The 141,981-nt window shown below is 53.1% G+C and overlaps 1 protein-coding gene across 1 annotated transcript; it reads right to left on the bottom strand.

Annotated features, from left to right (window-relative positions):
• Positions 1 to 4,222: 4,222 nt before the first annotated feature.
• On the bottom strand, positions 4,223 to 65,205 carry LOC147414652 (coiled-coil domain-containing protein 40-like). The gene is made up of 29 exons (XM_086472018.1): positions 65,187 to 65,205; positions 63,545 to 63,775; positions 63,170 to 63,360; positions 62,564 to 62,647; positions 62,256 to 62,475; positions 61,267 to 61,421; positions 60,320 to 60,442; positions 59,798 to 59,919; positions 58,832 to 59,075; positions 58,542 to 58,724; positions 57,056 to 57,301; positions 56,102 to 56,315; positions 55,384 to 55,553; positions 55,168 to 55,259; positions 54,445 to 54,565; positions 53,593 to 53,781; positions 53,223 to 53,381; positions 52,254 to 52,462; positions 51,424 to 51,577; positions 51,195 to 51,340; positions 50,754 to 50,919; positions 50,252 to 50,348; positions 49,973 to 50,168; positions 43,243 to 43,284; positions 41,893 to 42,052; positions 9,743 to 9,832; positions 9,351 to 9,488; positions 9,087 to 9,140; positions 4,223 to 4,255 (listed from the first exon to the last, which is right to left on the bottom strand). Exons 1-29 carry the CDS (start codon positions 65,203 to 65,205, stop codon positions 4,223 to 4,225), a joined length of 4,248 nt encoding a protein of 1,415 aa, XP_086328144.1.
• Positions 65,206 to 141,981: the final 76,776 nt, after the last annotated feature.

Raw genomic sequence — 141,981 nt, forward strand, 5'->3', positions numbered from 1 at the left:
GCCAAATTCACCGAATTCCCTGTTGGGAAAAGACCTATTGGAACAGCTGGAGGCCACGATAAAATTCAAAAAGGGTGAGATTACTCTGGAGGTAAATGATGATCAATATGTACAAATAATGAGCTTGTCTTTGGTGAATATTCCCATAGAAGGACAAATCGACGAGGAGATCATTAATCAGGTCTGCCCCGGGGTTTGGGTGACTGATGCCCCAGGACGTGCCAAGAATGCCCAACCAATAATAAGAAATTTGAAGGATGGACAGAGAGCGGTAAGAATCAAACAATACCCACTAAAGAAAGAAGACAGGCAAGGGATTCACCTGAAAATAGAGCGATTCCTAGAACTGGGCTTATTGAGGGAATGTGAATTGGAGTTCAATACCCCCATTCTCCCGGTCCGAAAACCAGATGGGTCCTATCGAATAGTCCAAGATCTGAGGGCCATTAACAAAATAACAGAGGTTCTATACCCCGGGGTTGCCAATCCATATACCTTGCTAATCACCTTAACTCCTGATTTAATTTGGTTTACAGTTTTAGAAGTAAAGCCTTCTTTTGCCTCCCTCTCCATGAAGCCAGTCAGAAAAGTTTTGCATTCAAGTGGGAAAACCCTAAGAGCGGTCGGAAGACCCAGCTCACAAGGACGGTGTTGCCACAAGGTTTCAAGAACAGCCCTACCATCTTTGGGAACCAACTAGCAAAAGATTTGGGATTATGGGAACCACCATCGGAAGAAGGAAAAATACTACAATATGTGGATGACATCCTCATTGCAACTAAAACCAGAGAAGCCTGTGTCACCTGGACTGTAAGTTTATTAACTTTTCTTGGGCTTCAGGGGTACTGAGTGTCCCGAAACAAGGCACAAGTGACTTTGCAGCAGGTTACATACTTAGGGTATAAGATCAGTGCAGGGCAACAGTCCTTGGGGCAAGCCCAGAAAGAAGCCCTATGCCAGACCCCTCGGCCACAGACTGTAAAAGAACTGCGGACCTTCCTGGGAATGACGGCGTGGTGCCGGCTCTGGATACATGACTATGGCCTGCTGGCCAAACCACTGTATTCCCTGATAAAATCCAGTCAAAGTCACCTCCAATGGGATGCTGAGTCAGATCAGGCATTCCATCAGCTGAAGAAGGCCCTGATGTCAGCACCTGCACTGGGACTCCCTGATGTGAGTAGACCATTTCTCCTGTTTTCCCATGAAAATCAGGGAATAGCGTTAGGAGTACTGGCACAAGACCTGGGACCATACAGACGAGCTGTGGCGTACTTCTCCAAACAACTGGACGCTGCTGCCAAAGGGTGGCCTGGCTGCCTAAGGGCGGTAGCAGCAGTCATCCTGAATGTCCAGGAACCTCAGAAGTCTACCCTGGGTCAGAAAATGACTGGTTTCCTATCTCACACAGTGTCTACAGTCCTTGAAGTGAAAGGGGGACATTGGCTCTCCCCACAGAGATTCCTGAAATATCAAGCTATCATGGTCGAGCAGGATGATGTTGAGATTGTGACCACTAACATTGTCAACCCAGCTTCATTTCTTAGCGGGAAGACTGGAGAACCAGTGGACCACGACTGCCTCGAGACGATTGAGGCCACGTACTCTAGCCGCATGGACCTAAAGGATACCCCCATGGATGGGGTAGAGCACTGGTTCACAGATGGGAGCAGCTATATCCTGGGCGGAAAATGACATTCTGTGTACGCCATCACCACTGCTGAAAAGGTAATAGAATCTGGACCACTACCGGCTGACACCTCAGCACAAAAGGCTGAGATCATAGCCCTCACTTGAGCCCTGGAGAGGGCCGAAGGAAAGGCTGTGAATATTTGGACTGATTCTAAATACGCCTTTGGAGTGGTACATGCCCACGGAGCAATTTGGAAGGAGTGAGGACTGTTGAACTCCCAAGGAAAGACTATCAAGCATGCAAAGGAAATTTTAAGACTTTTGAATGCAATCCAACTTCCTGAAAAAGTGGCAATTATGCACATCAGGGCACACCAGAAAGCGAGCACTGAATTGGAAAGAGGAAACGAACTGGCGGACAGAGCGGCAGAACAGGCAGCTAAAGAAACAGTAAAGGTAGAGGGAGCACTAGTCCCAGACGGACAGATAACCCTAGAAGGTAAGCCAGAATACACTAAGGAGGATCAAAAGTTAATCACAGATTTGGAAGGAACAGACAATGAGGATGGGTGGGCTGTAACATCACATGGGAAACTCATAGTCCCCTCTTATATGGTTTGGCCATTCGTCTGGGAGGAACACAAGAAGGGACACTGGGGGGCGGAGGCATTACACAAATACCTTATCAGACACGGGACAGCTCGATATTTATACATCACTCTCAGACAAGTGACTCAGCAAGGTGACCTTTGCCTCCAGACTAATCCAAAAATTGTCCCAAAACCAGAAATGGGCCAAATTGGGAAAGGGAATTGTCCGGGACAACATTGGCAAATTGATTTCTCAGAACTTCCTAGAAAAGGGGGGTATAAATACTTGCTTGTACCAACTGATACCTTTTCAGGCTGGCCAGAAGCCTTCCCATGCAGAACAGCTAAAGCTCGAGAGGTGACCAAGGTGTTGCTACAAGAAATCATACCCAGGTTTGGAGTCCCAGCAGTGATGTCCTCAGTTAGAGGGCTGCACTTCATCTCCAAAGCTGTGCCAAAAATAAGCTACCATCTAGGGACAGATTGGCAACTACACACTCCATACCGGCCACAATCCAGTGGCCAGGTGGAGAAAATGAATCACTTGATTAAACAACAGATTGTTAAATTAGGACAAGAAACCAATTTGGCCTGGCCACAATCTCTACCCCTAGCAATGCTATGGATACGAACTAGACCCCGAGCTAAGGAAGGGCTAAGCCCATTTGAAATCCTATATGGGCGACCCTATGGGGTACAAAAGGGAACCTCTTCACAAATTGGTGAAGAATTGATGACTTCCTATATGGTGGCATTAGGGAAACAGCTTCGTAAATTTGAAAACCAGGTGTTTGGAACCCGATGCAGGGGTTTGGATGGGTCAGTGCATAACATACAACCTGGAGACTAGGTGTATGTTAAGTCTCTTACAGAGAAAACTGTGGAGCCACAGTGGGAAGGACCATACCAAGTGCTTCTTACCTCTTTCACGGCAATCAAGATCAGGGAACAAAGCGCCTGGATTCACCACTCCTGAGTGAAGAAAGCTCCTAAAACTCCTTGGAAAGTAACACAGGGTGAGGATGAACTGAAACTAAAGCTTTGCTGAGCGAAATGAGTATATTGCACCCAGAAGTGTTTAGTAACTCGTCCTGCCAAGATTTAGTCAGGAAAATTGTTGTATTTGTAGTTATCGTAACCCAAGGGTCGAACAGTAACACCCCAGAATGGCCATGGACCCAAGCTCATATTGAATATACTGGGGATATGGGAACGCTCTCTGATAGAAAAAGCTTAAGCCTTGCCACCGTGGTTATGCATAAAAATGAAGTGTAGCCCAAAAATTATTGGAGCACAGACCTTCAGAGAATGATGCCTCAACTGCAGGGAATGCGGGGTCAAAACATAAGCGTAGGATGCCAAGGAATGAACGGAACTTCCTACAAAAGGGCAAACCAGATAGCTGTATCCAATATAATAACAAACACAACAAATAGAAAGCCTTGCAGTATCTTGGATTGTTGGCATAATTTTACTCTAACACAACCTGTCTTTGTAACCTGGGTCTGGGCACGTGGTGAAATAGGATTACCATTGAAATTGAAGATGGATGCTGTACCGTCTACGACAGCGGGGCCCTGCACAACCTATACAGCTGATACTAGCACTCAAACAGTCCGAACCCAAACTAAACTTGAATCTAAGATTTATGAGATTGGTCCGTATGTCATCAGAGATACAGGTCAGCTACAAGTATTATTTAACCCAGAGTGGTCTCTAAAAAGGGTGGAACTGATGATGCAAATTAAGGTTTCAGAAATACAACCATTGTGTTCCCCTTTCTTACGGACTTCCTATGAAGGGTGGACCACTTGGCTACGCAGGAGAACGGGTATTTTTCAAAGGCGAATACCGAGGGATGTAGCTGGGGTGTTAGGGACAGGACTTGGGGTTCTAAATACCACAGATTCAGAAGTGATAATGAACAAATTAGCTGCCTCTACTGCTGATCTCTCCAAATTACAACAGCCATCACAATCCTCCCTATTAGCTCTAGGAGCTCACCAATGGTTGGTGTCGGAAGTTCTACCCGGCTGGGAACGGACAAACATAAGGGATCATAATATCATTATAGCTGCAATTGGAGGGCTCCAAAGGAATATCTCATTGGCCCTGAGCTGTATCCAGGCCCAGCTGTGGATGCAATCAATAACTGCACCTATTGTAAGGGAAGGAGAGGAAGGGGTCTTCCCCACGGAGATACGGAAGATAGTTTGGGATAGTGCCACTGATAGGGAAAGAGAGCTCCAGTCCTGGTGGGAAATGGTAAACTTTACCTATAACCCCACCACACACACAGTCACTGCCCTCGTGTTAACTATCCACAATGCATCAGTGACTGTAATACATCCCATAATAGCCATGGGAATAAATCACGGTCAAACTTTGCTTTATCCTTTTGAACACAGGACATGGGCCCGAAAGAGAGAGAACAAACGGCAAACAGTTGACTTAGAATCCTGCGTTGTACAAGAGCAACAGGGATTTCTCTGCGAAAGCAATACCATGAGGGCACAAGACATTTGCTGGATACCGACCAAAAGGTCTGTCACCTTGAAATTCGCCCGAATGCCAGTCCAAAACCGGTTGTCGTCTATGCAGGAAAAGGTTGTGCTTGTTTAAGAACAACATGTCGCTTTGTGTCTGTAGGAGGAGTAGAAACAGACACCAGGAATCACTCGAATTTCTGTATTTGTAATTTTACCACCATCACAGGATGTGACTTTAGCTACCTTGCTCCTGTGGTTTCTCATCAAATCCTGAGATCAAACTATACACTGATTTCTGAACTAGAACCCACAACTATAGGGATAGACCTAGCAGTGATAAAAAGATTGTTGAAACACCCAGACTTAATATGGATATTAGAGGAAGCCAAGAATAATAGACCGGAAACTGTAATAACTGTTCATCATGAGGCAAATGAGGTAAGTAGGGTCTTGAAAAGGGTCAAAAAGGACGAGGAACACAAATGGTGGGATACACTTTTGGGGTGGTCACCTTCAGACACCGGACTTTTTCAACCTCCTAATGCATCCAATAGTAGTGTTGTTGATAGCTACCGCTATTTTATTATTTCTAGTAGGGACCCTGTATATGTGGGTTTGGCGTATAGTTAGAAGAATAACTTCAATGTACGAAGCATTATACCAACCAGAATAGCCAAGTAAAAGAATTCACTTAACTCAATAGAAAAGGGGGGAATTGGTAGGGGGACATATAGAAAATATATTTTATAACCCAAGATATATCGAAAATATTAATAGGGAGCTACATAGGAAAAAGCTAAATCTATTAAAACTTGCTTCCCAGACCTAACATGCATGCAAGTAGGCAATTAGTCACTAACCCCTGCAAACGGCTCAAGAAAGAAGCTGATAAGGGAAACAGAAAAGACAGAAACAAGGACCTAATTCATGGCTCAAAGGCGTCAAAGGCAGGAGGAGCTAAGAGCTAAGGAGGGCTCGCTAACATCCATCTCTAACCAAGAACAAAAAGGAGACAGCCAGATGTGCACACAGGGAGAGACCAGGCTGAAACCAGTCTGGGACTGCAAGCTCAGCCAAATTAGAGCTTCCAGGGGAGAGGGGAGGAGTACAGAGCGAGGAAGACCTATGGCCTTCATCCCTGAAGACCCCTGCCCAGGACCACCAGGAGGAACTGCGCAAGCGCCCCGAGGAGGAGCCCGAGGCAGAGATTATGGAAATGGAGTGACAGGAAGGAATGGCCTTTTTGGGGACAGGTCATGAATATGTCTAGGCATTTCGAAATAGGTGATGTTTTAAGTGGATAAATACTGGAGAAGCGGCCACAGTGGGGATGCACGTTTGTGGTGGAGCGATCCCCCATGCATCTGCGCGCAATAAACACACCTACTGTGTAACCTTTCGGGTTGTAAAGTCTTTTCCGCACGTCAGGGTGTCACAGGCCTGGGGGACACAGGATCACCCCGGGGGTGGGGGGTGGTGGTGGTGTGTGTGACAGGGCCTGGGGACACAGGATCACCCTGGGGGGGGGCAGCAGGTGGCAGGGCGAGCATGAGGGGCACAACAATGGAGCTGGGGGTGCCCCCCCACCACACACCACTGTCCCAGTTGTGGGACCCCACGGTCACCCCACCATCCCCACCCCTCCTCCTGCCCCACACACAGCCCTGAGGGGGTTGGTCTAGCTGTGACCCCAGCCCCACAGGGCAGCCATCACCCCTTTAAACAGCTCTCCCGTTCCCCCAAGCGCCCCAACCCCACCCTCAAAGCAGGGGGCGACCCCTGACCCCCCTCAGATTCGCAGCGCAGTCACAGACCAGAGCCAAGGCTTTCCCTCCTCACAGAGTTATTAAACAGAAATGTTTAAAAAACCAATAAAAACAGACAAGACATGGGGGCACAGGGGCCATTCCCCCCTCCCCAGCATGTGGTGCTCTGGCAGCAGCCACTCTGGGGTGGGGGTGAAGCCCCTCCTGCCCCCCCAAAGTTAACCAACGGGGTGGCAAAACAGAAGAAGGAACTCCCCAAATAGTCAGTGAGCAGTACAAGGGGCACCCCCCAGCCCCACCCCCTGCAGCACCCCCTGGCTGCAAAGGAGGTTTAAGTGCTTTTCTGTAACAGTTCTGCCAACTGAACTTTGCTGAGGGGGGGATCGCAGCCCTCAGGGACGGGGGTCCCCACCTTCCACGGGGACACCCAGCCTCCCAGAGAGGGTCTGCCCAGCTCCATGGCACCCCCCAGGGCTCGGGGGGGTGGGGGTGGGGGAATGTGCTGCAGCCCCGTGGCTTGCCCAAAGCTGGCAAAGCCACCCCCCACCCAGCCCAGGGTGCAAGGGGAAGGGGGGCACTGGCTTGGGGGGCTGCCCCACAGCCCCCGAGCCCCATCCCTGATGCTGGGGAGGGGAGGTAGCCTGACCCCCACTCCCAGAGGAAGTTTGAACCTGGCAGGGATTGAGCCCCCCTAGGCATTCCCCACCCACATGCTACAGCCCCCAGCCACCATTTGGGGTAAAACCTAAACCCTGTTTAGGTTAAAAAAGGGGTAAAAACCCACAACCATACCCCCCGGTTCTCACGCTGCTGAGGGGGGCGATGCTGGGCAGGGCACCCAGCACAGAGCTGGGAAGGCTGGGGGGGGTGGGGGGAGGGGGGCAACCAGGTTTTGGGCTGGGCAACCGTGAGCGCCGGCAGCCCCGGGTAGGGGGTGGGCAGGGGGCTGCGGGGGTCCCTCAGAAGTTCTTGAGGCGGCTGTAGAGCTCCCGCTTGCTGCGCTCGCCCACCCAGCTGCGGCTCTTCTGGCGGAACTTGCGCAGGTCCTCCTTGAAGTCCTCGTGGTCCATCGGCCGGTAGTCCTGGGGCTCGCAGTGCATCTGGGCACCCACAGCTCTGTCAGCACCTGCAGGCCCCCCTCCCCACCCCCTGGGGCAAACCCAGCACCCCCCAGGACCCCCAGCACAACCCCCTTCCCCTGGAGGTACCACCCTCATGGAGGATGCTCAGAGCCAGACCCTTTCCCCTCACAGGGCAGGGTTTTGGGGAGCGGAGAGGGGGATTTCCCCCCACCCAGCACTCTCACCCTCCTGCCAGGGACCGCCCCCCCTCCCACACAGGGGGTGAAAGGTAGGGGGGCTTACCTGGTACTGGGGGAAGAACTCCCGGTACCCCCCCTTCAGGACATAGAGCTCGGGGTAGTGGAGGTGGGGGTACTCGTTACAGGCTCGGTCCTTCTCCCTGATGAACCGGCACCTGCGGGACAGGGGACAGGATTGGCACCCAGATAGGATTCTGCCATGTCCAGGGGGTCCGGCAGAACCCAGCGTCCACCCCACCTCCCCCAACCCCCCCAAACTCACATCCTGGGCCCCCTCTCGGAGGAGAACTCGCAGTGGAAGATGACGATCACCCTCTTGCTGGCGTCGAAGGGCACGATGGGCTGCTTCAGCAGGAACTCCTCCACGTCCTGCTCCAGCGGCAGGTTGACGGCGCCCTGGCGAGGGAGAGGGGCCCCTTTCAGCCCCCCCCTCCTCCCATTTCATCTCGGGGTGGGGGGGGGGGCCTTCATACCCTGACCCCCTTCTGCCCCATCTGCTGGGAATGCCTTCACCCCCCTCCTCCTTCCAGCTGGGGCTCAGCACCTCCAGGGGTGCTCAGAACCTTTGGGGAGGCTCTCAACCCCTCCAGGGAGCTCAGCACCTTTGGGAGGGGGCATCAGCCCCTCTGAGGTTTGACAGGTTTGTGTCTCCCCCACCCATGACCACCCTGTCCCCAACCCCGAGGGGCGCAGCAGCAGTTCTGACCTTGATGTGGCCTCCCTCGTACTCGTAGGGGTACCTGCAGTCCACGATCACGCAGCTCTCGATGAGGCTGCTGAACTGCCCCGTCAGCACTGCCACCATCTGTGGGGGGAGCCCGTCACCGGGGGGGGGGGGGGGGGGGGGCAGGTAGGCAGCCCTGTGGGGGTGTTTTTTGGGGGAAGAGGTCACTGCTCCCTTACCATTTCGGGGGAAATGTACTTCAGGTCCGGGTGCTTCCCCTCTACCGTCTGCAGAAGGTAAGGCTGGAGGAGAGGCGGGTGCTGGGTCAGGATCTGTCCCTGGGGAGACGTCCTGGCTGCCACCCGCTCCCCCCAGCCCAGAAGACCCCCCGCCTGCGAGGTTTGCTCCCTCCCAAGAGGGACGGCGCTGCGGCACTGGAAGAGCAGCGGGTCAGGCTCTTCAGGCTGGAAAGTCTCAGCCCCAAGTCCCCTTGGTCCCAAACAAGGGCCACCAGCTGTATTGGGGCTCTGGCACCAGCACAGGGCTCCACTGATGGTCCCCCTTTGTTTCAGGAGAGGGGGGCAGGCGGCACCCCCAAGCCTGCAGCACCCCCAGCAGCCCTACCTTGGAGAAGTCCCCGATGAGCTCCTGATGGTCGTTAGCCAGCAGGTTCTCCATCTCCTCGTGGCAGAAAGACCTGGAGCACAGCAGCCGTGCTTTCTGCGGGGACATGAACCAGAGACACCCCCCTCGGCGTTAGCGAGGGCGCTAGCAGAGCCGTGGCACCGGGCAGTCCCACCCGGGATGGGCAAGGACGCCTCACCCCGAGGATTCCCCATCACCCACCGGCTCCGCCGCTGCCGCCTCCTCGCCAGGGCTACCGGCCACGCTCCTCCGTCGCTTGGTCTTGACGGGGGTGTCCCGGTCCTGGGGTCGGTCTATCCGCTTCTGGATGGGCCTGATGACGCTGCTGGGCATCGAGGGCGAGCGGAAGAGCTGCCGGCACTTGCCGCGCTTCACCGGACACTGTGTGGGGAGAGAGCCCGTGTTGGTGCCCAAGGGTCCGGCATTCCCCCCACATACCCCCCCCCCCCCAGCACCACGAGAACAAAGGCAAAAGGGTCCCTCTCTAGTGGCTGCACACCACCCAGGACAAGCCCAAAGCCCTGGGGGGTGTGTGCTGCTCGCCAACCAGTGACCCTCACCCCCAGACCCCACCTTGGAGACCCAAGGAAGGGGGAGCCTGGGGCCCCATCCACCCCCCGAGACACCCAACGTACCGGCTCAGCCTCCTCCTTCCTCACCAGGGGCGCAGTCAGTAGGTTCTCCATCCCCTGTGGCCCGTCGGTATCGCTCTTCTGGGGGGGCACCTGGTGGGGCCACAGGGGAGAGACAGAGGAGAGCATGAAGGGAACGAGTCCCACTGCTGCTTCGCACCCCCCTGGGCAGGGACGGAGCCCCTGCCCAGGGTCCATCCAACTGCACAGATGGAGGAGCCCTCCCTACTTTCATCTCCTCCTCATCCAGGATCTCCACGAAGCCATCATCTTCCTCTTCAGACATGGAGGAGGTCAAGGAGCACCGGCGCAGGATGATGGGGCTCTCGCCCTGGGCGGCGTTTTCCTTCTTGGGGGTGTCGAACTGGGGAGGGGACACGACACAGCCCATGGCTCAGGAGTGGGGCCAGCCCCACACCAGCCCTGTTTGCAGACACAGTGACCCCAATCCCCCCAGCTCCCACACCCACAGGTCTCCAGTGCAAACAGGGAGGCTGGAGCAGCAGGTCCCGGCTCAGCAGCCCCTGCAGCAGGACCACCCACCCCCGGTGCCCCCCTCTCAGCGCCCCCAGCCCCTCTCACCAGCAGGCCGGGTGCAGAGCCGAGTCTCTGGCTGAGGGGGTCCCTCCCCGCAGCCCCATCACTGGCGGGCAGCCGGCTGTGCTGACTTGGCCTCTGCAGCTTCTTGAAGACAAACCCCTCCTGCAGCAGTGGGGGAGGGGGGGGTGGGCACGGCATCCCCCTACCCCTTCCCCGGTCCTGCCTCCCTCTCCCCAGCCTTGCTGTCCCCCCTCACCTTGTCCTCAGGCTTCCTTGGGCCCCTCTGCTCCCTGGCCCCGTGGCTGTTGAACTCCCGGCAGTGGGAGATGTTCTTCAGGACTGGGCTGGCCCCCAGGAGCTGTGGCTGCAGGGTGGGTTGGGAGGGGTGAGAGGTGCTGCACAGCCCCTGCGCTCCCCAGCTCCATCCTCCTCCTTCTCCTCCTCCTCCTCCCAGCTCAGCCAGGGGCACAGCAGGATCCAGCCGCCCTCAGCTCAGCCCTGCAGAGCCCCTGGGACTTACCGGCAGTGAGTGGATCCTCCGGATAAGGAGCTTATTGCTGCAAAAAGAAAAGGATTGAATGAGGAGAGAAGATGCCCTGGACCAGCAGCATCCCACCCCCCCCACCGCCCCGAAGCTGGCATGGACCCCCTTGTCCCCTGGGTCCCCACAGTGGGGTGAGACCTCCCCGGACAGGACCCCAGGGCAGCAATTCCTCCAGCCACTGAGCAACACCAACAGCTTGATCCAAACCCCAGGGAAGGGCAGACAGACAGCCTGGCTTTCGGGTCTGGGCACAGGGACAGAGCCCCTTCACTTACTCTTTGAGAGCTCTCCTGGATTCTAGGATGGCTGTCTCAAAGCTGCGGGAAGAGAGGAGCCAGGGTTAGGGGGGATGGCACCCCGTGCCCCAGCCTGAGCAGCCCAGGAGCCCCGGGGATGGGCAGCCGCAGCCCTTACAGGGACCCCAGCCCACACAGCGGTCATCAGCCCCCCCAAGGGGAGAGCAGCTGAGCGGCTTTCAGCCCCACAAAGGGTTAAAACCCCATCTGGAAATCACTGGTTTCAGACGGGGGGACCCCAATCTGGGCTGGGGGGTTAAGCAGCACACTGGGGTGGTCCAGGGCACCCCGCTGACCCCGCTCGGGGCCCAGATGTAGCTGGTGGCAGTGGCGCCCGCTCTCCACCTGTATGTAAATCCGGCAGCGGGGATGCTGGGGATGCTGGCCGTCGGCCATATGGCCATGCAGCTGCACACTGCGACAGGACGAAGGGGGCACTGGCGTGTCCCCTGCAGCCCAGCCCACCCAGCCCCAAGGCTGCCCCAGCATCACCATCTGCCCCCAGTCACTCAGTCACCTGACATCTGCCAGAGAGGGGCTCTGCCAACGGCCCCGGGAGTGGGTGAAGCCACCGGCGTGGCACCCAGAGCCCTTCAGCCCTGCAGAGCTCAGCTCTCAGCTGATCCCTACACCCCAAATCTGCCAGGCCTGGGCAGCAGCACCCCAAGGAGGCTGAGGCGGGGGTGCTGGGAGCCCAGGGAGGTGCTCAGCACCCTCACCCCGCTGCGTGGTGAGGCAGCGAGCCGTCTGCCGGCCGTCCCTGCCAGAGGAGGACTTGGCACGGCAGCACCGCAGAGGCTTCTTGCCTGCACCCGCTGCCAGACCCCTGCCTGCAGCAGGGCTGGGCCGAGCACCAGCACTGACACCCCCACTAGAGGTGGTTTCTCACACCAACCCCCCACCAAAAATCAATTTTGGGGTGGAGGGCACAGCTGGAAGCACAGCCCCCCAGCAAGGCTGGGACAGGCCGAGCGTGGGCACTGCAGGCAGCCTGGGGAGGGTGAGCAGGGGGGACACAGTGGGCAAGGGTGGAGACCTCCCGGAGTGGGGGGACGCGGGGCGAGGGACACTCACACTTCCTCCAGTGCCGCGGGGTCCTCCTGCGTGGGGGAGTCCAGCCCCACTCCTGCGGGAACAAGGGGCAGGGGTAGCATCGGGTGGGGCGGGTGGGAGGCACGCCGTGCCCCCGGGACCCTGCTCCAGCACAGGTCCCCCCCCGCTCCTGTGGGGCGCTGGCAGGGTGCAGGGGAGCCCCCCCACCCCAGCTGTGTTCCCTTCTAGTGCTGGGGAGGGGGCCACAGGGTGGGATCTGCTGTGTGCTCAGGCGGGACCCTCACCCAAAGCTTCTCCCGTCCCCCAGCATGGCAAAGGGACGACCCTGAGACCACCCATCCTGGCCAACATGTCCCACATCACCCTGCCCAGGGACCCCCACTGGGGTGGTCCACAGCCGAGCCCCCCCCCGGGGTGCAGGCCTGGGCGGGTGGGGGGGCTCCCACCCATCATCCAGCACAGGGAAGGAAGCGCTGGGGAGGAAATCCCCGTTTAAAATCCCAGTTTGACTCAGAGCATGGCCAGGAGCTGAGACAGAGCGGGGGACCCGGCTCCCACGTGCACCCCCAGAAAGACCCTTCCCCACCCTCAAACCCCTCCCCTGTCTTCCCAGCCCCCTCCCTGCATGCAGTGACCCCCTGCCCAACGCCCACCCCCCCGGCACAGCTCCCCCTGCACACCCCCAGCCCCGGGGAGGAGGGGGGTCGGGGCAGGGGCGGGTGTGGCAACAGCACCCATCGCTCACCCGCGTCCGAGGACTCGGAGGAGACGGAGCTGCGGGGGGAGCCCAAGGCTGCCGACCCCCGGCACGGGCTGGCCCGGCGCCTCTGCAAGGACAGCCCCGCCACCCGCCGCTTCGGGGTGTCCCAGTGGCTGCGGGCAGGGCGGGGGCGGCGATCAGCCCGTGGGGACCCACCGGTACCCCTCGGGGTGCCCCCCTCGGGTGGGGCGGTGTGGTGTGTCCCCCCCCTCCGCGCTCAGCACTGCCCTGAGCCGGCAGCATTCACGCGTGGGGGGGAGGGGGGTGCGGTGCGGGGCAGCCCCCCCGTCTCCACTCACCTTCCCAGTCCCACCAGCTTGTCCGTATCCAGCGTCAGCGGGGTGACCGGCGACATGCCCGCTCGCCTCCTGGCCACTCCGGCTAGCCCACGGCCACCGGGGCCGCCCTGCGCCGCCATGGCGAGTGCAGGAAAGGAAGGGAGGCGTTAATGACACCCGTTGGAGCGACCGTTCCCGGCCCCGGCGGAGCGGAGCGGGGCCGCGCCGATGCTCCGCCGTCCGGTGCGCGAGGGGGGGGGGGCGCGCGCCCGCGGCCGCCCCTATTTATATTCGAAAACTAACAGGGGAGCGGCGCGGCGGGAGCCAATGGGGAGGGGCGGGGGGCGGGGCCACGGCCGGGTCAGGGGCGCGCGGGCAGGGGAGCGGAGCCCGGGGGTGCGGGCAAAGCACGGGGGGAGGGGCCAGCAGGGGTGCAGGGGCATGGCTGGAGGGGCTCAGGGGGCATCGCCCAAAATGGGGGGGGGGGCATGGCTGGAGGGGCTCAGGAGGCATCGCCCAAAATGGGGGGGGGGGGCATGGCTGGAGGGGCTCAGAAGGCATAGCCCAAAATGGGGGGGGGGCATGGCTGGAGGGGCTCAGGAGGCATCGCCCAAAATGGGGGGGGGGCATGGCTGGGTGGAGGGACATGGCTGGGGAGCACAGGAGAGCTCGGCCCAAAGTGGGTGAGGGGCATGGGGGGGGCACGGCTGAGGGGGTAAATGGGAATGGAGGGGTGCGTAGTTGGGGTCTTGGGGGGCATACGGCTGGAGGGGCACGGAATGGTGCGTGGGTGGGGAGACATCGCTGGGGGGCTGCACGTCGGGCGTGCGGCTGGGCAGGATGAGGGGTGGGTGTCCGTCAGTGAATGTGCAGCCCAGGGGGGAGCCCAGTGTTCGGACACTGCCCCCACCCCCAGCCACAAGCCCAAGCCCCCAGCCATGTGGAAGTCTTTGCAGTAAAGATCTCCTGGCGATCCGAAAGCCCATCCACTGTTCGCACCAGGGGGGAAAGCGCTGAACCCCTGCCAAATCTGCTGGGGCTGCTGACACCCACCTCTTGTCCTGTGGTGATGTCGAGTGCTGTATAGACAGTTCCAGACGCCCTAGAAACAAAAGAGCAGCAAAGACATGAGAAGTGGTTTAGACCCTGGAAGTGAAAGCCCTGACAGGAGCTCTCTGCTGCCTGTAGTGTTTCTAAAACACCTTGGTTCCTCCACTCCTTCAGCCATGCAGGCTATCCAAGTGAAAACTTAGGTCCAAGAGGAAGAAAAAGGGCTGGTGCAAATCTCCAGAGTTCATACTAAATTCTTTCAGTCCAAAACTGAAGGGCAGGGTGCCTACAGAGACTGGAGAATAATAGATTTCATTCTTTTCCCCTTTTCTCCAGTTTTGCTCTGTTGAGGTTTAGTTTTTTCCGTTTTCTTTTTTTTTTTTTTTTTTCCTTGCGGGGGGTGTGTGTGGATATTTTTCCAGAGAATGTAACACACGCACAGTCTAGCTGTGCCTTCTCAGATCTCTTCTTTGGATCTATCTGCAAAACTCCGGCAACACCATGCAGTCATTCTGAGAGCCCTGAACACACGTGCCAGCCATCTGAGGAAATGACAGTGCGTTGACACTGCATGTATTACTGAATGGTTGGTTTTCACTACCTCTGCCAGAAAAGAGAGGTGAATATCTAATCTCTGGTTGCAATTTCTAAACTATACCGTTATAATCCTGATCACTAAATACTTTTTTAAAGCAAAAGATTGGAAAGAAATGTTCTTGAGAAGTGTTATTTATCTGACAGCTATCAGGTTCTAAGTTGCTCTTTCAGGTAATAAAGATTTTTCTCCTTTCTTTAGTGTGGCCGTATTATTTTGAGACATTACAAAAATAATTTCCCCTAAGAAAACAAGCAAACGGGTGCTACAAACTTGAGGGACAGTAGATCTTCCAGGTCCTGCCCCTCGCTGCAGACAAGATGTTGCCAGCATCAAGTGCTCTTTGACGACGCCTTCTGACCACAGGCACCAATTCTGATCAGTACTGAGAGACAGGAGAATCTAAGCCCAGGGTCTGAACACGTTTGGAGCTTGCCCGACTTCACGCTTGATATCACACCAGCAAAATACCTGGCCCGTGATTTTGTAGCAGTAACTGTGACTGGACTTACCCTTGCCCGACTTGTTCAAATCGAGTGTATTTCTGCTTAGGATCTGCCACGCTCACAGTGCTCCCTGAAAGAAACAACATTAAAAATGGAGACACCCCCTTCCAGCAGATCAGAAATGCCGCCCCACTGTCTGGGGTTGGGAGCCGTTTGTAGGCAGCTGGGTGACAACAACGATACAGGCAGCTCCGCAGCACAGAGAGTCTCCACGAAGACTGATTTTTACAGTCCTCTGGAGAGTCACCCGGACAGGAAACCAAGAACTTGGAGAAACATTCACAGGAGCCGCAGATCAGAAAAGAACAAGTACCAGTGCAAGTGCTTGTTGTCTTGAAACACTAAGGACAGCTGGAACAACAGAGCCTTCATCTTCTTAACAAGAAATAGTCTGTGCGATTCCCCAGAAGGTTTAAGACTTCTGGAGGTTAACTGCCCCTTGGGTTCTGGAATCCATTCTGATGAACAGGTGCCACTTGCAGACAGGAAGAATATTGCAGAGTGTTCCCAGGAGGGGATCTTCTCAATGTTTCAGCGGCTTGCCAAAAGAATGCCGTCATGTTTTTACAGAACAGCGTCTCCTGTTACAAACAAGAGAGAAAAAGCATCTCAGGCAAGAAGCAGAGAGATTGGGAACAACAAGGAGGAATGCAGATTGGGACAAAGAGGCAGTGAACGAAAAACCAGCCATGCGCTGCAGGACAGAGACAGAGGAAGGAAAAAAGAGGGGCAGGGAGCAGGACAGAGGGAGAGCAAGGAAAACCAAAGGGGCAGGTAGAATAGCAGAACAAGAGAGGGGCTTGGAAAGCAGAGAGGGACGAACAGGGAGCAGGGGACAAGAACAGACAGAAGAAGAAAGGTACAGGGAAGCAAAAGAGTGACGCCAGTGATGGAAGGTGGGAGGGCACAGGCACAGGGAGGCACCCGGAGCACAAGAGGGGTGACACGGCCCCAAGTGTAGACGGAGGGTCGCAATCACGACAAATTTATCTACACACTTGCAGATAAGCCGGCACGTCTTTATTGCAGCGCTGGGAAGCACAGGGACAGCTCCACCCGACAGGCTTCAAAGTTACATCAAAAATTCAACATCTTATACCCTTTTTCTGCAAAGTCAGGATCTTTAACAGATTTTAACATAAGCATGCACGTTATGCCCGCTATTAATTTTGACAGTTACAATGATTGGTCCGCCCTATTCTATAACTTTCTTAATAGTCCTATCCTAACCTAATCATTGGTTATTTTACTGATCAAAATCTCTGATATACAAATTAGGATGGGGAGGATGGGAGAGTCTTCACAGCAACATTCCTTTGTTTCGATGGTTTCATCACATAAGAGAACTAGCTGAGAACGTACAATTTCACCCCTTGTACCTGCCTCCCTCCCTCCTCGTTCTGTGTTCTGTACAGTTTCCCAATCCACAGCAGCTTCAGCTTTGGCCATCTTCCTAAGGCCTGCATCTGCTGTCTCTTAGCATAAGTGAGGTTTTGTCTACTCCTTACCATAATGTAAATTATTTGAATCAGGAAATAATTAACTATAAGAAATTAGTTGTTTATTCAAAACAATTAATTATCAATGAAATTCAAAATTCAGATCTGATTATAACACAAGGGCCCAGGACTCACTGCCGCTCCCGCTCTTGGTGCTGCTGGGAGGATTTTACTGTTGAGACACTTCTGTCTCTGCCTCTCTCAGCTCTTACAATATGAGGCTTCCTACATACACAGCCTCACTGCGCACACACACACACACCCCGCCCCCACGGCTATACCGTGCATTGGTTACGCACACAGACCCCGCAGTGCATGTTGGTGACCAGCTCTGCTGAGGACTACTCACAGGGACCCTTCCTCACGCGGAGAGGCCGGCTGTCTCTTGTCTGCAGCTGGGGGCAGCTTGCAGCCGGATCCCCTTCGTGTCCTTCTCCGGCTGCTTTTCCTTTTGCCCATCTCCTCAGCTTCAGCCTGAGCTGGATGCAGCTGACGACATCCCCAGGGCAGGAACAGACCACCGAGCCCCTGGCACGGCCTCTGGCAGAGGGAAAGAACCCTGACTGTCACAGCCGGCCCCAGGCCGGAGCCCCTCCTGCTGCAGCCGCTCCTGCAGACCCCGCTCCTTCCCCGCACTGCTGCTGGAGGCCCCTGGGTTAACAGAGCCCTGGGCCTGCCCGAGGCCCCGCTCGCCGCTGCCAGGACAGGCCGTGGGGCAGCCTGGGGCTGCGGGACAGGCCTCAGGGGAGGGGCTGGGGACGGGGCAGCTGCAGGGGGGGAGCGGGGCTGGGGGGGCTCAGGGGGGCTCTGAGAGTTGGCGTGTCCAGTGCCTGTGCTGGGGGGTCTGTCTCCCTTCTCCTTCCCCTCCCCAGCTCTCAGGTCACCCCCGGGGATGCCCCAACTGACCCGGCTCCGGCTTGGAGCTCCCACCCACCACCACCGGGCAGCCAGCAGGCAGGAGACACCCCCTCCCCCGTGCAAGGGCCTGGCTCACCTCAGGGGCAGCCCAGCCCTCACCTCAGACGGGCCATGGCTGGAGCAGAGCCTGCACCTCCCGGCACCAGCCCCTGTCCCAGGACTACAGCTCCCAGCATGCCCCGGGGCCTCTTCCTGCTGCCTGCCCCTGCAGGGACACTTCCCCCGGCCCTGCCCCGCCCCCGCGGGCCCCATGGCCCCTCCCCCAAGCCAAGAGCAGGGCGGGAAACATCCCCCAGAGCCTGAGGGCCAGCGGGAGGGGGAGTGTGGGGCAGGGCGGCAGAGAGGGACCGAGCAACGGTGGCCGCCGGGGTGGGGGAGCAGGGGGAGCACGAGGGGCCGGGGCAGGCAGGGAGGAGGCTAAAAAAGATGGGGACAAGGAGCCAGAGTGAGGAAGGGGAAGAGAAGCAGCACAACAGGCTTTAAGGCAGAAAGAGAACAGCTGGAAACCAGGGAGCCAGAGCCTGGGAGAAAGGGAGAAAGATCAAAAATACCGGCTGTGGGCACTGCTGCCATTGCTTGAGCACTGCCCAGGAACTGCACGGCCAGGAGCCTCAAAATAGGGGTGGCCTGTGAAAGCCCTGCCCCGGGCCCGCTCCTGCACCCTGCTGGTGGTGGTGAATGTCGCCTGGCAGGGTGGCCAGGGCCTGGGGGAGACAACCCGTTGCAGGGTGGAATTGCCCAGCTTTTGTTTTGTTTGCTGGTTGCTTTTGCTTTTTTTAAAAAATAGCATTACAGCTCTGAATACAACCTGCAAGGAGAAAGGAACCAGGCGTACCAGGCTGGGCACATTGAAAGCCCAAACCCGTTCAACAGCCGCACAAACCACCGCTGGCTCCCGCTGTGCAGACTCCACTGCCCGCCTGCAGGTACAGGCAGCCGCCGTTTCTTGAGCCTTCCCCAGGATCGGCACCACCGGGCAGGTCAACAAAGCGGGTGGGCTGCAACCACAGGCCATCTGCACGACTGCAAGGGTCTCTCTCCTTTGCTCGTGAGCTAGTCCAGCTTCTGGTTTCCCTAGTGAATTGCACAAACACACAGCGCTCCGAACAGTAGCTGGCCCGAGACACTCGCTCTTGCCCACCGCTGGGTCGCCGTGGCCTGTGTTCCCTTCTGCCCTTGCTGGCCGCCAGCCCTCTGGACCCACCCGCGCCCTGGGTGCAGAGTGGGGCCGCACACGAAGGAGTGGGAATCGCTCTCCAAGAGGAGGTAGGACGCACTGCGGTGATCACCTGCAGGGCTCAGTCAAACAAGCACACCAACCAGCAGTTTGCCTCTGTGGGGTTGGCTCCTTGATCCCCCCCTCCCCTCCTTTTTCCATGCCTATACATGCCCCTCAAATGCCTTGACTCCCCTCTTTCTCCGCCCCTGTCTCCTCCCAAGCAAGGGACCTCCCCGCGGGTATTTTTTCCCCCTTGCTCCCAGGTTTGCCACAGCCGTCCACAGGTTTGGTGTTTCAGGCGCTGTTAGCTGGGTCACCTCGGACTTCCACAGCATTACCGATGCAGTTTTTTCCTGGGTACTGCTGTCCCTGCCAGACTGCTCTCCCCAAAACCACCCCAGCTCTTCCTTCAGTTATCTGTCAAGTGTGGCCACCTCCCACACCAATCCCCCTTAACTACCTGTGAAATCCAGCTCTTCCTCATGGCACTCTGACTCCCGTCAGCTTCGCACTCGCTTTGCTACAGGCAGCAATAGCTCTTGGCATGCTCAGGCATTTCCCACGGTGTCTTCAGTAAGCGAAGGCTCCCGGCAGGCCCTAATCTTCAGCTTGCGTGCCTTAAGGCATACCCCCAACGCTGGCTGCGTGTCACATCATTTCCTCCTCTCCTCTTGCTAGCCTCCCTCTAGCCAGTCTTCTCCACTCCACGGTGGCTCTGAGCACCCTCGTCTCAGACCGGGCACGGTTTCAGCTTTTGGAGTGACTCTTTGCCCGTGTGACCGACTTGTCTGCCTGCAGCCTCGTTCTGCAGGTGCTGGGCGTGAAAGTCCTTGCCTTGCACAGGAGACTGGACTGAAGCCTGGTTAGCTGTGAAAATGGTCAACTTTATTTCAAGAACTAAGTCAAGAGCAGCAGTTGTGTGTGCCCTGAGAGGAGCGTGGGCAGGACCGAGCAGGCCAGTGGCACTGAGGCTGCCTTTGGATCTCAGCGGGCATTGCCCCAGGAAGAAACGCTGGTGCTACTCTGCAGCCTGCACTGGATCCTCTTCCTCTTGCTGCTCAAGCCTTTTTCCCCCTTAGCACCTGCAGGAGCTCCTGCAGCCGAGTAAAGAACTCCACCAGCTTCTGGAGTGGGAATGGGCAGGAGCTAAACGTGCCCGACTGTGTTGGGATCGGCCTTGGCCTCTGCACGGGGGTGGAGGCGGTGAGAAAATGACTCCATGCCCGCGCCGTTGGAGCAGCCCGGACTGCTGGGTGCAGTCCCATCTGTACCAGGATCCAGTCGTAAAAGTGCTGCGTGGAGGTGTAGACTCCGGGCCGCCTGGCTCTCGCGCAGCCTATCCCCCAGCTGGTCACCCCCACGAGCCAGAAGTAGTCGGCGTGCTTGTCTTGGCAGACGAGAGGACCACCGCTGTCACCCTGCAGCGGAGCGGAGGAGAGTCAGAGGGTTCTGGTGGTGTTGGGTGGCCCCTGTCAGCACTGTGGCTGGCTCCTTCTCTCTCCTGGCACCTGCCAGAGCTGTACCCAGTGCCCAGAAAGGCTCTGCTCAGGTGCTGGAGCCTGCAGGACCTTGTCTGGGAGGGGGTGGTGGGCCTGCAAGGTAGGGCGCTCTCTCCTCTCTGCCCGCTGATCCTGGAGGTGTGGAAGGGGGATGTTCCAGGACTGGGATGCAGACCTCTGCGCTGGGGCAAGAGCACTGGGTGGCCTTTCTGGGCAGAGTGCCGGGGCTCTGGGACAAGAGGGGTGCTGGGCAAGGGCCTGCAGACGGGGAAGGGAAGGCAAGCCCCGACAGCGGTGGGGACCCAGCGGCAGGAGGGCGACTTGGCAGGCGCAACACGCGCCGGGGGACGTTTGGGCGCTGGCGACAGGGCTGCCTGTGCTGCTGGAGGCTGGCGCGGAGCACGCTCCTACCTGGCAGGTGTCGATACCGCCCTGTGGATAGCCGGCACACACGTTGTGGGGGTGGACGGCCCCTCTGTACCAGCGGCTGCTGTTGCAGACCTTGACATCGATGAGGTGGACCTGGGCCTCCTGCAGGACAGCGGTCGATCCTCCAGCTGTGAGCACAGGAAGGAGTTAGCAGCCAGCAGCCCTTCTGTTCCCACTTCTCCTCCCCTGTGTGGGCGAAGCCCTTCCCTAGGGCCCGCCTTTGCCCCTGCAGAGGCCTTGTGCCGGGCTTGCCCTTCCCTCTCGCTTTGGCTAATGGCTCGGGCCCATCTCTCTGTGGCCGTACGTCCCCGCAGCCCGACTCTGGTTTTCGCCGCCGCCGCTGCCCAGAAGCCCAGCCCGCCTCCCCAGCGTGCCAAGCTTACCCTCGGCACACGAATACTCTTTGGGAACTCACATCTTGCCATGGTGGCACCCCAACCGCTGACGTAGCAGCTCGTCAGCTCTGACACTCTCAGCGAGGCGTCGGGCACGCAGGCCAGCTGTACGTAGTAGCCGCACTGGACAGGCTGGTCCAGTTCCAGCAAGGCGATGTCGTTCCTCTCCGTGACGTTATTGTAGTGTTCATGAAGTATCAGCTGATAAATACCGCGCACTTGGGTCTCAGGGCCCAGCTGACCCAAGTGGGTGGCCCCGATCACCACACGCCACATGGTGAGGTACCTGGAAGGCAGATGCAGAGAGGCCTCAGAGGGAGCGGAGCCACGTGCTGCAGCAGCCCCGTGGTTCCCTGCCTTCTGCTTCCCAAGGCAGGGAGGAAAGCAGCGCTGCGGAGGGTGCCACTGCCCTAGCATGCCTTGGGCACCAGGAACATGGAGCTGGAGGCTGCTAGAAAGCGGTGGCACGAGCCCAGCCTTCTGCGGAGCAGTCTCTCAGCTGGGCTCGCCAGTGCCCTGGCACCAGGCATACTGCAAGGCAGCGGGATGGCAGGAGCTCGTGGGGCTGCGGACGGGGCGCCTGCTGGTGCTGTGGGGATAGCCCCCTTCCCTGCTCCTCCTTACCTGGCCGCGTTGAAGCAGTGGGCTGCTGTGAGGACCCACTGCGGGCTGATGAGGGACCCTCCGCACACGTGGCCCCAGGGGCTCTGGATGCTGACGATCCAGGGCCAGGCCCCTGGCTGGGCACCCGAGCCACCCACGACGCGTGACATGCCGTAGCTAGCCGCCATGGGCCGGAGCCCGCAGGTCCTGGTGTAAGAAGAAACTCATGAGTGTGCTGCTGGACGGCTGTGCTGCTGTTGAGGCTGAAGGTCAGCCGTCTTCCCTCCCCCCGAGGGGCTGCACGGACGGCAGGGCCAGGGAACCCCGTGGCTGTGCCTCCAGCCCTCTGTCCGCTGTAGCCCCGTAGACGGGTTGTGCCAGCAGCCTGGGTGCTGGCAAGGAGCTGAGGCTCCCACAGGGAGTTTGAGAAGCTGTGGAGTGGCCACAGGGGCCGCGCAGGCCCCCTCCAGTGAAGCCCGCCAAGGGCTGCCCGAGCTCCCTCCCAGAACCTCGGCCCACTTACCCACAGCTGTCCCACATGCCGTGCGCAGGCCGGCACACGGCCAGCAGGACGAGGAGGGCGAGCACTTTCATTGCTGCCAGCGGCACACGTCAGCTGCAAGAAGGAGGTCTGGTTGCCTCCAGCGCAGCCGCCGACGTACTGCCCGCAGCAGTCTCGCTGCCTCTGATGGCCTTGGCCCTGGGGCTGATGTCACAGAGCCGCCGTTTCTGGGCGTGGGGCACGGTGGCCTCTCAAGGGGGGGTGGAGGTGGGGGTGTCAGCAATACGGGGGGTTTCCAAGCAGGAGGGGAGGCGGAAGCTGGGATCGGACAGCCCTGACAAACCCCTGCTGAACACTCTGCCTGTGGGATGAGGGCGTGCAGGCCCCGTGGCTGGCAGCGGCAGAGGCTGGGCTTTCTTTAAAAATGGATGCTGCCCAAAGGAAAAAAAAAAAAGAAATGAACCATTACTTTCCAAACTCAGTTACTGACGGGCTCAAGCAGTGTTCTGCTGGTTACCAGGAATATGCAGAAATGGGACTTAGGGGACCACCTGCACCTGCGTCTGCAATTCCAGTCCCTTGCTATCCCAGGCCAACATGGCCCGTCATTCGATTAATCCATTTATCAAGGTGTCTTCAGCTTGCTGGCAATTTTGCCCTGCCAGTGCTCTGGGAATGCTGCTTGCTGTCCCAGGGCCTTGTTCCTCTCAGGAACCTCAAAATACTCACTTAGGTTCCTGTTTGCTACAGACACGGGCTCTTTTAGTGCTCAGAAAAGATGAGGGGCACAAGCCACACCTCAAGGAACTCCTGTACCTCTAGGAAATGTTTATCCCAGCAATATTTAGGCCCACGTGTTCTTCTGAAGGCCACTGAGGTCGAGAGAAGAGCAGGGAGACAAGTGACAGAGCGCTGATGCACTCAGATCTGGGTTGCAGGGACAGCAGTGTCTACCACCCCATGTCCTGCCCCTCCTGCGCTGGCTGGCACCTTCACAGCAGGGACAGCCAAGGGGCACACGGTGCCACCCCCTATCTGCCACAAAACCTAGCACCAAACCTGCAGCAGTTTTCATCTACTCGACTATGCCAGGCAACAGAAGGAGCTGTGACAAGTCCTGCTCAGCCATCCCCGTTTCGCTGGCAGAAACCTCTACAAGTGGGGCAGGAGGGACAAGCCGGGGCCCCTCTGATGCTCACAGGGAGCACCCGCAGCCCCTTCCTTCCCACCGCCAAACCTCTGTCCGCTTGGCTGGGACTGACTTCACCGCGTTCCTCCCTGCTCATCTCTCGGCATACACCAGTCCCCAACCCCATTTCAGGCCTCTGCGCCTGCTATCGTTCCACTGCAGTTATTTTGCCACCCTGTAAACCTGAACTTCCTACCAAAACACAAAAGAGGGCCACGAAAATGACCAGAGGGATGGAACACCTCCCCTGTGAGCACAAGCTGAGCGAGTTGGGGTTGTTCAGCCTGGAGAAGAGAAGGCTCCGGGAAGACCTTCTAGCACCCTTCCAGTGCTTAAAGGGGGCCTAGAAGAAAGATGGGGACAGACTTTTTAGCAGGGCCTGTTGCAATAGGACAAGGGGTAACGGTTTTAAACTAAAGAGGCCAGATTCGGACTAGATATAAGGAAGAAATTTTTTACGCTGAGGGTGGTGAAACACAGGCACAGGCTGCCCAGAGAGGTGGCAGAAGCCCCATCCCTGGAGACATCCAAGGTCAGGCTGGATGCGGCTCTGAGCAACCTGATGCAGCTAAAGATGTCCCTGCTCACTGCAGGGGGGCTGGACTGGATGGCCTCTAATGGTCCCTTCCAGCCCAAACCACTGTAGGATTCCACTGATTTTTCAGCTGAAAAGCACCCAGAGTGGAGACTAACACGAGGGGGCTCCATCTGATGCCTTCGAGTTCAGCTGATGACAAAACCAGGACACAGCGCAGCTCTTTCACCTGCAGCCGCTTCGCGTTTTACCTGCAGAAGGTCCTGGGCAGACCCTCGCCTGCCCACGTCCACCTCCAGGCAGCAGCTCCAAAAGGCCCAAAACTCAGCGGACAGTTGCTCGGGGTTCTGCAGCTCTGGTGTCCCGTTGGTCGCTATCAGATCCATCGCCTAGAGTGACAAGAAACACAAGACTCCACCTGTTTCATTCTTACCCAGAACTGCTCACAGAGAGCCCATTTTTTAAGGTCCAGCCTCCAGTGCCAGTTTCCTCCCTGGCAGAGGGTTAGAGATGATTTTTCTCTACCTACAAAAAACCTCTGATGCAGCCACAGCTACTCCAACATCAACGTGATCTTGCCTCGACAGCTGATTGCAGTGGCTGACCTAGTTAGGAGGAACTCCATCAGCAAAAGCACATTTGGCTTCTCTGTGCATCGACACCAGCTTTCCTGGATATTTTAAAGAGTGAACTTGGTCCAGCTGTATTATTTCAAAGGATTCGGACATAAAATGCATCCCTGCAGTGCTCACTGCTCCCTAAAGTACAGCTTCCTTAAAACAAAGGTAGTCCAGATTTTCCCTCTGTTCTAGATAAAAATGGTAACTAGAGGATAAAAAAGTAGATCCATCAGCTTATTCCTTGGCTAAACAGAAACATTTGGAACCTCATTTTCAACACAGACACGTTAGCTTTTTGCACAAATATATTATGAAGAAAACACATAACTGGGCAGACAGGAGCCACCCGCAACTCTGTCTTTCAGCAGTCTCCAAATTCCAGATCAGCAAGTCTTCCTGACAGACCTCAGGCCAAGGAATTAGAATGTAATTTTGCAAAACATGGGGCGAGCATTATCCGGGGCAGTTCACTTGGAACCAAGGTCTAACACGCTGCGAAGCTGGACAGATGAGTTCATTCTGCTTTTGTAAGACATTCTTCAGAACGGCAAGACAAATGTTTTGAACTGTTTGAACCTAAACTTGCAGAATATGTCCCAAATATACAGCAATAATAATAGAAATAGGCCTAGGAGTCTTCCATGCAAATGTCCGCCATGACAAGAACAGCTCTGTGCTACTGGCATTTAAAGAGACGGTGGCCAAAGGGACTTTGCTCTTATCCTCTTAAAGGTAGAGGAAAATTTCCAGGCCTAAAAAGGCAAATGAACTATCCTAGAGGAAAAACAATAAAAGGAAGTTTCTCTACTTTTCCCACAACAGAAGTGTCACAAAATCAGCCTTGTCCCACCCATCTGCAGCTGCCCTCAGGCACCGGGCGCAGCGGTGAGCCGGAGGGCCTGTCCTCACTGCGTTTAAATTGTGCTGCCCCAGGGACGTCCCTTCTCCTGCGATAAAGGAACACAGCACCCATGCCAGCCTTGGGAATTTTATTCCGGCTACATTCGCCTGGCTGTGAAACAGGAATGCCTAGGATTTGGTTTGTTGGGTATTTTTAAAACTGAAACTGGGGAGGTCCAACCAGCGTTTCAAAGGACGTTTATCGCACCAATATTTGTCCCTCAGGCCCCAGGCATATGCCTGGTGGAAGGAAATCCCAGTGAGAGAAAACAAACACTGTCACAGAAATATCCAGGCCACTCTTGGCTGGAAAATGGTTCATTCCTGTGAGTTCTGCATCGGCTGGAAAGAACGTGAGCAACAGGGGATGCATTTGCTCTACACGTGGAAAACAACAATCATATCTACATTCAGACTGGTGTTAACTCTTTGATCAATGATCCTTTAATGCCCTTAGAGTACATGTAGGTATTTCAACTCCTGTCAGGAACGGAAGCTGCTGCGTGCCTTGCACTGTTAAAACAAGCATTCACGAAAATGTGAAAGAACATCCTTTGGTTTCCAGGCTTCGCAGAACTCCCTGGATGGGGTCTAAATGTGACTATTAAACCCAACAGCTACTGTGTGCCATCAGCTAAAAACCTGACCTGTAAAGACGGGTCTTGCTTATCAGCTCTCCTGTTTGGATGCAGCTGAGAGCTCTCGCTGCACTCTGTGATTCCACACACAACAGCAGAAGGATCCTGTCCCTGTTGGGGCTGATTCACTTTCATAAAACCAGCTGGGAACTGGGGAACTTCAGGCAGTCCATCACAAGCTGTTCACTGTTCCCAGCTCAGGGGCAACAGCCCCTGCCCAAGAGCCCAGGAAGTGAACACAGGTGGGACCAACTCCAGGTGCCTGATTTTAACCTCCTGCAGTTTTACTCAGGCACCTGAAGACACCGTGAAGCTCTGAGTGCTCAAGCTGATCTCAACTCCCGCAGCAGACGAGGCATGTAGGGAGAAAAAGAGCATCTCAAATAATCTGGGCAAGGGCAGGAATGGCTGAATGTGAATTTGATCAGAGAGAAAAAATCCAGTTCCCTGCCTCACAGTTGACCCGAGGCTTCTCCAGGAGCCCTAAGCAACCTTTGAGGTTAAGGAAGCTGGGAATTTTCAGCCTGCAAACCAGGGACACAGGCCTACTGCCACCCTGCCAGCTGCGGTGCACTCAGCTGACTCAGCATCAGGCTGAACCCAAACCTCTTTACTTCTTCTCCCCCCTCAGGAGGTGGCACAGTGCACACCGCTCCTCCTGTGTGCACTCGAACCAACAACCCCGGGCACCTACCAAACCAAAACAAGCCTTCCAAGAAAACTCAGGAATCTTTGTTCAAGCAGAGCGGAGGACTGACACTGGTGTAGTTGTTGTATTCCTTTCTTAAGTAGCCTGCCTGGGGGTATGTCTTGACCCTTCTGCTGTTTCTTCTCTCAGCCTGCAGCACACAGTCTGGGTGCCATAGACCAGAGAGAGCACAGCCTTATTGCTATGGGAAAAGCTACATGTCATGCTCTATTTCAATTCCAGCCTCAACACAAACGATCTATCTATACACATGGTCACAATTAATTTCCTCATACATTCCTGCATCCCTATCAGGAATTAACTGTGCAGCACCTAACTTTGTTCCAGCTACCAGTCATGAGGTTTTATCGTGGTATACACGCCTTCACTATCACACACTCATTTGGGATAAGAGCTGGTCATTTCATTTTAAGGAATGAGGATGAAACGGAAAACCTCAAAACATTAAAAATACATTTGTTTACTCCAAGTTTCTGTGCTAAAACCCATTTTTAGAAAGTCATTTGCTAATGAGTAATTATGGCATTTCTACAAGCAGCGACACTGCTTACCTGAAAGGCTCAGGTGAGCCATCGGCACTGATCCGAGTTTGAAAAGACTTCTCTGCCTGCAGACACAGCTGGAATGCTTTTCAGAAAAAGTCGCCAACTGGAGAAACTTGCCGCTGAAAAATTGCTGTCACTCAGAGATACAGCTCAAAGAGATTTCAAAAAGCATACCAGGTATTTCAAGCCCAGTTGAAGGCAGAGATGGCACATCTCTGACCTGGCTACAAGTCACGTCTCTTTGGAAGTCTTCCCCTTGACGTCACCAAAGCTACAGGAGATGCTGCTGTGCTGCAGTGACAGCTTTAGAAGCGGGCCATGGGGGAACTGGTTCCAGCTGATGCGGCTGGGGTTTTGCCTCACGGGGGATTAACAGGATAGATTTGAAAGACACTGGTATCTGATTTTATGTACACCCTACCCTGAGAGGATCTTCATCAATAAAAGGAGGCTGTCCTTCCGCCATCTCTATTGCCACGACCCCAAGGGACCAGATGTCCACCTTGGGGCCGTAGGCTTCTTTCGTCACCACTTCTAGTGCCAGCCAGTCTGGAGACCCGACCACTGTGCTCCGTCGACTCTGCTCAGGGCTGAGCCGAGCACAGACACCAAAATCAGCTGAGGAGGAAAACAAGTGGTGTTAAAGGCAGCTCGAATTAGGAAAGCGAGCAAAAGAAATCCCCACTCTATGCCCGAGAACATGGTGTGGAATCTATCTGGAAAAGCGGCCGTGCTCTGTTTGCTCAGTGCTGTAGCCACGGAAATATTGTTGAATTGGCCACTTAAAACCCACCCCTCAAGTTCCCTGCAGTGGCTTCTGTTGACTTGAACCGTTAGACTGTAACTCCCTCCCTCTGGAAGGGCCACACACAAACCCAAGACACTCTTCACACCTTTCTCCTTTCTGTGCCTCTCTAGGTTGGAACTGTGCTCGGAGCTGGCAGGAGTGGTCAGCGCACTGCCACAGGAATCCCTTCTGGGGAACTGGCTGTCAGTCAAAAGCAGCCCCATGCCACAGTCTGGGAAGGCTGTGCCTGACCAAGAATACCTACCCAATTTGACAGTCCCATCCACTGCAAGCAGAATGTTGTCGCTTTTGATGTCCCTGTGAATCACTTGCTTTGAATGAAGGAAATCCAGGGCTTGCAGGCACTGATAGGTAAAAAGGAAACATGAGGGTAAAAATTAATGACCAGATTTCACCACTCAAGAATGAAACGCCTCTAAAACATTTAATTTCCAGATGAATTGCGAGCAATGCCTGAATATTGCACTGTCAAGAGGAATAGCTTGCTGCTTCAACACTATTAAAGTAACAACTTTCCAAACGAAGGCATATCAGGTTTGGGAAGAGAAATGTCCATTACTGTCACGAACTAGCCCCTGAAAGCACAGGCAGGATGGCTGCTGCCGCAATCAGTGTGCTATGTCCATCCATATGACAAAGTATTGTTTGCCAGAAATGAGAAAGTCCCTTCCTTCCGTGTGAAGTAGATCACTGTTGGGTGGGAGGTTGCAGGACAAAGACTTTATTTTCAGGCTCTACAGCAGATTTGGAAATAGCACCTTAGTCATTTTTCAGGAGCAAACACCATTTTGGGTGGAATGCTATCCTTTTAAGCTGAGACTCTGACAAATGAGTCTCTCCTTTGCCTTGCTGTTCTTTTAAAATTCTGCCACCAGCATGTTTGCTTTTACAGGCAAGGAATGCAGTACAGACATGCTCCAGGCATGTGTTTAAAGAGGAAAAGTTGAGAAGAGTCAAACTTAAAAAAAAAAAGTAAGAAAATGTAATGCAATAACGGTGTTTAAGAGTGTAATCACAGAGTACAGAAAGTGCAGCGACACTGTCAGGCAGTTCACTTAAGGTGCCCTTTCTTCTCCATATCATAAAGCAAGGCAGAAACAAAGCTCTCAAGATGAAATCCCTCCTGTTCTTGCCACCTGTTCACCAGTACCATCCCGTCCAAGGGAGAGGAAGCACACGCGGGATCCCTCACCTCCCTACAGACAGCTGCCATCTGCCCTTCCTCCATACAAAACTGGGTAACATCTTCGGTTAAAGCGCCTCCGGCCATGTATTCCGTCACCACCCGGAGCTCATCACCGACCAGGTAGCTGAAAGAAGAAAACAAGGGCACTGAGATGAACAGGCACAGCTAAATTACCTCATGGAAAAGACAGCTGGTGATAGGGGGCCACATAGAAAATATATTGTATAACCAAAGATACATCGAAAATATTAATAGGGAGCTACATAGGAAAACAAAGCTAAAACTATTAAAACTTGCATCCCAGAACTAACATGCATGCAAGTAGGCAATTAGTCACTAACCCCTGCAAACTGCTCAAGAAAGAAGCTGATAAGGGAAACAGAAAAGACAGAAACAAGGACCTAATTCATGGCTCAAAGGTGTCAAAGGCAGGAGGAGATAAGAGCTAAGGAGGGCTCGCTAACATCCATCTCTAACCAAGAACAAAAAGGAGACAGCCAGGTGTGCACACAGGGACAGACCAGGCTGAAACCAGTCTGGGACTGCAAGCTCAGCCAAATTAGAGATTCCAGGGGAGAGGGGAGGAGTACAGAGCGAGGAAGAACTACGGCCTTCATCCCTGAAGACCCCTGCCCAGGACCACCAGGAGGAACTGCGCAAGCGCCCCGAGGAGGAGCCCGAGGCGGAGATTATGGAAATGAAGTGACAGGAAGGAATGGCCTTTTTGGGGGGCAGGTCATGAATATGTCTAGGCGTTTTGAAATAGGTGATGTTTTAACTGGATAAATACTGGAGAAGCGGCCACAGTGGGGATGCACGTTTGTGGTGGAGCGATCCCCCATGCATCTGCGCGCAATAAACACACCTACTGTGTAACCTTTTGGGTTGTAAAGTCTTTTCCCTACGTCAGTTTTGGCGAGCCAGCCAGAAGGCTTTCTGCTCGGCTGTGGGATCGCCTGGGGAGCGGACGCCCCTGGGCGCACCCCAAGCACTTTCCTCGGAGGAGCCTCCGCTGCCAGCCGCTCACCGCGGGAGCAGACAACAACCTCCTGAAGCCGCGGATCAAACGGTATGTTTTGTGAGAGGGGCCTGTAAGTCGTACGCGTGGCCGGGGCAGCTGGTAAATCGAGCAGAGACATCTGGCGTGCAGCATAGTCCCCGTATGGGAGGAGAGTACCCTGCATGGTAACAGGGGGATTTGCTGACTGATAGGGCGGCCGCTAGTGATCTTGGCAGTAGATCGAGCAAATCCGAGGTTGCCGCTGCATCCCAACATCGGGAGCCAGGACGGACCTGCTAATGACTGGTACATAAGAAGCAGGAGAAGGGTAAGCGGGCCTCTCACGATCATGTCATCTTTCCAATATTTGCAGCTGCTTAGAAGGGTGTTCACTGGGAAGGCTAAATAACTAAACTTAAACCGCACAATCTTGCCAGGGGATGTTGGTTATGACTCTTGTCCAGGGAAGTCGGTTTGCCCGTGCCCTGGATGAGTAGGTGGACTCCATCACCTGGCAACAAAAGGGGAGGTAATTGTATGATTTGCCTGGGGATCAACATGAGTCGTTTGTGAATGGCTTTATATGTTAGTTGAAGCTTCCTGCAATTACAATTCCTGTCGTTACTATCAAAACTGTCCGGACATTCTGAGTGTATGCGTGAGTGAGACATACGAAGTGAGTGAGGAGCTCTATCCGCGGTTCCGAGCTGGGGCGACTGAGGCGGCCGGAGAAGAGCGAAGCGAGTGTAATAACTTGAAGTATGAATAAGGAGTGGCGTGCCCATCCTTGATACGTCTGTGTAACACGTGGATATTGATAAGTAGTAATGTTGGTCCGTGGAAAGTAGAGTTGTGCGGAGAAGGAAGGAAAAGATAAGCGAAGGGTTCGGGTTTGAAAAACAAAAGATGGGGGGAGGAAAGAGTAAACCTCATGAAAAATCCCCTTTAGGATGTGTTCTGACACATTGGAAAGACAGAGCAGGACAAGGGGGCACAGAAAAGAAGAAAGAGTTAATTAAGTATTGCAATCAATGGTGGCCGCTTTATAAGCTGGAAGATGGGGCAAAATGGCCTAAGGAAGGCGGCACGTTAGACTATAACACGCTCTTGCAGTTAATGTTGTTTCTGAGGAGAGAAGGGAAATGGGATGGAGTAACATACGCTGATATGTTCTTTATTCTCCGGGACAATCCTGAGTGGCAAAGGGACTGCGGATTAGTACCCCCACGAGAACCCATGGTCCTTGCATTAGAAAAAGAAAACAAAAACAACAACAAAAATAAATTAAAAGGTGCTGTTCGGCTTGTAGCATTGGCCAAAGGTGTACAGAGAGAAGTCAAACTAACCGTGGATCAGAACAAGATCTAAGTGATCTATTTAGGCCCCCTCAGCAGCCACAAGGGCGAGATGAGGACTTAGAAAGGGTCCGTACCCCTCCACATCCTCCCTCCTCCCCACCAGATGGCCCGATATCTTCCCGAACCCGGGGAAGGCAGATAACAGAAACAGTTCTCCAAGCTCCTCTCCAGGACGCAGTTGGACCGGATGGAGAAACAGGAAAAGTCAAAATACCATTCTCTGGTAACGAGCTGAAGGAATGGAAAGATGCTGCCCAAAAATATCGCAGTGACCCAGTAGGCGTTACTCAAAATCTCCAGTTTATAATAAAACAGTACAGCCCTGATTGCAATGACATGTAACTGTTATTGGACTGCTTAACCGAAACAGAAACACAGTTGGTTATAAAAACTGCCGGGGATTTGGCAAAAGAATATTATGAGATAAAAAGGGGTGATGTTAAAGAATACTTCCCCTTGCAGGACCCAAACTGGGACCCTAATCGATCAGCTGAGGTGGATACATTACGAGCATACCAAGGATGGGTAGTGAAAGGAATGGAGAAGGCAATTCCAAAACCTATAAATCGAGCAGTGCTATATGCAGTGAAACAAGGTCCCTCTGAGTCGCCTTCCAAATTTCTGGATAGACTAAGGGACACGATGTGTTGTCATACACCACTGGACCCCGGGTCAGCAGTGGGAATACAACATCTGGTATCCCTATTTCTAGGACAATCTCAGAATGATATCAGACGTAAATGACAAAAATTACGTCCACCAAATAGTCGAAACTTGGAAGTGTTATTGGAAGAGGCTTGGAGGGTGTTTAGCAACAGAGAGGACAATTATAAGCAGAGTCTAGGCAAATTGGTGGCAGTAGTTAGAGAAGAGAGAGAATGGAAACCTAAATCCAGGATGAGACGTGGGCCGGCGCCCCTGAGCAGGGATCAATGTGCTATATGTAAAAAAACGGGTCTCTGGAAAAGGGAATGTCTGGAGCGACAGCGTCAGGGGAACAATAGGTGGCGGGATAACCCAAGAAAAACGATCGCACATGTAATGGACTGATTAGAAGATCCATTGATTACAACGAAATGAGGAGAAAAACAACAACAACAACAAAAAAGGAGTTTCTAGTTGATACGGGGGCAACATACTCAGTTTTGAATCAAGCTTTAATGCCTTTAGGAAATGACTATATCATGGTAAAGGGAGCAACTGGCCAGAGTGACAAAGCTTGTTTTTTGGAACCATTAAAATATAAACTGGTCAAGCAGGTAGGCATCCATAAATTTTTGTCTATGCCAAATTCACCGAATTCCCTGTTGGGAAAAGACCTATTGGAACAGCTGGAGGCCACGATAAAATTCAAAAAGGGTGAGATTACTCTGGAGGTAAATGATGATCAATATGTACAAATAATGAGCTTGTCTTTGGTGAATATTCCCATAGAAGGACAAATCGACGAGGAGATCATTAATCAGGTCTGCCCCGGGGTTTGGGTGACTGATGCCCCAGGACGTGCCAAGAATGCCCAACCAATAATAAGAAATTTGAAGGATGGACAGAGAGCGGTAAGAATCAAACAATACCCACTAAAGAAAGAAGACAGGGAAAGGATTCAACCGAAAATAGAGCGATTCCTACAATTGGGCTTATTGAGGGAATGTGAATTGGAGTTCAATACCCCCATTCTCCCGGTCCGAAAACCAGATGGGTCCTATCGAATAGTCCAAGATCTGAGGGCCATTAACAAAATAACAGAGGTTCTATACCCCGGGGTTGCCAATCCATATACCTTGCTAATCACCTTAACTCCTGATTTAATTTGGTGTACAGTTTTAGAAGTAAAGCCTTCTTTTGCCTCCCTCTCCATGAAGCCAGTCAGAAAAGTTTTGCATTCAAGTGGGAAAACCCTAAGAGCGGTCGGAAGACCCAGCTCACGAGGACGGTGTTGCCACAAGGTTTCAAGAACAGCCCTACCATCTTTGGGAACCAACTAGCGAAAGATTTGGGATTATGGGAACCACCATCGGAAGAAGGAAAAATACTACAATACGTGGATGACATCCTCATTGCAACTAAAACCAGAGAAGCCTGTGTCACCTGGACTGTAAGTTTATTAACTTTTCTTGGGCTTCAGGGGTACTGAGTGTCCCAAACAAGGCACAAGTGACTTTGCAGCAGGTTACATACTTAGGGTATAAGATCGGTGCAGGGCAACGGTCCTTGAGGCAAACCCGGAAAGAAGCCATATGCCAGACCCCTCGGCCACAGACTGTAAAAGAACTGCGGACCTTCCTGGGAATGACGGCGTGGTGCCGGCTCTGGATACATGACTATGGCCTGCTGGCCAAACCACTGTATTCCCTGATAAAATCCAGTCAAAGTCACCTCCAATGGGATGCTGAGTCAGATCGGGCATTCCATCAGCTGAAGAAGGCCCTGATGTCAGCACCTGCACTGGGACTCCCTGATGTGAGTAGACCTTTTCTCCTGTTTTCCCATGAAAAGCAGGGAATAGTGTTAGGAGTACTGGCACAAGACCTGGGACCATACAGACGAGCTGTGGCGTACTTCTCCAAACAATTGGACGCTGCTGCCAAAGGGTGGCCTGGCTGCCTAAGGGCGGTAGCAGCAGTCATCCTGAATGTCCAGGAACCTCAGAAGTCTACCCTGGGTCAGAAAATGACTGGTTTCCTATCTCACACAGTGTCTACAGTCCTTGAAGTGAAAGGGGGACATTGGCTCTCCCCACAGAGATTCCTGAAATATCAAGCTATCATGGTCGAGCAGGATGATGTTGAGATTGTGACCACTAACATTGTCAACCCAGCTTCATTTCTTAGTGGGAAGGCTGGAGAACCAGTGGACCACGACTGCCTCGAGACGATTGAGGCCACGTACTCTAGCCGCATGGACCTAAAGGATACCCCCATGGATGGGGCAGAGCACTGGTTCACAGATGGGAGCGGCTATATCCTGGGCGGAAAAACGACATTCTGGGTACGCCATCACCACTGCTGAAAAGGTAATAGAATCTGGACCACTACCGGCTGACACTTCAGCACAAAAGGCCGAGATCATAGCCCTCACTCGGGCCCTGGAGAGGGCCGAAGGAAAGGCTGTGAATATTTGGACTGATTCTAAATACGCCTTTGGAGTGGTACATGCCCACGGAGCAATTTGGAAGGAGCGAGGACTGTTGAACTCCCAAGGAAAGACTATCAAGCATGCAAAGGAAATTTTAAGACTTTTGAATGCAATCCAACTTCCTGAAAAAGTGGCAATTATGCACATCAGGGCACACCAGAAAGTGAGCACTGAATTGGAAAGAGGAAACGAACTGGCGGACAGAGAGGCAAAACAGGCAGTTAAAGAAATGGTAAAGGGAGAGGGAGCACTAGTCCCAGACGGACAGATAATCCTAGAAGGTAAGCCAGAATACACTAAGGAGGATCGAAAGTTAATCACAGATTTGGAAGGAACGTACAATTAGGACGGGTGGGCCATAACATCACATGGGAAACTCATAGTCCCCTCTTATACGGTTTGGCCATTGGTCCGGGAGGAACACAAGAAGGGACACTGGGGGGCGGAGGCATTACACAAATACCTTATCAGACACGGGACAGCTCGATATTTATACACCACTGTCAGACAAGTGACTCAGCAAGGTGACCTTTGCCTCCAGACTAATCCAAAAATTGTCCCCAAACCAGAAATGGGCCAAATTGGGAAAGGGAATTGTCCGGGACAACATTGGCAAATTGATTTTGCGGAACTTCCTAGAAAAGGGGGGTATAAATACTTGCTTGTACCAACTGATACCTTTTCAGGCTGGCCAGAAGCCTTCCCATGCAGAACAGCTAAAGCTCGAGAGGTGACCAAGGTGTTGCTACAAGAAATCATACCCAGGTTTGGAGTCCCAGCGGTGATGTCCTCAGATAGAGGGCCGCACTTCATCTCCAAAGTTGTGCCAAAAATAAACCACCATCTAGGGACAGACTGGCAACTACACACTCCATACCGGCCACAATCCAGTGGCCAGGTGGAGAAAATGAATCACTTGATTAAACAACAGATTGTTAAATTAGGACAAGAAACCAATTGGGCCTGGCCACAATCTCTACCCCTAGCAATGCTACGGATATGAACTAGACCCCGAGCTAAAGAAGGGCTAAGCCCATTTGAAATCCTATATGGGCGACCCTATGGGGTACAAAAGGGAACCTCTTCACAAATTGGTGAAGAATTGATGACTTCCTATATGGTGGCATTAGGGAAACAGCTTCGTAAATTTGAAAAACAGGTGTTTGGAACCCGATGCAGGGGTTTGGATGGGTCAGTGCATAACATAGAACCTGGAGACTAGGTGTATGTTAAGTCTCTTACAGAGAAAACTGTGGAGCCACAGTGGGAAGGACCATACCAAGTGCTTCTTACCTCTTTCACGGCAATCAAGATCAGGGAACAAAGCGCCTGGATTCACCACTCCTGAGCGAAGAAAGCTCCTAAAACTCCTTGGAAAGTAACACAGGGTGAGGATGAACTGAAACTAAAGCTTTGCCGAGCGAAATGAGTATATTGCACCCAGAAGTGTTTAGTAACTCGGCCTGCCAAGATTTAGTCAGGAAAATTGTTGTATTTGTAGTTATCGTAACCCAAGGGTCGAACAGTAACACCCCAGAATGGCCATGGACCCAAGCTCATATTGAATATACTGGGGATATGGGATCGCTTTCTGATAGAAAAAGCTTAAGCCTTGCCACCGTGGTTATGCATAAAAATGAAGTGTACCCCAAAAATTATTGGAGCACAGACCTTCAGAGAATGATGCCTCAACTGCAGGGAATGCTGGGTCAAAACATAAGCGTAGGATGCCGAGGAATTAACAGAACTTCCTACAAAAGGGCAAACCAGATAGGGGTATCCAATATAATAACAAACACAACAAATAGAAAGCCTTGCAGTATCCTGGATTGTTGGCATAATTTTACTCTAACACAACCTGTCTTTGTAACCTGGGTCTGGGCACCTGGTGAAATAGGATTACCATTGAAATCTTGTTGTCTATGCAGGAAAAGGTTGTGCTTGTTTAAGAACAACATGTCGCTTTGTGTCTGTAAAAGGAGTAGAAATAGACACCAGGAATCACTCGAACTTCTGTATTTGTAATTTTACCACCATCACAGGATGTGACTTTAGCTACTTTGCTCCTGTGGTTTCTCATCAAATCCTGAGATCAAACTATACACTGATTTCTGAACTAGAACCCACACCTACAGGGATGGATTTAGCAGTGACAAAAAGGTTGTTGAAACACCCAGACTTAATGCAGATATTAGAGGAAGCCAAGAATAACGGACAGGAAACTCTAATAACTGTTCATCATGAGGCAAATGAGATAAGTAGGGTCTTGAAAAGGGTCAAAAAGGATGGAGAACACAAATGGTGGGATACACTTTTTGGGTGGTCACCTTCAGACACTGGACTTTTTCAACGTCCTAATGCATCCAATAGTAGCGTTGTTGATAGCTACCGCTATTTTATTATTTCTAGTAGGGACCCTATATATGTGGGTTTGGCATATAGTTAGAAGAATAACTTCAATGTACGAAGCATTATACCAACCAGAATAGCCAAGTAAAAGAATTCACTTAACTCAATAGAAAAGGGGGGAATTGGTAGGGGGACATATAGAAAATATATTTTATAACCCAAGATATATCGAAAATATTAATAGGGAGCTACATAGAAAAAAGCTAAACCTATTAAAACTTGCTTCCCAGAACTAACATGCATGCAAGTAGACAATTAGTCACTACCCCCTGCAAATTGCTTGAGAAAGAAGCTGATAAGGGAAACAGAAAAGACAGAAACAAGGACCTAATTCATGGCTCAAAGGCGTCAAAGGCAGGAGGAGCTAAGGGCTAAGGAGGGCTCGCTAACATCCATCGCTAACCAAGAACAAAGAGGGGATAGCCAGATGTGCACACAGGGACAGACCAGGCTGAAACCAGTCTGGGACTGCAAGCTCAGCCAAATTAGAGATTCCAGGGGAGAGGGGAGGAGACCAGAGCGAGGAAGACCTACGGCCTTCATCCCTGAAGACCCCTGCCCAGGACCACCAGGAGGAACTGCGCAAGCGCCCCGAGGAGGAGCCCGAGGCGGAGATTATGGAAATGACAAGTGAAAGGAAGGAATGGCCTTTTTGGGGACAGGTCATGAATATGTCTAGGCGTTTCGAAATAGGTGATGTTTTAACTGGGTAAATACTGGAGAAGCGGCCACAGTGTGGATGCACGTTTGTGGTGGAGCGATCCCCCGTGCATCTGCGCGCAATAAACACACCTACTGTGTAACCTTTCGGGTTGTAAAGTCTTTTCCGCACGTCAGGGTGTCACAGGCCTGGGGGACACAGGATCACCCCGGGGGCGGGGGGGTGGGGGTGGTGTGTGTGACAGGGCCTGGGGACACAGGATCACCCTGGGGGGGGGGGGGGGGGGGCAGCAGGTGGCAGGGTGAGCATGAGGGGCACAACAACCGAGCTGGGGGTGCCCCCCCACCACACACCACTGTCCCAGTTGTGGGACCCCATGGTCACCCCACCATCCCCACCCCTCCTCCTGCCCCACACACAGCCCTGAGGGGGTCGGTCCAGCTGTGACCCCAGCCCCACAGGGCAGCCATCACCCCTTTAAACAGCTCTCCCGTTCCCCCAAGCGCCCCAAGCCCACCCTCAAAGCAGGGGGGGACCCCTGACCCCCCTCAGATTCGCAGCGCAGTCACAGACCAGAGCCAAGGCTTTCCCTCCTCACAAAGTTATTAAACAGAAATGTTAAAAAAAACCAATAAAAACAAACAAGACATGGGGGCACAGGGGCCATTCCCCCCTCCCCAGCATGTGGTGCTCTGGGAGCAGCCACTCTGGGGTGGGGGTGAAGCCCCTCCTGCCCCCCCCAAGTTAACCAACAGGGTGGCAAAACACCACAACAACAAGGAACTCCCCAAATAGTCAGTGAGCAGTACAAGGGGCACCCCCCAGCCCCACCCCCTGCAGCACCCCCTGGCTGCAAAGGAGGTTTAAGTGCTTTTCTATAAGAGTTCTGCCAATAAAGCTTGGCTGACGGGGGGTCGCAGCCCTTAGGGACGGGGTGGTGGTGGTGATGTGTGTGACAGGGCCTGGGGACACAGGATCACCCTGGGGGGGGGAGGGGGGGGTGTGATGTGCTGCAGCCCCGTGGCTTGCCCAAAGCTGGCAAAGCCACCCCCCACCCAGCCCAGGGTGCAAGGGGAAGGGGGGCACTGGCTTGGGGGGCTGCCCCACAGCCCCCGAGCCCCATCCCTGATGCTGGGGAGGGGAGGTAGCCTGACCCCCACTCCCAGAGGAAGTTTGAACCTGGCAGGGATTGAGCCCCCCTAGGCATTCCCCACCCACATGCTACAGCCCCCAGCCACCATTTGGGGTAAAACCTAAACCCTGTTTAGGTTAAAAAAGGGGTAAAAACCCACAACCATACCCCCCGGTTCTCACGCTGCTGAGGGGGGCGATGCTGGGCAGGGCACCCAGCACAGAGCTGGGAAGGCTGGGGGGGGTGGGGGGAGGGGGGCAACCAGGTTTTGGGCTGGGCAACCGTGAGCGCCGGCAGCCCCGGGTAGGGGGTGGGCAGGGGGCTGCGGGGGTCCCTCAGAAGTTCTTGAGGCGGCTGTAGAGCTCCCGCTTGCTGCGCTCGCCCGCCCCGCTGCGGCTCTTCTGGCGGAACTTGCGCAGGTCCTCCTTGAAGTCCTCGTGGTCCATCGGCCGGTAGTCCTGGGGCTCGCAGTGCATCTGGGCACCCACAGCTCTGTCAGCACCCGCAGGCCCCCCTCCCCACCCCCTTGGGCAAACCCAGCACCCCCCAGGACCCCCAGCACAACCCCCTTCCCCTGGAGATACCACCCTCATGGAGGATGCTCAGAGCCAGACCCTTTCCCCTCACAGGGCAGGGTTTTGGGGAGCGGAGAGGGTGTTTTCCTCCCACCCAGCACTCTCACCCTCCTGCCAGGGACATCCCGCCCTCCCACACAGGGGGTGAAGGTAGGGGGGCTTACCTGGTACTGGGGGAAGAACTCCCGGTACCCCCCCTTCAGGACATAGAGCTCGGGGTAGTGGAGGTGGGGGTACTCGTTACAGGCTCGGTCCTTCTCCCTGATGAACTGGCACCTGCGGGACAGGGGACAGGATTGGCACCCAGATAGGATCCTGACATGTCCAGGGGGTCCGGCAGAACCCAGCGCCCACCCCACCCCCCCCAACCCCCCAAACTCACATCCTGGGCCCCCTCTCGGAGGAGAACTCGCAGTGGAAGATGACGATCACCCTCTTGCTGGTGTCGAAGGGCACGATGGGCTTCTTCAGCAGGAACTCCTCCACGTCCCGCTCCAGCGGCAGGTTGACGGCGCCCTGGCGAGGGAGAGGGGCCCCTTTCAGCCCCCCCCTCCTCCCATTTCATCTCGGGGAGCGGGGGGGGGCCTTCATACCCTGCCCCCCTTCTGCCCCATCTGCTGGGAATGCCTTCACCCCCCTCCTCCTTCCAGCTGGGGCTCAGCACCTCCGGGGGTGCTCAGCACCTTTGGGGAGGCTCTCAACCCCTCCAGGGGGTTCAGCACCTTTGGGGGGGGCATCAGCCCCTCTGAGGTTTGACAGGTTTGTGTCTCCCCCACCCATGACCACCCTGTCCCCAGCCCCGAGGGGCGCAGCGGCGGTTCTGACCTTGATGTGGCCTCCCTCGTACTCATAGGGGTACCTGCAGTCCACGATCACGCAGCTCTCGATGAGGCTGCTGAACTGCCCCGTCAGCACTGCCACCATCTGTGAGGGGAGCCCGTCACCGAGGGGGGGGCGGGGGGGGGCAAGCAGGGAGACAGCCCTGTGGGGGTGTTTTTTTGGGGAAGAGGTCACTGCTCCCTTACCATTTCAGGGGAAATGTACTTCAGGTCCGGGTGCTTCCCCTCTACCGTCTGCAGAAGGTAAGGCTGGAGGAGAGGCGGGTGCTGGGTCAGGATCTGTCCCCAGGGAGACGTCCTGGCTGCCACCCGCTCCCCCCAGCTCAGAAGACCCCCCACCTGCGACGTCTGCTCCCTCCCAAGAGGGACGGGGCTGCGGCACTGGAAGAGCAGCGGGTCAGGCTCTTCAGGCTGGAAAGTCTCAGCCCCAAGTCCCCTTGGTCCCAAACAAGGGCCACCAGCTGTATTTGGGCTCTGGCACCAGCGCAGGGCTCCACTGATGGTCCCCCTTTGTTTCAGGAGAGAGGGGCAGGCGGCACCCCCAAGCCTGCAGCACCCCCAGCAGCCCTACCTTGGAGAAGTCCCCGATGAGCTCCTGATGGTCGTTGGCCAGCAGGTTCTCCATCTCCTCGTGGCAGAAGGACCTGGAGCACAGCAGCCGCGCTTTCTGCGGGGACATGAACCAGAGACACCCCCCTCGGCGTTAGCGAGGGCGCCGGCAGAGCCGTGGCACCGGGCAGTCCCACCAGGGACGGGCAAGGACGCCTCACCCCGAGGATTCCCCATCACCCACCGGCTCCGCCGCTGCCGCCTCCTCGCCAGGGCTACCGGCCACGCTCCTCCGTCGCTTGGTCTTGACGGGGGTGTCCCGGTCCTGGGGTCGGTCTATCCGCTTCAGGATGGGCCTGATGACGCTGCTGGGCATCGAGGGCGAGCGGAAGAGCTGCCGGCACTTGCCGCGCTTCACCGGACACTGTGTGGGGAGAGAGCCCGTGTTGGTGCCCAAGGGTCCGGCATTCCCCCCACATACCCCCCCCCCCCAGCACCACGAGAACAAAGGCAAAAGGGTCCCTCTCTAGTGGCTGCACACCACCCAGGACAAACCCACAGCCCTGGGGTGAGTGCTGCTCGCCAACCAGTGACCCTCACCCTCAGACCCCACCTTGGAGACCCAAGGAAGGGGGGGGGAGCCTGGGGCCCCATCCACCCCCCGAGACACCCAATGTACTGGCTCGGCCTCCTCCTTCCTCACCAGCGGCGCGGTCAGCAGGTTCTCCATCCCCTGCGGCACGTCAGCATTGCTCTGCCGGGGGGGCACCCGGGGGGGCCACGGGGCGAGACAGAGGAGAGCGTGAAGGGAACGAGTCCCACTGCTGCTTCGCACCCCCCTGGGCAGGGACGGAGCCCCTGGCCAGGGTACATCCAGCTGTCCAGATGGAGGAGCCCTCCCTACCTTCATCTCCTCCTCATCCAGGATCTCCACGAAGCCATCATCTTCCTCTTCAGACATAGAGGATGTCAAGGAGCACCGGCGCAGGATGATGGGGCTCTCGCCCTGGGCGGAGTTTTCCTTCTTGGGGGTGTCGAACTGGGGAGGGGACACGACACAGCCCATGGCTCAGGAGTGGGGCCAGCCCCACACCAGCCCTGTTTGCAGACACAGTGACCCCAATCCCCCCAGCTCCCACACCCACAGGTCTCCAGTGCAAACAGGGAGGCTGGAGCAGCAGGTCCCGGCTCAGCAGCCCCTGCAGCAGGACCACCCACCCCCGGTGCCCCCCTCTCAGCACCCCCAGCCCCTCTCACCAGCAGGCCGGGTGCAGAGCCGAGTCTCTGGCTGAGGGGGTCCCTCCCCGCAGCCCCATCGCCGGCGGGCAGCCGGCTGCGCTGACTTGGCCTCTGCAGCTTCTTGAAGACAAACCCCTCCTGCAGCAGTGGGGGAGGGGGGGGTGGGCACGGCATCCCCCTGCCCCTTCCCCGGTCCTGCCTCCCTCTCCCCAGCCTTGCTGCCCCCCCTCACCTTGTCCTCAGGCTTCCTTGGGCCCCTCTGCTCCCTGGCCCCGTGGCTGTTGAACTCCCGGCAGTGGGTGATGTTCTTCAGGACCGGGCTGGCCCCCAGGAGCTGTGGCTGCAGGGCGGGTTGGGAGGGGTGAGAGGTGCTGCACAGCCCCTGCGCTCCCCAGCTCCATCCTCCTCCTTCTCCTCCTCCTCCTCCCAGCTCAGCCAGGCGCACAGCAGGATCCAGCCGCCCTCAGCTCAGCCCTGCAGAGCCCCCGGGACTTACTGGCAGTGAGTGGATCCTCCGGATAAGGAGCTTATTGCTGCAAAAAGGATTGAATGAGGAGAGAAGATGCCCTGGACCAGCAGCATCCCACCCCCCCCACCGCCCCGAAGCCGGCATGGACCCCCTTGTCCCCTGGGTCCCCACAGTGGGGTGAGACCTCCCCGGACAGGACCCCAGGGCAGCAATTCCTCCAGCCACTGAGCAACACCGACAGCTTGATCCAAACCCCAGGGAAGGGCAGACAGACAGCCTGGCTTTCGGGTCTGGGCACAGGGACAGAGCCCCTTCACTTACTCTTTGAGAGCTCTCCTGGACTCTAGGATCGCTGTCTCAAAGCTGCGGGAAGAGAGGAGCCAGGGTTAGGGGGGATGGCACCCCGTGCCCCAGCCTGAGCAGCCCAGGAGCCCCGGGGATGGGCAGCCACAGCCCTTACAGGGACCCCACCCCACGCAGCGGTCATCAGCCCCCCCAAGGGGAGAGCAGCTGAGCGGCTTTCAGCCCCACAAAGGGTTAAAACCCCATCTGGAAATCACTGGTTTCAGACGGGGGGACCCCAATCTGGGCTGGGGGGTTAAGCAGCATGCTGAGGTGGTCCAGGGCACCCCGCTGACCCCACTCGGGGCCCAGATGTAGCTGGTGGCAGTGGCGCCCGCTCTCCACCTGTATGTAAATCCGGCAGCGAGGATGCTGGGGATGCTGGCCGTCGGCCATATGGCCATGCAGCTGCACACTGCGACAGGACGAAGGGGGCACTGGCGTGTCCCCTGCAGCCCAGCCCACCCAGCCCCAAGGCTGCCCCAGCATCACCATCTGCCCCCAGTTACTCAGTCACCAACATCTGCCAGAGAGGGGCTCTGCCAACGGCCCCGGGAGTGGGCGAAGCCACCAGCGTGGCACAGGCGTGGCACCCAGAGCCCCTCAGCCCCGCAGAGCTCGGCTCTCAGCTGATCCCTGCACCCCAAATCTGCGAGGCCTGGGCAGCAGCACCCCAAGGAGGCTGAGGCGGGGGTGCTGGGAGCCCAGGGAGGTGCTCAGCACCCTCACCCCGCTGCGTGGTGAGGCAGCGAGCCGTCTGCCGGCCGTCCCTGCCAGAGGAGGACTTGGCACGGCAGCACCGCAGAGGCTTCTTGCCTGCACCCGCTGCCAGACCCCTGCCTGCAGCAGGGCTGGGCCGAGCACCAGCACCGACACCCCCACTAGAGGTGGTTTCTCACACCACCCCCCACCAAAAATTAATTTTGGGGTGGAGGGAACAGCTGGAAGCACAGCCCCCCAGCAAGGCTGGGACAGGTTGAGCGTGGGCACTGCAGGCAGCCCGGGGAGGGTGAGCAGGGGGGACACAGTGGGCAAGGGTGGAGACCTCCCGGAGTGGGGGGACGCGGGGCGAGGGACACTCACACTTCCTCCAGTGCCGCGGGGTCCTCCTGCGTGGGGGAGTCCAGCCCCACTCCTGCGGGAACAAGGGGCAGGGGTAGCATCGGGGGGGGGCGGGTGGGAGGCACGCCGTGCCCCCGGGACCCTGCTCCAGCACAGGTCCCCCCCTGCTCCTGTGGGGCGCTGGCAGGTTGCAGGGGAGCCCCCCCACCCCAGCTGTGTTCCCTTCTAGTGCTGGGGAGGGGGCCACAGGGTGAGATCTGCTGTGTGCTCAGGCGGGACCCTCACCCAAAGCTTCTCCCGTCCCCCAGCATGGCAAAGGGACGACCCTGGGACCACCCATCCTGGCCAACATGTCCCACATCACCCTGCCCAGGGACCCCCACTGGGGTGGTCCACAGCCGAGCCCCCCCCCGGGTGCAGGGCTGGGCGGGTGGGGGGGCTCCCACCCATCATCCAGCACAGGGAAGGAAGTGCTGGGGAGGAAATCCCCGTTTAAAATCCCAGTTTGATTCAGAGCATGGCCAGGAGCTGAGACAGAGCGGGGGACCCGGCTCCCACGTGCACCCCCAGAAAGACCCTTCCCCACCCTCAAACCCCTCCCCTGCCTTCCCAGACCCCCCCCCCCCCCCGCATGCAGTAACCCCCTGCCCAACGCCCACCCCCCTGACACAGCTCCCCCTGCACACCCCCAGCCCCGGGGAGGAGGGGGGTCGGGGCAGGGGCGGGTGTGGCAACAGCACCCATCGCTCACCCGCGTCCGAGGACTCGGAGGAGACGGAGCTGCGGGGGGAGCCCAAGGCTGCCGACCCCCGGCACGGGCTGGCCCGGCGCCTCTGCAAGGACAGCCCCGCCACCCGCCGCTTCGGGGTGTCCCAGTGGCTGCGGGCAGGGCGGGGGCGGCGATCAGCCCGTGGGGACCCACCGGTACCCCTCGGGGTGCCCCCCTCGGGTGGGGCGGTGTGGTGTGTCCCCCCCCTCCGCGCTCAGCACTGCCCTGAGCCGGCAGCATTCACGCGTGGGGGGGAGGGGGGTTGTGGTGCGGGGCAGCTCCCCCGTCTCCACTCACCTTCCCAGTCCCACCAGCTTGTCCGTATCCAGCGTCAGCGGGGTGACCGGCGACATGCCCGCTCGCCTCCTGGCCACTCCGGCTAGCCCACGGCCACCGGGGCCGCCCTGCGCCGCCATGGCGAGTGCAGGAAAGGAAGGGAGGCGTTAATGACACCCGTTGGAGCGACCGTTCCCGGCCCCGGCGGAGCGGAGCGGGGCCGCGCCGATGCTCCGCCGTCCGGTGCGCGAGGGGGGGGGCGCGCGCCCGCGGCCGCCCCTATTTATATTCGAAAACTACCAGGGGAGCGGCGCGGCGGGAGCCAATGGGGAGGGGCGGGGGGCGGGGCCACGGCCGGGTCGGGGGCGCGCGGGCAGGGGAGCGGAGCCCGGGGGTGCGGGCAAAGCACGGGGGGAGGGGCCAGCAGGGGTGCAGGGGCATGGCTGGAGGGGCTCAGGGGGCATCGCCCAAAATGGGGGGGGGGGGCATGGCTGGAGGGGCTCAGGAGGCATCGCCCAAAATGGGGGGGGGGCATGGCTGGAGGGGCTCAGGAGGCATCGCCCAAAATGGGGGGGGGCATGGCTGGGTGGGGGGACATGGCTGGGGAGCACAGGAGAGCTCGGCCCAAAGTGGGTGAGGGGCATGGGGGGGGCATGGCTGAGGGGGTAAATGGAAATGGAGGGGTGCGTAGTTGGGGTCTTGGGGGGCATACGGCTGGGGGGGCACGGAATGGTGCGTGGGTAGGGAGACATCGCTGGGGGGCTGCACGTCGGGCGTGCGGCTGGGCAGGATGAGGGGTGGGTGTCCGTCAGTGAATGTGCAGCCCAGGGGGGAGCCCAGTGTTCGGACACTGCCCCCACCCCCAGCCACAAGCCCCCAGCCATGTGGAAGTCTTTGCAGTAAAGATCTCCTGGCGATCCGAAAGCCCATCCGCTGTTCGCACCATGGGGGAAAGCGCTGAACCCCTGCCAAATCTGCTGGGGCTGCTGACACCCACCTCTTGTCCTGTGGTGATGTCGAGTGCTGTATAGACAGTTCCAGACGCCCCAGAAACAAAAGAGCAGCAGAGACATGAGAAGTGGTTTAGACCCTGGAAGTGAAAGCCCTGACAGGAGCTCTCTGCTGCCTGTAGTGTTTCTAAAACACCTTGGTTCCTCCACTCCTTCAGCCAGCAGCGCACAGCGCAGCAGCCCAGAAGCCCCCTGCCATGCAGGCTATCCAAGTGAAAACTTAGGTCCAAGAGGAAGAAAAAGGGCTGGTGCAAATCTCCAGAGTTCATACTAAATTCTTTCAGTCCAAAACTGAAGGGCAGGGTGCCTACAGAGACTGGAAAATAATAGATTTCATTCTTTTCCCCTTTTCTCCAGTTTTGCTCTGTTGGGGTTTAGTTTTTTCCTTTTTCTTTTTTTTTTTTTTTTTTTTCTTGCGGGGGTGTGTGTGGTTTTTTCCCAGAGAATGTAACACACGCACAGTCTAGCTGTGCCTTCTTAGAGCTCTTCTTTGGATCTATCTGCAAAACTCCGGCAACACCATGCAGTCATTCTGAGAGCCCTGAACACACGTGCCAGCCATCTGAGGAAAGGACAGTGCATCGACACTGCATGTATTACTGAATGGTTGGTTTTCACTACCTCTGCCAGAAAAGATATAATCCTGATCACTAAATACTTTTTTAAAGCAAAAGAGTGGAAAGAAATGTTCTTGAGAAGTGTTATTTATCTGACAGCTATCAGGTTCTAAGTTGCTCTTTCAGGCAATAAAGATTTTTCTCCTTTCTTTAGCGTGGCCGTATTATTTTGAGACACACAAAAATGATTTCCCCTAAGAAAACAAGCAAACGCGTGCTACAAACTTGAGGGACAGTAGATCTTCCAGGTCCTGCCCCTCGCTGCAGACAAGACGTTGCCAGCATCAAGTGCTCTTTGACGACGCCTTCTGACCACAGGCACCAATTCTGATCAGTACTGAGAGACAGCAGAATCTAAGCCCAGGGTCTGAACACGTTTGGAGCTTGCCCGACTTCACGCTTGATATCACACCAGCAAAATACCTGGCGCGTGCTTTTGTGTTAGTAGCTGTGACTGGACTTACCCTTGCCCGACTTGTTCAAATCGAGTGTATTTCTGCTTAGGATCTGCCACGCTCACAGTGCTCCCTGAAAGAAACAACATTAAAAATGGAGACACCCCCTTCCAGCAGATCAGAAATGCCGCCCCACTGTCTGGGGTTGGGAGCCGTTTGTAGGCAGCTGGGTGACAACAACGATACAGGCAGCTCCGCAGCACAGAGAGTCTCCACGAAGACTGATTTTTACAGTCCTCTGGAGAGTCACCCGGACAGGAAACCAAGAACTTGGAGAAACATTCACAGGAGCCGCAGATCAGAAAAGAACAAGTACCAGTGCAAGTGCTTGTTGTCTCGAAACACTAAGGACAGCTGGAACAACAGAGCCTTCGTCTTCTTAGCAAGAAATAGTCTGTGCGATTCCCCAGAAGGTTTAAGACTTCTGGAGGTTAACTGCCCCTTGGGTTCTGGAATCCATTCTGATGAACAGGTGCCACTTGCAGACAGGAAGAATATTGCACAGTGTTCCCAGGAGGGGATCTTCTCAACGTTTCAGCGGCTTGCCAAAAGAATGCCGTTATGTTTTTAGAGAACAGCGTCTCCTGTTACAAACAAGAGAGAAAAAGCATCTCAGGCAAGAAGCCAGAGAGATTGGGAACATCAAGGAGGAATGCAGATCGGGACAAAGAGGCAGTGAATGAAAAACCAGCCATGCGCTGCAGGACAGAGACAGAGGAAGGAAAAAAGAGGGGCAGGGAGCAGGACAGAGGGAGAGCAAGGAAAACCAAAGGGGCAGGTAGAATAGCAGAACAAGAGAGGGGCTTGGAAACCAGAGAGGGACGAAGAGGGAGCAGGGGACAAGAACAGACAGAAGAAGAAAGGTACAGGGAAGCAAAAGAGTGACGCCAGTGATGGAAGGTGGGAGGGCACAGGCACAGGGAGGCACCCGGAGCACAAGAGGGGTGACACGGCCCCAAGTGTGGACGGAGGGTCGCAATCACGACAAATTTATCTACACACTTGCAGATAAGCCGGCACGTCTTTATTGCAGCGCTGGGAAGCACAGGGACAGCTCCACCCGACGGGCTTCAAAGTTACATCAAAAATTCAACATCTTATACCCTTTTTCTGCAAAGTCAGGATCTTTAACAGATTTTAACATAAGCATGCATCTTATGCCCGCTATTAATTTTGACAGTTACAATGATTGGTCCGCCCTATTCTATAACTTTCTTAATAGTCCTTTCCTAATCTAATCATTGGTTATTTTACTGATCAAAATCTCTGATATACAAATTAGGATGGGGAGGACGGGAGAGTCTTCACAGCAACATTCCTTTGTTTCGATGGTTTCATCACATAAGAGAACTAGCTGAGAACGTACAATTTCACCCCTTGTACCTGCCTCCCTCCCTCCTCGTTCTGTGTTCTGTACAGTTTCCCAATCCACAGCAGCTTCAGCTTTGGCCATCTTCCTAAGGCCTGCATCTGCTGTCTCTTAGCATAAGTGAGGTTTTGTCTACTCCTTACCATAATGTAAATTAATTGAATCAGGAAATAATTAACTATAAGAAATTAGTTGTTTATTCAAAACAATTAATTATCAATGAAATTCAAAATTCAGATCTGATTATAACACAAGGGCCCAGGACTCACTGCCGCTCCCGCTCTTGGTGCTGCTGGGAGGATTTTACTGTTGAGACACTTCTGTCTCTGCCTCTCTCAGCTCTTACAATATGAGGCTTCCTACATACACAGCCTCACTGCGCACACACACACACCCCCCGCCCCCACGGCTATACCGTGCTTTGGTTACGCACACAGACCCCGCAGTGCATGTTGGTGACCAGCTCTGCTGAGGACTACTCACAGGGACCCTTCCTCACGCCGAGAGGCCGGCTGTCTCTTGTCTGCAGCTGGGGGCAGCTCGCAGCCGGATCCCCTTCGTGTCCTTCTCCGGCTGCTTTTCCTTTTGCCCATCTCCTCAGCTTCAGCCTGAGCTGGATGCAGCTGACGACATCCCCAGGGCAGGAACAGACCACCGAGCCCTGGCACGGCCTCTGGCAGAGGGAAAGAACCCTGACTGTCACAGCCGGCCCCAGGCTGGAGCCCCTCCTGCTGCAGCCGCTCCTGCAGACCCCGCTCCTTCCCCGCACTGCTGCTGAAGGCCCCTGGGTTAACAGAGCCCTGGGCCTGCCCGAGGCCCCGCTCGCCGCTGCCAGGACAGGCCGTGGGGCAGCCTGGGGCTGCGGGACAGGCCTCAGGGGAGGGGCTGGGGACGGGGCAGCTGCAGGGGGGGGAGCAGGGCTGGGGGGGATCAGGGGGGCTCTGGAAGTCGGGGTGCCCAGTGCCTGTGCCGGGGGATCTGTCTCCTTCTCCTTCCCCTGCCCAGCCCTCAGGTCACCCCCGGGGATGCCCCAGCCGGCCCGGCTCCGGCTTGGAGCTCCCACCCACCACCCCCGGGCAGCCAGCAGGCAGAAGACACCTCGTCACCCACCCAAGGGCCTCGCTCACCTCAGGGGCAGCCCCAGCCCTCACCTCAGATGGGCCACGCAGCATCCCGGCAGAGCCATCCCAGGAGCACCCGTGCCCCCCGCCCGTGGCTCGGCCCTACCGATGACGTCCAGGTACTGCCGCACCACGCTCTTGGGGTCAGGGCCCAGGAAGACGTAGAAGTCCAGGATCCCGCCCGTCGTGCGCCAGGTCAGGGCCGGGCTGGGCTGCAGGAGCACATCTGGCGAAGCACGAGCGCCGGAGGAACAAGCTGAGGATGGGGACGTGGGACAAGCCCACGCCCAGCACCTCCATGGGACTCACCCATCGTGTTGCTGTTCAGCAGAAAGACGCCGTGAGCCGAACCGCTGTCCTCCATCACCAGGTAGAAAGGGTGGGAGCCGTAGAGGTTGACCTGGGGCTGGAGTAGAGCACAGCGCAGTGCGGGTGAGGCTCCGTTGGAGGCCCCAGCACAGCACCCACCCCCCCACCTGCCTGCCACTGGCCAGAAGCACCGTCACGGCTCGGGGTGCAAAGCCAGGGCTTGCAGCCCCAGACACTGCCTGAGTCAGCAGAGCTCTGCCCCAAACAAGAGCCCTGGACCGTGTCAGGGAAAGCGGCTTCTGAGCCAAACAAGAGCCCCAGGGGGGACAAAGCCTGACTTGGGGACAACGGTCCCACGGGCTTGCCCAGGGCTGAGGCCAGGTCCCAGAGCTCCACAGCCACGGATGCCTTTCCCCAGCCCCAAACAAGATGTCAGAGGTTGCAGGGCCACCCCCACAGGTGCAGATGAGCCACCTCCCTCTCCCTCAGCCCCGCTCCGTACCACAGGCGCCATATCCCGATTCCAGAGGGTGACCCTGGTCCACGCCGTGTCGAGGACCAGCGGCGTCTGGTGCTCCCCCAGCCCAGAAATGAAATGGGAGGGCAAAGAGGTGGAGACCTGCAGGAACTGGTCTGCGAAGAAGAGGGGCGCGACGATGGTGTTCGGCCTGTTGGAGAGAAAGGGAGACTCCGGCAAACAGCCCCAGCGGTGCCCAGCAGCCGGGTTTCGACTGATCTCTGAGACTCCTGCTTCCCTTCCCAGGCACCGAACCGCAGAGGGGCTCAAAGCAAAGCCCCCGCAGCCGCTGACCGCCACCCCGCTGCTGTCACCGCCATCCCCTGCCGCATCCCTGCTCCGTCCCACGCACCGCTGGGGTTGGGGCCAGGACCCGCTTCCAGACCGAATCCCTTCGGGAAGGCTCGGGGCAGGACGGGCACTTACAGGACCTGCCCGTCGCGCTGCCGGCAGACGACGAGGCCGAAGGGATCCTGGTTGATCTGCAGCCCGTAGAGCGGGGAGGCGGCTCGGCCGCTCGCCCGCGGCGTGGCCAGGGGCACCTCGTACCGCTGCCGGGCCGGGTCCCGCAGCTGCGGGGACAGAAGGGAGGGGGGGGGGGTGTCAGCGGGGGGGGCCGGAGCACCGGGGCACCGGTCCCGGGGCCGGCTCGCACCGTGAAGCGGAGGCAGGTGGGGGTCTCCAGCGCCACGTCCAGCCGCCAGCTGCCCACGGCCCCCGGCAGGAAGCTGGCGGCGACGCGGCGGAGCCGGGTGGCGGAGCCGGTGGCGGTGGCCGTCAGGTTCTCCGCCCGGTAGCTCCGGTAGCCGCTGGGGAAGAAGCACCAGGGCGGGCCGGGGCTGGAGCCGGAGCCGGGGCTGGAGCCGGAGCCGGCGGGTGCGTAGCAGCAGCCCCGCTCCTCGCAGTCCGCCCGCGACAGCAGCCGCTCGGGGCCGCAGTCGAAGCGTTCGCCCGGGGGCACCTGGCAGCCGGCGGCCCCGGGGCTGCCCGCCGCGGCGGAGCCCAGCAGCGCCAGCAGCAGCAGCAGCAGCGCGGCCGGGAGCCCCGGCCCCGCCATGGCCCCGCCGGCCCGGCCCGGCCTCCCAGCAGGCGCGGCGGGACCGGCCTCACATCACGGAGGCGTCTGCGGGGCGGGACCGGCCCCGGGAGCGGGCGGGCGCCTTCCCCCGCCGGGGCCGGGGCCTTCCGCCTCCCGGAGCTGCAGGGAAAGGCGGTGAGAGAGGGGGGGCCCGGAGGGGAAGGGGGCGGCTGCCCCCAGCGCCCCAGGCCAGGGGGAGGGATGAAGCCACCCTTGTGCAGCCAAGGAAACAAAAATCAGTTGCACTGCTACAGCTTTGGTGACCACTACCTGCTACACAGACTTAGTTTTTAGATATTTGTTTATTTACAAAGCCTGCAGGCTCCAGCAGAACAAGAGCTGAGGGTTACATGGATGGGGTTCGTGGCAGTCAGGCTTCCTGCGAGCCCAGCCTGGAGCCCAAGCACTGTCTGAGCCACTGGAGAGTCCGGTAGTGCTGGGGATGGTCCTGCTGGATCTGCTGGACGATGGCATCGATGGTCTGGAGCCGGTGGCGCAGTTTCTGGTGCTCATTTCTCCAGGCTTGCTCCGTGCGGCACAGGGGAGCGTACGTCCCTTCCTTCAGCGCCTGCAGGTGCTTCCGGCGAGTCTGGTAGGACACGATCTCCAAAAGGTTCTGAGGAAAGCAACAACAGAAATTGCTTTGACAGCAGGCCGCAGAGAGAAAAGCACTAAGAAAGGCAGGTGACTTTTGTCACCGGTACTGGAACCATCACATTCTGAAAGGGAAGGGCTTCTGAAGAGGGACAGGGCTATGAAGTCCCCCTTGTAGCGGCAGAACAGCTGCTAACGGGTACAGCCAGAGAAGTGGTTAGGTTGGAAGAGACCTTTAAGATCATTGAGTCCAACCATGAACCTAACGCTGCCAAGTCCACCATTAAACCGTGTCCCTAAGCACCACATCCACACGTCAGCTAATAGAAAAAAAAAAAAAAAATTAAATGTTCATCACAGAATTCCATAAACCAGAGAAATACCTGCATGCACAGGGCAACCCTCGCCAGGACAGAGTTTGACCAACTTACAACCTTTGCAGGAGGCCATTCAAGACCTTCAGCTGGCTCTCAAATCTGTAACATATGAGCAGCCAGAAAGCGCTCACAGAGGAGAGCTGTGACCGGGTATTTTCAAGACACAAACCATGTCCTTCAGGCTGATGTCTCCAGGTGAATGCTGCCTCGCTAAGAGTACAACTGCAGCCCCAATTCAGGACCCCCATGAGCCCTCAAGGTGTGCTCAGTTAACTTAAAGTGCCGCTAAAATGCCAAGCACACTCAGTTCAGGATGGTGGCGAGACAGGGAGATGGGGAGCCGGCACCAGGAGAAAGCAGCCGGTCCCGTCGGGCTCGCGAGCTCCAGGGAGCGGAGCCGCTCACCCGTCGCTTCCTGTTCCGACGAGCTTCTGCGTCTGCATCGAGGCCGTCGCACTCAGCCCCCAGCCTGCGCAGTTCTCGCTGCTTTTCCAAGAAGGCGGCACCGAGGGACGCCTGGGCGCTCTCCAGCTCCAGGAGGGTTGCGTTGCAGTCCTGAACGTTCTGGCAAACGGAAGAGAAGGAAAGGGCAGAGTGTGGTTCTTCGTCCAGCTGCACTCCCAGCCATCTCCCCAGAACTCTCCTGTGGGGTTTTTTAAGGAGCCTCCAAAGCCTGTCCCGTCTGTGTCCCGACACCCCGCGTGTCTGTGCTCAGCCCACCCTGGTGCTCCTTACAGCCCCGGTGAACTCCTGCAGCCCTGCTCTGCTCGCTCACCTTCTGGGCTTTGCTGATCTTCTTTCTCAGCTCCTGTTTCTTGCAGTGGAAGACACTGTTGGGGACAAGCTTCTTGTCTCTTTTGTTCTGACCCTCTCCACAAAGCGCTATCACCTCTCTGCGAGAAACAGATGCCTCCATATCACGAATCATCTTCTCCTGCTGCTTCATCAGCTGGCCATAGCGGACCTGCCGTGTGTCAAGATATGAAATAGGCTGAAAGTAACCAATGTTCACAAACGGCACCGAACCGATTCTGTGCGGCACATCCCCTCCACGTAAACCAGACATACGTGACACGTGAGCGTTGGCAAGCCAAATTTGCTCTAAACCCAAACCCGGCTTGCCCTGTGTGGATCTGGAAAGCAAAGGGCTGGATTATCAACTCGTCTAAAGTAATCTTCAAAAGGTTTCACTGGAACTCCTTAGCAATAGGAAAAGCAGAAGAGTAAAGTAACCTGGGAACAAAAGGGAAGAGTTGCTTTGCCAGAAGACAGAAGGCTTCCCTAACCAGTGATTAAGATGATGCAATATTTAGTCATCAACATTCCTTTGCTTATAAATTGGGGTCACGGCATAAGGTGGCAAACATATTATGTTTTAAATAGATTACTCAGGTGTCTCTAGACTCTGCTGCAGCCCATTACACGGCAGGCGCAAGGAAGGCACGAAGAGCACGCACGCTGGATGTATTTCATTCGGCCCAGCTGGAGGGTGTACGATTTCCAACATTGCTGTGGCCTGGCAATGCTGCTTCCCCAGCCCGTTTCTCATCTCCTGCCTTCAGCAACACCGAAGCTGAATCCATCGTGTGCAGCTTCCCCTCCCCAGTGCTCCTCCCCCGGGGCTCACCTGCATCCTGTGAATCTCTGTTCTCATGGCGTGGAGCTCGCCGTGCCCTGACTCAGACTCCACCGCCGCACGCATCTCTCTCGTCAGCTGGATCCTCTTCTCCCACAGCAGGATTTGATGCCTTCAGTGACAGAAAGGGAAAGCGGCACCTTTGTCAGCGCCCGAGAGGACGCTCGCTCCCTGTGCACGCGTGGCAGCACGCTCCCGAGCTCAGTCCTGAACATGGAGCTGAAGGTGCAGCAGAACCTGAGGGTTTGCACGTGGGACACGTAAAAGGGCAGCCAGGAGCAGCGTGGAACCAGACAGGGAGCTCCGCCATCCACAACGTGGCACGGTGGTGGCACGGTGACTAACAACAAGCGTGCCCAGGCTGCCGGGGGCTGGTGGACCCCAGTGAGCTGCCCAGCGCAGCACGCTCGCTCCGAGTGACTGGCGGAGGAGAGCGCAGGCAGAGTCACCCCATACAGATCTCAGCAACGTCCAGCACGAGCCTGCTGGAACTGTTAAAGCCGACATCCTCACGGCTCTCGCTGCTTGCAGAGACAGCTAAAGCACCTTTCAGCTTCTGCGCCCCAAAATCCATGAAACTCCTTTCATCTTCTCCGAGAAGGACAGAAGCACATTTGCTGTTGCTGGTTCAGTTCGATGAGCAGAGAGGAAAGGTGACATGGACACCTACATTCAAAGAGGGTGGCACAAAGCAAGAACCTCTCTGGTACCTACTCTGCTTCCACCAGGCTGTTTAGGAGTCTTTCCTTCTCCTCAGTCAGCTGACTGTGCTTCTCCTGCATCTCAACCGACTCTTTTTCTGCTGCCTAGGTTTGGGAAGCATAACATTGTCAGACAACACAACGTGGTCAGACTAAGAAAGATTTACACGGTCACTGTCTGCCTCCGATCTGCACGGGAGGCTGAGACCTGGAAATGAGATGTCTGTACCTTGAGAGAGCGCACAAACTCGTTCTCGGTGATCGTGTTGCCATATTGCAGCTCCTCGAAGCTGCTGCTGTTCTTGTGGATCAACACATTCAGCTTTATCAAGTCATTGGACATGTTCCTCATGTGACGTTCGATGTCTTTCTGCTCTTTTGTTTCCTGCTGAATTTCATCTACAGGTGAACAGAAAAAAAAAAAAAAAAGTCTTAAAATTCCCACAAGCAGCAGGTGGAACACAGGCAAGGCGTGACAGACTGCCATCAGACCAGACAACGCTGCCTGCAGAGCCACCTGCGTCCCACATACCCAGCCAAACCGTTTTTCCACAAGCCCAAAACCCAAATACGGTTTTGAAGGAGACTGCTGTGGAAAAGAGCTGGTTTGAGCCAAGGGAAGCACCATCGTGGTGGGGACATTTACCCACCAACTACTTGCAAACGTTATTTAAGAAGTGTAGCACGTGACACGGCCACTTCGGTTCGGTTGTGCCCGTTAAGGCAGCGGGATCAGTCGGGACAGGGAATAACGCCAGGCAGAGCAGCAGAGGTGCCTGGCTCGTAGCCCCAGAGCAGTGCTGGGGCCGCCTGCGTTACTGCTCACACGGACGTAGGAGCACGGCGCATTCTCTGGTGAAGGTCTGGCTCACCCGTCCGTAAGCCCTCGCTCCCTTTTTCCTCCATTCACAGCTGAACGTTTTAAAAAGAGTTGGGGAATGACCTACTTTCCCTGCGCACTTTCTTCTGCTGCATTACTGTGATCCGTTTCTTTAACGTGTCCAGGGAGGCTACTTGTTCCTCCCGTTGGTGTGTTAACTTGACCAGCTCTTGCTGCTGATTGAGCCAGTGCTTTTGTAGCGTCATCACCTCAGAGTGATATTCTTCTATCTGCTTGGACAGCTTGTTGATCTCCATTCCCAGTGGCCCCAGTTCTTGACCCTGGATGAGGGCAAGGTTGGGGATTAATCAGGCAGAAGCTGCTGAAGCACTTTTTGCAGAAGGCCGGTCCAGCTGCTGAGATGCCTACCGAATACTTCCGCTATACTGTTACTTCCTTTGTGCCTCTATTTCCCAGGAGCTGGATGGGACCAATCATTCCTGACCTCACGGGAACAAATGCAAGGGAAGCCCGAACAGCTCTCAGGCTCTGGGGCGAGAGGGGCCTCCTAAGCTCCTACAACAGGCACATCTGGGTGTCCAAGAGTCTGCCACAGCACTCATTCTTGCATTGGGCTCTATAAAGGTCTTGCAGCTCACGGTGCCAGGGGCAGACCTGGGTATCTATCAGCTGAATGGGGCCAAGCACCAAGTGATCTACATCACCCCGCCTGCTCCATTCGCCCCTTGTCAGTATTTGCAGGTTTTCTGATGAGACCCTAGTTACTCCCAGAGTATTGATGTCATTCAACGTTTTCATCAGGCGCAGACAACTCCCTGCAGAAATCTGTGCTGGGCACACCCTCATTTCACAATTCCCTCATGCCAGCTCCTCCCCCCGTGCACTAAGAGCTGTTTGACAGACGTAAACATTTACATTAACTAGTGCAGCTTTTAAACCTCTATACTGATGCCTGAAAGTTTTAACTACTCAGCACTTACACAGTTACATTTATCAGGGGCACCTGTGGTCACCACAAAGAATAAAATCAAGCCTGGGACTGAAATGGGAATGTACATACCCCCTGCCGCGCAAGAATCTTCTCCAACCTCTTGTTGTACTGGCTGAGCACCGCTTGCCTGTTCTCGGTCAGGAGACTGCACCTTGCAATCTCGCTTTCCCTGCAGCTGATCAGGTCACGGGTATTTTTCACTTCCTTGTCCAGCTGACAAAGTGTGTTTTGGAGAACTGTCAGCCTGCAGCTGGTATGAGTTCCATTCAGAATAACCTGGGCCACATCATTCTCAACCTTGGAAAAATGCAGCTCCTAGGAACGCCAACAGACAGAAAACAAATTACTGTCACCAGCAGCAGCCCATTGATTTGGAACGCCCGCTTCCCGAGGCACAGGAGTCAGGGGATTTAGATTCTCCTCCCAGGTCTGTGCCACAAGCTGCGAGCCAGCCACTTACCCGCTCTGTACCTTTGTTTCTCCATCTCCTGACGGAGATACCAACATTTACCTCTGCCATAAGGCTGCTGAAGAGCATGAAGGAGCCCAAACATCCCAAAGCCTTTAAGAGGCCGCGCTCATCACCTCTGCACTTACCTGCCCTGCCTGGGTGTCTCCAGCTGCCCGGCTCACCGGAGCAGGACATTCTCCACCACACCCGACAAACACGTCCCTCACCGAACCACCACCGCAGCAGCCAGAAAGGCGGGTGCCTGTTGAGCGCAGCGCGAATGCAGCCGGGTGACTTCTGCTGCCCCCGCGCCGCCAGCGGCCACGACTCTCTGGCTACATCCAGCCGTGCACCGCAGGTGCTGATGGGAGACAACGCGAGTGTCCGCTTGTTGGTGTGCCTGTGGGAAGGGGGCGGGGGGCCCCTCTCTCACAACGGAAGCCAGCCCTGGAACTCTTCCTCTTGCTCAAGATAATGCCCCCGATTTAAAAATCCCAGGGCCAGGCTGAAGTAACCCGCAGAAATACAGAGGTGTGGGTGCCTTGTTAGTGCCAGCCCACACAACTCAACACCACAAACACTACGCTGGATCTTCTAGTTTTTCTATCTGTTCCAGTTACACACTCCCAAAGAGAGCAACTGATCGTGCCACAAAGAACTGTGGGTCTGGTTCGATTGCTCCTTGGGCTGTAATCCTCACTCAGGAACGAGAGCAGGCCTGTATCGCATTCCATGATGCCGGACAGAGATACAGGTTAGTTCAATGTGGAGTACAGCAGTACTACATATCCACTGTCTTCCTCCAATACATAAGAACTGGTACTACTTTATGGTAAAAACTCCCAGAATTCATCGTTCTGTCCCATTTTTTAAGTAAAGAAAGAACAGTACATTATGTGTCAAGGCCTTTTTGGCCAAACCCTCTCGCGTACACCAGAATCCCGCAATAAGAGCACTGGAAGAACCAAACTGAAGTCACAAACTCAGCAGACCTTCAACTTCAGGTCTGAAAAGCAGAACGAAGGCGCGGACGAAACACACTTGAGAAACACCGCTCAGGGCGGTTTCCTTCCCCCGCCCTCCCAAACGGAAGAGATAACACACCAGGTCTGTTTTTCTCCTACGGAGCTTTGCAGCCAGCTGCGAGAAGTGCTTTGTGGCTTTGCTGGACACCATCTGGTCCTGAAGCTTTGCCATGATTTCGTTCTCCATCTGCACTTTGGCATCAGTTCCTTTCTCTATGTCCTTACTGATGGACAGCAACTGATTCAGACAAGCAGCTTGATCCTAAACGCAGCAAAGACAGGAGACAGGGTCACTACAACTGTTTGGGGAGGGGGATTAAACATCTGTGTCTGATTTGAAAGGTTCTTCTTCCAAGTAACTCTCCTCACCATCCTGGTCCTGTTGAGGGCCTGCTCTGTCTCGTGGAGAACGCGAGCGTAGGTGCCAGATTCCACCTTCAAGGCCTCCTGCCTGGAAAGGCACTGGGCAATCAGCTTCTTTGTCATGTTGGCATCGTTCTGTGAACGGCTCAGGATGGCGACAAGCAACTCATTCTTCTCCTCCTCCTTCCTGATTGACTTCCTACAGCCATGGATGTCCGTTTCTAGGGACTTGAGGTCATGTCTGTACTTGCTGGAGAGGCAAAGAGGATGGAAAATCACCACAGGGGTAGACTCACGCACTGAACAGTCATCTACAAATTCCTCTTTTCAAACACGCTACTGCAGCGACAACAGACCAAGGAGGAAGATCTTTACAAAGGCCACCCTGCTGTGACAGTGCAGAGTCATCAGAAGATGGATGGAGACAGAAGACTGAAAAGCAAACGTACGTAGGAAAATTAATTCCCGCTTTCAGTCCTGTCCCCACCCCCCACTCTTACCAGGATGCCACCATCAAAGCACATTGCAGGGAATCAGCCAGGCTGACTCCAGAGCAAATAAGCGCTTCCTTTGGCAACAACAGGACGGTTTTCCTGATGATTTCTGAAGGCATCACAAAACCCTAACTGAGAGCGACAGGTAAAATCCCTCTTGAAGTCTAGCTCTTTGGATTGAGAGATGTTGCAAAGGTGAAGGAACTCTTCTAAAGGACTAAAATATGAACAGAAAAACTCTAAACAGCTTTAAAAACCCCACACATTTGGGGGGAGAGTTGTGTTTTGGATACAGAATAGTGACGAAGAACTGTGCTTCCTATCCTTTAACCTTACTACGTGCTTCAGAGCAGCAAACTTGTTCTGCTTGACATATCCTGCACGCGCAGCAATAAACTGGAGACGCACTGCCCCTTTCAGCATCCCTCCCGTCCAACCCGTGTGAGGTCTCTCCTGGGACTGTTCTCAGATACCGTACCTCAGCAGCGCTTGGGTGGCGATATAGGCCTCATCTCTCTGCTTCATTCCCGCCAAGCTGCTATTCCAGTGGTTCATCAGTCGCTTTTTCTCCATGTTAATAGCCTGAACCTCCATACAAGCCTGGGGGAGAGAGGATTTGTAGACAGGATAAATCTGTACTAGGCTGGGAAACCAAATTCACGTTACAATGCCTTTTTTGTGTGTGTGTTCATAATACGCTGGGCAGGAACAGCTTCAGCTAACGTGCCTCTGGTTTATGGTCACCCCCGACCACAGATCATAGGTCTGCAAGGAAAAAAATGCAGAGAGGGTGGGGGAGGAAGTGATTTATAGGCAATTCTTGAGGACAAAGGGAAAAACAAACCAAAACAAACCAAAACAAAAAAGTCTTCATTCCTCCAAACAGGAACTGATCATACAACTCTGTCCTACACTGTAGCTACCACGTGAGCATGAGCCAACGGGGTCGGTCCTTCCAGAGGGAAATATTAACCAGAAGCAAAAAAAAGCATTCTCCTACCTCATTTGCTGCTTGCCGAGTTACTTTTGTGTCCTCTGCCTGAGCCACAAACTGAGCTTCGAACAGAGCAATCTGTTCCTGCAGCTCGTAGGCTTTCCGGGTCAAGCGGTCTACCAGAAGATCCTAGAGAGGCAGAGCCAAACAGCTCAGGATGAGTAACATAATCTCAGGCTTAACCAACTAAATTCTACAGCAATAACTTGGGCTGAAAATGAATTCAGTTAGCTTTGATTCCTACTGAAACTCTTCCATTCCTATCCAAACGACTCCTGAATGCAGCAGTGACAATTTTCAAGAGAACAAAACCTTCTTTGCTGGTTTTTATCGTTCCACCCACAGTAGGAAATTGGTCCTTCAGATCTGAAGCAGCAGTCATCCCTGCCAGCATGGGTTACATTGCGCCACCTCTCCAGCAGCTGGGAATCTTGATAATTTATGGTTTAAAATCCTTTGTTAAAAACCATCTAAACCCATTCCATCTCAACCGTTTGCCCGCAATTCTGCATCAACAGTAATTAGTTGGTGTCCTGCTGCAAGCAGGAGGCAGCAGAGGGAGCTCCAGCACACCGACCGCTCAGTTCACCTTCCAAGTTCGCTCTTCCTTGGGACTCAGAGCAATTCTCCAGACTTCAACATACGATACTTCTTTGCTAAATATCTTTCTGCCCCCACACCCCCGTTGCCTGCGTGAAGAGTGATCACTACTGATTACTACTTCCTATTATAAGGCTCATAAAAAAATTCTGTTCAGTACATGCCACTATCTTGGTGGTGGGGATTCTTCTCATTTTCAATTATTTGGGGAAAATATCCCCACGCACCTTCCATGGTGTCTGTATATTCACTACAGCCTTCCTTCTGCCAAGGCAGCACGTCCTCCGAGACTCGCCGCTAGCTGTCACCTGAATTCATTTATTTATTTGAAAGAAGAGAGTTTTACTTGATACCTGTTTTTTCTTTTCCACGTCAGCTTGGGCCTTCTCCAGCTCAGCCCTCTTTGTCGACCGTTTCGTTAGTAAAATATTATGGTGCATATGGTCTGTGTTCTGCATGTAGAAGAGGTGCAAGGCCAAGTTTTCAACCTGGGTCTGCATTGCAGAGACTGGGGAGGCAGGGGGAAAAATATTTACAGAAAAGTATGTTTGTAAGACACACTTTAAACAGAGGTAAAAGGGAAAGAAACACAGAAGCACCCAAAGCCAAATTCGCACACTGACCAGCCAAACCAGCCCCCCTGAAATGTGAATGTGCATCGGCTTTGGAGTACAGCTCCACAAGCACAGCTAATATCTTGGTAAGCAATTCATTGCTTCCCAGCACTCAGAAACCCAGGAGATCAAAGAAGGGGCGGCCTTGGGAGGCTGTGACTCCACTCCTCTGCCCCAAAACAGAACTGTCTCTTTCTCAGTCTGTTGAACGGTTCTCTATTTTTTTCAGCAACCTGCCAAACCTTTCTAGGCAGTTTATCCTACGCTGAGCTACCCTCGCCATCACAGTTGTTTTCCTGTCCCCTACCCACAGGCCTGCAGCACAACCAGCATGAGTCAAGTCCATTTCTTTGGCTGGGACGGGTTCCCACGCGGATGGCACTCTCAGGCTCCCGCGTGCCCCTCACGACCCACGACCTTTGCGATCTCGTCACACCCTTACAGAGACACAGGCAAACGTAACAGAGCGACAGCATCTTCCTCCTTCTAAGTCACAGAGCAGCCCATCTGCCCGGAACAGTTTTAGTCCTAAAGACCTTCTTAGAAGTACAAGGTAGCCACACGGTCTTAGAAACAACCAGGAATACCTGTGAAAGGTTTCAGCGAGTGCCTTATTCCTGATCAATGTTACTGTATTTTTCAATCCAATGCTTGACTTGGATTCAAATAAATCCCTTTCTCCACACAGTACTAGAGCCAGGAAACCTGGCAAGGGCTGCCTCGGTCACCTTTCTGGCGTTCATCGTGTGTGTTCTGACACATTTGCTTGTAAGTAAGCCTGAGGCCCTCCAGCTCCTCCTCCAGCTGCTGACGTGCTGCGGCCACCTGAGAACGGCGGTCGTGGCTCTTCTCCAGTTCCAGCTGCAGGCGGGCCAGCTGCTGCTGCGCTCCGTAAAGAACCAGCCCAAGCTCTTCCCTCTCTGCTTGCCCCTTCTTCGCTGCTGCCCTCTGCAAACACAAGAGGAAACCAGTTACCTGGCTTCAGCTCGGGCAGGGGTGGGCTGCTGCGGGAAGGCAAAGTAAGAATGCCACGTACCAGTTCCTGAAGCTCTAGGCTCACTTTTTCCATCTGCTTAGTGAGGTGACTCTTCAGGGCAGCCTGGAATCTTCTCATCAGAGGCTTTCAAGAAGTATGACATTGATACAAGTCAACGTACTTGTGTAAAGAAATTATGAAGAAACCTTACTGCTGCCCCCGCTGTTAAATAACACAGCGTATTTTCTGCCACAGACCCTTGCATTCTTACTTTAGCTACGCTCACTGTAACGAGTGAGAGGAGTTACATAGTGGGTATTTGTTGACAGCAGAAAGCCACTACTGAGGATATCTGAAAGTCAGAAACACATCAGAAGAGCTGCCTCTGAGAGCCCATCCCCTCGCTCTTGCTGACAGTACTTCTCTTTCAGGAGCACTGAGGAGTATCAGATTTACCCACTACACGGCTCCCTCCTGAGCCTCCCGTTTGGGGTTAACCCTGAGGGAGCAGACACGCTCAGGAGTCAGTACTTCTGCAAAAGCCTGTTTTAAACACGTGGTTTCAGCCTATGGCTGAGCCGCTGCTGACAATCTACCTTGTGTATTTCATACAAATAAAACCAGCAGGTCTGCGAAGAAGAACGACAAGATTGGAGGACTTCTCACATGTTCTAGATCCAAGACAACCAGCTCTGTTTCTTCTACGGTTTCTTCACTTCTTCCACTCGTTTCGTGCCCCTCAGCTCCACGCTGCTGGCATGCCTGTTCCCGCCTTTGGTCACCATGCTCACTGGTGAGCTGATCCAACTGCTCAAAGGCAGTCTCTGAGCAGAGAGAAATGGGTTCTCCAATGTCACCTGGACCCCACCCCCCAAGAAAAAGAAAAAAAAAAAAAGAGAAGAAAAAGACAAAGAAAATGCTTAGATTTCAAAGCGTTGTGCCTCCAGTTGGACTAACAATGACGAGAAAGGGAGAAAACTAGAAACTGTGCTTGACGGGTGGTATGGAGTGTTGTACTGTTAGCAAGGGACTGAAGGATACCTGACTCTGTGCAGCTGTTCCGCTCCGCTGACCACGCAGACACCTGCTGAGGAGCTCCTGAAGGAAGGGGAGGGTTTTCTCTCTCGGTTACTGGCTGCTCCATGTCACCCAACGCAGGAGGACAACTGTCTAATTCGACTTTGTCCAAGAAAGTCTCAGGGGATTTTTTCTGAAACGTAAAATCCACCACCTGAAACAGCTTTTCAGTCTGCCCTGACAATCTGCTTGTTTCTGTCATCACGAGACAAGAACGATGCAGACACAGAATCGGCAAGAGGGCCTTGTTCTAAACTCAGCCCACAGATACACTGGCAAAGCTGTGCCTCTGCCGATTCAAAAACCACCTTTACCCACATGCAGCACGACAGAGGAACCTCTCCAGCTCTGTCACAGCTTTTGTAGACTTTGTGCCTGACCAGTTAGCTTCTCTCTGTTCAGTTCTGGTCGGGTTTGTGTTGGCAGCAACAAAACCGCCCCAGGAGAATTTGAAGTTACAAATACCGGCCATGCCTTCTGTGAATAAGATTGTGTGTGTTATTAGTGTCTCACCTCTGCAGAACTAACAAACAGCTCTGTAGCTCCTCTTTCTGCTGGGGGAAATGTCTCTTTTTGGTCCTGCAGAGGAACGGACCCTTCTTCTTCACTGTCGCTCCCATTCTCCGCCTCTACTGCCTAGCACACACACAGGCAAAAAGCAGAATAGCAGCGTTACAGCAGGTTGTGCATTTGGTTTAATGCTCATGCTACGGTGCTGTAACAACTGCTTTTTGTCATGGGAGTTTAATTTTGAAGTTTAATCTCGTTCACAAAAACAGTCACCCAGGCAGCATGAAGACGGTAAAGATCCTGACAAAAATTCTACACACCACTTTTAATTTCAGATGTGTCTCTGGCTCACGTCTATTTTTTAAAAAAATGCCCTTAGGGATTTTAGTCCTCCAGCTGGTGCTACACGTAGCCAAACTATTATCTTCTTTTTAAAGAGACACCGTTTTATCCCGTACCATCATTTGCCAAATTCAAATATCGTGCAGTACCAACAGACAAAAAAAACTTAGCACCACCAACCTCGAACACAGCCCCCGTACGTGTGTCTGTGAGATGGGGGCAACCTCCCGTTAAACATGCCTACAGCCATCTGGGAGCTGAGTGAGAAGCACATGCTTCAGGACGCTGCTGACACACAGAACTACAACTACATTTAACTTGGTTTTTTTAATAGGCAGGGCAAGACTTCAACAACCGCTCCCTTGTTTTACTTCTCCCTATCGAAACTGCTTCCACGAAGCCATCACTCTGCAAGGAGAGCGTAGGAACATCATGCTGCCCCGCGAACGTTCTGAAGGAAATCACCTCCATAGCAAGAGGCGACGGAACTCGGACGATATCCCGCGCAGCGGAGCCGGATTCCACCCCAGAGCCCTCTGCTGCGGCACCGGCGGCCTCCTCCATATTGCTGGGCTGGGGATGGCCTGTGCCTGCAACCAGAGCGGAGGGAAGAGTGAGAACCAGCCCGGCTCCCCGGGGCCCGCCAGCTGCAGGCCGCCGCGGGGCTGGGCACGGGCACCCGCGGGGCCGGGGAGGCCGGGCGGCCGAGGGCCGGGCGGTTCAAGGCCCGGCCGCGGCCCAGCCCCGCACTCACCCGCCGCCGTCTGCGCCATGTTCCCGTGTTCCCGTTGCCAGGCGACGCAGCAACACCCGGTCACGTGAGCGCTCCGGGCCGCACCACCTCAGCCCGTGGAGGGGGGGGGGAACGCGGGCCGCACCACCTCGGCTCGTGGAGATGGGGGGGGCTGTGGGGGGGGCGCTCGGCCCGCACTACCTCAGCCCGCCGGGCCCGGGGGGGGCCCGCGGCGTCCCGGCCGCCCTGGCGGCGCCAGCCCCGGTGCGGGGCAGCAGGTAACGGCGCCGAGGGCTGGAGTCCGGGCGGGGGGAGCTGCGGGGACGAGGCACCCGGGACGCTGCCCAGCACCCCGGGGATGCATCCATTTTCTTTTATCCCGCTCTTTGTCTTCCCTTCCCACCGGAGCCCCGAGGCGCTCGGTGTGCTGCCGGCTGGGGGCTGGCGGAATGCGAAAGAGTTCATTTTAACTTTATTTTCTGCTGTTCTGGGCTGGCTCCCTAAAGCTTGGGGTGTATTTAGGATTGCCTTCCTTTTGGGGAGGGGGTCCTCTCTCAAATTGCCCCAGTATCTACCTCTTCCTTTGCTGTTATCAGCAGAGACATGAAGGTGGACGGTCGGTGTAATAAGTAACGTATTGTGCTTTGTTCATTAAACCTGTATGGGAAGGTATGGATGGAAGATTTATGTGCCCCCAAGGCTTGATAGCCCAACCGAAGGACATTCGGCAAAGTAAACAGGACCCGCAGCTGAGGGGGTTGAGTAGTCACATTCTTGCATAAGTCCACCCACAGGGCAACGAGGAAGACCTTCAGCCTTCATCCTTACGACCACCAGGAGGCAGAGAAAGACCCCCCAGCAACAGAAGGAACATGCGCAGAGTATCGCCCTGATTGCGACATCGCGAATGCAGGAAATGAGACTGTATATAATGTGCTTACACGAGGCGGGAAGGCGCGAGCCGTTGGCGGAGCGCAGACTCCCCGGCCGCCCAGCGCTGCCTTTGCTCTTGTTCGCTTGCTAATATAATAAAATTCGCATTGGATTTTGACACTTTAAATTGTCCGTGTCTCTACTTATCACAAACAGAATGAGTTAAAAAATTTCAACAAAACAAGGAACAAAGTCTGAAATACAAATTACTGGGATAAACCTATGTTAAGGCAGGTTTATTAAATGCAGTTCTTCTGTCACAGAACAGATTGACAGAACAGTCGAGGTTGGAAGGAACTTCTGGAGACCATCTAGTCCAACCTCCCTGCTCAAAGCCTATGACCTTGTCTAGTCTTTCCGTTGGCTTTGGATTTTTTTATTTGACTTCAGTTTCTACACAAAGGTATTCTGACAAGTGTTCAAGCCATCCAATCACAGTTAACCTTAAGCCCAACAACAAAGAAGCAAAAGAAAAGGTAAGTGAAGGTAGTTTTTCTTCAAGGCAATAAATACTATTAAACATCACCAATTAACATGTGTACGCCCTGCAACTGAAGCATCCTGAACTGACAATAATTATAGCAGTAAGTCTAAAGTTTTACAATACTTACTTCAGAAAAAACAATTCCAAATCTAAGACTTTGCAGCTGTTTAATTTAATATCCACCTACACCTGTTCTTTTACTCATTTTATTGACTCTATCAGCCTGTCAGGGCTCTACATTTTTCAGAATGCAAGATGTATATAGATATGGTCCTACTTTCTATCTCAATGAACAGTGACACAGTAAAGTACTCGGACATTTCCGATCATCACTCCAAGCTGGGCTAAAAACTGGCTGGATGGCCAAGCACAGAGAGTGGTGGTGAAGGGAGTTCAATCCAGCTGGCGGCCGGTCACAAGGGGTGTCCCCCAGGGCTCAGCATTGGGACCGCTCTGGTGTCACATCTTGATGGATGAGCTGGATGAGGGGATCGAGTGCTCCCGCAGGGAGCTTGCAGATGACACCACCTTGGGTGGGAGTGTCGATCTGCTGGAGGGCAGGGAAGCTCTACAGAGGGATCTGGACAGGCTGGATTGCTGGGCCAAGGCCAGTTCCACGAGTTGCAACAAGGTCAAGTGCCGGGTCCTGCACTTCGGCCACAACAACCCCCAGCAGCGCTACAGGCTGGGGAGGAGTGGCTGGGAAGCTGCCCGGCAGAGAGGGACCTGGGGGTGCTGGTCGACAGGCAGCTGAACGTGAGCCGGCAGTGTGCCCAGGTGGGCAAGGCGGCCAACAGCATCCTGGCCTGTGTCAGCCATGGTGTGGCCAGCAGGAGCAGGGAGGGGATCGTGCCCCTGTACTGGGCACTGGTGAGGCCGCCCCTCGAATGCTGCGTGCGGTTTTGGGCCCCTCAGGACAAGACAGACACGGAGGTGCTGGAGCGTGTCCAGAGAAGGGCAGCGAAGCTGGTGAGGGCTCTGGAGAACAGGTCTGATGGGGAGCAGCTGAGGGAGCTGGGGTGGTTTAGTCTGGAGAAGAGGAGGCTGAGGGGAGACCTTACTGCTCTCTGCAACTGCCTGAAAGGAGGCTGGAGTGAGGTGGGGTCGGTCTCTTGTCCCAAGTGACAAGCCATAGGACAAGAGGAAATGTCCTCAAGTTGTGCCAGGGGAGGTTTAGGTTGGACATGAGGAAAATTTTCTTTACTGAAAGAGTGGTCAGACATTGGAACAGGCTGCCCAGGGAGGTGGTGGAGTCACTATCCCTGGAGGTGTTCAAAGACGCACCCATGTGGTGCTCAGGGTCCTGGTTTAGTGGTGGGCTTGGTAGTGTTAGGATAACGGTTGGACCTGATGATCTTAAAGGTCTTTTCCAACCAAAATGATTCTTCTATGTTGCGCCAGGGAGGTTTAGATTGGACAAGAGGATAAATTTCTTTACCGAAAGGGTTATCCAGCATTGGGACAGGCTGCCGAGGGAAGTGGTGGAGTCACCAGCCTTGGAGGTGTTCAAAAAACGTGTTGATGTAGTGCTTCTAGACATGGTTTAGTGCGCATGGTGGTGTTAGGTCAACGGTTGGACTTGATGATCTTAGAGGTCTACTCCAGCCTAATGATTCCATCATTCTATGATCACTACTGGCACAGTTTTAAGAATGGGTCAGTTCATACCTCAGAGCTATTGTTTTAAGCTCTCTGACAGCTCAAGCAGACAGTGTGTTACTGGATTGACTTGGTTTTGGTGTTGAATGTTTCCTGGCAACTACAACTACAGAACTGGTTCTCATTTGAAAACAAAATCAAAAACACAGGTCTACCTCTGTTCCCAAGATACTTTCTTTTATGTCCCCTGGGATTGCTGCTATTATTCTAAGAAGTTTGGCTTTACACAAAATCCTGCTTAAATTGAAGATGGCAAGGAACAGCATGTATTACACAAATCTGCACACAAAGTTCCACCAACAGAACCTTATTGATTCAGGTTGTGAAAATTTATGGCTACTGATCACCATGTTCAGAAAAAGGAATCAAATAGCTACACAAGTTCACTACAAATATTTCAAATCTTACTGTATTAAGCCTTTGAGTGGAATGGATCATCAAAAACAACAGGACTGCTTAAAGAATGGAAGAGAACTTGCATTTCCAATGCACTGAGAAAAAAAATAATAACCACCATCATCATCATTTAGTCGGATCAAAGTAAGTCCTCGCTTTTTATCTGTTATCTGTTTAAAGGCTCCATATTTAATAACAGAGCTTTAATAAAGAACAGAGGACTTCCCACATTTAAGATACCCAGAGGACTTCATTAAGCTCCTCAGTACAACCTGACACCTGAAATAACAACATCCAAACAAAACACAGACATCTCACTGCGTTACTCAAAGGTCCATGGGGACTAAGGGTTTCTGTACAAAAGCCGGGGTAGTACAGATCTGGAAAAAAAACAAAAAACGTAAAGCACACTGGAGACTTTCTGGACTAAATAGTTGCCAAAGGAAGGTGCAATGGAGAGGGGATAAAACTAAACAAAATACAATCCGTTTAACTCCCAGGACACTCTACACTTTGTAAGTGAACAGGACAAAGTCTCCTTATCACAGTAACAGGTAAAACTTGGGGATAACACTATAGATTAGCCATGAGAGGTAGTTTTATGCATTTTATGCATATGAATATAACTTTTGATGAAGCTATTACAAAGTAAACATTTGAAGCCAGTTTATTCCCTACTAGTTGGTTTTCTGTAGTGGTTTTATTGCTTTTTACCCAAGGGCTTACAGAAATAAGCATTAATTAGGTCTTTTTTTTTCCGCTGATGGCAGAATACACACATGGTAATCTGCCCAAACCATTGTTTTCCCATGCTACAGCTACTGGCATAGTAGAAGCTAGCCCTAAAAGAAAAAAAGAGAGGACTAGAAGCTACTGAATATATTTTCCTGTTCATTGTCAGAGAAGTGATTGTCTCGATCTCTTTCAAAACAGACTTTGCTTTATACCCGTGTGTTTAGATACCCTTGCAGCTGGTTACCCTATGGAGAACTCCAAAGATTAACAACCAAATCTGAAGACCCAGGTGAACCTTGTAAAACACCATTCAGTGATTCTGCACCTTCCATACTGGTTTTGTTCAGCCATGTGCCTCTAGTGGTATATTCTACTTTTTGTAGTGAGATGCTCTAAGAGCTTTTACCGGCACATTATGTCAGCTTACGTGCCCCGTCATGACAAGCTTGAGTAAGGAATGCACTTGAACGCCAAGCTATGACTTTTCCTAAAGTCACTGGACGTGACCAGATCCGAAAGCACGCAGGGTGTTAACGTCAACGGTGTGATACACTTTGCAACAGCCCTACTGCTCATTGCTTAGTGAAGACACACCTCAAAAGAGCACTTAAGTCTTCCTCAGAAACTGTCACTGACATTTCCAAGAACTGAAAAGACAGGCTGTCTTTCTGAAGCCGTGCAACAACTTCATGCTAATCATCCAGTGTCAGGAGACAGATCAAGAAGTTGTACAAGTTCAGAAGAACACTGACAAATCATACCTCCAAGTTTTTTGTCCCCGAGGTCGGTTGGAGAGTTATCGCTGCAGTGAACTCACAGTCCACAAAGATCACTAACTAGTAAAATGTTTTGGGGCTGTTGAACTATAAAGTTGCAACTGTCTCTCACTCAAAATAAAAAGGTTGTCAGGACGCACTCAGTTTTGTAAAGCAGTCAGAGTACTACTTAACTAGAGGCTCTAGTTTGAGACTGGAAAACTCTCTGTGAACACCAGTATCACAGAACACAACTATTCCCGTTCTCGTGTTTCAGATTTGGAAGTATTTGCATTTTATTTCCAGTACTAATGGCATCACTTTTGTTCTAGCCAATTTTATTATTTTGCTGTCCTGGCTCCTGGTCCTTTTGAGAGAAAGGTTTAATTCAGTCCTTTGAACAATAACAATGAGGTTACTAACAATGAGTTTAAGAAAGAACTGACACACACAAACTTGTTCAGGCATCCAGAACAAAAGAACCTGGAAGTATTGAGAGCAAAGTTCAGGACGATGAAGAAAAGGATCTATTTTTCATTTGTAATTAGACCAAGAAGGGAAAATGCTATAAAGTAGATTCAAATCATTCAGATCAGATTACCAGTGCAGCACTGTGCCAAATTATAAATTAGGACTTTACTTCATTTGACATTTTTATTGATATTAGAAGCATTTTCCAAAGCCTCAGTAGAAATTGATGGAAAAACCAAAATCTGAACTCTCACACCCTAACCATCAGACTGCTCTTCAGTCAACACTTACTCTTCCAGTGGTCATTCCAACACTTGGGACAACTGAAATAAACAGACTGTAACCAGGAATAAAAATCTGTGCTTTAAAAGTATTTTGCATAGTTAAGGCCAACACTTGACTGATTATTGCAAGTCCTGGCCAATTAACTTGAGTATATCAAAAGTAAAATAAACACAAAGTGCATTGAGAGCAAAGCACAAACCAACAGGAACTTCTCACACAGGTGACCGCCACAGCATAGTATTAATAGCGATGGCTGGGGCTGGGACAACCACCTGAAAACCTCCTATTGACGGAAAGTAAGACTAAGGCTTGTGCAACTCTACAGAGAAGCTGGCCATTCAAATCCCTGGGGCTCTAGCCGTTTAAGAGACAAAGAATTCCTTTATTTCTAGGAAAAGCAGAAAAGAATTGCCATCGAAACCACCAGAAGACCTTGAGATCTAAAACCACAGGTCAGGCTATTTATTTTGTCGTGGCTTTGGTCAGAAACTCATTCAGCAGTGTCACCGGGGTGTTTCTGCACTGTCCTGTTCTAAAATGAATGCTCCAGCAAACTTCATATTCATTTCTTCAGAAAAAAAACTCAAAACAAAACAAAAACCAACCTTTAAGAGAAAAACCCACTATATTTCTAGCTCTTTGATGACAAAGGCAGACTTCCAAATAAGAATCATTTCAACCCTGTGCCTGTAGAAAAATTGTTCCTCTGCCTCCTCTGTTGCTATTCAGAGATTTCTAAGCAGCTACGAGTCCCGACCAGACAAACGTAACAAATTCAAACACTCCTGGCAGAGGCCTGTTTATTATTTTCCAGTATGACTGTCTGCCAAGTTTCCCTGTCCAGGGTTTGGCTTGGCTTTGTTTGGCCTTTTTTTTTTTTTAAAAAAAAAAGAAAAGAACTGTGTGAGCTAAGCTGTGTCAGGGACTCTCCTTCCAACAGTTCTTGCAGAAAATGGAAGTGCACCAGCACGTATGCAGACTTGTATCTGAATACGGTTCAAAACCATTAGAAGACACAGCACAGTCAAAACTTTAGTCTTCAAAAACCAAAATGCTATGCTGTGAGTCTTGGAAATCATTTACCAGTACAGAATACTCAAAGTTGTTTTTAACACATGATGAAAAAAGCATAAACTTTAATGAAATCAAGCTGAAATTGATGAACACAGACAACTTTGGCTCCCCTCAAAATACAACCTTTTAATAACACCTTTGGTTTGATGACTTTTCAATGCAATCCTACAGCGCCTGTTTCCAGTCTATTGCCCATCAGTTTAGCTGTACAAATCTGCACACAGCGTTACAGCACAAAGGCACAGATCTGGTGAGGGTTTCTTAGAAGCACTGCTGCATGCTGTTATCTTAAATGATGGTCTTGTGATTAAGGCACCTAAAGGCAAGAAAAGGAGGACGAACCCCCCTTCAAATCCCTCGCGACCCTGTACAGGTCATCCAATCCCTCGCTCTATATTCCACATCTAAAATACCAAATTAAGAATTGCTCAAATATTTTAAATTTTTAAAAATCATTTGCTAACTGCATACGTGGCACTCAGACACAAAGGCAGTCAGGCAGTCTGTATGGGCGATAAACACTGAAAACAATTTCTTTGCAGGAGTAGAATTAAAAGCAAGAAAAACATCAAGAGCCTTTGCAAAGGTTCTGCACACAATTCTCAGCTTTCAATCTGAACACAGTCTGGAAAGGCCAACGTGAAGGAATCATCCTCTGGCGAGAGTTTAATCCAATCTCAAATAACTCCAGTAAAAGCACCCAACAACAGAGATATTGCTTAAAAGGGCAGGGGTTTGACACGGCAAGCCTTTTGATTACTCTTGCTATTAGGAGGTTTTCAGGTCTTGAGGTACAAAACTCTGTTCAGGACATGAACTGGGGAGTTGTGGGGGAGACAAAACCCTGAAGTTATGACTGCATGAACAACAGCAATCACTTAAAAGTTACCATCCTGAAGAACTAAAAACTTAAGCCCATACACGACTCACAAATGAGACCGTGGGTTCTGCTGCTTCTCTCCTACAAATAAGTAACTCTCCTTGACAATTATGCATTAGAAAAATGCAGGGCTCCAATTATTGTTTCTAACTAAAAACATTTGTAGCGTATTTCTAGGAAAAAAGGATTAAGGGTGGAACTCCTGGAGGCAGCCAGACATACACTGACTTTATAGGAATTGTGATCATTCTATACTTTTGAAAAACCACGTTCTCGATGTTACGGAGCCAGACCAGGCAGATCATCTCCTGACAAACTTCCTTGCACCCAACGGAAGGATTGCCCCTTGAAATTTTAATCATGTCTCAACTATTAAGAAACTGTCTTAAAACAAAAAGATAGATCTAATACATGATTTCCTACAACAACGGCAAGCTAACAAAAATATTTAAAGGTGACATTTTGGACACATTCATCCTGTTATTGTGGCTGCTACTGGTCAATAGCCAGGGATCAAGGTCTCTGTTAACACAGACAACTCCAGAACATAATCCTCACATGAATACACTACCTCTAGTGCTAGCAGTACCCTGGTTTGAGGAGCTGAAACAGCAGAATTCCTCTGCAGAGCTTCAGTGTGTGCAGCATTTCAGGACACACAACTGGTAGAAAATCCCCTGCCCTTCTTTAGTTACTCATCGCAGCATCCACAGGCAGCTCACAAAATACTCTGAAACAGTAAACTACTTTCAGCTCCAGAACAGCTCAAACCTCCATTAGTGCTAACAAAGAACTCAGTCATTTGAGGACAACAGACTGAGTCGACCTCCAGAAGAAAAAACCCGAACCAAAACACCCCCCAGCCCTCCTCAGCTCAGCAAATAAATCGCATCAGGCTTTCCCCTCTGCTTCCCCCTGCCCCACAATTCTAAGTGACTTTCTAGTCTAAAGGCACTCACAAATAGCCACACCGTGCCTTTGTCCAAACAAGCCCAATGAAATCAGACGGCTTCAGAAAGCAACATTTACGCCGTGTGACGGCTGCTGCATCAAACCCTCGCACTAGGAAACTCCTGTTCACTATTGCACACCACGAAACATCTAGGATTATTAACGAAACATAAAAGAAAAATAATGCAAGCTACTGGATTTGAAAACTCAGCCATCCACCGTCGAGGAAGGTGCAGATTCAACTGTATGACCAAGCTTCCAGTTTCAACTGATGGCTGCTGCAAAGCAGCTGTAAAAACGGCCAAAGTTTTGTACTACTCAGTTTTAAGCATTACTTGTGCTTCTCCTGACCCTTCTACACCAAATTATCTATCTTCAGATAATAAAAGCATTACGCTGCAATCTTAGTCGCCAAGGTTTCTCCTAAACCAACTTCTTACTAAAGGGTCTTTGGCCAACGCCACTCTGATCTACTGTTACTTTTCCATCACCATTTTATCTCCACAACTTTATTGTCAAATGTATAAGCTTCAGCCTCTCGCCGTCAATGTTCTGCTATCAAAATACCAAGTCCCTGGTCATGAGGGTACTACAAGTAAAAAAATGGAACCGCTCAACCTTTAGAAACTACAGAATTCAAACATCCAGTGAAATTAAATGGTTTACTATGAGACAGATGACTATTGACAGAAACCAGATTATTAATAAAATTAAAATATCGCATTGCTAGTGGTTTCCACAAGAGAATGACATTCTGAAAAAGCCGAAGACTATCTTGGAAAGAATCAGATGTTGCTAAGGTTTTCTTTCAACAACTCAAGCTCCCACAAAACAAGTAAGGTATTTATGGAAGCAACTGAAGAACATGACAAACAAACAGGCTACAGAAAGCCCCCTGAGCCTAAAGAAGAGATGATCAGTTGAAGAAGTGACCTGTTTCTCACTGTGTTTGTGTTTTGTTCTGTTTTTTAAGTCTGCCACATAGGCACCTAGATTAGGCAGCTCCACCAAGCTTTCTCCGCCAGCAAAAGTATTTTCTTGTGCACGCATCACCCTGCAGTCAGGCTTGAAGTCTGGCTGGTTTTAGTTTATTTCTGCTGATAGACGGGCAAGATGAACACTAGATATTTGGAATTCATTTTATTCACATTTTCACATCCCTTAACCTAAATATAACCACCCAAATTTTCACAAAAGCAGGCAACACAAAACGTGCTCACAAACTGCACAGTGCTCACAAGAACACTGTAGTTCTCCACTATGTTCAACACCTCTTGGACACTTCTCAGCCAGGGGGACTTTGTTGTCCTTCTCTCCCACTGCACAGAGCAATCAACCTCACCTAACACTTCATCTACTTCCACAAGTCTGGAGATAAGAAATTCCAGGGGATGAGTCAGCCCCGTGAACCAAAGCAAGCGAAACCAAAAGGGAGCACCTTGGATCACTGGTCCCTGTTGTCGCAACTCCCACGTCAGCATTTTCTGCAGCCCTGGCTCTCAGCGCTCTCTTCCTCCAGCCACCCCCACCCTCCCCTCCACCTCACCTCACATGCTCTGCATCTCCCTTTCCGCTCCCAGCCTTCCTTTCAACACATCCTCCCCTCCTCCTGTTTGTCCACTCGGGCAATCCCTCCTACAAAACCCCACTTCAAAATGACGACTAACAATATTGCCATGCCATCTGTTTTCGTAATATATCACTCTTCCTACACCTTTTAACTCCTCCTTTTATAGAGAGCAGAATTCTTTTGGAGTGAGGACTATCCACCATTACACTGTCTAAAACAACTGGTTTCTGTTCTTAAGTCTTTCATCTTTAATATAGCCGTGGTTAAAAACGACTATGTATTTCCTTGATTAGGTTTCCAACTGCTGGCATAAGAACACAAGCTCACCAAAACCTGACATGCTGGCACAACCTCTAAATGCTTAGCAGAGCTTTAGTCTGTTCTTCCCACCTATCCTATGGTGGGTGGTTTTGTTGGTGGGTTTTGGAGGTGTTTCAAGCACCAGACTCAAACCAGAAATCTAGACTGTAAAGGTACTAAATCCATCTCTGCATGGGCATTGCAGGTTCACAAACATACATGTGAATGCACAAATTCCTTAAGAACCATCCATTAAAAAAGAACATAATAAAGAATGACCTGAATTACCATGGCAAGTTAAATTACTTTATGCACAACATATGCCACTCTTCTGAAGTAAAGAAAACATGGGACAATTTAAAACTGTATTTCTGGTACAGAACACCTTCTTAGTCAAATGACGACTTATATTCAGTTATTTTAGATCATTCCTGTGTTTTCTGTTCAGGTAATACATACCATCAAAAATCAGAAAATACAGACCCAGGATTTGTCACTATTACTTTAGTCATACCATACCCAAGATATCTACATAAAAGTTTTCTAAAAGCTACAGAACAAGCCTTGCTGTAATCAGAAATGAAATGCATCACGTACACGTTCACCCCAGAGGACAGCATGTTAAAAAAAGGAAGAGGTAACAACAAAACACACCCTGGAGAGCTCTAAACCAGATTTGGCTGTTATGCAGCGGAGAGAGAAATGAAACTGAAGTGAGGAGAAGCAGCCTTGTGGTAATGCAACACAGAGGCCAGTCACTAGTGGTGCTCCAGAGGTCAACACTGAGGCCAATATTGCTGAACACCTTCATTAACGGCCTGGACAGCGAACAGGTGTACCCTCAGCAGGTCTGCAGATGCTAACATTTGGAGGAGTGCCTTACACACCAGAGGGTGGTGCTGACATTCAGCAGGACCTCGGCAGGCCGGAGAAACGGGCAGAGAGGAATCTCCTGAAGCCCTACAAGGGGAAATGCAAAGTCCTCACGCGGGGAGGAATAACCCCGTCCCTCACTGCGGGCTGGAGGCAGACTGTCTGGAAAGCAGCTCTGCAGAACAGGACCCGGGGTCCTGGGTGAAGCAGCCAGCAACGCGCCTCGGCCACAAAGGCGGCCAACAGTGTCCCGGGCTGCATTAGGAAGAGCACCAGCAGGTCGAGGGACGTGACCCTTTCCCTCTGCTCAGCACTGGTGAGACACATCTGGAGTGCTGGGCCCAGGTCTAGGCTCCCCAGTACAAGGCAAACACGGACATACTGGAGCCCGATTAAGGGCTTGGAGCATCGGACATACAAGGGAAGGCTGTGTGAGCCAGGATTTTGTAGCCTCAAGAAGGACTGGGGGTGGCAGGAAAGAATCTTATCGATGCGTATAAAAACCCGATGGGAAGCAGTAAAAAAGAGTGGGTCTGACTCACCCAAGTGGTGCCCAGTGAACGGACAAGAGGCAACAGGCACAACTGGAAACACAAGAAACTTAAAAAGGAAGTTTTGGGTGGGTTTGGTTTCTTTCTTCCCCCCTGCTCCTTGCTGTTTGTTTTGTTTTTCTATGAGGGTGGTCAAACACTGGAACTTACCCAGACAGGTTGTGGTGTTTCCATCCCTGGAGCTGGTCTAGGTGACCCTGATGGAAGCAGGGCGCTTGGACTAACTAAACGATCTCTAGAGGTCCCTTCCAACCTGAACATTAATCTGAGGGTAAAAAACCCACTTCTGTGGTAGGAAACAGAGGAACAGATAATACTCGCAGCAGAACTGGGTTGGTGTTCCTGCTGCTATTTACACCTAACAGTAAAGATGATTAAGCCTCAGTACTACAAAGCTAATTCAAACAGCTCAAAAATCCAAATATTTGTTACCAAGTATTTATAAAACCAGCTTCATTTTACCTCAATGTAAGAAACTGCCTGTAATCTCTCTCAGTTTCCTACAGACAGCACACCAGGTTTCACTGCTTACAAATGTGAATGCCACAAAACCGTTTGCTTAACAGTCAACAGATAAAACCACACAAGAACATGAAGGAAGATTCACCTGTGATGAAAGTCTTTTGTAACATTTTAGCTAGGTTAAATATACAGCTTTTTAAAAGGAAATACAAAAGCTGCTGTATCGAGAACTCCAGAAAACAACCTCCTCCACTGGATGACAAATATAATAGGGGTGGCAGCAATAAAAACGTGTTCATTACTGATCTGAAGGCAGGACCCGCAGAAGTGAGGCCCAAATCAGTTTCCAGATCCCACTGCTTAACCAGAACTGTGCTACACAGAAACCCACCTCGGCAGTTTCAAACACAAAAGGAAAGACTCACTGTACATCTCATCATACACAACTCAGAAAACTTGTATTGCAAACCTCCCCTGAGGAGCAATGCCAAGCATTATGGATTAGCTGCAACATCCCACAGCCCTTTCAACATTCCCACTGGGTACCGCGTACTGATATTGCACCTGAAACAGGACATACAGCCTTGCTGTAGCACACACTGGTTTAGGCAGCAAACAGCACAGAGGCACAACTGGGATGGAAATAAGCAGGGTCTGCTCCTACTTTCTCTGCAAGTTTCAGGAAAAGAACCTGTCACTGAGGAACAAACCCAAGCTGACATGGTCTCTGGAGTTAATCTCTTTCTTTTCTTCTGCTTTTCAAATCTAAATCAGTTTTCACTAACAGTGCCAAAACCTGCCAGTAACTTTTACAGCTGCAGGGTCATCAACTTCAAGACAGCTACTTGGCAACCTTTCCACACCATTTGGATGCGACTGTGTTCACCCGGACACACAAACAGGCTGTACAGAGAGAGACAACATAAGACAGACAACTGTTTTCAGGCCAGCATGTTATTTTGAGGAGGTTCACTTTACACCCTGAAAAAGAAGATGTTTCAACAAGCAGCCAAAGAGCACCCTTAAGAAGTATGTGACAGAACTGGAAGTTGTAGCTGAGAGAGATAAGCTGTTAGCCTGCTTCCAGGGGCACTGATCATAAACATCAGTCCCAAGTTATATATTAGACCCAGTATAGATGCAGCTACTTTGTGAAACACTTTGAAGCCTCCAGCTGATGGAGTTGTAAGCATGCAGTGTCAGCTATACGTGTATTTGTTTGATCGAATTACAAAAGCACGAATATATTCAGTGACTTGATCAAGAGGTGACCCACAGTGGCAAACCGAAGAACGGTTATGAAAGCAATATCTGCATTCTAGAACACCGATTTTGTCACAGTATTTTAAGGTTTATTCAAGAAACAGAACTAAAGCAAGCTGTATATACGGTACCATAGATGGGTACTAAATTTGCTACTGAACGAGTTTCATGCCAGCAGAGCTGAATCTCGCAGTCTATTCAGGCAGCCTCTCATTGCTCAAACAACTCAGCAGGCAATCTATACAAAGTATGGAACAAACGCCCCCAAAATGGAGAAGGTTCTTCAAAAACACCCCCACGACACACCAGACAACACATCCTTTTAAGAACCAGGGAAGGTAGAGGCTAATGACCTCCCATCTCATCACTGACAAAATTCCAACACTGAAAACAATCTCAGAATAACTACACGGTCTCCAATTCCTCAGTCCTACTCCAGCCCTATTCACAGCTCACAGAAGCTATAAACCTCTGGAGAAAAAAGAGAAACAAAAGGACAGGAGGCTATTTTCCAAAGAGCTCTTCAGAAGCACGAGAAGCCTGCCCGTGCGAGGCGCAGAAATGGTGTGCTGGAAGCAGAGCTACACTGTACGATGCCGACAATCTGCGAGGCCACGCTGCAGCCCGCAGAATAACCCCCTGTCCGGAGCTGGACGCTGGGGTAGTTTGGGAGAGGGTGTGAGAAAGGAAGGCAGAGGCATAAGCCGCACCACAATGCCTGTATCCGCTTTGCAGCCTCAGCCCCTCCCTATGAAACCGCAGAAGGGACTGGAAGGCTGTGGACAAGAAGTGCCCACTTCTGAAAAACGGAACACGGGAAGTGACGGCAACTGGAACGATGCCGGGCCGTGAGCATTGGGACAGTGAACCAAGGAGGCTACGGGGCAGGAGCACTGCGGGAAATGAAAAGTTAATCCCGAGCTGAGTGTAGAAAGCAGCGAGTTCCTGCCATGAGCTCATTCCTTCTCAAGTGAGCAGCAGTGAAGGAGAGACAGACACTTGGATGGCATCAGATACACAGCCCAGCCAGGGGAGGGAAGGGAAGAACAGAGGAAAGAAGAGAAGCAGGCCCCCTCACTGAGCCAGACCAGAGCTACTGCTGCTAGAAGGGAGCCGGATTAGAGCTGGAGCACTTGCCTCTGCTTTTTTCCCCTCTCAGAAAACCAAGGAGAAGCCACCAAACTTAGACACCTACCTGAAATGCATTCAGATTTTGCTGACTGCAAACCCCTACTCTGAATCACACCTAGCCTCAGAAAAACTCGCCATCAAAAGCACGCAAGAGTGACTTCAGAACATCCTCCTCTTTGGCTGAGTGTTTGTGCTGCCCTGAAGTAAGATTCATTCTTGGATCAGTGATTTCATAATGTAAAATACAAAACCCTTCAAAAAGAGACAAATACATAAGGTGGCAGTTAAGGACAGCAGTTATAATATTCCTCAAATTACACGTTGCTTTCTCTTAGGTAAATTCCTAATCTGCCTTCTCCAAAGGCCCTCCTGTCAACTGAACACACATTTCCCAGGCTAACACCCTTCAAATGCAATTTTAAAACGTGTACCTATTTCTGTAAAATTTGTCACGTAGCAGCCTCAAATCAGAATTCTGATTTTTAAAAACACTTCACCTATCTGTTTTACAACACTCATCACACCCCAACAGGTATCTTGTATGCTGTTTACTCTCAGTGTCCTCAGCTGCTTTGCACTCAGGCTTGTTAAGCAAAGCAGTAATTTAGCAACGTCGGCTCGTTTGTTAATGTCTCCCCTAACATGACATCTAGTCTCCCTCTGATTTCTTTACGGCTGGATTTACAGCTTGGTTCTGTCTTCCTGCAGCTGAATAAGCACCTGACAGAAACGCCCAACTGAACAGTCACATACTCATTTTGAAGCAGTCACGGAAATCTTGAGGAAAGACTCAAGAGCTTGAAATGGCCAAGAGCTGGTAGGAAATAAATCAAAACTTTGATACCTCCATACACCCCAAGTTAGCAACAAGAACAATTCAAGAATCACCAACTAAACAAAAGGCCGTATGTAAACAGAAAACCCCATTTTCATTATGATTTTTCTCTAATAAACAGGCCTTGCAATTTCTCAAAGGGGTTTTTTTGTGTGTTGAAAGGAAATACTGCCTTAGAAGGTAACAAAATTTTGTTTCACAGTTCAGCATTGCCTAGTGAATTACAAGCTATTGTTTCTATATATAAGCAGCAACATTGTGAGACTCCTTTAGAGATACAAAGACTACCGCATCAAATAATACCGACAACCTTGCACCTCAAAGCATGAATTTAACTCTGCTTTCATTGTATTACCACCACAGCAGCGTTACAGCATTTCTGAAATTACACTTTTGTCCAAGTCACTGTGTCAACAGACAAGCCAGTCTGCTCCAAGCACCGAAGGGCTAAAATGGAATAAAACGGCTCAACCAGCTAAGATGCATTCAAACATGAATTCTAGTGGTGCTTCACTTCACTTTGCTACTGTAGTCAAAATTTTACTCTCTGTATTTTACAGAACAACAGAAAATCGTAGGCGGATTTTTGGGTTCAAACAAAAGTTTGATGCCTTGCCTTTCAAGCTCTTACTACGTAAAGATGCAGGACATCAAGAGAGGACCCTAGCCCATAGTCTTGCCAAATGCAACGAGATTTCTCCTTCAGAAGACCTACAGAAGTTGTCAAACCTTAGTGCCAGCACAGTCCATTCGAGGAGCTGATCCTTCCACCATTTTCAATTAAAAGTCAGGGTTTCACTTCCCCCAACCACCACAGCACAAACCACTTTAACTTCCTAGATTGTACCAGCAAACCTTTACAAACCGATGGCTGAGCACAGGAGCACACAAAAGCCCTCAGAGAGAAGAACACTGGCAGGCCTTGTTCATACACCTCGCTGAGCACAACCCCTCCAGAAGAAGAGGCAGAAAGACTAGGTAGGCAGCTCCAGAGCCAGCGCCCACAGCTGGCACTAGCCACGAGCTGCAGCACTGCTGGACGTTCGGCTTCTGAACATCCGCATCAGCCGCTTCCACGTGCCCATCCGCCCCTTCACTGCGCAGGTGGAACGAGGAGCCTGGGCTGACCCTGACTCCCCAGCAGCTGCCCAGCCTGGACACCCAGCCTGACACAGACGGAGGCTGGTGCAGAGCTCCCCACGCCAGAGGAGCAGCAGCCTGTACAGGCAGGGTGGGTGGCTGGCAGGCAGGCAGCCCGGCAGCTGAGCGCCTTCCTGCAGGCAAGACACGCACGTCAGACCCCGTGAGAAAGGGTCGTTCTGATCCCTACCAACTCCAGGGAAGACAAGCATCGCGCTGCCTGCGAGCCAAACAGGAAGGACACTCCACTCTCTTGTACAGCAGGTTAGAAGTTGTTTCTGCTATTTCTTTCTCCTCAAAGAAAATGTCAGTGTGGACACAGGCGATTACACTTGATTTCGTTCTGTATTTCAACTCTCAAGCAAATAATTGGATAGGTGCCTCTCTGAAGTCACCTACAGGACTTCTGACAATGACTGCGTGGGTCCAACACCTCTGAAAAGAGACAGAATTACATTTATCTCCTTTTTTTTTTAAAAAAAAAAAAAAACAAACCACAGATGTAATAAGAAGTTCTTGAAGCTTATTAGCAATCATCACTAAAGGTATAGAAAGTAAAAAAAGCCATTACAAAGTTTCACATGGAAACAGATAGAAAATGGCCAAATCACACTTCCTTTGCAGACTATAGTGAAGTGTCTTCTCTAACCAAGACAAATTAGAAACGCCTGTATTATGCAAACTCATATCACAGTTTACGGCTTGAGAAGCCAGGGATTTCCTACTGTGTTTCTAACAGCTGGACAACTAAACTACTTCACTCTTTACTTTGTGATGCCGCATTCGTGATATGGCAGAGCCTAAACATTTTCTTAAAAGAAAATGAGCCTGAAGGAGTTAACCTCACACACAGAAAGCCTGATACCTGCCAGACCACCTCAGGCTCTACAGTTTTTAATAATGAATAGTTACTCATGCATTGCATAAATATTATTACATCATATCTTGTATGTATGCAAAATCAGAACTACAATAAAATAGGCTCCTCTGTTTCAATATTGTATCAATTAACCCACTCATCCACTTAATTTGGAGCTGTAGATGCATCAGGTCACAACAGCTTTAACATCTCACATGCCTCTGTGTCTAAACAGGAACAGACAGACCATTCTAAATACAAAAAAACCCAACCCACCACCACCAACAACAAAAGCCCCAACAAAAAAAACTTGCTCTACCATAATAACTGGGTGAGAGGAAAGATACCATTACTGTGCTTTTTTATTATGTTTTTGTCTTGCCTAACATCTAATGTACATATCAACACCTCACTTTCAAGATGTAAGTCAATAAAACACGTAGAAATACCTTCATCCCCAAGGTCAGCATTACACAACATGAGTATAAAATGGATCACAACAAGGACGCTGAACATGGCTCACACCTCAAAGAACACGGCTTTTTTTCCAACTCGGTAATTAATGCATGAGTAAACTACAATAAGTATTACATTCATTTTCCTAAATATTAAACTCATTAGAAATTTGTTCTGACGGTCAGAAACACACTTGAGACACGGGAAGACTGTAACCCTGAGCCCATGGGGAAGGGGCAACGAAGAAGTGGGATGTGACATGAGGAAGTCTCGGGGGCAACACGGGCCAGGGGTTAGGACGTTCCCTTCTGCAGCGCAGCACCAGTGCCCGCCGTTGTAGGCAGTTTGTACCACGCTAGCGTAGGACCACCATAAACCCCCCACTTTGCAAGTCCTGCACAAGTCTCCCTTGTGACTACGCCCAGAGGTCTCCCCTCGCACGCTCACCCCTTCGCCACCCGCCCCGCAGGAACACACCTCCTGCTGTGCCGCCTCCACCCCCGTGCCCACAGACTGACCCCCCAGGTGACAACCCAGGAATCATTTACAGCCACATGAAACATCTGAATTCGAATTACTTCACATCTCCAGCTTCTGACTAGCAGCACGAAATTCAGTGGCTTTAATTGTGAAACAACCTTTCCTAATTCTAAGCTGCTGAAATAGGCTGCTGAGTCAGCACCGTATAAAAACTTAAGTCTTACGCTAAAGGGGGAGATGAAAACACAAGAATTTGTGCCCCCCTGTGCTGCACAGTAATCCCACCCCGAAATTCCGCTCCCCGTGGCTGAGCGCAGGCTGTATCTAACAGACCCCAGCCTGGCACGAGCAAACCTGTCCCCACGGCATTCCAGAAGTCTGGGCAGAGACCGACTGCTGCTCCTGGCCCCGGCAACTCGGACCCGGGGGTCTCCCTCTTCACCACCTGATGTTGCCCTTGGCAAGCGAGCCCTGGTTTGAACACCTCCCCAGCAACCCACCAGCACAACTGGTCTTGTACCAGACAGCTGCCCTTTTTCCTGACAGAAGCAAGGGGCTCGAGGAACTGGAAGACCAGCAGCCAATTATCTTTCCTAATCACAAAACAACCCCGCAGACCCTTACTTCAGCTGATGGCAAACTCCTTCCGTTCACAGCTCAGTCCTTGCACAGTCCTCACCATCCTCCAGGAAACTGGGTGGGCCTGGAAATAACTGGGTTCTCTGGACATACACACACTCTTCACCTTGAAGGTGTACTGATAGCTACACCCACAAGGTACCGCAGGGGTCACAGCATACAGGCCTGTTCTTCTGCCAGAATAAAACACACAGCGCACACCCAGAAACCTGTACCGTGAACTCTGATCTGAGAATCAGAGCTTTTAAAATCCCCAGTTGCTGACACTGCTGAACTGGTAAAGCATGGTAGAGGTGTAAAGCTTTTCCAAGAAACTTCTCTGCCTACATTGTATTTACGTGCACAGGCTACAGGTATTTAGAGGTTCTTATTCGTGAGTGCCTAAATTTTAACCAAACCTTCTGAAGCACAGCAAGTTCTCCACTACTTCAGGGTTCTTTGTTTTCGAGGAGACTTTCACACTTGGAATCAGCCTGTCTCTAGTTAGATGAAGCTAGCCATTTCCCTCCCCCTTCATTGCCAAAAAAAGCTTGTTTCATGTCCCCCCGAGATGGAGGTGTTTGTTAACTGACCTGCTCCCGTCTCTCCAATCCCACACGTGGGACCAGTCCGTAAGTATTGCCTCGGGGTTGCTCAGCCACAGCTTTCCAGGCTCAGCTTCTCCTCGTCCACCAAGCACCTTGTAAAAAAAGACGTAATTACAAAAGTTACTGCCTTTGCAAAGTTGTGGGATTCTAACTGGGCAGAAAAGTTCCCCAAGTCATCATACTATCCAGTGTTACAGCACCCTCAAACACAGGGCTCAACTGGTGGTTCACAGGAAGGCCGAACACTCCTGCCTCGAGCACAGTCACACTCAGAAGCACCAGGAACACCTTTGGGGGCTGTAGCAGTTTGGGCTGTCTAATTGCAGTCCACGGGCCTCAGTCCGTTAGAGTTTGCATCCAGCAGCGTGCCTGGCTACGTCACCCCTGAGCCATGACTCTTCCCAGTCCTTCTCCCTCCACCTCTACCAGGAGAGTTGTTTCAAGGGACACAGGAAAAGTTGTGTTTAGAAAAATCCAAACAAAACCACAAAAAATAAAACAAGAGATAATTCTAAAGCCTCACTGATTTAATGTGAGCAAGCTTAAAGCTTTGCAGAAACTTCAGGCAAAGCACCTAGAAACTGAAATGGCTATTTTTATCTTCTTTGCTGGAGGCACCCACACAAAACTGTTTAGAAACTCCACCCAAAAGGGAATGATTCCTAAGTACTGCCTTTTGATTTGGGTTGAGGTTTGGGAAACTGTAGAACAGTAGGTACACCAGAGACATCAGAGAGGACTTCTCTGAAGGAAGGTGAGGCTAAGAACGCTTCTGAACACACTGCGAATGGTCAACACAGCATCAAATTGTGACTGCAGACAGTAAAACAGTGTTGAGTCCTTCATACCAAGTAAAATACCATCTCCCCTCAAAACCCACGCCGACAAGCAGCAAGGGTTACTGACACTGGCATTACTGAAGCTACAGAGAACTGTGCCTGCTGCAGCTCAACAGCTGAAATTTTTACCTCACCTACAAAGCCAAAAGCTAGAACATTATCTTCCCATGGAACATACTTATTTGCCACTTAAGAGGCCACCTGAATTCAAAACCATCGGCTCCGTTCCCACAGCTTTCAACAGCGAGGGTTCTCCTAAGGAAAACCCACTGTGTGCTGTAAGAAAGCACAACCAGGGGCATTGATTGTCATTTTGCTTCAGTTAAACACAACCGCATCTCCGAGTCCAACGATTCAGCTCTGCCCTCCCTCGCTTCCTGGCGAGGTGACCTCGAGTACGGCGTCATGGCCAAGGTGACAAGTCCCGAAAGCTGCGGCTTCCCAGTTCAGCTCCCAGCCCCCACGGTCTGCAGTTACGGCAAGGGCCGTCAAGCACTTCCCTCCCTCCCTCCCTCCCTCCCTCCCTCCCTGCCTCCCTGCCTCCCCCCCCGGCAGCGCCGAGATGAAACCCTCTCACCTCCACCCCGCCGCGGCCGTCCCCGGCAGGCGGCTCTCCGAAGGCACGGGGCGGCCAGGGAAGGGGAGCGGGCCCGGCGGCAGGGACGCAGAGAGCGGGACCGGAGGCCCCGCGGGCGGACGCCGCGTTACCTCGCTCCCCTCCGGGGCCCCGCAGCGGCGCTCCCGCCGGGAGAGGCCTCCCGGCCGCGGGGCTGCAGCTCCCTCGGCCCGGGCCGGGGCTGGTGTCGCGGCAGCCGCAGCGCCGGCCCCGCCGCCGGACGGCGAGGCGGCCCCGGCAGCGCCTCTTCCCCCGGGCTCTCACCGCAAGTGCGAGCGGCGCAAGAGCGCAGGCGCCGGCGCGGCGCGGGGAGGGCGGCCCGGGGCGGGGGGGGTCGGGGGGCGGGGCCGGGGCGGCCCCTCCGCTGCCCGGGGGAGGGCGGGCGCGTCCGGGCCGCGTCTCCCGCCGTGCCGGCGCCTGCGGGACAACGGTCCCGGGGCTGCGAGCGTCCCGCCGGTTGCTTCCGCCTTCGGTCCCCGCTGCGGCGATGAACGCGCTCGCGGGGCGGCGGGCGGGAGGCACGCGCGGCTCCGAGACAAAGCCGCGATCGGGCACAGGGTCATCGGCCACCGCCGGGGCTTGGGGCCTGACCCCCCCCTCTGACGAGGCTGCAGAGCTGGCAGGTAGGAGGTGCCCTTGGGCCAGCGCCTTGTAGCTCCTTTTTAGCTGTTTTTCATCTCAAACCGGAGCGCGCGAGCTGGGGAGGCTCGTGTGGCGCCGTGGGGGATGTGGCTGGGGAGCTGACGTAGGCAGGATCTCCCTGCGGTTCCTTCCCTCGGGCAGAAATCAGTCTGAAACTCGACTTTCCCGGGTGAGTTCGCCTTCCCGGTGGCAGCGTGGGATCCAGGAGCAGCGTCGTGAGTGATAAACCTCATGTTCGCCTCCGTGGTCAGAGCTGAGGCTTCTGCTTACCCGCTTCAAACACACCCCCCCCCCCCGCCCCCCCGTTCTTTTTTACCTTCCAATCTAGAATTTATTTTCCTCTGTGAGAGAAAGGGAAAGTACTGTTTCTGGAGGTACATAGTGGTAAGGGGATGGCACGACTTGCAACTGAGGAAACGGTTTCAACCATTGAGTCTTGACGGTGCTGTAAGCCTTTGTGTTCTGTCTTGATGGTCACTGCTTTTTAAACAAGATCGAGCTCGTTTTATACTTTAGATATAGGGAGGAAAGGATTGTAGAAGAGTTGGATTAGTGGGACAACAAGAGGAGGCAACTCATCCTACTTCTACTTACGGGAGAGGGAGTGGGGAGAGGGGGTTTTTTTGTACTTGGTATTGATGTCCTCAACTTGATCGTCATTTAAAAATCCAGCCAACAAATGAACCAAACCCAAAATCCACAACCAAAAACAACCAACAAAAAAAAAAAAAAAAACAAAAAAAAAAACAAACCCAAAAACCCAAACTGGTTTGGATTTTGCGTTTCAGTGGGGTTTTTTTCACTATGGTAAAAATTCTTGTTTTAAGACAGCTTATAGTAGCTTCTCAGTACCTCCCTACTTCTGGCAAATTTGGAAAATTCAAGCCTTGTTCTACACCTATTACGTTCTTAAGTTTAGGCTGTAGAAGTTGTAGGCATTTGAACATCTGAAACTTGGGCCATTTTTTGGTTTAAGTATATGTTTTAAGAAAGTTTTAGTCATGTGTTTAGTGCCATTTGTGTTCAGAAAAATCACAGAATCACACGCTCTGCTGACTTGTGCGTCTGTGTATCTCTTTAAATGTGTGTTTTGAGGCTTAATTTGCCTCTGCATAGTTAAAATCTTGATGTTTACCCAAACTGAGTTTTTCGTGAGGCCACTTCACCTCCAGAGCCTGGGAAGCATTTGCTGAAGCAGTGCTGTAACTGACTCAAAGAAAACTCACTGACAACTCAGTGTTATTAAGCAGGGATTCTGTATTACGGTGCCGGGCAGCACGGGGGATGGCTCCTTCCACCCGTGCTCCAACGGGTTAGCAAAACACATCAGTTCCTATACACAAAAATCATACGTTGGTGAAAATGAATTTGTGAAACATACCTTTGTGTAGAAACTGGAGTCAAATTAAAAAAATCCAAAGCCAACTGAAAGACTAGACGAGGTCATAGGCTTTGAGCAGGGAGGTTGGACTGGATGGTCTCCAGAAGCTCCTTCCAACCTCGACTGTTCTGTCAATCTGTTCTGTGACAGAAGAACTGCATTTAATAAACCTGCATTAAAAGAGGTTTATCCAACTAGTTTGTATTTCAGATTTTGTTCCTTGTTTTGTTGAAATTTTTTAACTCATTCTGTTGTCTTCAATGACAAGAAGGAATAGCTGAGTCATTTCCACGTAGTAGAAATTAATGGAATCAAAACTAAAAACAAGTTTTCAGCTCTTCCTCAGTGTTGAAAGTTTTACAAGACCTTTTTTAAAGGTGTTTTTTCTTTTATTTTATTAAGCTATCTTGAATATTCCATAGTAGACTAAACAAATCTAAGAGGGAGATGGTCATAGACCTAGGGATTATTAGTCAGATGACTGAAGAACTTGCTGAACACTAGAAAAAAGAAAACAAAACCAACCCAAACCCCTCGCTCTTGCCAGATCCAGTCCCTGAGCACCTCATCACACACCTGAGCTCAGCACTGGACACAGCTTAGTGCAAGGCAGCAGCAGCAGCTCATGCTGCTGCAGAGCTACACTTTCAAACCCCAACCTGTTTGTGAGGTAGCAGGGTCTGGTTAAAGCTGCTGGTTCTCTGAGTTCATTGATAACGTCAGAGTTAAAGAAATTAGACCGAAGCCATTCAGTACAATACTTGAATGTGTAGTGCGTCAGGCAGAGGGCTTTGGAGCCGGGATTGAGTTGCTTACAAAGAACAGAATCAGGATTACATGGGGCTGTTCTTTGATATTTTGGGATTTTCAGTCCTTTGCCACCCATGTGTGTAATTTTCAGCTATTTTGGCTTTTATTGTGAATGGACACAGTGAATACCTGGCTATCAGTGCTTTTAAAGCCTTACTAAAGCATTGAGTAATAAATAAATAGGGCTGGTTTTTCTCATGTTGCTACCTCCACATGCAACATTTTGTGATGTCTCGAACAAGGTGACAGTTCTTAAACTTTTGGGGGTTTTATGCTTCCTGTACTACTTGTGGCATCCTCAGGCAGAAAGCACGATACCCAGAGCAAAGCAGCAGACTTTTGAACTGGGCTAACTTGGATTCTTCCCTTAGTTCTCTTGCTGCAAAGCACGTTCTAGTTACTCCTCACGGTTAAAAGCTTGGAGGCACAATTACCAGCTGACACAGCTCCCGTGCCATTTCTCTGTTTTCCCAGATGTTGAAATAATAATGCAGTGCCTCATTCCTGGAATGATGACTGGGAAAATGCTCACCAGCTGCATGTTATACTGTGTTTTCTTCAGTGTTCTGCAAGTCCAACAAAACTACAGTTTAGTAAACGCTTGTTCCCTGACTGCAGCATGGCCATCCGCACGTGTTGTTGCAGCCTGTTGGGTGTTTATTTTTCCATAGGTAAAAATTAGAAGTACTTGATTTTCAGTTATTAGGGCTAAATGATGAGGAAACACATGGGAAAGTTCCACTGTATGTGATAGAAAATGTACCTTAAAAGTGAGAGTGTGGCTGTTTATTTTGGAAAACTGGTTGTCCGTGCTTTAAGTTCAGGAAATGTGAGTGTGTACTCGCACAGTTGGATACAGCCGTGTTTACTCTGCATTTCTGAAATTACAGTGACTGTATCCAACCTGTTGTGCAGTATCGTGTGGAGTCCCTGGTGCTGCGTATTGCAAAGCCAACGAATTGTGTTCCTGGGACACCCAGCATCCAGCAGCGAGCTCAAGGGAAAGCCCTGCAACGTGCTCCCTCAGTACCGGAGCCAGAATCCCGCTCCTGCGGCAGTGCTGTTCTCGTGTGAGCCTTCCAGCCGTTAGAGCCTTCCGCTGGGATAGCGCACAGCTACTGGTTTTCAGCCTGCCTGGGACAGGTTGAAAGCTTAGGGAAGTGAGTGGTTCATCTTTTCTCACAAACTTGAATTCCATGCTGGGCGGGGTGGGGGGTGGGGTAAGGGGGTGGTGTATGCACACACATATTCCTATGCACATCAATATGTATTTTTAATTAAACAGAGAATTAGGCTCTGTTCTGATAAAAAAAAAAGTCAACTCTGTATGTCCATGTGTGTAGAGCTGTCCCATTCTTGTGGTGAGGCCGGTTTTTCCTGTTGCTTCAGAAATAGTTAGAATGTCACATAAATGTACTCCCTGTTTTCAACACTGGACTGGTATTATTTGGCTGTATGTTAATAAATGATTGTTGTTCTCTTTTAACAGTTGTAGTTCATTCTGGTCTTAACTATGCAAAATGGAAAGATACAATGAGTTACTCTGTGTGGCCTCTCTTATGGAGCTTAACAGCGATTCTGTTGATTGGAAATCTCATGGGTCATTATAACGTGTTATTTGTAATTGTACGTCGCTAAGAAATTTTGAATGACAGTATGTTTGTTTATAGCTGAGATTATACTTGTGACTGTATCCTTGGTAGTGTTACCAGCATTTAATGTGAGTTGGTGGGTTTCCTTGCTCGGGCTGTAAATGAAAGAGTTGTCTTCATATTTCATTTTCCTCTCTGTCAGACAGGATGCATTCCAATCTGGCTGTGCATCTCTCAGAGCCCTTCCTGACTGACTTTACCAGATTAGAGATGATACCCCAGTGTCACCTAGTGGAGGAGCTTTTGTCAAGGTGATGATGTCAGGGCTCTGTGACAGGCACTTTCCCTTCCTGTTGGCCGAGCAGCTGAACATCAACTTGATCTTGTGGTTTCTCTTTCGCTGCATTACGAGCAGGGAGAAGGGGGGGAGGTTCAGTCTCCCATTTCCCCATGTTTTTTGATATTTGTCAGACGGCTGAACTTCTGGCAGTTCAGGAAGTATTTACACTTTATGCTTTCATGTACCCTGAAGGCTCATTTCATCAATAGTTCAACTGTGTTTTACTTGTGCAGTTTGGGGATCAAACAGTAATTATCTGTGTGTAACACGTCATTCTTCCTCTGCCTGTAGAGCAGAATGTCTTCTCAGAAAAAGAGTCCTGGTTTGGGAGATGAAACTCCCTGACCTCTTTCTGTTGTTCTCGTTTTATATGAGGTGTCTGCTGGCTGCTTGGTAAGGAAGTAATAAATATGGCCTGGAGCTCTTTCAAATAATTAGCCAGTCACCAGCATACACCTATTTAATGTAAACCACAAACTTCAAGTAAAGAATATTTGCAGAATTTTTAAATGACAATATTCCTTTAGCATTTACCATTAGGAGAATGAACAGTTAACTCTTGAAGTCCCGTTTCAGTTAACAAGGGTATCTAACCAGTGGGTGAGTGGGGCTGAGGAGAACAAAGAACAACAAGCTGTTTACCCTGCCCTTGAGAGCTTTGCCTGCATTCGCGGTTGCTCCTGGTAGTTGTGGGAAGAGCCAAACCGTTGGTGCCTGAGGCACCTTGCAAACTAATTTGTCCTCTGAACAGCGATTATCTTAACAGTTCTGGGGTTTGCTTTTACTGCTCACTCTTTAGGTTGGGCTTTTGAACGTGATTTTTTCCTTGGTTCCCTTTGTGGCAGCCTTCAAGAAGAAAGGGTGTGCTGGCGGGAGTGCTGGGAGGGATCTTGGAGCCGAGGACGGCGGTGCAACAGCCCGTGAAGGCTTATGAGCCTGACAAGGCTGTGACTGGAATGCCTGCAGCCCGGCAGTCGGGTCTGGAATTTACAGCTGACGTCACGTGCGGTGCCAGCGGTGCTGATGGCTCTGGAGGAGGGCCGGCGGGGGCGGGGCGGCGCTGCCGCGGCGGGGGCCGCCGCTGGGGAGAGCGGGGCCGGCCCGGGCCTGGGCTGGCGGCCGGGCTGGGCGGCGGAGAGCGGCGGAGCCACCGGCTGCTCGCTGGGGGCTGCTGGGGAGCGGCGGCCCCGGCCCCGGCGGCGTCGCGGGGCTCCCGGCGGGCGGGCGGTGCCGGACTCCGCTGCCCGGGGTGCGGGCTGGTGCCCGCGGGGCAGGAGGAGCCGTCGGCCGAGCGGGAGCGGGGCTTAGGTGTGGAAGAGGCGCGGGCTGTGGGTTTTGCTGTTCAAAGTGCAGGGAAGGGTAACGGAGGGGTTATGACTGCGAGGGCAGAAGGAGGGTGGGGGCGCTTTGGGAGAAGCCCCGGGCTGCGACACTGCGAAAGTTGGGCAAGTTCCTCCCCGCGGGGCAGGGGGAGGCTGCAGCCGCTCGCCGCGACCCTCTGCGTGAGAGCCCGGCCGGGAGCCGCTGCGCCTCGCCTGCTCCTGGCTGCGGGGGGAGATGCTGCAGCCCAGGAGGTCCCATCGGGTCTGGTTCAGCATCGGCTGGGGCAGAGCCCAGGCGCTGACGAACCTCCTTTCCCCGCGGCGAACGCGCAGAGACGCCCCGGCCCCCGCGGTGCTGCCGCTGGTCGTGTCCGTCTGAGCGAGAGGGGTGCGCAGCGCGGTTCCCGGGACAGAGCGGGCCCCCGGGGAGCCTCTGCTGGCGCCTGGTCTGCCCGTGCGTGAGCCGGGCTGTGCCGGCGAAGGACGATTTGAGAGAGGCACCTCTGTCTGTCACGGATTTGAACTCTCCCTCACTGTCAGCAGTTCTGACTGAAATAGCGGAGCTGTTGCGTTCCAGGGTGCGGAGCGAGGGCCGCGGTAGCTGTCTGTGCTGCCCCGGGGCGCTCCGGTGCCGGGCAGGACGGCGGCTCCGTGCCGAGCGCGGGGCGCTGGTTTCTGCCGCCCGCCGCGGTGGAGCTGCGGGACCGTCCCCGCTCCCCCGGGGGGAGACTTGCCGGGCCGGAGGCTGAGCACGGGCCTCGGGTGCCGAACGGCCGGAGGAGTGACAGGGGGTCCTGGCTGTGGAACGCTCCTGCGGCGCCTCGGTCTGGTCGGGGGCGTTTCCAGCCCCCACAGCCCAGCCCCCGCCCTGCCGGTCTCCTCCCTCCCGCCCTGCCCCGCCCGCCTCCGCGCTCCCAGCGGAGCCGCAGCCGGCGGGGACTCGCCCGGCGTCCGGTACGTCCCGCTCTGCCGCGGGCGGACCGGCCCCGGGAGCGGCCGGGAGCAGGGGCGGGAGGCGGGGGCGGCAGCGGGACCCCCCGAGCCCCGCGTCTGCGAGAAGGGCCGGCGGGAGCGGCTGCCGTGAGCGCTCCGCTCTCCGCACGCCTCCGCGGGGCGCGCTGGCGCGGGCGGTTTGCGGGCAGAGAGCGGGGTGTCTGTGAGGGGCCGAGCGCGGTTTGGGGGGAGGTGGCAGCCGCTCCGGCCGGAGTCGGTCACTGCCGAGCCGCGCCGTCGTTAAAAGGATTCGGGCCTCGGGATGCGAGCCCTCGGCCCTGCCCCCTCGGCGTGTCCCCTGAGCTCGGCCGTCCCTCCCCCCCACCCCCCCCCCCCCCCCCCCCGAGCGGGAGCGTGGCCGGGGACGGAGCGGAGCGGGCTTCCCGGCCCCCCGCGCCCCGCAGGCGCCTTTCGGGTGCGTCATTAGTGATAATAATATCCGTTCTTTTTGTAGTGAGATTGAGGATGGATGGGGGAAAGCGATGGGAAATAATCGCCTTTTTTCCGGTGGCAATAAGGAAACATGAAAATCATGCACTGGGGCGCGGGGGCGGGGGGTCGGGAGGGAGGGAGGAGAAAAGCGTTTGTAATTTGAAACAGAAAGAAAAAGCTTTTATTGGGGAAAATACGTCTCTAATCAAATCTGTCTAAATTAAATGCTGTCTACAACCCAGAAGTCACCAACCAGCAAAATGTATACGCGCTCAGTTCGGTTTCCCCTTAGTTTCATAGTTTTGCTTCCGACTCGAAATTTCCAAGTGATTACCGCTCCGATTTCAAGGCTGAAAGAGCATTTTCTGTAAACGTTCGGTTTATAAGTATAGGGAGAAACACGTATTTGGGGATCCTGATATTCAGGTGAAGGCGCCAAGAAGAAACCAGCTGCCGGCGGCGGAAAAACAAATGAACGGGAGAGAAAGGTGCGGGGGATGCCCTGCGAATAAAGCAATCGCTACAGAGATATTTAGATGTATTTAATGGGATGCGTTATTCAAAAGCCCTGCTGACTGGTCTAATCATTTAGAATCGCCTGTTTTCCTAAAAACTTTACCAAATATTTACACTCAATAAACATTAATCGATTAACAAGCCGGTCATGCTCTTACAGGACCTTTCCTGCGCTCCCGCCATCGCGCTGTCCACGCGCGTCTCCACCGTTTTGTCGTTTTGACAAAGTATAAACGGAGCCCTTCGGGCGGTGGTGTTTATAAACCGGCTCGTCTGGGTTCAGAGTGAGTCTCCCCGTCCATCCACATCACCAGATAGAATAATAGTAACGAATCAGACATGGAAGAACCGGGCTGAACCACCGGCCTTTTCCCTTTTTCCCCAGGGGTACTGAAGTCCCGAATCACCAATTCTTCTGACTTTCTGGCCGTTGATCCACGGGAATTCGTAGTTCAATGTCAAAGGTAACAACAAAGCATTATTCGACTGTTCGACAGCTGGAGGAAAAGGGTAACTCCTGTGTACGAGCTGCTGCTGAGCTTGGCCAGATTGAGGGGAAAAAAGGGCAAACAGCCCAGCGGGGTGACGTCAGGCGCACCCAGCGCGCTGTCCGGGCTCCGGGGCTCCTTTCCCGGCGGGCCGGCAGGAGCCCCGGCGGGCGGCAGCCGCTGCGCTCTCTCCCCCTGCACAGCCCGCGCCCTCCCGGCCCGGCCTCCCGCTCTCCCCCGCGGCTCCTCTGGCTGCCGGTGGCGGGACCCGGCTCCCACGGCCGTTCCCGGCTCGCTGTCCCGGGCAAGGCCGGCACCGCGCGCGGGCTCCGGCGGCGGATCCCGCTGCCCCTTGCGAGGCGCGGTGAGACCCGAGTCCTCCGGCCGAGGCGGGGGAAGCCGCGCTCGGCGCCGCTCCTCGGGGCCGGGCCGGGGGCCGGGTGCGGAGCGGAGCGATGCTCTCCCTGAGCCCGCCCGGGGCCCCGCTGCTCCTCTGGCCCCGCTGCCAGGGGCGGCCCGGAGCCCCCCGGGAGAGCCGAGCTCTGGCCGGGCGGCCGGGCTGTCCCCGCCACTCGGGGGGAGGGAGGGGAGTGGCGGGGCCGGCGGCGGCCGAGCTCCCGCGGGGAGACCCGCCCGTCCCCGCCTCCCCATCCCGGGGCAGTGCCGGCGTGTCTCGCTGCTGCCCACCCTGCCCTCCCCGGGCGTTTGCGGGGAGGGGGGACACCCGCCGCCGGGGCTGACCTGTGCCGGGGATGCTCCCGCCGCGCCCCGGTCCCGCCGTGCCCGGGGCGGGGTGGCTCTCGCCCCTGCAGCCCCCACAGCCCCCTCTTTTCTTTGCCCCCCCCCCCCCCCCGGCGCCGCCGTAAAAGGTGGAGCTCTGCAGGGGGTGCGGCGGGGACGGGCGCGGGTGCCCCCGAGGGAGGGGCGACTGCTGCCGGGCGGCCGCTGGCCTCGCCGGGACCGGCGAGGGGCCCGATCCCGTCCGGCCGCGACTTGCCGGCCGAAGCTCTCCCCTCCCGCTGGCAGCGCTTCGCCGGCGCTGTCGTGCCGACCCGGCGCTCCGCTGTGACGAGCTTTAGCGGCAGCGGCGCTTCCCCGCCCGCTCGTCCCCTCTTCCCGGCCCCGCCGTAGATTACCCCGGGCCGGCCCGGCAAACGCCTGGAGGGGCAACGGCCGGGGGCCGGGCCGGGCCGCGGAGGGTGGGTGGGCTGCTGCGCGCCCGATCCCGAGACAGCTCCGGGACTTGATTTTCGCGGGGGCCACTGCCGCCGAGGAGCCCGGGAGAGCGGCGCTCCCCCCCTCCCCTCCTCGCCCCGTGTCCCCGGCACTGGTTTCCCCGCGGAGAGGGGAGCAGTCGGGCCCCTCTCCCCTCTCCCCGCGCCGCAGCCAGCGGCCCCGCGGCTCCCCGCCCCCTCGCTCCGACCTCCCCGCTCCGCTCCGCTGTGCCCGCTATCCGGGCCCCTCCGGGAAGGGGCTCTGGCCCTGTTGCCCGGGTCCTGCCGCTCCGGAGGAGGGCAAGGAGGGGCCGGGGGAAGGAGCAGGAGCGGCGAAAGCGGCGTGAGAGGGAAGGAGGACACTGCCCCTTCCCGGGTTCTCTCCCCCCGCCCCGTGGGCAGAGCCCAGCTCGGCCAAGGCACGGGCGGGCCGGGGCCGGGCCGGGCGCTCTGGGGGTTCCCCGGCGGCGGCACCGCCGCCCGGCCTGGCAGCCCCTTCCCGCGGCCCCCCGGGGCCCGACGGCGCCGGCCCCGAGCCGAGGGAACCGCGCGGCCGCGCTCCCGGCGGCACCGGCAGCGCGGGCAGAAACGGCTCCGACCGGAGCGGGGCGCCGGGCGCGGGGCCGGGGCCGGGGCCGCTGCGGGGGCGTTTGCCCTGCGGGACAGCGGCGGGGCCGGGGGCTGCGGGGCGCTTCCCTCCCGTGAGATACGGGGAGGAAACTCTTCCCGGGAGGGCAGCGAGGCGCTGGCACAGGCTGCCCGGAGCGGCTGGGGCTGCCCCTGCCTGGCAGGGCTCCAGGCCAGGCTGGACGGGGCTGGGAGCGACTGGGCTGGTGGGAGGTGTCCCTGCCCAGGGCAGCGGGTGGTGGCACTCGGTGGCCTTGGAGGCCCCTTCCAGCCCAAACCCTTCTGGGATGAGTCTGGGAAAGAAGCAGCGCAAACACACTGTAAGCACCAAACTAGTATATGTTAATCCAGCTTTGTGATGAGAACGTACACTGCAGCCTCTGCCTTCCTCAGTCAGTACACATGCATTACATCAGCTGCACACATTAAAATTAGGGAAAAAAATCAATGTCAGACTGGTGACTTCAGCTCTGTTCGCTGCACAGATTCATACAGGAAATGTGTCTGTTCTGCGAGGGAAACAAACAAAAAAGGACAATAAAGCCAGTAAATAAACCTCACACACAAGTCCTTACACCAGAAAGAAAACAACAACAATTCAAAGCAGAAGGAAAATGTCAAATGATTCAATCTTCTGGGGATATTCTAAAACCTGATGCTTTGGAGTGGGAATTAGCTTTGTATTTGTTCTGGCACCATTTACTCCAAAATATATCACACTAAAGCATACAGCCCTAGTGGGGGGGAGGGCGGGGAACAACACCCCAAAACCAACAAACAAAAACATGTCTCTGTTTTTATTCACTTAACATCCCGGAGAAGTTAGATAATGGAAAAGTAATTCTGTGGAGCCTTGCTAAGTTTTAATGCATTTGTAATCATTAATTATTCTTCCAATACATTTAATTTCTTCACAGTGAATGCGAACAGTTTAAATATCTTGTCTCTACAATGGAAAAATCATATGTTTATCACAATTATTTGTCAATATTAGAAAATTGTTTACTCTTCCTCCATATACAATCTCTCCAAGCGGGCAGAGAGATCATTCTTTCTAGTCTAATTCTGTTTAGGATCACTGAACACCTACACAGAACGTTAAATGCTGCTTGCAAAGTGCTCTCAAAATATAAGTAACCCTCTTCACCACCTCTTGAGAGGGTAAATATTGCACCTTTTTTTAAAGGGAGTAAATAATGTCATTTAAATCTGTTTATGGTAGTGTAACCCAGGAAAGTTCTCAAAGGAACTACTTTGGTACACAAGCAACAGGTACCCAGAACATGGCTCAGCCCAGTGGGGTCGGTAATTTTCAGGAATTCTGACTAACTGTGATTATTTGAGTGTTGGATGCAGTTCACTGGGCTGCAATGAAGAGAGCTCACGCTTCAGTTACCACACCGACCTAACTAAAGCTTTGGACAGTGTTAATCCGCAACTCGACTGAAACCAAACGGCTTTTTTCCAGTTTTTGTTCCCACTTGGTCCACTTTGGGAAAAAGGCCACTTTTTTTTGATTTGAGGACTTGCCTTTTCCTGAGCTTCTTTTTCCTGGGATGAAGGCAGAAAATTTTTTCTCATCTTTAGAAAAGGCACCCAAACAAAGTGGGCTCAGAAGGAACTTGTGTACCCCTTCCGTACTGCAACTCGTGATGCCTGACATTCCTGAAGGTGTTACAGATTATTTATTTGTTTATTTTAACCTGGATAATGATGATACTGGCCACTAGCTCCTCCTCGCCCACGGTCTTTATACTACCTCTAAAGTCAGGATCTCTTGAGGTAGAAAAGAAGAGAAAGAGATGAGGAGATTTACACTAATCAATTTCCCTAAGTCAGAAATATCTTTTTCTTTTCTGACTGTTCTAGTTACACCTATAGCTCTACTAATCAGAAAAATACATTTCAAGACGTCTCACTGAAATCTTCCAGAAATTATCTCAAATTTATACTTCCACGAGGTAAAGGGTTCTCGCTCACCACCTGCAGCAAAGCTCACCACCAAAGCACACCCATCTGCCTCTCACAGGACTGTGAAATCCGATCACAACCACAAGAGCTGTTTCCATAGCAACAAGCGAATTGTTCAGGGTTACAGATGACAGAGCTCCTGCATCCCTCTGTCAGCAGGCTGACAAAGGAACCAACAGAGCCTTCAGTCAAAAAGCTGCCTCTCAGACCGTGAGGGACAAAAGGGGAGACGTTAAGTTTCTGAAGTAAGTAGGAACACAGACAGCAGGACTCCAGAAGACCTGCCCTGGACCGTGGAATCCATCACCTCCACCTGCCCCCAGCATCTCAGGTGACCAGGCCCAGCATTCCCATCACACAGTCCTCAAACTCCACCTTAAACACGGACTTTGGCTTTTCCACCCACTCCAGCCAGGCTTTTGCAGTTCAGGCTGTAAACGAACCACCAAAGCCACCCACCTCTGTCCACACCAGCGTGCAGACATGTCAGCAGGCCCTCTGACACCAGGCTTTTACCAAGAGCACCTTTGCAGATCTCGCTGATTTCCTGCAGCCACAGTCACTGCCCTCTGGTTTGCCCTGACCTGGAAGGCTTTGGGGTGCTGCCTCCTCCGTTGGGGTCAGGGCTTCTACTTCCACGCTACCAGAAGCCTCACGTGGTGCTTCCCTGTTGGCTGCAATACTAAGGAAAGCGGGAGGCTCTGGTTCTTTGGTGGTCTCCATGGGTTTTTCCTTTGATGTTTTCTTCTCTGTCGAGCCAGATCCCCGCTCGCGGTGCCTGGAGGCAGTTTTGTTCCTGCCCGGCCTGGCCTGCGTAGCTTTGGGCTGTCCCTGCTCGGGACGTCTGCTCCAACCCCTTGTTCCTGCTCCACAGGCAGTGAGTCTTGCTCCTGCCCCGACGAGGCAGCTGGTTGCTATTCCTGCCCCACTTGAACTGGCCGGTTTGGCCCCTGCCCCAAACTGAGGTCATCCAGTTTTCCCAGTGTCCACTCGGAGCAGTTGGTTTTCCTCCTGCTCAGCTCAGGGCAGTTCGTTCTGCCCCTGCTCCACCCGGGGAGACTTTCTTCTTTTTATCCCCCGCTGGGGCATCCCGTTTGGCCACAGCCTTGCTCGGGCGCCTTTTGCTCATCGTGTCCCCCTCGGTTCTTCCCCTCCCTTGCTTGGGGAGGCTCCTTTTGCCCCTTCTCCACACAGGCTGCCTGGATTTACTCCAGCCCTGCTCCGGTGGCTCTTTATGCCCCTGCCCAAATCAGGGTGGCTAGCTTTGCTCCTGCCCCACTTGAGGCACTGAGTTTTGTCCCTGCCCTGCTCCCGCCCTGCTCGGAGTGCCATTTTTTGTCCCAAAAGCCTCATTTTTATGCTCCAGACCCTCCTTTTAGGGTACAAACTCCTCCCTTAGAGAACAAAGCTTCATTTTCTTCATGTCCAAAGCCTCATTTTTAGGGTCCAAAAGGTCAGCTTGACTTGCAAAATCTCACTTTCAGGCTCCAGAGCCTCGTTTTTAGGATCCTGCCAGGCATTTTTAGGGCCCAAGCTGCATTGTGAGTCCAAACCCGCATTTGGAGGGTCCAAATCCCTCTTTTAGGGCTCAAAGTCTCAGTTTGAGTTCTGAAAGACGCATTTTTATGGTCCAAACCCTCCTTTTAGTGTACAAGCTTCTCCCTTAGGGCTCAAAGCCTCATTTTCTTCATGTCCAACGCCTCAATTTCAGCACCCAAAGACCCATTTTTAGGCTGGAAAGCCCCATTTGTAGGGCCCACATCCTCCTTTTTAGGCTCTAAGCCTGCCTTTTAGCACCCATAGCCTTTCCCCATCTTCCTCCTCCTCACTCTGAAGCTTTTAACGCCACAGCCCTGCACACAGCAGAGCAGCAGCGCAGCAATTCTTGCTGCACTCCAGAGCTCACCTCAGGAAGAGCCATTTGAATCTCTCCACACTGACTCCCATCTCTGCTGGATCGCATCAATATTTCGTCACGTGAAACCAGCTGCACCCAGGGCACCTCATCCCGCTGCTTCTCCCGCTTACAAAACAACAGGAGCTGCAAAATGGTGTCAGTATGAACAGTCCCGAGCCGTGGGCATTTTTCCCTGTTATCCAGGGTATCAGGTGGCCACCAACCATTCCAATACAGAATGAGGGGGGGCCCAGACATACACACACACAGAGCCCTGCAATCAAAAGCTGGTTGGGGACATGGGGAGTGACACACGTGGGACACGGAGGGACAGGAGGGGACAGAGACACAGAAGTGAGTTTATTGCTTAACTCAGCGAGCGCTCGGCTGGGACGGTCACTGTCCAGGCACAAGCACCTTGTGAACAGCTGAATTAATTCTGCGGTTCCTTGCTGCAGGCAGCGTTCAGGCTTTAGGAGCCTTCATCAGTTGCTTCACACCTTGATGTGGACGACTCAAGGCAGCGGAGCACCGTGCTACAACACACCACTGAATTCTGCCTTGGTCCGGACTACAGCTGACCACAGACCCCCCGTTATTGCTGGGTCTCCGTCTGTCTCACCGCTTCAATTACACTGGAGTTGCATAAAACCCGGATTGTGTTTATGCCTTCCCAGCCTTATCTTCCTCCCCTGATGCTCCTGGTTTCCTAAAATACCTGTCAGCCTAGGAAAGAAATCGTGTGGAAAGACAAAGCTTGATTTGAGGTTATGCTTCATGCCCGGTGTCACTTCAGGACACCTCTCCTAATGAAGCTCATGGGTCACGACCACCTGGACCTGCATATGCAGACAGCGAGGAGACACGGCCAGAAATGAGAGCTTGGCCCTCTGAAACTCCACAGGGCAGAGCTGTGAAAGAGGAAAGAGCAGGTGAGTGCGATGGCTCAATGCTGACCTCTCCGTAATGTACTTGTTCGGTTGAAAAGGTTGGGAAAAATGCGGCTCAGCCCCTGTTTTTCCCCAGTGGGACATGGAAAAAAGCGGGTCCTGATGGGCAGACTGTAACTACGACCTTCTTCAGTGGGGTGTGAAGCAGTTACGCCTGATCCAACAGCGGCGATACCCTCCGTCTTCTGCATTTTTCTATCGGTATTTAGGCAGACGTGGACACACGCATATAAAATTTCTCACCAGTTATGTCAAATCTGAACTGGTTTCTGCAGAGTTATTATTATGCTGAAGCTCAGACATACTCTGACGGCTTAGAGGTCTTGCAGTTTCCAAACGGACGAATGGGAAAGAAATCAGCCAACCCGGCCACTCCTCAGAATTGCTGCCCAGATACACACCTGCATAAATCAGCATATTGTCCCCAAAGACACTTCAGAGAAGCATTTCCTGATGGCAAGAAAGAAATTACCTTCCCTGATCAAACTATGAAGAATTATTTAGGGATGGGCAAGAAGAAAGTGTCTTTCCAGACAGCGCTGCTGTTCATATCCAGCGGCTTTACCTCTTCAGGTGCCCGAGGCTGCTGCTGGGAGAGGAGCAGTTTGGGCTCACTGACAGAGGCAGGGCGTGGTGACAGAGCCAGCTCGAGAAGTTCACACTGGAACATACTGCACTGTAAACATGGATGTAATGCTGGAAAGTTGGATTTTGATGTTTTTTGATAGCTTGGAGGAGACATAAAGGCTGAATAGCCGTGTGTATTTCCTCCTACCCTAATCTGAGGGATTTTTCTCGCTTGTGCATAGTTCTGGAGAACATGGGAGAACCAAGGTGGTGCGGCAGGCAGGTCTGACGGACAGCTGATAACTGAGAGCACTCAAAGCATCACAGTTTACACTCTGCGTGGCCTGCTGCAGCAATAGACTTAGTGCAGAAGAGGTGTGGTAGAGGCTCTCAAGTATAAAGAAGTCAGGTCAGTTTTGCAGAAACAGGTTTTTGAGTACCAGCCAGCTGGGATGACACTTAACAGGCTTTACACAAACATCGTATTTTTAAGTTCTTCCTTCATTTAGGCTTGCATATTGAATGTTTTTCCTGAGATTAAGCTGAAGCCTATATATAGTCCTTAATTTATTTTTTTTTTAATACTTCTACACATTTCTTTAATGCAGAGATGGAAACAAAACTATGCAGCTCAGTAACGGCCAGAGAGAAGTACACACATCACAGTTCAAGAGACAAGAGCACCCAGAGGGTGCTGTCACGACTGTACCTGAAGGGACAGCAGGAAAGTACGTACGGCTCTGGGAGAGTCATGGCCAAGGATGGTGATATCACCAGGGGCACCGATTGCGGGTAACGTCAAAACTGTTGGGAGTGTTGGCACATCAGCAAAAAGAACGTACATTCCTGTAAGCAAGAGGAGAAACCCCTTTAAGCTTGTTGTGTATATATTGTTTACAGTTTTCCTGAAATAAAATTGTTTTTCAGTGGGTGTCAATCTATCAGAGCTTTTCCTATTTTTTTCCCATTTCTACTTTTAAGCAGCAGTTTATTGGTTCAGTGTTCTGTCCCATGTAGTTTAGAGGGTGGAGTCTTTTAAATCCTCAGCTGTCAGTGGAAATCCATCAAACAGCTGTAGATTACCTTCTTTCAGACATCTAAGAAAAAAGAATCTTCAATCCAAGGGAAAAGGTTGTGCTGTTGGAATCCCTGCCATGGTGAAATACAGCAGGTGGCCAGCTTTAAGCGTCTGGGTATCAGCTTACTTGTTGCTTGACTTCCTCTGCAGTTCGCCTTAGGCGATTCTTCTTCCCTCAGAATCCCATTTTCTCTCCCTCTCACAGTCAGGAGGCAGCAGCATCAGCAGACCCCAAAGTCTGCTCTGCCAACTGCTCCTCTACGTTCATGAGGCCAGGACAGGGGAGACTGGGGGACAGGTTCATGCTCTGAGCTACTCAGAAATGTGGGAGGAAACACAGCAACAGCACAGCTCATCTCACCCCGTTCTTCCACCTCACGGGCACTTTGAAGCTGACTTGTCTTTTAAACTCCCGCAGTACCTACAAGCTCAGTGCTGCTGCCAGTGTCTGCTCCAGCTCTCCAGAGCAGTGGGTGCTGGGAAATGTCACTCTCTCACACAGCGGAAGGCACTCGCTTTCTTCCCCTTGTTCCCGCGCTTCTCCTCCGGGCAAGCGAGCTCTGCCCTCCCTGTGCCTGCGCCTTGTTACCCCAGGGGCACCCCAGCTTGCAGCAGTGAGACCTGCGCTCACTCACAGCTGGGAGGGGCTTGGGGGGGCGGGTGGGCAGGTCCTGGCACCCCTGAACAGCAGCTCGTAGGGAACGCAGGGCTAAGTCCCTTTCATGAGCATTGATAAGCAAGTCCTGTTTTGTTTTGGTTTTTATTAAATGAAAATAAGGAAAGAGAGACATTCTGAAGCCAGCACGCGACAGCTCTACTGGGCGTTTGCACCAGCACACGGCACGTGTCTGATTAACCCCAGAGGGTGCCCTAAAACTGTGAGGGGGCCCTTCCGCTGCCAGCACAGATAGGCCGGCCACCCCGCAGCAGCCTGAGCAACACGCCTGAGGGCAGTTTTGCACACTTCTTTCACGTGATCTGGAGGGAAGAGACGTACATAAGGATATGTGTGTACGTGCGCAGGAATGGGCACACACCGAAACACAGGAGGTTCCCTCTGAACATCAGGAAACACTTTTGTACTGTGAGGGTGACCGAGCACTGGAACTGGTTGTGGAGTCTTCATCGTGCCTGTTTTTTCCCTGATAATGTGGGCAGCGTTCTCTGTGGGGAGACCGAAAGGGGCTGAGCCGTAAATGGAAGGGAAATACTATGTAGGAGTAAGTCAGAGGCAACCTTTGGAAGCCAGCCAGGCACGGTTGCTTTGGTTGGCGGGAAGCCGTGGGAACGTAACAGTTACCAGGGCTCGCAAGAGGGTATAAATAAGTTTGTTACTAAATAAAGTATCTCCGCTGCGTATAAGTAGGTTGTTGCTAAATACAGTATCTCAGCTGGGTATAAATAAGTGTGCCTGCTGAACAAAGGTGTCTCCGTGTGAGCTTTCACCTCAGCCTGAGCCCGTGCCTTCAATTGCCACAATACCACACTAGTACAATAGAGACATCCACAAGAGCCCTGACACACGGCAGCGGGAAAGGAACACAAGCTTGCAGGCGCAGGCTGAGAAACCTCCTGTTTACTCCAACACGTTCCAATGAACACTGCAGCTCCCGGAGGAGGAAGGAGGTGCAGGGACGCCCCAAACACATCCATCTCATCACGACTGAAAACAGAAAACACAGCAGCAACACAAACATGTTCAGAACAAAGGCAGTAACACTCCCCTACCCCCAACGACTCACTCCCAGTTCCAGACGGGTACTGCAGAAGTCTGTCCCCAAACAGGCCTGAAACACAAACAAGAGTGACAGCACAGTAATGAAATGGTCACCTCCCCTCCAAGCCTTCTAACAAGACACTAGAACAAGAGTGCCCAGCACCAGCTGTTTGTCTGTTTTGTTCACAAACTGACTCCTTGAGACGCCCCTCTTTCATCCTACAACAGAAATCACAAGTTTGAAGTTCTGACACCCAAAGAAATGACGGAGATGGAACAGGGACAGGTTTCAACGGAAAGATCCGGCTCAATCAGAAGGCAGCTCGTCCTTTTCTAACCTCTTGGAGTTTTGGCAGTTTAGCAAACATTTTAAGGAGCTATTACTAAGAGCAAATGTGTCACGGTTTGAGGCTGGGCCGGCCACTAACGAATGACAGACGCTCTCTACTAACCCCTCTCCCCTCCCAAAAGGGAAAAGGAGAGAGAACAAGGGAGAGAGACTTTACGGTTTGGAAAAGAAAACTAAAACAGCTTTAATGGAACAATAACAATAAAAGAAAAGATAAGAATAAGGAAAAAAATGAAATAGATACAGTATGTACAAATATATACAAAACCAATACCGAACCCAACTCCCCCCCACCCTGATGACAATACGTCACCACCACACCGCAGGGCTGGCACTGGGGCAGTCCCAGGCTGGACTCGGCAGCAGACAGGGATGGGATACAGGAGCTGGACTCAGGCACTGGATTCAGGGATGCACGGATCAGTCCTCCTCAGATGTCGGCCATCGAAGAAGAGCGAAGGGGCGAGACCCTCGTGATCTCTCAGCTTTATACTGAATATGACGTCTATGGGATGGAATACTCTGTTGGTCAGGTTTGGGTCACCTGCCCAGTTCGCTCCTCCCTGCAGGTGCAACTCTTTTCACTCCTGGCACCCCAACACGCAGTACAAGATTTAGCAGTGACCTCGGTCGCCATAAGAACAAGTATAAGCAAGGGCCTCTCTGCATCCCATTCCTTGGTACAAACTATAAACATCAGGCCTTATCACTGCTAGGAGCAGTCACTGTCTGGAAAAACATGCTGCTGTTTCAGAAAGTGCTGGTAGTTAGAGGAGACTTAACTGAAAAGTTAAAGCACTAAAACAGAATTAGTTCTGATTTAGCCCAAACCAGGACATACTTTTAGCTTCAAATTTAGAATTTGGGTTTGCATCTGAGCTGCCTGTTTCAGGGTGAGCCTTTTGGTTCGGTTTTTACCTCACCTTTAGTCTTGGGGTTTGCATCTGATCTGGCTGTTTCTGGGTGAGGTTTTTGGTTCGGGCTTTAGCTCACCTTTAGAGTTTGTGTTTGCATCTGACCTGCCTGTTTCTGGGTAAGCTTTTTGGTTCGGCTTCAAGCTCACATTTCAAGTTTGGTTTGCATCTGACCTTCCTGTTTCGGGGTGAGCCTTTTTGTTCGGTTTTTACCTCCCCTTTAGAGTTGGGATTTGCATCTGACCTGCCTGTTTCAGGGCGTGCTTTTTGGTTCGTGCTTTAAGCTCACGTTTAGAGTTTGTGTTTGCATCTGACCTGCCTGTTTCTGAGTGGGGTTTTTGGTTCGGCTTTTAGCTTCAAATTTAAAGTTTGGGTTTGCATTGGATCTGCCTGTTTATCTGTGAGCTTTTTCGTTTGGCTTTTAGCTCACCTTTAGGGTTTGGGTTTGCATCTGAGCTGCCTTTTCAGGGTGAGCTTTTTGGTTTAGGCTTTAGCTTGCCTTTAGATTTTGGGTTTGCATCTGACCTGCCTGTTTCAGGGTGAGTCTTTTGGTTCGGCTTCTAGCTCACCTTTAGACTTCGAGTTTGCATCTGACCTGCGTGTTTCATGGTTAGGTTTTTGGTTCGGGGTTTAGCTCACCTTTTAGAGTTACGATCTGCATCTGAGCTGCCTGTTTCAGGGCAAGCTTTTTTGGTTCGGCTTTTAGCTCACCTTTAGACTTTGGGTTTGCATTTGAACTGCTTGTTTCAGGGTGAGCTTTTTTGTTCGGGCTTTTAGCTTACATTATGTCATTTTACCTTTAGACTTCGTTGATGTCTTTTTATGTTTAGATGTTACATAATTATATGTCTATATGTTATGTTTTGGTTTTTAAGTCTAATTTATTTTTTATAATGAGGTATAGTTTTTAGGTTTGGGTTTCAGGTTACGATTTTATATCGTTTTAGGGTTAGGTTGGAGGGGTGGAATCTGTCGAGGCACAGGCTGCTTTGCCCAAGCCCAAACCCCTGGGGAAATGGAGCCGAGGCAAGAGCAGAGCTCGCTCCCGCTACAAACTGCAAAGGGCACGAGAGCCCGAGAGAGCCAGGGCACAAGCAGCGCCTGGGAGGTGCGAGAGCCGCAGGCAAGAAGCTGGCCAGAATGGCCCAGAGGAGCCCTGGCAAGGGGCCGTGCTCTGTGCTGCGCAGGAAAGCAAAAAACCCCCGGGGACACTTGCTAGCCCACCTCGGGGGTAAAAAAGCCTTCCTCCGCCCAGCTGCAGGGCCCGAGAGGCCATTGTCGTGGGGCAGGAGCAGCAGGCAGTGACCCAGCCAAACCGGAGCAGAGGGGCCCTCACAAGTGGTGGTGCTCAGTGCTGCAGAGGAAGGCAAAAAACCCCCAGGGCCCAGTGCCAATCTGCCCCGGGGGAAAATTCCTTCCTGACCCCAGCGCTGGTGATCAGCTGCTCCCTGAGCATGTGAGCATGACCTGCCTCCTCCTCCTCCTTCCACAGGCTGGTCTCGCCTCCCAGGAGGTGCCTGACCCCTGCTTCTCCCTCAACCTGGAGCCACCTCCGGGGCTGCCCAGAGCGGCCAAATGCCCCCGGCCTGATCGACGTCGGGGGCAAGAATCCCCCTCCACCACGCCTGGCAGGGCACCTGTGGGTGCTCCAAAGCACTGGCACCCCTGCCAGCGTGCCTGCGTCCCCCTTCTTACTGCCGCTGCCCCTGGCTCCGCAGGGGTGAGGATGGCGAGCTCCGCAGTGCTCCTCCAGAAGGCATCCCCTTGCCTGGCCGCTGCTCTCCAGCTGGAAAGGCCCGACAGCCCTGGGCACCTCCGGCTGTCGCTGGTGGTTCTCCTCCCCAGCAGCCCCGTGGGGCCTCCGCTTGTCCTCCCTCAGCCCCTCCAAGCCATTCCGCCGGCTCCTCAGGGACCTCCTCGGGGATGTCTCCCTTGGGCTGCCCGGGCCAGCTCTGCAGGGACAGGGCAGGGGGCTCCCTTGATCCTGCCCCGGGGCATTGTGCCATGGGGGTGATGCAGCCCCCATGCACCGCCCCGCCCACCACCCCTCTGCCCAGCCCCCTTCAGCAGAAGGCCTGGGGGCACACGGGGGGCGATTTCAGCAGCCGCAGCCCAGAGGAAACCCAAAGTCTGGGGGGTAAAATAGTGCTGTACTGCCCTGGAGCAGAACTTGTGATTCTTGGAGTGCAAATTTTCAGCAAGACACAGATCTGTTCCTGTGTTAGGGCTTGTGTCTCTGTTGGGGACACTTCACCCCACGCCAGGAAGACTCTGCTTTAGAATTTTCTTACCGCAGTCCAAAAAGCGGCAAAGCTTTTTGTCTTTAGAAGTGCTCAGCTGATTTATTAAGAGTTTATAAATGGAAAAGGAATGGCTAAGAGGCTTAAAATGGTTAATAAGTGATATTTAGATATATGAAATTAGGAGATATATAGATATATATATATATCTATGTAAAAGGAATGGTTAGTATCTTCCTTTTTCCCTTATTCATGTTTTTTCTTTGGTATTTCTTTTTCTATTATTCCGTTCTCTACCTCCTTAACAGTAAAATGCTGTGCTGACCCTGCTGCCTGTAGAAGGGTTCAGGCTCGCTCTTAGTTTTTGGGCTCTGCATAGCAACAGAAGTTGGCAAGAGGAAAGGAGCTCCCCAGTATAACACAGTCTGGGGAAGAATCAGCAATTGGAAAAGTTCTTCCTGAAGGGAAGCATGTTCTTTGTCCTTTTCAAAATGAGCTGTAGTGTTTCTAGACAGAATCATCTTGAAGAGAATAATAAAGACAAAAACCAAAATGTGTGTTATCTTGGATGTCCTTTGTGGTTTGTTAAACATTCTTTTTAGTTTGGAGATTGTTTTTGGCATGTGCTTCTCTGGCAGTAACTTGATTTCCTGTGTTGGAAGAGGAAGATAATAGTGGATCTAAAAACCGCTTTTGTGGTCTACTGTGAAGTCTCCATCTGCTAAAGTGTTGTAAAGCAAGAACTGTCACGTAGGGGGTTGTAGAACTCGGCTCTATGGTACTAACACAGAATTGTCTTACTCTTTTGTAGCTGGTTCCTGGAGGAGAAGGACCGGAATTGCTATTGTTGTCATCTCTGAAGACCTGTTATAAATACGTGGGTATATAATCTAAATGGAGCTTTTGGGGTATGAGTGTGGGTGGGATTTGGTGTGGGGTTTTTGTGGGGATTTTTATTCACACACTCTTGCAGCTGACCTTTGAAAAAGGGTCGGGATTCCCTCTTCAGGAGAGGTGCATTGCTAATGATAATGCTGACTTTGTAAGTTGCAATGGTGGCTTTCTTGTAAAACGCACTAATCTGTTCTGAAGAAAAGGCTTTCTTTTTGTTAGTTACCGTGTTCTGTTACGGAAGTGCACGAGTTAAGTAGTTTTAGAACTGGTTGCTGGAATGGAAAATAATAGTTACGTTTCAGTTGCTCTCAGTCTTCAGGTTTTCTACATCTGTGGCATTTGTTTGTGGCCCAAGTCTCTCTAAAACCCGAGCCCTGAGCCGAGAGACTGCTGTTCGTTACAGTGCTGGCAGGTACTAAGCTGGATCGTTTGTTGAAAAGCAGCTTCAGGCTGCGTCACCAGAAACCTTGTGGCAGAGCACTGTTGAGTTCTGAAAGCTCTTCAAAGTGCATCCATCTGTTTGATGCTCAGCAGCCTTTCTTTCTGCTGGCCTGGAGGTTCTGCTGTCCCAAAATCAGGGTTCTTTTACCCAGTGTACAAAGAGCAGACAACCACAGAGTCCAGATATTGGTTTAATTCCAGTCTGCACAAAAAAGGGTGTGAGGTGGTAACTCCATAAAGCTAGCACGGCTTTTGAGAACTAAAGCTGGGTCTTATATACAAAACTACAGTGAAGTCAGCGATGTCACTCCTAACCTTACATATGAAACCAGACCTTTAACATTCTTTTATGTCGATTCTCTTGTTGTCTTTGAGATTAGTTGGGTGCCACCAAGGCAACAGACACACAAGTTGGTTGGATTGCTGGTGATAAACTCGCTGTCTGCAAAGCACGTGCAAGTTTCAGGTAAGAGTAACACAGCCTGGCTATAAAACACACTAAGTTATAAAAGCAACTCGACAGAGATTTCTAAGTTTGCTGGGGAGCATGTGGTGCAAGCGAGTGTTTGAGTCTTACCCAAAGGTCTCCCTGTGGGGGGAAAGAGAGGCTCAGCCTGTCGACTGATCCCAGAAGTTTAAGGGAGTCTGTGACTTGTCAGCGATGACATCTTCCCGAACATCCTCCTCTCTTAAGCTATTTTTATACTATTTTTTACTTTTTGGGTGGAGCTTGAGTGACTCCAGTCGTACAGACCCTCATTATGATTGGTGTCCAACTCTCTCGCTTCACTTTTAGAGGTACAGGCTAGAGACATTCAGGGCTCAAGCTCAGCAAGGGATGGCCGCACCTTGAAGGCGGGTAGCTTTTGGGATGGAGGCGTGTTCTGGGATTATAGTGAGATTATGATGGGCAAAGTCCACCCAAAGGACAGTATTCTCTCAAGGAATGTCAGCGTCGGCCCCGGGTAGCAAATACGCAGCTTATCGGTTCCGCAGCACCATCCAGTTCCCATCCCAGGGCGGTACCGCAGAGCCTGGCCGCCCCCACCCTCTGTGCTGTGCCGTTTGTCTCTCAGAGTCAGCACATCAAGCTCCCCTGATGTTGCCAACAGCCAAGGTTGCCTGGGGAGCTCCTGGGGAATGGATTCCTTGTGTACCCGCCGCACTCTGCTTTTGTGCCCTTCCTTAGCGGGGGAACACTGCTGCACCGTTAATCCAAGTCTAATTTCCAAGTCGCCTCTAGCTCTGCTTCCACAGCTGCGCAGAGGGGAAGGATCACTGCCCTCAGCCTGCCAGCAGCACTCCTCGCAAGGCAGCCCTGGGTGCTGTTGGCCGCCTTTGCAGCAAGGGCACGTTGCTGCCTCGTGTTCAACTTGGTGTCCCCCAGGTCCTTTTCTGCAAAGCCACTTTCCAGCCAGGCAGCCCCCAGCATATACTGGTGCCTGGGGTTGTTCCTCTCCAGGGGCAGTTGGGGACTATCCAATCAGCTGTGCTTAGTGGAAAGATCCACTTTCCTGCAAGTGCCTTGAGGAGATAGTGCTGGGTACTAGGACCGTCGTGTAAGATGAATGCAGCCAGTTTTCTTGTGGTCCTGTTCTGAGCAATGTTTAATCTGTACTGTAAAGGTATCCCGCGTTTCCTGAGCACTCAAATCTGATAGGCAGGTTTCCTCCGGCTACTCCTGAAAGGTCGGTGAAGAAGTATTCCCTGTTTAAGCCTTCCTTGGACACTGAGCTGCCTGTGATTTCTTTAGGAGTGCCGCTTCACATGCTGATGGTGAAGCGAGAAGGAATATGGGTTCTTCTCCTAAGTTTGCAGGATTTGGAAACGAGGTTGGACAAGCGAGTGCCTTGGGATTGGTAGGAGGGAGATTCCAGGTGATAGGTTTGATTTTAGTTCAGTATCCTGTGCCCATGATATAAGTAGAGTTGCCTTCCTCATAGTGGAATGGGAATATTTGTTCCGTCTTTTAAAACCCTTTTTCCCCTCTGGGGGGAACCTTCACTTCCAGGGCCCCAAGGGCGAGAACAGCCTTAATGACCCTGCTCAGCCTCTCCTGGGGTCTCCCCCCAGCCTGCCCCCAGCCCAGGAGCTCCACTGAAGCTCAGCCTGAGGCTATAACCTTCTCCCTGAGCAGTGCTGTGGGAGTGTGGGTCTTCATTGCTCCCGGCCCCAGCATGCTGGCTGTTGGTCGGTCTGTCTGTCTTGTCCTTGTAGGCCTGCCTGGCCCCCGTGGGACTGTGTCTGACCTTGGCTGTGCTGGCTGGCCGTGATCCTGACTTACCTTCCTGGCTTGGTATGGGCCCTGCCTTGTCCCCGTGGCTTTGCCTGGTGCTCTGGACTTGTAGCCACCTCTGGGGCTGCCCTGCTGCCTTACTGGGGTGCTGAGGTAGGTCCTGCTGTCCCGGAGATCCCCATCCCGTCAGGAGCAGCCTGCTCTTGCTGTGCCTGGACTGGGAAGCAACCTTTCCTTCTGCTTCTAGAGCTGGCTCAAAGCAGGTTAGATCACAGCCCTGGCGTGCCAATATGACGGCAGGAAGGTTTTGGTTTGGTGTGGGGTTTTTTTGTGGGGAAAGGGGTTATTTCATTGTTTGTTCTTGTTTGAAATCAGAATCTCTAGTTGAGCACAAAGACCTACATTATGGATTATGAAACCTATTGGAAGTATTGGCGTCCCCTTACTTGGATAGGTTATAAATACTGTTTGAGGGAAGTCTGTCATTTTAGGTGTAGAGTTGACCTTTTTTTGTTTAGGTTTTACCTGTCGATTTTATGGCATTTTCCATTTAGATTATTTTTCTGAATCTGTTTCTGAGCTGAAGAGCGGTCATAGAGGTACAGAAAGGAGCAGCAGGATTTTATGCCACTTTACAGTGAGATTTTAGGTCTAGATTTTAGATTTCGATTTTCGGTTTAGATTTTGTCCTATTTTCCATTTAGATTTTACGTCATTTTAGGTTTTGTTTTTATGTTTACGTTTTATGTCACTTTACAATTTGATTTTAGGGTTAGATTTTACATTCAGATTTCAAGTTCAACTTTTTAAGTCTAGATTTAACATCTAGTATTTATACAACTTTATGTTTAGATTTTAGGTCTGGATGTTAGGCTGAGATTTGAGATTTAGATTCGATCTCTTTTTATGTTTAGGTTTTATGTCACTGTATGTTTAGGTTTCTGATTCAGATTTTACATTTAACTTTTCTGTAATTTTCAGTTTAAATTACGCATTTACTTTTTTGGCCTAGCTTTCACATGTTTGTTCTATGTCATTTTACTTTTGTTTTTGTGAATCTGTTTCTGAGCCGATGCTCCCGAGCACTGACACAACTCCCGTGTGTCGCCAGGAGCAGGCTGATGCGTTCTTCAGTTCAGCTTGAAAAGACATCCCCTGCAACCTGGTGAGGGACGGTCACAGGGGTCCAGAAAAGAGCAGCGGGGGGTTATGTCATTTCATGTTTGGGTTTACACCTAGGTGTTAGGTTTAGGGTTTACGTCGGGACATTGGGGTTTACATTGGGAAGTTGGGGTTTGGATCGGTTTAGGGTTCGGAGGTTAGGGTTTACGTCGGGATTTTAGGGTTTGGATCGGTTTAGGCTTTGGATGGGGACGTTTGGCAGGCTTTGGATGGGGACGTTTGGCAGGCTTTGGATGGGGACGTTTGGCAGGCTTTCGATGGGGACAGGGTCTACATCTGGATGTGACGGTTTACCTGGCATTGGGGTCGTAGGTGGCGTTGGGGTGTACCTCTGGATGTGACGCTTTACCTGGCTTTGGGGTCGTGGATGGCTTTGGGGTCGTGGATGGCTTTGGGGTGTGCCTCTGGATGTGACGGTTTGCCTGGCGTTGGGGTCGGGGATGGCTTTGGGGTGTGCCTCTGGATGTGACGGTTTGCCTGGCGTTGGGGTCGGGGATGGCTTTGGGGTGTGCCTCTGGATGTGACGGTTTGCCTGGCGTTGGGGTCGGGGATGGCTTTGGGGTGTGCCTCTGGATGTGACGGTTTGCCTGGCGTTGGGGTCGGGGATGGCTTTGGGGTGTGCCTCTGGATGTGACGGTTTGCCTGGCGTTGGGGTCGGGGATGGCTTTGGGGTGTGCCTCTGGATGTGACGATTTAGCTGCCTTTGGGGTCGTGGTGGGCTTTGGGGGGGGGATCTGGATGTGACGGTTTAGCTGCCTTTGGGGTCGTGGTGGGCTTTGGGGTGTGCATCTGGATGTGACGGTTTAGCTGCCTTTGGGGTCGTCGAGGGCTTTGGGGTCGTCGAGGGCTTTGGGGTGTACATTTGGATGTGACGGTTTACCGGGCTTTGGGGTCGTCGAGGGCTTTGGGGTCGTCGAGGGCTTTGGGGTCGTCGAGGGCTTTTGGGTGTACATCTGGATTTGACGGTTTACCGCGCTTTGGGGTCGTCGAGGGCTTTCGGGTGTACATCTGGATTTGACGGTTTACCGCGCTTTGGGGTCGTCGAGGGCTTTGGGGTGTACATCTGGATTTGACGGTTTACCGCGCTTTGGGGTCGTCGAGGGCTTTCGGGTGTACATCTGGATTTGACGGTTTACCGCGCTTTGGGGTCGTCGAGGGCTTTGGGGTCGTCGAGGGCTTTCGGGTGTACATCTGGATTTGACGGTTTACCGGGCGTTGGGGTCGTCGAGGGCGTTGGGGTCGTCGAGGGCGTTGGGGTCGTCGAGGGCGTTGGGGTGTACATTTGGATGTGACGGTTTACCGGGCTTTGGGGTCGTCGAGGGCGTTGGGGTCGTCGAGGGCGTTGGGGTCGTCGAGGGCGTTGGGGTCGTCGAGGGCTTTCGGGTGTACATCTGGATTTGACGGTTTACCGGGCTTTGGGGTCGTCGAGGGCGTTGGGGTGTACATTTGGATGTGACGGTTTACCGGGCTTTGGGGTCGTCGAGGGCTTTGGGGTCGTCGAGGGCTTTGGGGTCGTCGAGGGCTTTGGGGTATACATTTGGACGTGACGGTTTACCTGGCGTTGGGGTCGTCGAGGGCGTTGGGGTCGTCGAGGGCGTTGGGGTGTACATTTGGATGTGACGGTTTACCGGCCTTTGGGGTCGTCGAGGGCTTTGGGGTCGTCGAGGGCTTTGGGGTCGTCGAGGGCGTTGGGGTGTACATTTGGATGTGACGGTTTACCGGGCTTTGGGGTCGTCGAGGGCTTTGGGGTCGTCGAGGGCTTTGGGGTCGTCGAGGGCTTTCGGGTGTACATCTGGATTTGACGGTTTACCGGGCTTTGGGGTCGTCGAGGGCTTTCGGGTGTACATCTGGATTTGACGGTTTACCGGGCTTTGGGGTCGTCGAGGGCTTTGGGGTGTACATCTGGATTTGATGGTTTACCGGGTTTTGGGGTCGTCGAGGGCTTTCGGGTGTACATCTGGATTTGACGGTTTACCGGGCTTTGGGGTCGTCGAGGGCTTTGGGGTCGTCGAGGGCTTTGGGGTATACATTTGGACGTGACGGTTTACCGGGCTTTGGGGTCGTCGAGGGCTTTGGGGTCGGGGATGGCTTTGGGGTGTGCATCTGGAGTTGACGGTTTACCTGGCTTTGGGGTCGGAGTTGGCTTTGGGGTCGGGGATGGCTTTGGGGTGTGCATCTGGATGTGACGGTTTGCCTGGCGTTGGGGTCGTCGAGGGAGTTGGGGTCGTCGAGGGCGTTGGGGTCGTCGAGGGCGTTGGGGTCGTCGAGGGCGTTGGGGTGTGCATCTGGATGTGACGGTTTACCTGGCGTTGGGGTCGTCGAGGGCGTTGGATTCGTCGAGGGCGTTGGGGTCGTCGAGGGCGTTGGGGTCGTCGAGGGCGTTGGGGTGTGCATTTGGATGTGACGGTTTACCTGGCGTTGGGGTCGTCGAGGGCGTTGGGGTCGTCGAGGGCGTTGGGGTCGTCGAGGGCGTTGGGGTGTTCATCTGGATGTGACGGTTTGCCTGGCGTTGGGGTCGGGGATCGCTTTGGGGTGTGCATCTGGATGTGACGGTTTAGCTGGCTTTGGGGTCGTCGAGGGCTTTGGGGTCGTCGAGGGCTTTGGGGTGTACATCTAGATTTGACGGTTTACCGGGCTTTGGGGTCGTCGAGGGCTTTGGGGTGTACATCTGGATGTGACGGTTTACCGGGCGTTGGGGTCGTCGAGGGCGTTGGGGTCGTCGAGGGCGTTGGGGTCGTCGAGGGCTTTGGGGTGTACATCTGGATGTGACGGTTTACCGGCCTTTGGGGTCGTCGAGGGCTTTGGGGTGTGCATCTGGATGTGACGGTTTGCCTGGCATTGGGGTCGTGGAGGGCTTTGGGGTGTGCATGTGGATGTGACAGTTTAGCTGGCTTTGGGGTCGTGGATGGCTTTGGGGTCGTGGATGGCTTTGGGGTGTGCATCTGGATGTGACGGTTTGCCTGGCGTTGGGGTCGTGGATGGCGTTGGGGTGTGCATCTGGATGTGACGGTTTGCCTGGCTTTGGGGTCGTGGATGGCGTTGGGGTATACATTTGGACGTGACGGTTTACCGGGCTTTGGGGTCGTCGAGGGCTTTGGGGTCGGGGATGGCTTTGGGGTGTGCATCTGGAGTTGACGGTTTACCTGGCTTTGGGGTCGGAGTTGGCTTTGGGGTCGGGGATGGCTTTGGGGTGTGCATCTGGATGTGACGGTTTGCCTGGCGTTGGGGTCGTCGAGGGCGTTGGGGTCGTCGAGGGCGTTGGGGTCGTCGAGGGCGTTGGGGTGTGCATCTGGATGTGACGGTTTACCGGGCGTTGGGGTCGTCAAGGGCGTTGGGGTGTGCATCTGGATGTGACGGTTTACCTGGCGTTGGGGTCGTGGAGGGCGTTGGGGTCGTCGAGGGCGTTGGGGTGTGCATCTGGATGTGACGGTTTACCTGGCGTTGGGGTCGTCGAGGGCGTTGGGGTCGTCGAGGGCGTTGGGGTGTGCATCTGGATGTGACGGTTTACCTGGCGTTGGGGTCGTCGAGGGCGTTGGGGTCGTCGAGGGCGTTGGGGTGTGCATCTGGATGTGACGGTTTATCTGGCGTTGGGGTCGTCGAGGGCGTTGGGGTCGTCGAGGGCGTTGGGGTCGTCGAGGGCGTTGGGGTGTGCATTTGGATGTGACGGTTTACCTGGCGTTGGGGTCGTCGAGGGCGTTGGGGTCGTCGAGGGCGTTGGGGTCGTCGAGGGCGTTGGGGTGTTCATCTGGATGTGACGGTTTACCTGGCTTTGGGGTCGGGGATGGCTTTGGGGTCGGGGATGGCTTTGGGTTGTGCATCTGGATGTGACGGTTTGCCTGGCGTTGGGGTCGGGGATGGCTTTGGGGTGTGCATCTGGATGTGACGGTTTAGCTGGCTTTGGGGTCGTCGAGGGCTTTGGGGTCGTCGAGGGCTTTGGGGTGTACATCTAGATTTGACGGTTTACCGGGCTTTGGGGTCGTCGAGGGCTTTGGGGTGTACATCTGGATGTGACGGTTTACCGGGCGTTGGGGTCGTCGAGGGCGTTGGGGTGTGCATCTGGATGTGACAGTTTAGCTGGCTTTGGGGTCGTGGATGGCTTTGGGGTCGTGGATGGCTTTGGGGTGTGCATCTGGATGTGACGGTTTGCCTGGCGTTGGGGTCGTGGATGGCGTTGGGGTGTGCATCTGGATGTGACGGTTTGCCTGGCTTTGGGGTCGTGGATGGCGTTGGGGTGTGCATCTGGATGTGACGGTTTGCCTGGCTTTGGGGTCGTGGTTGGCTTTGGGGTGTGCATCTGGATGTGACGGTTTAGCTGGCTTTGGGGTCGTCGAGGGCTTTGGGGTCGTCGAGGGCTTTGGGGTCGTCGAGGGCTTTGGGGTGTACATTTGGATGTGACTGTTTACCTGGCTTTGGGGTCGTCGAGGGCTTTGGGGTCGTCGAGGGCTTTGGGGTCGTCGAGGGCTTTGGGGTGGATATCTGGATTTGACGGTTTACTGGGCTTTGGGGTCGTCGAGGGCTTTGGGGTGTACATTTGGATGTGACGGTTTACCTGACTTTGGGGTCGTCGAGGGCGTTGGGGTCGTCGAGGGCGTTGGGGTCGTCGAGGGCGTTGGGGTCGGGGATGGCTTTGGGGTGTGCATCTGGATGTGACGGTTTACCTGGCTTTGGGGTCGGGGATGGCTTTGGGGTCGGGGATGGCTTTGGGGTGTGCATCTGGATGTGACGGTTTGCCTGGCGTTGGGGTCGTCGAGGGCTTTGGGGTCGTGGAGGGCTTTGGGGTCGTCGAGGGCTTTGGGGTGTACATTTGGATGTGACTGTTTACCTGGCTTTGGGGTCGTCGAGGGCTTTCGGGTCATCGAGGGCTTTGGGGTGGATATCTGGATTTGACGGTTTACTGGGCTTTGGGGTCGTCGAGGGCTTTGGGGTGTACATTTGGATGTGACGGTTTACCTAACTTTGGGGTCGTCGAGGGCGTTGGGGTCGTCGAGGGCGTTGGGGTCGTCGAGGGCGTTGGGGTCGGGGATGGCTTTGGGGTGTGCATCTGGATGTGACGGTTTACCTGGCTTTGGGGTCTGCATCTGGATGTGACGGTTTACCTGGCTTTGGGGTCGGGGATGGCTTTGGGGTCGGGGATGGCTTTGGGGTGTGCATCTGGATGTGACGGTTTGCCTGGCGTTGGGGTCGGGGATGGCTTTGGGGTCGGGGATGGCTTTGGGGTGTGCATCTGGATGTGACGGTTTACCTGGCTTTGGGGTCGGGGATGGCTTTGGGGTTGGGGATGGCTTTGGGGTCGGGGATGGCTTTGGGGTGTGCATCTGGATGTGACGGTTTACCTGGCTTTGGGGTCGGGGATGGCTTTGGGGTGTGCATCTGGATGTGACGGTTTGCCTGGCGTTGGTGTCGTCGAGGGCGTTGGGGTCGTCGAGGGCGTTGGGGTGTGCTTCTGGATGTGACGGTTTACATGGCGTTGGGGTCGTCGAGGGCGTTGGGGTCGTCGAGGGCGTTGGGGTGTGCATTTGGATGTGACGGTTTACCGGGCGTTGGGGTCGTCGAGGGCGTTGGGGTCGTCGAGGGCGTTGGGGTCGTCGAGGGCGTTGGGGTGTACATCTGGATGTGACGGTTTACCGGCCTTTGGGGTCGTCGAGGGCTTTGAGGTCGTCGAGGGCTTTGGGGTGTACATCTGGATGTGACGGTTTACCGGCCTTTGGGGTCGTCGAGGGCTTTGGGGTCGTCGAGGGCTTTGGGGTGTGCATCTGGATGTGACGGTTTGCCTGGCGTTGGGGTCGTGGAGGGCTTTGGGGTGTGCATCTGGATGTGACAGTTTAGCTGGCTTTGGGGTCGTGGATGGCTTTGGGGTCGTGGATGGCTTTGGGGTCGGGGATGGCTTTGGGGTGTGCATCTGGATGAGACGGTTTGCCTGGCGTTGGGGTCGTGGATGGCTTTGCGGTGTGCATCTGGATGTGACGGTTTGCCTGGCGTTGGGGTCGTGGATGGCGTTGGGGTGTGCATCTGGATGTGACGGTTTGCCTGGCTTTGGGGTCGTCGAGGGCTTTGGGGTCGTCGAGGGCTTTGGGGTCGTCGAGGGCTTTGGGGTGGATATCTGGATTTGACGGTTTACTGGGCTTTGGGGTCGTCGAGGGCTTTGGGGTGTACATTTGGATGTGACGGTTTACCTGACTTTGGGGTCGTCGAGGGCGTTGGGGTCGTCGAGGGCGTTGGGGTCGGGGATGGCTTTGGGGTGTGCATCTGGATGTGACGGTTTACCTGGCTTTGGGGTCGGGGATGGCTTTGGGGTCGGGGATGGCTTTGGGGTCGGGGATGGCTTTGGGGTGTGCATCTGGATGTGACGGTTTGCCTGGCATTGGGGTCGGGGATTGCTTTGGGGTCGGGGATGGCTTTGGGGTGTACATCTGGATGTGACGGTTTGCCGGGCTTTGGGGTCGTCGAGGGCTTTGGGGTGTGCATCTGGATGAGACGGTTTGCCTGGCGTTGGGGTCGTGGATGGCGTTGCGGTGTGCATCTGGATGTGACGGTTTGCCTGGCGTTGGGGTCGTGGATGGCGTTGGGGTGTGCATCTGGATGTGACGGTTTGCCTGGCTTTGGGGTCGTGGATGGCGTTGGGGTGTGCATCTGGATGTGACGGTTTGCCTGGCTTTGGGGTCGTGGTTGGCTTTGGGGTGTGCATCTGGATGTGACGGTTTAGCTGGCTTTGGGGTCGTCGAGGGCTTTGGGGTCGTCGAGGGCTTTGGGGTCGTTGAGGGCGTTGGGGTCGTCGAGGGCGTTGGGGTCGTCGAGGGCGTTGGGGTCGGGGATGGCTTTGGGGTGTGCATCTGGATGTGACGGTTTACCTGGCTTTGGGGTCGGGGATGGCTTTGGGGTCAGGGATGGCTTTGGGGTGTGCATCTGGATGTGACGGTTTGCCTGGCGTTGGGGTCGGGGATGGCTTTGTGGTCGGGGATGGCTTTGGGGTGTGCATCTGGATGTGACGGTTTGCCTGGCGTTGGTGTCGTCGAGGGCGTTGGGGTCGTCGACGGCGTTGGGGTGTGCATCTGGATGTGACGGTTTACATGGCGTTGGGGTCGTCGAGGGCTTTGGGGTCGTCGAGGGCTTTGGGGTGAACATTTGGATGTGACAGTTTACCTGGCTTTGGGGTCGTCGAGGGCTTTGGGGTGGATATCTGGATTTGACGGTTTACTGGGCTTTGGGGTCGTCGAGGGCTTTGGGGTGTACATTTGGATGTGACGGTTTACCTGACTTTGGGGTCGTCGAGGGCGTTGGGGTCGTCGAGGGCGTTGGGGTCGTCGAGGGCGTTGGGGTCGGGGATGGCTTTGGGGTGTGCATCTGGATGTGACGGTTTACCTGGCTTTGGGGTCGGCATCTGGATGTGACGGTTTACCTGGCTTTGGGGTCGGGGATGGCTTTGGGGTCGGGGATGGCTTTGGGGTGTGCATCTGGATGTGACGGTTTGCCTGGCGTTGGGGTCGGGGATGGCCTTTGGGGTCGGGGATGGCTTTGGGGTGTGCATCTGGATGTGACGGTTTGCCTGGCGTTGGTGTCGTCGAGGGCGTTGGGGTCGTCGAGGGCGTTGGGGTGTGCATCTGGATGTGACGGTTTACATGGCGTTGGGGTCGTCGAGGGCGTTGGGGTCGTCGAGGGCGTTGGGGTCGTCGAGGGCGTTGGGGTGTGCATTTGGATGTGACGGTTTACCGGGCGTTGGGGTCGTCGAGGGCGTTGGGGGCGTCGAGGGCGTTGGGGGCGTCGAGGGCGTTGGGGTGTGCATCTGGATGTGACGGTTTACATGGCGTTGGGGTCGTCGAGGGCGTTGGGGTCGTCGAGGGCGTTGGGGTCGTCGAGGGCGTTGGGGTGTGCATTTGGATGTGACGGTTTACCTGGCGTTGGGGTCGTCGAGGGCGTTGGGGTCGTCGAGGGCGTTGGGGTCGTCGAGGGCGTTGGGGTGTGCATCTGGATGTGACGGTTTACCTGGCGTTGGGGTCGTCGAGGGCGTTGGGGTCGTCGAGGGCGTTGGGGTGTGCATCTGGATGTGACGGTTTACCTGGCTTTGGGGTCGGGGATGGCTTTGGGGTGTGCATCTGGATGTGACGGTTTGCCTGGCGTTGGGGTCGTCGAGGGCGTTGGGGTCGGGGATGGCTTTGGGGTGTGCATCTGGATGTGACGGTTTACCTGGCTTTGGGGTCGGGGATGGCTTTGGGGTCGGGGATGGCTTTGGGGTGTGCATCTGGATGTGACGGTTTGCCTGGCATTGGGGTCGGGGATTGCTTTGGGGTCGGGGATGGCTTTGGGGTGTGCATCTGGATGTGACGGTTTGCCTGGCGTTGGTGTCGTCGAGGGCGTTGGGGTCGTCGAGGGCGTTGGGGTGTGCATCTGGATGTGACGGTTTACATGGCGTTGGGGTCGTCGAGGGCTTTGGGGTCGTCGAGGGCTTTGGGGTGTACATTTGAATGTGACAGTTTACCTGGCTTTGGGGTCGTCGAGGGCGTTGGGGTCGTCGAGGGCGTTGGGGTCGTCGAGGGCATTGGGGTCGGGGATGGCTTTGGGGTGTGCATCTGGATGTGACGGTTTGCCTGGCGTTGGGGTCGGGGATGGCTTTGGGGTCGGGGATGGCTTTGGGGTGTGCATCTGGATGTGACGGTTTACCTGGCTTTGGGGTCGGGGATGGCTTTGGGGTCGGGGATGGCTTTGGGGTGTGCATCTGGATGTGACGGTTTACCTGGCTTTGGGGTCGGGGATGGCTTTGGGGTCGGGGATGGCTTTGGGGTGTGCATCTGGATGTGACGGTTTGCCTGGCGTTGGTGTCGTCGAGGGCGTTGGGGTCGTCGAGGGCGTTGGGGTGTGCATCTGGATGTGACGGTTTACATGGCGTTGGGGTCGTCGAGGGCGTTGGGGTCGTCGAGGGCGTTGGGGTCGTCGAGGGCGTTGGGGTGTGCATTTGGATGTGACGTTTTACCGGGCGTTGGGGTCGTCGAGGGCGTTGGGGTCGTCGAGGGCGTTGGGGGCGTCGAGGGCGTTGGGGGCGTCGAGGGCGTTGGGGTGTGCATCTGAATGTGACGGTTTACATGGCGTTGGGGTCGTCGAGGGCGTTGGGGTCGTCGAGGGCGTTGGGGTGTACATTTGGATGTGACTGTTTACCTGGCTTTGGGGTCGTCGAGGGCTTTGGGGTCGTCGAGGGCTTTGGGGTGTACATCTAGATTTGACGGTTTACCGGGCTTTGGGGTCGTCGAGCGCTTTGGGGTGTACATCTGGATGTGACGGTTTACCGGGCGTTGGGGTCGTCGAGGGCGTTGGGGTCGTCGAGGGCGTTGGGGTCGTCGAAGGCTTTGGGGTGTACATCTGGATGTGACGGTTTACCGGCCTTTGGGGTCGTCGAGGGCTTTGGGGTCGTCGAGGGCTTTGGGGTGTGCATCTGGATGTGACGGTTTGCCGGGCTTTGGGGTCGTCGAGGGCTTTGGGGTGTGCATCTGGATGTGACGGTTTGCCTGGCGTTGGGGTCGTGGAGGGCTTTGGGGTGTGCATCTGGATGTGACAGTTTAGCTGGCTTTGGGGTCGTGGATGGCTTTGGGGTCGTGGATGGCTTTGGGGTGTGCATCTGGATGAGACGGTTTGCCTGGCGTTGGGGTCGTGGATGGCGTTGCGGTGTGCATCTGGATGTGACGGTTTGCCTGGCGTTGGGGTCGTGGATGGCGTTGGGGTGTGCATCTGGATGTGACGGTTTGCCTGGCGTTGGGGTCGTGGATGGCGTTGGGGTGTGCATCTGGATGTGACGGTTTGCCTGGCTTTGGGGTCGTGGTTGGCTTTGGGGTGTGCATCTGGATGTGACGGTTTAGCTGGCTTTGGGGTCGTCGAGGGCTTTGGGGTCGTCGAGGGCTTTGGGGTCGTTGAGGGCGTTGGGGTCGTCGAGGGCGTTGGGGTCGTCGAGGGCGTTGGGGTCGGGGATGGCTTTGGGGTGTGCATCTGGATGTGACGGTTTACCTGGCTTTGGGGTCGGGGATGGCTTTGGGGTCAGGGATGGCTTTGGGGTGTGCATCTGGATGTGACGGTTTGCCTGGCGTTGGGGTCGGGGATGGCTTTGTGGTCGGGGATGGCTTTGGGGTGTGCATCTGGATGTGACGGTTTGCCTGGCGTTGGTGTCGTCGAGGGCGTTGGGGTCGTCGACGGCGTTGGGGTGTGCATCTGGATGTGACGGTTTACATGGCGTTGGGGTCGTCGAGGGCTTTGGGGTCGTCGAGGGCTTTGGGGTGAACATTTGGATGTGACAGTTTACCTGGCTTTGGGGTCGTCGAGGGCTTTGGGGTGGATATCTGGATTTGACGGTTTACTGGGCTTTGGGGTCGTCGAGGGCTTTGGGGTGTACATTTGGATGTGACGGTTTACCTGACTTTGGGGTCGTCGAGGGCGTTGGGGTCGTCGAGGGCGTTGGGGTCGTCGAGGGCGTTGGGGTCGGGGATGGCTTTGGGGTGTGCATCTGGATGTGACGGTTTACCTGGCTTTGGGGTCGGCATCTGGATGTGACGGTTTACCTGGCTTTGGGGTCGGGGATGGCTTTGGGGTCGGGGATGGCTTTGGGGTGTGCATCTGGATGTGACGGTTTGCCTGGCGTTGGGGTCGGGGATGGCTTTGGGGTCGGGGATGGCTTTGGGGTGTGCATCTGGATGTGACGGTTTGCCTGGCGTTGGTGTCGTCGAGGGCGTTGGGGTCGTCGAGGGCGTTGGGGTGTGCATTTGGATGTGACGGTTTACCGGGCGTTGGGGTCGTCGAGGGCGTTGGGGGCGTCGAGGGCGTTGGGGGCGTCGAGGGCGTTGGGGTGTGCATCTGGATGTGACGGTTTACATGGCGTTGGGGTCGTCGAGGGCGTTGGAGTCGTCGAGGGCGTTGGGGGCGTCGAGGGCGTTGGGGTGTGCATCTGGATGTGACGGTTTACATGGCGTTGGGGTCGTCGAGGGCGTTGGGGTCGTCGAGGGCGTTGGGGTCGTCGAGGGCGTTGGGGTGTGCATTTGGATGTGACGGTTTACCTGGCGTTGGGGTCGTCGAGGGCGTTGGGGTCGTCGAGGGCGTTGGGGTGTGCATTTGGATGTGACGGTTTACCTGGCGTTGGGGTCGTCGAGGGCGTTGGGGTCGTCGAGGGCGTTGGGGTGTGCATCTGGATGTGACGGTTTACCTGGCTTTGGGGTCGGGGATGGCTTTGGGGTGTGCATCTGGATGTGACGGTTTGCCTGGCGTTGGGGTCGTCGAGGGCGTTGGGGTCGTCGAGGGCGTTGGGGTGTGCATCTGGATGTGACGGTTTACATGGCGTTGGGGTCGTCGAGGGCGTTGGGGTCGTCGAGGGCGTTGGGGTCGTCGATGGCGTTGGGGTGTGCATCTGGATGTGACGGTTTACCTGGCTTTGGGGTCGGGGATGGCTTTGGGGTGTGCATCTGGATGTGACGGTTTGCCTGGCGTTGGGGTCGTCGAGGGCGTTGGGGTGTGCATCTGGATGTGACGGTTTGCCGGGCGTTGGGGTCGTCGAGGGCGTTGGGGTCGTCGAGGGCGTTGGGGTGTGCATCTGGATGTGACGGTTTGCCGGGCGTTGGGGTCGTCGAGGGCGTTAGGGTCGTCGAGGGCGTTGGGGTGTGCATCTGGATGTGACGGTTTGCCTGGCGTTGGGGTCGTCGAGGGCGTTGGGGTCGTCGAGGGCGTTGGGGTGTGCATCTGGATGTGACGGTTTGCCTGGCGTTGGGGTCGTCGAGGGCGTTGGGGTCGTCGAGGGCGTTGGGGTGTGCATCTGGATGTGACGGTTTACCTGGCGTTGGGGTCGTCGAGGGCGTTGGGGTCGTCGAGGGCGTTGGGGTCGGGGATGGCTTTGGCGTGTGCATCTGGATGTGACGGTTTGCCTGGCATTGGGGTCGGGGATGGCTTTGGGGTGTGCATCTGGATGTGACGGTTTGCCTGGCGTTGGGGTCGGGGATGGCTTTGGGGTGTGCATCTGGATGTGACGGTTTAGCTGGCTTTGGGGTCGTGGTGGGCTTTGGGCTGTGCATCTGGATGTGACGGTTTAGCTGCCTTTGGGGTCGTGGTGGGCTTTGGGGTCGTGGTGGGCTTTGGGGTGCGCATCTGGATGTGACGGTTTAGCTGCCTTTGGGGTCGTCGAGGGCTTTGGGGTCGTCGAGGGCTTTGGGGTGTACATCTAGATTTGACGGTTTACCGGGCTTTAGGGTCGTCCAGGGCTTTGGGGTGTACATTTGGATGTGACGGTTTACCGGGCTTTGGGGTCGTCGAGGGCTTTGGGGTCGTCGAGGGCTTTGGGGTCGTCGAGGGCTTTGGGGTGTACATCTGGATTTGACGGTTTACCGGCCTTTGGGGTCGTCGAGGGCTTTGGGGTGTGCATCTGGATGTGACGGTTTACCTGGCTTTGGGGTCGTCGAGGGCGTTGGGGTCGTCAAGGGCGTTGGTGTCGGGGATGGCTTTGGGGTGTGCATCTGGATGTGACAGTTTACCTGGCTTTGGGGTCGTCGAGGGCGTTGGGGTCGGGGATGGCTTTGGGGTGTGCATCTGGATGTGACGGTTTACCGGGCGTTGGGGTCGGGGATGGCTTTGGGGTGTGCATCTGGATGTGACGGTTTGCCTGGCGTTGGGGTCGTCGAGGGCGTTGGGGTGTGCATCTGGATGTGACGGTTTGCCTGGCGTTGGGGTCGTCGAGGGCGTTGGGGTGTGCATCTGGGTGTGACGGTTTGCCTGGCGTTGGGGTCGTGGAGGGCGTTGGGGTGTGCATCTGGGTGTGACGGTTTGCCTGGCGTTGGGGTCGTGGAGGGCGTTGGGGTGTGCATCTGGGTGTGACGGTTTGCCTGGCGTTGGGGTCGTGGAGGGCGTTGGGGTGTGCATCTGGGTGTGACGGTTTGCCTGGCGTTGGGGTCGTGGAGGGCGTTGGGGTGTGCATCTGGGTGTGACGGTTTGCCTGGCGTTGGGGTCGTGCAGGGCGTTGGGGTGTGCATCTGGGTGTGACGGTTTGCCTGGCGTTGGGGTCGTAGGTGGCTTTGGGGTGTGCATCTGGGTGTGACGGTTTGCCTGGCGTTGGGGTCGTCGAGGGCGTTGGGGTCGTCGAGGGCGTTGGGGTGTGCATCTGGATGTGACGGTTTGCCTGGCGTTGGGGTCGTGGAGGGCGTTGGGGTCGTGGATGGCGTTGGGGTCGTCGAGGGCGTTGGGGTGTACATCTGGATGTGACGGTTTGCCTGGCGTTGGGGTCGTGGAGGGCGTTGGGGTGTACATCTGGATGTGACGGTTTGCCTGGCGTTGGGGTCGTGGATGGCGTTGGGGTCGTGGATGGCGTTGGGGTGTACATCTGGGTGTGACAGTTTGCCTGGCGTTGGGGTCGTGGATGGCGTTGGGGTGTACATCTGGGTGTGACGGTTTGCCTGGCGTTGGGGTCGTGGATGGCTTTGGGGTGTACATCTGGGTGTGACGGTTTGCCTGGCGTTGGGGTCGTAGAGGGCTTTGGGGTGTACATCTGGGTGTGACGGTTTGCCTGGCGTTGGGGTCGTAGGTGGCTTTGGGGTGTACATCTGGGTGTGGCGGTTTGCCTGGCTTTGGGGTCGTAGAGGGCTTTGGGGTGTACATCTGGATGTAAAGGTTTACCTGGCTTTACGGTCTACATCTGCATGTTACTATTTACCTCGCTTTAGGGCCTTCCCTCACTTTGGGGTCTACATCTTGATGTTAGGGTCTGCATTGGTTTAAGGTTTCCATATGGATGTTAGGGGTTTGCCTCGGTTTAGGGGTTTGCCTCGGTTTAGGGGTTCCACCTGGGTGTTACGGTTTACATTGGTTTAGGGGTTTACATCGGTTTAGGGGTTTACATCGGTTTAGGATTTACACCTGGATGTTACGGATTACATCGGTTTAGGTTTCCACATCGGTTTAGGGTTTAGATCTGGATGTTAGGGTTTCACACTGGTTTAGGGTTTACATCTGGATGTTACGGTTCACCTCGGTTTCGGGGTTCACCTCGGTTTCGGGGTTCACATCTGGATGTTACGGTTCACACCGGTTTAGGGTTTCACACCGGTTTAGGGTTTCACATCTGGATGTTGCGGTTCGCGTCGCTTTAGGGGTTCGCGTCGCTTTAGGGGTTCACATCTGGATGTTGTGGTTCGCGTCGCCTTAGGGGTTCGCGTCGGTTTAGGTTTTACACCTGGATGTTGCGGTTCGCGTCGCCTTAGGGGTTCGCGTCGGTTTAGGGTTTACACCTGGATGTTGCGGTTCGCGTCGCCTTAGGGGTTTACGTCGCCTTAGGGGTTACATCTTGATGTTACGGTTCACATCGGTTTAGGGGTTCACATCGGTTTAGGGTTTATAGCTGGATTTTAGGGTTTACATTCGTTTAGGCTTTACATCGGCTTAGGCTTTACGTTTAGATGTTAGAATTTACGTCCAGATGTTATTGTCTACCTTACTTTAGGCTCTACGTTGCTTTAGGCTTTTTATCTAGATGTTGGGGTTTGCATCCCCTTAGGTTTTTCATTGCCTTGGATTTTAGATCTAGATTATAGGTTTCATGTCATTTTTCTGTATATGTTGCCAATCCGATGCTCCTGAGCACTGGCACAACGCCCGTGTGTCACCAGGAGCAGGCTGATGCACTCTTCAGTTCAGCTTGAAAAGACATCCCTTGCAGCCTGGTGGTCCAGAAAGGAGCAGCGGGGGTTTATGTCATTTCACGTTTGGGTTCTGTTTAGAGTTTAGGTTTGGATTTTAACTTCCTATTTCAGGGTGAGCTTTTCGGTTCGTGTTCTAGCCCACGTTGAGGGTTTGGGTTTGCACCTGAGCTGCCTGTTTCAGAGTGAGATTTTTGGTTTCGCTTTTAGTTTCAAATTTAGAGTTTGGGTTTGCATCAGACCTTCCTGTTTCAGGTGATGTGCGGAAAACGCACTCCCCAGTCTGTGAGACTGTAAAGTAGGTATGTGTATTCAGCGCTGGGCAGCACGGGGAGCAGCCCCACCAAAATCGTGCGCGCCCCAACGCGGCAACTTGTCTCTGATTTAAACGGTCAGATGCTACATATACCCAAGGTTTCCCAATACACCTATACATAGGCATAACCTGTCCCTGCTTTGTATTAAAATTAGTTCCAAAAGGTCGTTTCCATAAACTCCTCCTAACTGCGCTTGCGCAGTGCCTCCTTGTGGTGGTCGTCGGGGGGGGGGGGGGGGGGGGGGGGGGGGCAGGTAGGGGGGTCGTGGAGATGAAGGCTGATGGCTCCTCTTCGTCACCGCTAGTAACCCCTTGTTCTTGCGCAGACTCAGTTGCTCCTTGGCTCTTGCTCAAACCGTAGGGTTGGTTTCAGTCGGTTCTTGAGGCATCCCCCAGGTTCTTATCAGGAACTGTCCTTGTGTGGAGCCATAAATCTTCGTGATTCTGTGAGTTTATCAGGAATTGTCTTTTGTAAGGGGCCACAACATTCCTTGCTTCAACTAGTTTGTACAATAGTCAGCAAAATATTAAGCGGTATCCATTAGCCTAATTCTTTGGGTTACACAGTAATCTAGATCATCATTAAGCAATAATATTTTCACCAAGATTTCCTTAGCCCCTTCCCTCACAGGAGGAGTTTTTTGGTTTGGGTTTTAGCTTCAAATTTAGAGTTTGGGTTTGCATCTGACCTGCCTGTTTCAGGGTCAGCTTTTTGCTTCGGCTTTTAGCTTCAAATTTAAAGTTCAGGTTTGTGTCTGATCTGCCTGTTTCAGGGTGAGCTTTTTGTTTCAGGCTTTAGCTCACCTTTAGACTTGGGGTTTGCATCTGAGATGCCAGTTTCAGGGTGAGCTTTTTAGTTCTGGTATTTATTTCACTTTTAGAGTTCGGGTTTGCATCTGACCTACCTGTCTCAGTGACCTTTCTGGTTTGGGCTTTAGCTCACCTTTAGGCTTGGGGTTTGCATCTGAGCTGCCTGTTTCAGGGTGGGCTTTTTGGTTCAGCTTTTATCTCAGAAGAAGCAAACAGGTTTGGGTTCAGCCTGATGCTGAGTCAGCTGAGTGCACTGCAGCTGGCAGGGTGGCAGTAGGCCTGTGTCCCTGGTTTACAGGCTGAAAATTCCCAGCTTCCTTAACCTCAACTGTTGATTAGGGCTCCTCGAGAAGCCTCAGGTCAACTGTGAGGAAGGGAACTGGATTTCTTATCTCTGATCAAATTCACATTCAGCCATTCCTGCCCTTGCCCAGATTATTTGAGATGCTCTTTTTCTTCATACATGCCTCGTCTGCTGCGGGAGTTGAGATCAGCACTTGGAGCTTCAAGGCATCTTCAGGTGTCTGAGTCAACCTGCAGGAGGTTAAAATCAGGCACCTGGAGTTGGTCCCGTCTGTGTTCACTCCTGGAGTCTTGGGCAGAGGCTGTTGCCCCTGAGCTGGGAACAGTGAACAGCTTGTGGTGGATCACCTGAAGTTTCCCAGTTCCCAGCTGGCTTTATGAAGGTGAATCATCCCCAGCAGGGACAGGATCCCTCTGCTGTTGTGTGTGGAATCACAGGGTGCAGTGAGAGCTCTCAGCTGCATCCAGACAGGAGAGCTGATAAGCAAGGCCTGTATTTGCAGGTCAGGTTTTTAGCTGATGGCACACAGTAGCTGTTGGGTTTAATAGTCACATTTAGACCCCATCCAGGGAGTTCTGCGAAGCCTGGAAACCAAAGGATGCTCTTTCACATTTTTCTGAATGCTTGTTTTAATAGTGCAAGGCACGCAGCAGCTTCCGTTCCTGATAGGAGTTGAAATACCTACATGTACTCTAAGGGCATTAAAGGATCGTTGATCATAGAGTTAACACCAGTCTGAATGTAGATATGATTCTCGTTTTCCACGTGTGGAGCAAATGCATCCCCTGTTGCTCATGTTCTTTCCAGCCGATGCAGAACTCACAGGAATGAGCCATTTTCCAGCCAAGAGTGGCCTGGATATTTCTGTGACGGTGTTTGTTTTCTCTCACTGTGATTTCCTTCCACCAGGCGTATGCCTGGGGCCTGAGGGACAAATACTGGTGCGATAAATATCCTTTGAAATGCTGGTTAGACCTCCCCAGTTCCAGTTTTAAGAAAACCCAACAAACCAAATCCCAGGCATTTCTGTTTGCTTTTGCATTTATTAACCACCCTGCATCAATTTTCTTCAAAACTGTAGCCATTTTCCAAATGCTGCGAATCTTTTACAGTCTCCGGCTTCTAAATCATCCATATGTTGTTCTGTCATGTATCTGGGTGCCCCGGACGACTTTAGGGTCTCATTTTCACAGACTGCAGCTGTATGCCAAATCCATTCTTGTTTCTGGGTACGTTAAAGAAATCCATGAGCTTGTTGCCCCTTTGCAGCTACTGCAAACACTTCTTTCCTTTGTACTGTCCTTGTTTTTCTCTGCCAGCTGGATCACAGGAAAGCAAAAGAGACACGGCAAGAAGGTGCTTCAGCTTCCCCTAGATCTTTTTCTGTGGTCGTAGAACTGTTTAAAAGGTGCAGTACCCAGCTACAGATGACTCTGCTGATTGGAGTTCTGTGAAGAAAGGAGCAGCTGAAAGAGCTCCCTTTGTCCTGGCACTCCTGTTTCACAGCCAGGTGAATGGAGCCGGAATAAAATTCCCAAGGCTGACATGGGCGCTGTGTTCCTTTACCGCAGGAGAAGGGACGTCCCTGGGGCAGCACCATTTAACCGCAGTGAGGACAGGCCCTCCGGCTCACCGCTGTGCCCGGTGCCTGAGGGCAGCTGCAGAGGGACGGGACAGGACTGATTTTGTGACACTTCTGTTGTGGGAAAAGTAGAGAAACTTCCTTTTATTGTTTTTCCTCTAGGATAGTTCATTTGCCTTTTTAGGCCTGGAATTTTTCCTCTGTGTTTAAGAGGATAAGAGCAAAGTCCCTTTGGCCACCGTCTCTTTAAACGCCAGTAGCGCAGAGCTGTTCTTGTCATGGCAGACGTTTTTATGGAAGACTCCTAGGCCTATTTCTGTTATTATTGCTGTATATTTGAGACATAGACTGGAAGTTTAGGTGCAAACAGTTCAAAATGTTTGTCTTGCGTTTCTAAAGAACGTCTTGCAGAAGCAGAATGAACTCATCTGTCCAGCTTCTCAGCATGTGAGACCTTGGTTCCAAGTGAACTGCCCCGGATAATGCTCGCCCCATGTTTTGCAAAATTCTGTTCTAATTCCTTGGCCTGAGGTCTGTCAGGAAGACTTGCTGATCTGGAATTTGGAGACTGCTGAAAGACAGAGTTGTGGTGGCTCCTGTCTGCCCAGTTATGATTTTTCTTCGTAGTATATTTGTGTACGCAGCTTACACGTCTGTGTAGAAAATGAGATTCCAAATGTTTCTGTTTATCCAAGGAATAAGCTGATGGATCTACTTTTTTTTTCGTCTGGTTACCACTTTTATCTAGAACAGGGCAAAAATCTGGACTAGGTTTGTTTTAAGGAAGCTGTACTTTAGGGAGCAGTGAGCACTGCAGGGATGCATTTTATGTAATCATCCTTTGAAATAATACAGCTGGCCCGAATTCACTCTTTAAAATAGCCAGTAAAGTTGGTGTCGATGCATGGAGAAACAAAATGTGCTTTTGCTGATGGAGTTCATACTAACTGGGTCAGCCACTGCAATCAGCTGTCAAGGCAAGATCATGTTGATGTTGGAGTAGCTGTGGCTGCATCAGGTTTTTTTTTTTTTGTAGGTATAGAAAAATCATCTCTAACCCTCTGCCAGGGAAGAAACTGGCACCGAAGACTGGACCTTAAAAAATGGGCTCTCTGTGAGCAGTTCTGGGTAAGAAAGAAACAGGTGGAGTCTCGTGTTTCTGTTCTCTCTAGGTGACGTATCTGATAGCGACCAACGGGACACCAGAGCTGCAGAACCCCGAGCAACTGTGCACTGAGTTTCGGGCCTTTTTGAGCTGCTGCCTGGAGGTGGACGTGGGCAGGCGAGGGTCTGCCCAGGACCTTCTGCCGGTAAAACGCGAAGCGGCTGCAGGTGAAAGAGCTGCGCTGTGTCCTGGTTTTGTCATCAGCTGAACTCGAAGGCATCAGATGGAGCCCCCTCATACAGCCTGGTCTGTACTTGCAGCCTGGTAACGGGCTTTGGTACTGAATGGAAGAGGCCTCAACAGCCCTTCCTGACACCAAACCGGTGCTCAGTCAAGGCGCTTACGTACTGTTTTGTATCAGGTGATAACAACTACCGGTCACTGGGCAGGGCGGGACCTGCACCTCTGAGCACACTGACGTATCTGGTGCCCACGTGGAGGGGACAGCAGAAGTGACCCTGGACTGCTCTTCCAGACCCACCTGGGTATAGCCTGCGGGCATCTGGAGAGCCAGCGTGCCTGTGAGGTCAGACATAGTGCATTTGGCTCCCGAGGAAAGGCACAAAAGATTTCAGCCACGTATTTCAGCCATTAACTTTGAAGTGCACTGCAGTTAGACAGGTCGCTGTCCTCGGAGGCTCACCATCCGCTCCAGCCTTGCAGGCTCTTTCACCAGTGGGTTCCTGAAGCCACACTTGAGAAGACAGGCCTTGTTTTCCTAGATTTCTTAACCCAGAAAGCAAACAGGGTATATAACTCTCCCTTAGGAGAACTTGAATAAGCAAAAATGGGGGGGAAAAGATTTGGAAACACAGATTTATTAAAATACAGGGGCTGAAATATTTTACCTGTTCATGTTATGAACGACCCCCTATTTTATAGGAGAGAAGAGAGGGCACAGAGGATAGATTATGTAGCTCGACATACTTAAGGGGCGGGGGGCTTCCAGGCCATGCTGCAAAGGTAAAGTTTGAAGTCAGTCTGTGGCCTCAGTCCTTCCATCAGTGGGGCTAAATCCTGAGGATTTTTGTGGTTGACGATTGCAGAGATTCACTCCAAAGTTGAAGCAAAGAGCGACCGTGTGTCTTCCTGTAGTAAGTGGTGCCTGTGTAACAGCCAGGATCTGACTTACTCTGTGTCTCGGATCTCCTAAATGTGTGTTCAGCCTAGAGGATGATGACCCATCTTGCTAAAAAGCCTCTTTAGAGTAGAACTGCTGCTTCAGGGTGATGACTCGGGTTAAATGGTTCACAATTTAAGAAAACAACCTTCTGAACACCACTTGAATTCTTGGAGCTGAGCATACATTTTTATTTCCGCACTAATGTGCAGTAAGCTTTGGTTCATTTATTTTAGGGGAGAGAGCGGCTTTGCAATGGCATCCGCCAGCTCCCTCAACACTTGTGGGTGCATCCCATCAGGGCCCATGGATTTGTGGGTGTCTAGTTTACCTAGAAGATCCCTAACCCAATCCTTCTCGACCAAGGGGTAGTCTTCCTTTCTTCTGACTTCTTTCCCTAGTGCCAGGGTCAGGGACTCCTGAGGGTCAGCTTTAGTAGTAAAGACTGAGGCAAAGGCAGCACTTAACAACTCCACCTTCTCCCTATCCTCCATCACCAGGGCACCCGCCTCATTCAGCAATGGGCCCACAGTTTCCCTCGTCTTTCTTTTACTTCCAATGTGTTTGAAGAAGCCCTTCTTGTTGTTTTTGACATCCTTGGCTAGCTTTAATTCCAAGTGGGCCTTAGCTTTCCTGGTTGCATCCCTGCGTTCTCTGGCAGTGTTTCTATATCCCTTCCAAGTGACTAGCCCCTTTTTCCACCTGCTGTACATTTCTTTCTTCCCTTTGAGTTTTACTAGAAGCTCCTTGCCCATCCAAGCAGGCCTCCTGCCTCCTTTGCTCCACTTCTTCCTCATAGGAATGCACTCATCTTGAGCTTGGAGGAAGTGCTGCTTGAATAGCAACCAGCTCTCTTGGGCCCCTCTGCTTTCTAGAGCCCCAGCCCACAGGATTCCTCCAAGTAGGTTTTTGAGGAGGCTGAAGTTGGCTCTCCAAGTCCAGGGTTGCCATCCTACTTAGTGCCCTGCTTCTTCCATGCAGGACCCTGAACTCCACCATCTCGTGGTCACTACAGCAAGGGTGCCCCCAACCTTCACATCTCCAACCCATCCTTCTTTGTTTGTCAGTATGAGGTCAAGCAGCGCCCCTCTCCTCATTGCTTCCTCCACCACCTGTGTCAGAAAGTGTCCTCAGTGCTCTGTAGGAACCTCTTGGACTGTGGCTCCTTGGCTGGGTTGCTTTTCCAGCAAATGTCAGGGTAGTTGAAGTCCCCCAGGAGACCCAGAGCCTGTGATTGTGAGGCCACTTTCAGCTGGCTGTAGAAGGCCTCATTGACTTCCTCCTCCTGGTCAGGTGGCCTGTAGTAAACACCCACAATAGTGTCACCCACATTAGCCTGCCCCTTAAGTCTCACCCGTAAGCTCTCAACTTGTCCCTCCCCTAGGCAAAGCTCGATACATTCCAGATCCTTTTTCACAGAGGGCAACTCCCCCACCTTGCCTGGCTGGCCTGTCTTTCCTGAAGAGCCCGTAGCCATCCATGATAGTGTTCCCGTCATTGAGCTGTCCCACCATGTCTCCGTTAGTGCTATGAGATCACGGCCCCGCAGCCGCACACAGATCTCTAACTCCTCCTGTTTGCTCCCCGTGCTGGGTGCGTTGGTGTACAGGCATTTTGGGGAGGTAACTGAGCACGCAGGTTTCCCTGGAGGGACGGAGGAGGATCTACCATAGCTAGACATGCCCTGGAGGCAGCTGGACTTCTGGTTTTCTTCTGGAGAGGCAGCTGTGGGACACTTGTTGTTGCTCTGCTTCGCCTGGTCTATTCCCCAGTCAAATGAAACGGCAGGGGCATTGCCACCCTGGACCCCACGCCCGGGCACATTCAGTTTGAAGCCCTCCTTACCAAGCTGGCCGGCCTTTTACCAAAGATACCCTTGCCTCTGCCAGACAGGTGAACTCCATCCCTCCCCAACAGGTTAATGTCAAAGGATGCCCCACTGTCATACACCCCAAAGCCCTCACAACGGCACCAGCCGCACAACCAAGAGTTGATGTGCATTATCTGTTGATTTGCGGCTGCCTCTTTCCCCCTAACTGGTAAAATGCAGGAAAAGGTAACTCGGGCACCTGAATTTTGCACTGTTGACCCCAGGACTTTGTAGTCTTCTTTGATTCTACACAGGTTGTGACTTGTTAGGTCATTCATGCCCACATGAAAGAGGAACAGTGGGTAGCAGTCCATGCTCTTGACAAGCTGTGGTACCTTCTCAGCTCCGTCTCGGATCTCACCCCTTCCCTTTTGTTGCTGCTAGGTGTCACTCCTTGGCGCAGATGGTTTAGAGCGGGATGCTGATGGAACCGAAGAGAAGTCCTCAGAGCAACGAGCTCGCCGACCAGTGAATGCGTTTTTCTTGTTCTGCAAACACCATCGCGCTCTCGTGCGTAAAGAACACCCTTGGCTCAATAGCCGTGATGCAACCAAGGTCCTGGCGGGTCGGTGGGCTGTTGTAGAGACAGAAGAAGAGCAGAAATACACTAACATGGCCAAGGAGGTGTGTTCTGCCGGGACGTAAAGGGAGTTCATTACCTATTTGCCTGTTTTCTGTTTCTCTGTGTATTCAATGTTTTCTGTGAGGTCTTTCTCTTCCCTGAGTTCCTCAGCTTCCCCAGTGGGATTCTGGTGCCCAGAGCAGCTGCTGTTCTTGCTTTGAATCACGTGGTCCTTCGGACCAGAATGAAAAGAAATTGGTCTGTGTACACAAACTAACCTGGCTCTAGCAGTCATTGGCACAAATCTACGTATTTTGTGGTAGATACCACCTGGTAATCCCTGCGGTACGAGCATTAACACGGGGACAGTGCATGGGCAGGGGCCACTGAACACAGTAACATACAGTTCAGTGTCAGCTGACCAGTGATCCTTCGCTCAGGCTGTGCATTTGCTATCGGTAATACAGGTTGCTGTTATAATACAGGTGGACAAAAGAAAAAGCGTAGTCAACAAATGTAGTTGCTTTTTACTTTTGATGCTAAAGAATTTAAAAATTCTTAGTGTTTCATGAAGTACTCTCCCTATGTATTGTTCCCCAGTTTCCGACAGAGCATCGTTTCGTGAGGCAGAGTCTGGTGTCTGAATCAGAGAGCAACCCATTGTCAGAGTCCTTTAACTGGGAGCAAGGAAAAGAGATTTATCCCCATATTTCACAAAGTATCTTTAGGTCAACTTCAAATTTAAATGAGGCCTTTTAAGAAATAGCTTGCTTGGTAAGCTGGCCCCAAGAAGGCTGCAGATCTCAGTAGCAGAGTGAGGGGGACACAGCCAGGCACTCAGGCTGATAACATCACCCCAGAACAGATCCCTGTAGTTACCCGTGTGATGTAGGTTGTGGGTAACCACTGAACTCGATCTTAGGAAAAATGATGGAGGGCCAGTCAGAAGGAAGGACATCTCTCATTTGTCCAGCAACGGTGGAGCGCTACAAGAAGCACAGAGAGCTGTGAAATGATGGAGAAACCATTCTCTGTACCTGTACCTGTCACCCGAAGTTGTCTGTTACTGTTAACACACGGGTACAAGGTTTGGCGGTTCAGTACTTTGTGTGAGCACAGAAAAGCCCACAGGGAAAATGAAGTGTTCTGCATGGCAGGTCATTTTTGAAGCGGGGTCTGGAATGCCTCTGTAGTTCCCTGTCTGTGACACAGTGTAGAAATACCTGAGTATCAGCTTTGTCCAGCTGTTCCTGGTTTGTTCTGCATTCCCACTCACAAATTGGTGATGCTTCCTGAAAGGTGTGGGAAAAGGGCAGTTAGGAGATCCATCACTATTTTTCTTAGCCTTTTGTCTTGAATGAAGGAAACTCATTCATTAACAAGGAAAATAATTGCAGGAGTTCTGCATGGAGTGACAGATTTGAAACTATTAATGATATTGCTGTAGAAATCATTGTTCCCGTAGCTATTTATTTCTTTTTCTTGTCATGAAGAACAAATTGCATACTCACAGTCAAAGCAAAACAATAAATCTAAGTAGTTTGCATCATTACAACTGGTTCCAAGAATGTGTAGAAGAGAGATAGCATATAATTGTTATTCTTTAAACACCTGCCCTGGAGAGCTCGTGCTGTGCCTGTAGAACTCAGTGTTGGCTTCTGTTGGTGGTTTCCTTAGCAGCAGGCTTTCTATTTGTATCCTGCAGACTCCCTTGATCAACTTAACTTTTAAAGTTCCACGATCTAGGATATAAGCCCGTTAGCTGAGAGGATTTATCAAGTGGAACCACAAGCGTTCCTGCCGTTCGTTAGCGTTTCCCTTCACCGAGGGGAAAATGAAATCTGGCCACTCGTAAACGTGCTCCAGCGTTTTTAGTTACTCCCATAACAGGGGTAGTGTTCTTCTGTTAACTCTCACAGGCCTTACTGGGCATATCCAGCTGCCTTGGAAAATTGCCAGCCAGGTTACGGTTGCTCAAGCCCCGTTTCCCTTGCGAGAAAGCCCGTCATTTTTAAACACGGCCGTGCGTCAGCAAGACCCCGGCAGTGGGGATTGTTCCTGCAGGGAGCAGCCTGATGAATCCCGGCTGCTGCTGCTCAGTGACGGAGCTGGACGGGTCTGCCCGTGAGTGCTCGGCCAGCGGTTCCGCAGGTACAGGCAGCCCAGCTGGGAGCTCCTGTCCTTGCTGTGCTGCTGCTTTGGCAGCCGCCTGCGGTAGGAGGGGACAAGTGTTGCCCTCCCGCAGTTTGCTCCCTCCCCTTTGGGGAGAGCGGTTGATGTTCAGCCCTGGCTTTGCAGAGCAAATCCATTCATACAGCAGCTCACGTGAACTGCTCCTGTTGGGGACCGACGGAAAGCTGATCGCTGCCTTGTCTGGCGAACGGCAGGCGTTCCAGTTCTCCTGTGATGGACAGCCTGTCAGCTCGTCGGATTTCTCTGTGGAACAGTTCGGTTACTCGAAGCAGCAAGGCTGATACGAAGAGCTCACACACCTCATTGCTAGCGGTTCTGTGCTTTCCACTCTGCAGGCTGGAAACGTGATTCCTGCGTGGGTTGTGGCTTTAACGAGGGGAGGCAAAGCTGCTTCGCTGTGTATTTCCCTCCCACCTCTTCCCTTACCCCCTCCTCTTCCCTTCCCTCCACCAGGCTATTTTTGTGGCGTACTGAGCTCCCAAACCGAACTGAGGGAAAGGGGAAAGGGGCGAGGTGAGAAGTGTTGCAGTCCTCAGGCTGCAGATTAAAGACACGAGCCCTGTTCAGAAAAGGCGGGGGGTGTGGGGGGGTCAGCGGTCCCTGCAGGGTTTTGTTGTTTACAGCCGTTCCTGTAAATCCAGGCTTTCACACGGCGGGTTCACTCGGCGCTGGGCTGCTTGGCCACTGAATAGTTTTCCCCCTTGCTACAGCCTGCAGGCAGCAAATGCCGGCTGGCAGGTTCAGATGGAAATGAAAGCAAGCGACGCACGTGCGATGGTGATCCTGCCGCAAGGCGTGCGGGGTGTTGGGCTGGGAACCACTGCAGGGACTCCATCAGAGGGCCAGGTTCCCGGAGCTGTTTCTGTGTGGGACACCCAAGGGGTTTTCTTCCTTCTGCGCGTGTTTCTGTGCAGGCACACGCGTGAAACGTAGGTGCTTCTCTGTGCCGTGGTGGGGCCTGGCGGCAGCTGGTGGGTGGGAACATGTGCAAGCCCAGGAGAACTTCCTGCAGCTGCCCTGCCGTGTGCTTCAGGGTAAAACAGCTCTTCTGGTCCTTTGCTGCCATCGAGAGCTGCTGAGTGCTTGGGAAGGTGTTGGGTGTTGGGTTCCTCCTCCCTGGGGTCAGCACTGGTCCTTGCTGGGTGGCCTCCCACAGCAACCAGTGCTGTACACCCCTGTCAGCCGTCAGGCAGACATCTGCAGCAAGATCAGCAAGATACTTGGAAAACATCACTGTTGCATTTTGTGAACGAAATAGGTCCCCATCCTTCCCCTACTCCCCAAACTGTTGAGAATCCAGAGCTTTTCCCCCACCCTGCTACGTGTAGCCTGGCTTTGTTTGTTTTGGTGCCTGCTACCACGAATATAGCAAATAAGTGAGATGTGTGCTGTGTGCTCTGGGCCAAAGAAAGTTTTAAATGGTCCCAGTTTATTGTATGCAGCCATGCAGCACGGTACATTTGGAAGGAACGCTGGGATCATGTATCAGAAATTACTGAAAACGAAATGATACTGGTAGTGGTTTACATTTGGTGCCTGGTTTGGGAAAGCATATACTCCAATATTCTAAAATACAGATCTCCTAGAGAACAATGAGTGCAAGTTAGGGAGCATCATGCTGCATTTATTGCTAAATGTATGTTTTAATTGCATTCAAACTAGAAAGTAAACCAAGATTGTACCTGCAAAAGAACTGGAATGGTGTCTGTTTCCCAGAGTGAGCGTACAAGCACTGGAGAGCAGCTTGCAGGACCAGAACTTCAGCCTGCTCTGGGTAATAGAGCCTCAGGAGAGGGAAGAGAAAACCCACTTTTTAAAATACAGCTCTACTGATCTTATTATTTCTTCTTATTAAATTGTGTTGTCAGTGAGACTCTCGGCATGTGATTGAACTGTTAAAAATCAAGATATTTAAGGATTATTTACTGTATTAAATCCTCTTACAAGGGGTGCGCTCTGTTGCCCTGTGAATAGTATAATGCCATGACTGGTGTAACGGGTCCTTTTCCTTTTCTTTGCTAGCACAAGGATGAATTTATGAAGGCAAATCCCGGGTACAAGTGGTGCCCAACAACAAACCAACCTGTGAAAACCAAGACATCCGCTGTTAGAAACAGGAAAAAGCTGCGGGCCTTGGCATCAGACTCTGCAAAAGATTTACCAAGCCAGAGGGAAGTGACAGAAAGTGAAGAAATGCCCCAGTTTAACTTGGGGATGGCAGGTGAGATTTCCACCCATGTTACTCAGACGCAGTGTCCTTGTTTTGTTGGAGGGTGGGTGCGGCATTGAAACGGAACTGTGACACCGCTTTGCCTTACTGCACATGGGACTGCCGTGCAAATACCTTTCCTGTCCCTAATTAAGCTGCCAGGCTCTGGTTAAACCTCTGCATAACAACTTTCTAAAATTTTCCTTCGTGCATGATTGCTGTCGGGTGTCGAGTCCAGATCTATGGCGGCATATCATAACCCACACTGCCTTTGGGGTCCAGATTTGGTTGATTTTTAATCCCAGCTTGTCTGTTAGAGATGTTCATTTTCTCATCAAAAAGGGAAATGCTGGTTGTGTGCATTCTGTTTCACTGTCACAGAGCGGTGTTCTGTCGTTAGGAATTTGCGTTTACGACAAGAGCTTATGGGTGTCTGTGAAGTTGGAGGTGTTGACATTCTTGTGGATGAATGTACAGGTGGAGCTAACCTTTATTTAACCTGTATTTAAATCAAGAGAAGCGTAATTTAATTTCAGTTACAATATGCTTTTTTCCCCATTATACCTTGAAGGGGCAGATTCGAACCTTTGAAACATTTAAAAATAATAATAATCTGTGAATAAGTGTAGGTGAAGTGCCTGAACTGGTGAAAGGCAGATCATCTCTCACTGATACTTACAAATAGAACTGTTCAACCGTGACCTGGAAATACAGAGACATTAATGTTAAATACTGTCAGCTTAAGAACATAACAGTCAAGGTAGAATATCATTTTTCCCCCACCATCCTTTTTTCTTTTTTTTTCCTTTTTGTGCTTTAAAGTTTCTAATTTTATAAATACTGATGTATTTGAAACATTGACATATCCTGCCCGGTTTATGACAGCTTATGTGGCAGATAGGACTTTTCTGCTTAGAGAGGTCATGGGCTGGAGGGTGGAAAATGCTTTTCTGGAACAGGTGTAAAAGGATAAAAAGGCTTGTAAGCCTTTTTGCTAGTATAGTGGTTGTGAAAATGCCAGTCATGAAATTCCTTCTGGCTATGAAGGAACTGGGAAATGTGATCAAAATAAAGTTTTTCATGATACCTAGTTATGATATATGGGAGACCCATTCTAAAAATCGCAGTCCCCTTCATCAGGCCTGCTTTTGCTCTCAGAGAGTGACATCTATGGTCCTTAAGGTTTATTGGCGTAACACAAAGAACAAGGAATAGGTCCTGATCCGCCAGTCTGCCGTTCCCCACTGCTCCTGCTGGGCTATCCCAGTGTAGAGTTTCTGAGTACAGAGAGATCTTGAATCAAAGTAGAGGACAGAGAACGTCAGAATTAATTAGAAACTAATCTTCTCCATTGTTTTATCTACAGAGCCATTCACTTCTGAAGACGGCCCTTTTGTGCTACATGTGATTTAATTGATTGATTGATTGATTGACTGATTTACTGCAGGCTGAGTCAGTGAGCGTAGTAATTGCCACGGTCTCACCCCAGCCCTAATGCCAATGAGTGCTGGCTACTGCTTAGGGATAACAACAGCTCCTGAAGTCACGGCAGCTCCTGACAGAGATGTTGGCACATCCAAATCACGACCAGCCTGCCACGCCAAAGGGATGAGCGTTTTGTCAGCTGTGTGCCAGTTCATGCTGAATCTGGTTTGTGGTGTTCTGCTCCCCTCAGCTTCCTGTGATAGTGCAACTCAACGCTGACTCTTCTATCCAGCACAACCTCTTTTAAAACCCAGGCTGTATACCAGCTGATGAGCTAAAAGGTAGCTGAACTACCTCAGAAACACTTTCACCTTTGACATGTCACTGGCTGTCTTGCACCTTCAAGGCATGTAGCTTCCTTAGGACAGGGATTATATGATTCCAGAATAATTCCAGGAAATTTGTTTTACTTGTTGGTAACTGTTCATCCTGTCTTGATTGCTTTTTGCATATTGCATTTCATTTTGTAAAATGGAATAGAGAGAGAGTAAGATCTTGCTTTCTTTTTTTAAAATCCCCCAGAGGCCAGATCTCTCCTCTA

This window comes from Leptosomus discolor, chromosome 12, assembly GCF_034619465.1.
Source record: "Leptosomus discolor isolate bLepDis1 chromosome 12, bLepDis1.hap2, whole genome shotgun sequence".
In the NCBI taxonomy this organism is placed as follows: Eukaryota; Metazoa; Chordata; class Aves; order Leptosomiformes; family Leptosomidae; genus Leptosomus; species Leptosomus discolor.

Coding starts and splice junctions, on each gene's coding strand:
- LOC147414652 (XM_086472018.1), bottom strand. Junction 54,566..55,167: donor AACAGCCTGGTGGAAGCAGA/GTAGGTACCAGA, acceptor CTGTCACTGAAG/GCATCAAATCCTGCTGTGGG. Junction 50,349..50,753: donor ATCGGGATATGGCGCCTGTG/GTACGGAGCGGG, acceptor GCTCTACTCCAG/CCCCAGGTCAACCTCTACGG.